The sequence below is a fragment of the Schistocerca nitens genome, chromosome 4 (assembly GCF_023898315.1).
Source record: "Schistocerca nitens isolate TAMUIC-IGC-003100 chromosome 4, iqSchNite1.1, whole genome shotgun sequence".
NCBI classification, from domain to species: Eukaryota; Metazoa; Arthropoda; class Insecta; order Orthoptera; family Acrididae; genus Schistocerca; species Schistocerca nitens.
In genome coordinates this window covers 620,188,374-620,332,552 of record NC_064617.1, presented here as the reverse complement: position 1 = coordinate 620,332,552, position 144,179 = coordinate 620,188,374, and the positions used below count along the sequence as shown (strand labels likewise).

Here is a 144,179-nt window from a genome sequence, read left to right as displayed (position 1 = left end):
ATACACTGTGCGGCCGCGAGCTCAGCTCCAGTCCACTAGCAGCAATGGAGGCTGCAACTTCGACAATGTCAGCCACCTGTACTGGCGAAACGTCAGAAAAATCATCAGATCAACGTCGGCCGAAGAACCGAGACAGAAGCCAACAGGCAGTGTGTCAGTTATTAACATCTCACTTATAGAGTGAATTGGCATCACTTAGTTCCAGTACGATGGATGTGCAGAAATTATGGGCATAGTTTAAACACACTGTAAATCGTTGTCTGGAGAATCGTATGCCTAGTAAGTGAATAAAGAATTGAAAAGACCCGCCATGGTTTAATAACGAAATTAGGCGGATGCTGAGGAAACAGAGGCCGCTGCACTCTCGGTTGAAAAGGGAACACAGAAATTTTGACAAACGAAGGTTGGTAGTGATTCGTGCGTCTGTGGAAACATCTATGCGTCAAGCATACAACAGCTACCACCGTAACAACTGAGGTAAAGATGTGTCAGAGAGCCCGAGAAAATTCTTGTCGTACGTAAAATCGCAAAGCGGATCTAATGCTTCCATTCAGTCCCTTATTGACTAGTCTGGTGTGGCAGTTGAACATATCAAAACGAAAGCTGAAATTTTAAATTTCACGTTCAAGAAATATCGTTCACACGAGAGAATGGTACACATTGCGTCATTTGACCACGGGACAGACTCGTGTACGGACGACACAGTAATAAGCGTACCTGGCGTACATAAACAACTTAAACCACCAGATCCTGATCTAATCCCCTTTAGCTGGTACAAAAGGCATGCCAAGAGACTGGAAAAGAGCGCCGGTGACCACAGTATGTAACAAAGGTAAAAGAACAAACCCGCAAAATTTCAGATGAATAGCACTAACTTCTGTTTGCTGCAGAAAACTTGAACAAATTCTTAATTCGAAAATAATAAACTTTCTTGAGACGAGAAACTTATGTGCACGAATCAGCTTGCCTTTAGAAAGCATTACTCGTGCGAAAGTCAGCTTGTCCTTTTCTCACATGATAGACTGAGAACTATTGATGTAGGAAACAGAAAGATTCCATTTTTCTAGAATTCCGGAAAGTGTTTGACACGGAGCACCATTGAAAGCCGTTAACGAAGGTACGAGCATATGGAATAAGTTCACACATATGTGAATGGCTGAAAGACGGCGAGTGTTCATTAGGCGCAAGGGTATCGTCAGGAGCCGGCCGGTGTGGCCGTGCGGTTCTAGGCGCTTCAGTCTGGAACCGCGTGACCGCTACGGTCGCAGGTTCGAATCCTGCCTCGGGCATGGATGTGTGTGATGTCCTTAGGTTAGTTAGGTTTAAGTAGCTCTAATTTCTAGGGGACTGATGACCACAGATGTTTAGTCCCATAGTGCTCAGAGCCATTTGAACCATTTGTATCGTCAGGAATGCCCAAAGGAAGTATGTTAGGACCGCTGTTGTTCTCTGTATACACAAATCATTTGGCGGAAAAGATGGGCAGCAATCTGTGGTTGTTTGCTGACGGTGCCGTGGTGTACGGTAACGTATGGAACTTGAGTGACTGCAGGAATATACAAGCCGACTTAGACAAAATGGCAGCTAGCCCTAAATGAGGAAAGATGTAGTTTAATGCGGATGAGTAGAAATATCAAACCTGTAATGTTCAGATACAGTATTGCTAGTGTCCTGCTTGACTCAGTGAAATTGTTTAAATACCTGGACATAACGTTGCAAAGTGAGAACTATGGTGGGGAAGGCCAATGGTCGACTTCGGTTTATTGGGAAATTTTTCGGAAAGATTGTTTCACCTATAAAGGAGACCGCATATAGGACGCTGGTGCGACCTATTCTTCAGTACCGCTCCAGTGTTCGTGATATGTACTAGGTCGGATTGGAGGACGACTGCTAACCAGTTCAGAGGCGGACAGCTAGAATTGTTAGCGGTAGGTTCGAACAACACGAAAGTATTACGGAGATGCTTCGAGAACTGAAATGGGAATCCGTGGAAGGAAGGTGAGGTTTTTTTTTGAGAAACAATATCGAGATACTTTAAAGAACAGGCATTTGAAGCTGACTGCCAAACGATTCTATAGCCGCCAACATGCATTGCACGTAATGACCACGGAGATAAGGAACGAAAAATTTGGGCTCACTCGGAGGTATACAGATAGTCGTTTTTCTCGCTCTACTTGCAAGTGGAACAGGAAAGGAAATGTCAAGTAGTGCTACATGGTACCTTCCGCCATGCACCGTACGGTGGCTTGCGGAGTATCCGTGTAGATGTAAACGTATAAGATTGAAATGAGAGACCGTCTTACGATCTTCCACGGTGAAAACATTTCAGAAGTCTGATCCAGTGTTTCGAGCTTCTCTCGGTCAGTTTCCGTTTCGGGACCGTTATGGTCACTTAGTAACTATATAATTTCGAGTCCATTACTGATTTTACGTTAAACCAAAACTTCTTAGGGGTTTCGCGACATATCAGTTGATAAAATTTTACTTTCAGAGTAACTGAACACTTCTCTCATTAATCTTCGTACGCTCATTTTCGCTTCGTTCGGCCTCTGTCAGCTACGTTCTGACTTCTCTTGAATCTGTGATGAAGTTCTGTCCTTATTTTGTGGTTGTAGCTTTCTAACAGGGATAAATATCGAAGGTGCCTTTCCTATTCCTTAAGATCTAGCTCTGAACATATTTGTCTAAGGCTTTGGATTTTTTTTCCATTTGTTCTCCATATCTTCGTGTCCAACACTGAATATTTGATGTTGACTTCTCAGATCCTGTCATGACTGCTAAGCAGGAATATTTTCCTACCTTTCTTAACATTCGTTGTAACACCCGTAGCCGTAATGGCTATCACAGCCTTATGGTCGCTGGTACCCTCCTCGTCGTTAACTGATACGAGAATTTCAGGCCTTCAAAAAATCAAAAATGTGTGTGAAATCTTATGGGACTTAACTGCTAAGGTCATCAGTCCCTAAGCTTTCACACTACTTAACCTAAATTATCCTAAGGACAAGCACACACCCAAGCCCGAAGCAGGACTCGAACCTCCGCCGGGATCAGCCGCTCAGGCCATGACTGCAGGGCCTAGACCGCTCGGCTAATCCCGCGGGGCAGATATCAGGTCTCTTTGTTGCTAGGAAGTCTAAAACGAGACCTTCAGGAATAGGTTGTCTAGCTATCTGCTTGATGTAATTCACATGAATCCCTGTCTCTGGCACCAGTTTTGAAAGCTCGATTCTGCCAATCTATATATGGCAATTTAAAGTCATTTCTAGTAAAACAATACGATCAGAAAACTTCGTATGGGCTCGCCTAGCCCGAATAGATTAAACAACTGGTACCGAAAATTGCATGTGTGAGCAAACTGAATTACGCAGCCAAACGACAGTGAGTCATTACATTAAAAATCAATGTTTATGATAACGGGTGAACGAGAGGCGATAGTGAAACCCACGGAGCGGTATTGGTCGAACTGAAATATGTGCCGTATCTCTCTCTGTCTCTCTCTCTCTCTCTCTCTCTCTCTCTCTCTCTCTGTCACTTATAAATATATTTCTGTCCATAAGTATCCATACTAACACAATAGCGACTCTGCAGAACAGTTCGCAGATGCTTGTGTAATTTATACACTCACACAGAATCCGTTTGATGCGGTAAGTTACTCATTTCAAGTTTTAATTGCATTTACTGTCTCAAATAAATATTCTTCGGCAGTTGCCCTCATCGGTGCTTTATCAGTTTCCACGGAGAAAAGAGCCTGTTGGTGCCAGGTGTGGTTAATAACGTGGATTTCGTAACACTGGGTCTAGAGTCGAAGCGATGAATCGACGATGGCGTTGTCTTATAACAGGAAAAAAAGTCCGGAGATGCGAATATATCTGCGGGAACTCATTTTATTTTGAGTAGGATAGGTGTGAATATCTGGAGGCAGTATTAAGTTATGAACGATAACCCTGCTATCGGAGAAAAAGGCGAAAACCTTAGCCTTAAACATTGGTTGCAGAACATGTATTTGTTTCAACTTTGGGAGATATTTGACCGACGTAGAAAATACTCTGGCGCTTCGTTTCAAGATCTTGAGCAACATACACAATCTCATATTAGTACTGATCTAATCAAAGAGCTTCTTACCCCGGTCCGTCGTGTATAGGAGCCTACAAGATTTTGCTCCTGTTTCAAACAATGTTGGACTAAAATTTCACACATCTACATCTACGTGATTACTCTGCTATTCACAATAAAGTACCTGACAGAGGGTCCAATGAACCACCTTCAAGCTGTCTGTCTACCGTTCGACTCTCGAACGGCACGCGCGAAAAACGAGCACTTAAATTTTTCTATGCGAGCCCAGATTTATCTTATATTAACGTGATGATCATTTCTCCCTATGTAATTGGGTGCCAACAGAATATTTTCGCAATCGGAGGAGAAAACTGGTGATTGAAATTTAATGAGAAGATTCCGTCGCAACGAAAACCGCCTTTGTTTTAATGATTGACACTCCAATTCAGGTATCATGTCTGTGACACTATCCCCTCTATTTCGCGATAATACAAAACGAGCCGGCCTTCTTTGTACTTTTTCGATGTCATCCGTCAGTCCCACCTGATGCGGATCCCGCACCGCACAGCAATACTCCAGAATAGGGCGGACAAGCGTAGTGTAAGCAGTCTCTTTGGCAGACCTGTAGCACCTTCTAAGTGTTCTGCCAATGAATTGCAGTCTTTTGTTTGCTCTACCCACAATATTATCTATGTGATCGTTCCAATTTAGGTTATTTGTAATTGTAATCCCTAAGTATTTAGTTGAATTTACAGCCCTCAGGAATGTGTGACTTCTCGTGTAATCGAAATTTAGCTGATTTCTTTTAGTACTCATGTGAATAACTTCACACTTTTCTTTATTCAGGGTCAATTGCCACTTTTCGTACCATACAGATATCTTATCTAAATCATTTTGCAATTCGTTTAGGTCATCTGACGACTTTACAAGACAGTTAATGACAGCATCGTTTGCAACCAAACTAAGACGGATACTCAGAAGATCTCCTATGTCGTTAATATGGATCAGGAACAATAGAGGACCTAGAACACTTCCTTGGGGAACGCCAGATATTACTTCTGTTTTACTCGATGACTTTCCGTCTATTACCACGAACTGTGACCTTTCTGACAGGAAATCACGAATCCAATCGCGCAACTCAGGCGATATTCCACAGGCACTCAGTTTGGTTACAAAACGCTTGTGACTAACGGTGTCGAAAGCCTTCTGGAAATCTAAAAATGTGGCATCAATTTGACATCATCTGTCGATAGTACTTATTACTTCATGAGTATAAAGAGCTAGTTGTGTTTCAAAAGAAAGATATTTTCTGAATCCGTGCTGATTATATGTGAATAAATAGTTTTCTTCGAGGTACTTCATAATGGTCGAATTCAGTATATGTTCTAAAACCCTACCGCAAATCGACTTTAGTGATATAGGCCTGTAATTCAGTGGATTACTCCTACTTCCCTTTTTGGGTATTGGTGTGATTTGAGCAATTTTCCAGTCTTTAAGTACGGATCTTTCTGTGAGCGAGTGGTTGTATATAATTGCTAAGTATGGAGCTATTTTATCAGCATACTCTGAGAGGAACCTGACTGGTATACAATGTGGACCGGAGGCCTAGTGATTTAAGTTGCTTTGATACACCGAGGATATCTATTTCTATGTTTATCATCTTGGCAGTTGTTTTTGTTTGGAATTCAGGAATCTTCACTTCGTCGTCTTTGGTGAAGGAGTTTCGGAAAACCGTGATTAAGTTTCCATCTGTTGAAATCCTCGTACAATATCAGCAAACCACCGTTTTGGTGATGTTTACTATTCCTCTTGTCATTCGATAGCAATCTTTCCGATACTTTTAACTAATTTAATAACAGTTACGACGTTCTGTTACTCGAAACTGTAAATTTGTGGTTAGGTGTTATGGGACCAAACTGCTGAGATCATCGGTTCCTAGGCTTAGACACTACTTAATCTAACTTAAACTAGCTTACGCTAAGGACAACACACACACACACACACACACACACACACACACACACACACACACACACACACACACACACACACACACACACACACACACACACACACACACACGCCCCAGGGAGGACTCGAACCCCTGACGGGAGGAGCCGCGCGAGTACCACAAGGCGCCCAAGACCGCGCGGCTTCCCCCGCGTCTTTGTTACTCGACGATTGGCCGACGAACAAGTAGTAGAAACGGTTCACGGGAGAGACGTCGGATGTCTTTGTGAAATACCAACAATAATTCGGTCTTGAGGAAAGGTCTGAACCTCGTGCACAGTCCGAAGAAAATAGAACTCGTTTTGGACAAATTTTCTCTTTCAACCAAGGAATCTCGAACCTGCCCAAGGACGCCATATAGGAGATGACGTGGTAGACGTGGCGAGCTTTGATAGGGGTTCAGTGCCCAGGAACAGTGTCTCAGCTGCAGAGGGGTCAGCACTTGAATCCCTGAATGAGAATCCTGATATTGTCATCCTACATGGGAATCAAGGTAACGCAACAGTCATCCTCTCCAGACCATAGTACTGAGGCTAGATGAATCAGTTACTGGACGAGTCTGCATATAGAGTGTTAAATAAGGACATACATGGCCAAACTGCTGAGAAGAAATTTGGAGCTGCTAAAGTATCTCCGATGTTTTGGCCAACAGACTACATACACAGGTACCTGTTAATACCAGTCCATACAGACTGCCTACAATTCATGAAGATAGCTTGCCACTTCGGTCGATTGTAATATTAGGGTGCCAACATACTACTTTGCAAAACATCTGGGAACGTAATGAACGTAATTTGGTGGCAATATGGAGGGCAAAAACTGTAGAGCAAGACAGAGATTGGAATACATCCAGCAAATAACTGAGGACGTAGGCTGCAAGTGATACTCTGACATTAAGAGGTTGGCATAGGAGAGGAATTGGTGGAGGGCCGCATCATGCCATTCAGATGACAGATGACACAAAAAAATGAGTATCACATCGGCAATTTTGAAGACTTCTTTCGTCGGCACAAGAAATAAAACTTACTACTTCAGATTGTCTCGCGTCTCTCTCCACTGCTATTACAGGAACCGCTGTTGCTCATTAGCGAGAAGCTGGAAGGGGAACTCGTAGATTTTCTCAAGCACGTGCCCACCTCGACCTATTTTTTATTCAGTGACCAATACATTGAGCAGACTGACGGTGTCGCAATGGTTCGTCCTTGTCGCCCACTGAGGCTAATATTTATATGGAAGCGCAGCTGTTAACTCGCAGCTGCGCTCACGTATCAAAAGTTTTAAAACGAGTTATGGTGAGGAAGTATTCTATTATACATGCAATGACGTCACCTGCCCTCACGTGGTTGTCTGTTCGGGTAAGCATAGCTTTTGGTGTGCCCTACCCATACCGGCGAACGGCCTCAACACATGTCGACGATACTATCCATCGTGTTATTGAAATAGCAGTACATTATACAACGTGTACAGTATGCAACTATTTAATAACTTTTTTAACATGGTTTTTTGTTAACTGATACGAAAAAATGTGTTCCGCCCTGTTACGCTTAGATTTTTTTAATGTCTAAAGTAGCGTATCAATCAAGAGGACATCTAATCAATGCCAAACCGAAGAAGAGCTTGCATAACGGCCAAATAAGGACCATCACGTCATCACTTTACTCAGTTTGTGAAGCTTTTTCTCTTGAATAAATCATTCAGTTTTACTTAAACTGTAATCATTTGGTACCCTCTAGCCCACCGGCTGTATCAGACGGAAGACTGATGACCCCCAACCCGCTCCCTTCCCCCTCCCAAAGAAAATCATTTGTTCGTCTGCACATGTACATCACTTCTACCGATTTCCGTCCCATTAGGATAATTTCTCCGTGGTGCGCCTTTTTATTTTTAAAGTGTATTGTATTTACAGGCCAACAGCTGTCATCACCATTCGCGATAAAGGGGGGTGCTCACGAAATTACTACACACGTCACGGGTTATATCGGATTCAGGCAGCTTGCCCGATGAGACGGGCAATGTCACTGATGTGTTCCTGCGAAATGGGTATTTCTGCTACAGAGAATCACCTCATTCCTTATCTTATCAGTCAAGCGGGTTTGGTGGGAGAGGTGGGCAGAGTTACCGCGTTTTAGTTTAATTATGTGGCTGGGTGATCGTTTCGCAACAAAATATAAATTACCCCATTGGAGGAGTGCCACATTCCCTTGAAGCGTAAAGATTCTAAGTTTGAGGAACCAGCCTCTAATTACTATAGAGATAAGCCTAAATACAAAATACTACGTTAAATTACTTGATCAATGTTCGTTGATCCGGCAACGCAATTCTGTAAGGAAAGATCTGGGAAACACTGACAGGAAAAAGAGACGGAATGAGAGGCATCAGAGAATGACTTTAATGGTACCAAAGGGAGCTGTGCGGGAAAAAAATTGTAGACAGAGAGAGATGTTAGAATACATCCAACAAAGTAAAGCAAGTGCTACTCTGAGGTGGAGAAGTCGGTACGGGAGTGATTGCGTGTCGGGCCGGATTAACTCAGTCATAAGACTGGTGAGCCCCTACCTCCACCCCCTAAAAAAAAAGGGGGGGGGGGCAGAAGGCCGCAAATACTTAGCTGCTACCATTTTGACCCGACAGAGCAATGAAAAATAAAAAACGCCTACAGGTTAAAAGAAGAATAAAAGTACAATCATATATTTGTTCGTTAGCGTGATGATTTTCATGGGCAGATTGCTATCGGTTTGTAACATTAGAGAGGAACATAAACAACTAGAGAGCTTCATCATTTGGAAACGTTTGATAGTTTAGTACGGTAGGGTATTTATGACTTGTGGAGGACTGGAGGAGATCCAGGAAGCCGCTGCAGACCAGTCCTGTCCAGGGACGTGGTCAAGGACCGCGCGGTGCCGGCTCCTCGCCTGAGGCGAGCCAACTTGCACGTGGCAGGCCGCAGTGAGCGAGGTCAGGCTCGGCAATTGGGCACTCCGTTACAGTAACTGTTCGCAAAGGCTACTTAACTTCGTGGCATGTATTTACATCAGTTAAGTAATTAAAGATAAAAGTACAATAGCATCTATAGAAGCTGACTCTGCTGTGATTAAAAATTCCGATCGAGGGCATAACAGAAAATATTGAGGCAGGAATCCGTCTGTTAGCACAACAGTCCGCTCTCGAAATTATGTCAGGATTGTCGAGAATATTCCGTAAACACGATCCACCTAACAGTGATTTGTTAGATGGGGAAAGGCAGTCGCTGAGGGATAGCAGTGAGGTTCATACCGTCATGGTCCTTACCCTTGGAAATGGTGACACCACAGTTGTTACGAAGAGTGAAGATCACTGTAAGACTGCTTCTAAGAAGCTTCGACGAGATAGCACAGCAAAATTTTTAAAAACTGCCATTTAAACTGTGTAAGTCTGCCACAACTTTTAAATTTTTAATCTAACACTCAAACGAAGTTTTGATTAAGTTTCAGCCTGATTTATATATCCAAATTTTAAATACGGCACCTGGAAACGCTGCCTGGTTCTGAAAATTAGTTACCGACGTGGTTGAGCCTGAAGCACAAGAGAGCCGTTTGTGAAGTTTTTCTAACTCAGGCACATTATATATCAAATACGCATTGCCTAAGTGCAAATTCGAAGAGTAATAAAATTTGCCTGACAGCAAGCACATGTTCCCACACGTTCCCACATTTTTCACTCAAAAAGGTAAGAAACATGGAGCTGCGTTGGTGGATGTGAAATTATTCAGACTGATGCTCCAAGTTGCATCTCTGGAGTTGCATCGTGGCGTCCTTAGCTGATCGATAAAAAATAACAAGAAAGGTATCTGGCACATGCATTGTGAAATTTAATTTGTGTGTCTCTGTGGACACAAACCACAAAGGAAAATGAGACAAGATTCCACGAGTCTACCTAGTACCAGTGTGAATGGATATGGAGAAACGAAATCCTATAATGCAAATGTGTCTGCAGGATTCGGTAAATTAATACTATAATGTCCAAAATAATTATACAGTGAAGGTAGTCCAACAAGGACAATGCAAATAATGTTGAAAAAGCTCACAGATTACATCGTTTCAATAGAGTCGAAATGGAAACTACAAAACGTTTCCCTTGATTTTGAAGACATATGTACAAGGTGCTTCAGCTGCCCCTACTTATGTAGTTTTATGCAAGCCGCAATGTTACATCTACCCTCCAAAAACTTGAGTGAGATTTTCATATTCTCTCGCTAGCTACGCGCAAAGTATCAGTCCTACAGAAAAAGGAACAGGACCTTTTCGCAGGAAATTCAATGCAGATAAATTTTGTACTATGATACGTTTTAGCTTGAGGCCTTAGTTTCAGAAATATTCAAGAAAAACGTACGAAAGTGACCTTCAGATACAACTCCACCATCACAGTCAGCTCCGGCCGGTAAGGATTTCTATTATGTGGTCCATGCCACTCCCTCCTATCACTGTAAAAAATTTATTTCCCACGCTCTGCCTTTTTGGTCTTCATTGACTAGCCTCATTACACCACCGGCTTAGTCAAGCACACAAGAATTGTAGAACTTACGTTTGAGTAAATTTTAGCTAACGACTTTAAGAATTTTAACAGCATAAAATAATTACATCGTTGTCTTCGTCAGGTCTTCTGACTACGAAACTACTGCGATTGCAAGGGGTAAGTTGGGATCGAACTGTCAACGTAATTAGTTTTACCGTAGCACTTCTAAAGGTCTTTCTCCTTTCATTACTCTCATGGGCACGTTTAAATTAACAGCGTTAACGAAACAGCCGACTATGCTGGTGGTGTAGAAGCCCGATCATAAGAGACCAAAAAAGTCGAATGTCGGAAATAGTTAGTGTAGCTGAAAATTTTTGTGCGGTGCTAGAAGAATGCCACGAACAACTTTCTAGAAATCCTGACTGGTGAGGAATGAGTGTGGTGGTGGAGATGCGTTTCAAGGTCACTTTTGTGCGCTTCTGTTGAATATCTTCAAAACTGTGACCTCCAACAAAAAAGTACCGCAGTACAAAATTTTGCTACATGAAATTTCCTAGAAATATATTCTGTTCATTTTCTTCTGTAGAGCATTTTGAGCAACCGCAACCGAGAGAATATGAACATTTCGCTCGTGGTTTTTTGAAGATCAGGTATAACTTAACATGTTGTATAAAACAACATCGGTAAGGGCAACTGATAACCCGGTATATACACACATCAAAAAAAGGTTTGCATCACCTTGGTTTCCATAACTCCTGAAGATAGACGTTGACTGTGGATGTTGTATCACAGACACAGTCCCTTTGACTGTTCAGAGATGTCACTATACCGGCCCAAAAATGTAGACAACCATGCATGAGTAGCGCCTATTCCACGGAGGGGTCCGACTGCCGATCAGTTCGTCATTCCACCACGAAGGGGTACACAGCTCATGTTGTCTGTAGTTCAACCATGCCTAGACGGTCAATACCGCGGTTCGATCGCGTCCTCATTGTTACTTCGTGCCAGGAAGGGCTCTCAACAAGGGAAGTGTCCACGCGTCTCGGAGTGAACCAAAGCGATCTTGTTCGAACATGGAGGAGACACAGAGACAGGAACTGTTGATGACATCCCTTTCTCAGGCCACCCAAGGACTACTACTGCAGTGGATAACCGCTACCTACGGATTGTGGTTTGGAGGAAACTTGACAGCAACACCAATATGTTGAACTACGCTTTTCGTGCAGCCACAGGACGTCGTGTTACGACAAACAGTGTGCAATAGGATGCTAGATGCGCAATTTCAATCCCGACGTCCATGGTGAGGTCCATCTTGGCAACCACGACATCATGCATCGCAGTACAGATGGTACATACCGAATGGACCGCTCAGGATAAGCATCACATTTTCTTCACCGATGAGTGTCGCATATGAGTTCAACCAGACAATCGTCAGAGACGTGTTTGGAGGCAAACTGGTCAGGCTGAACGCCTTGGACGCACTATACAGTGAGTGCAGCAAGATGGAGGTTCCCTGCTGTTTTGGAGTGGCAATATGTGGGCTGACGTACGCCACTGGCGGTCAGGGAAGGCGCCGTAACGTCTGTACGATACGTGAATGTCATCGTCCGACAGACAGTGCAACCATATCGGCAGCGTATTGACGAAGCATTCGTCTTCACGGACGACAATTCGCTCCCCCATTGTGCAAATTTTGTGAATGACTTCCTTCAGGTTAATGTCATCGCTCGACTAGAGCAGCCAGCATGTTTTCCAGACATGAACCCTATCGAATATGCGTGGGATAGATTGAAAAGGGCTGTTTATGGACGACGTAAACCACCAACCACTCTGAGGGATCTACGCTGAATCGCCGTTGAGGAGTGGGATAATCTGGACCAACAGTGCCTTGATGAACTTGTGGGTAGTATGCCATGACGAATACAGGCATACATCAGTGCAAGAGGACGTGCTACTGGGTATTAGAAGCACCGGTGTGTACAGCAATCTGGACCACCACATCTGAAGGCCTGGCTGTATGGTGGTACAATATGCAATGTGTAGTTTTTTCATGAGCAATAAAAAGGCCGCAAATGATGTTTACGATTATCTCTATTTCAATTTTCTGTGCACGTTCCGGAACTATCGGAATCGTGGTGATGAGAAACTATTTTTGGTGTGTGTGTGTGTGTGTGTGTGTGTGTGTGTGTGTGTGTGTGTGTGTGTGTGTGTGTGTGTGTGTGTGTGTATTGGAAGCCTTAAAGATTCACGAATGGAATGATTATACTTGGATATCACCATCCTCATGTACACGTAGGTTCAAAGGGATCGCAGAAGAATACTGAAGTCCCACTGCAAACTTAACGAACGCGCCACCGAAGAAGCTGTTCTGAAGCAATATGACTTGAAAAACAGGAAACGTAAGTTGAAAACAAACGAAGTTCACGGATAAAGCCTAGATTAGGCGCTAATCTCTGCCGGTTGTACCACACGGCATGCTAAGGTACCGGAACAGACCGCCAGCCACCAGAATGTCTGTATCGCACCAATAGCAGGCATACGAGTAGAAGTGATGCTTCTTCTTTCAGAGTATGCTGAAACCACTAAATATTGGCGGCATATACTGTCATTGGCTCTCGTCAGTCAAAGTTCCTAAAGTGCTACGCTAGGTGATATAAAGGTTGCAAGCACCTGCAGGTCGAAGTTGTTGGCACTCGTGCTTAAAGATCTTGTGTGGAAATATCAAACCATGAAATAGTTAAAGCGCCTTCTTCGGGTGATCAAAAAGTACTAAAAAATAAAAGGCCATCTATCTTAAAAAGAATTGCAAGAACCAGAGTCTTCGTTCAGGCCGACTGTGATTGGTGAAGGTCTGCCACTGCACGGAGGGCCAGGTTCCTAGACTGGAACCCAAAGTTAGGAGACTTGATGGATATCTCGTACGAGACCTGACTGCCGTGTTAACAACTAAGCGCACTTAATTTAAAAACTGAAAGAAGTGAGTAAGGGCCCACGGAATACCCTGGTCAGTTTTGTTGACGTGGTCGTCTTAGTCCAGTCGTTGCCAGGTTGAGTGTAGAGCATTTTGAACAACGGGCGTTCCCTGCAGTATATAAGTAACCAATTAAGTGGTCCCTATACGTGGATGAAAGCTTTTTAGTAAGGAACCATGGTAAAGATGACTTGAATGTCTTTTTGGTACGTCTCAATAAAATCACCCCAAAAGTTCTGCTTATAATGGAGAAAGAGCAATAGGGAAAAAGTTTTCTGGATGTATCACTGATCCGATGAACAGGAGCAACTGCCGGCATTTGAGAAAATTTTCATCCCCTTCACTAACAAAGGTACGGGAAGTTTTGAAGTTTTGGCCAAGTACGGAATGGAAACGATCTTAAGACCCACTGCACTCGTCTCAAGGAAAGGTCATCAATTCACTATAGTACCAGTACTAATTTCAATGTACCCAAGACTAGCAAAGTGATTTTGGAGCATAAATAAATCAACTAAATTTCAATGAAGCAGATACTCCAGTGAGGTAGTTATTTCGTCAGGTTATTGATCTGAGCTCAATCAAGTCAGTGGCAATGGATGATACATCTTCAGCACTTAAGATATCGGGGCGGGAGGGGGGGTAGGAACCAGAAGCACGCACAAAAATCTTTTAAAATGCTTGCTTGAAATCAATTTTTAAAATAAGCATTATCGTCACATTTTCAAGAAAATAATACGCAGAAAAATGTGAAAATTGTAGGACGATTAATTTGATGCCTGTTTGCAAACTGCTGACCCGGATAATATGTTAGTTAACCACAATACTGTAGCACCTGGGAGCGAGGGAAGATTTGTTGCCGGCCGCGGTGGTCTCGCGGTTCTAGGCGCGCAGTCCGGAACCGTGCGACTGCTACGGTCGCAGGTTCGAATCCTGCCTCGGGCATGGATCTGTGTGATGTCCTTAGGTTAGTTAGGTTTAAGTAGTTCTAAGTTCTAGGGGACTGATAACCACAGCAGTTGAGTCCCATAGTGCTGAGAGCCATTTGAACCATTTTTTGAAGATTTGTTCGGCTTACTGTCAATCGCCCCGTAATCGGGGTTGATCCCCTATGCACAGCTGACCTGAAAGCTTTGAGACTGAGGAGCCTTTTCCTTGGTCACAACAGTACTTGTTTACTAAAACGTCACCGCGTATTTCCGATAACTGTAAAGTCCAATAATATCGTGGTTGAGTAGTAAAGAAGGATAAAAATGAATATTGAAAATATACTGGATGAAGATCAGTTTTGTTCCAATCACGAAAATTGCACTGGAGAATTTGTTACGACGTTGTGGAACGCAGATAAAGAAATATCGAGGTTCCTCCTTAACATTTGTTGTACTTTGGAAAGCCCTCGTATACGTAAGATGGAATACAACTTGCACCATACTTAGAAGATTTGGAGCTAAAATATGAACGAATGACCTAAAAGATTTACAAAACCCGAGGTGTGTGTAATAAAGGTAGGTCAAGAAGGGAAAGTTCATGTTAAGGAAGATGTAAGACAGGGTTGCAGATTACCAACACAGTTGTTCACCTTCTACGTCAAAGAAGGATTGAACGAAGTGAATTACGTCTTCGGAATAGCAATAAAATTTGAAGATGAACAGATACCACTCTTAAGGATCGTGGCAGACATACTGTAGCTATTCTGACTGGATGTGAGGTAGGCTTTGACCTGTAAAAGGAAAACACTATAGGCTTAGCACGACATAAATATGTCGTAACGATATTAAACAGAGTATATGTGAAGGTAAAGAGTAATGCGAAGAAGATTCCCGAGAGGCTTATTAAGATAAAAATCGCGAGGACCAGGGCAGTAGAACAGAAATAATTGTCATACTTACGAAGTAGGATTACACGGATGGCGAGAAGTAGGCTAGCACATGGGTTTAAAGGTATACTGACTAAAATATTTGGCTTCAGGTATTGATACGAAACTGAGAAAGAAGTTGCGTAAGTGTACGTCTGGATCAATTTCTTGTAAGGCAAAGACACGTGGACCTTCGGAAATGAAGGAAAAAGCTGGTGAGCGCAGTAATGTGGTGATGTTTAGACATGTAAAGAGTAAGTGAACAGATAAAACGATACATCACGGAGTATTAAAAGCAAAAGTTGAAGAAACAAGCCTTCGAAGACTCTAAGTATAAGAGCGGACGAGGTAACGGGACATGTGCTACGACATCCAGGAATAGTTAATCTGATACTGAAAGGGATAGTGGAGGGGGAAATACGAGCGGCACTGGCAGGTAGAGCTACGATAATATGCAAAACATTGTTTAGATGAGGTTCGGTGTAACAGTTGCGTAGCTATGAGAAGAAATTCACAAGGTACGTTAACTGATCTGAAGCAACCTGACATGTCTTAGCTGACACCAGTATGGAGTGTTCTACCCTTCGCGTTCGTGGCGGCTTGAACTCTGTTGAGGACACATTCAATGAGGAGTCTGAGTGTGTCTGAAGAACGGCAGCGCGTACTTACAGCAGTAGCGAGAGACGGTAATGATGTCCAACGCAGGAGTGTGAAGCGAAGTCAACGCTCTAAAAACTCAAATGTGTTTCATTGGGTTCAGCTAGGGACTCTGGACAGGCTAGACTGTTTCGGGAACGTTTCCGTCCACAAATTACTGACTCACAGATGCTACTTTACAGTAGGGTACATTGTCATAAGCTGTTACAATCGAGACATCGTCTAGAAACTGTTCCTGTAGTGTAGCGTTAGCTCCTCTGCATTTCACTGTTGGCACTATACATGATGGCTGGTATCGTTCTCCAGGCATTCCCAAACATTTCATTTGGATTACCACAAGGTATAGCGTGGTTCATCACTCCCGAACACTCGTTTCCAGTCGTCCACAGTCCACTGATGCCGCTCTTTATACCACCTCAAGCAGCGCTTAGCACTGAGAACAGAAATTTGTGGTTCATGAGAAGTTTCTAGACCATTGTATCCCATTCGTATAAACATTGTGCTACCTGGATAATTTAATTTCCTTAATTTCATGCCATTTTTTACAACCGCTCTCCACAATGCTCCACAGTCCCTGTAGGCTAGTACAACACGACTGCCTTGTCTTGGTTTAGCTACGGCTGCTCCTAGGCGTTTCCTCTTCATATTCGCATCACGAGAAGTCTGAAGACTTCAGAAGGGTTGAAATGTTGCTGACGGATTTGGTACTCTGGTGACATCCGATGATCATTCCACGTTCTAAATCACTGTACTCCCCTGACGGAACCAATTTTCTATTACTGCTTCTCTACTATCAACACAATACTCCAATACTGCTTTCATAGTGGCGCATGTGCCCCTTGCGACATTTAGCAAAAAGCGTATTACATAAGGGTGTCGGAACACTTTTAACAGGTATTTTACAAGATGATGGAGGACATCCTGGAAATAGTCGAAATATGACATAAAAATGTTTTTCAATGTGCAATATTTTCCATTGTGAAATCTACCTTGTATTGCCACTATAGCGTTGTGCATAAGAAGGATGCTGCTCATCAAAAGTTCCAACACACTATGGAGTCTGCGTCTTGTCCTACGTTCAACCAAATCCCATACAGATACATAGCCCAAATTTCTTGTAAAGATCTGATTCCATCTGTACACTTTAAAAGTACTGCTATGTTTTTACTATTGGAAAATGCGGATTATATTTTCTTTATCTTAGTTTTGAAGTTAAGTTTACATAATAGTTAGATGGTACCACGTCCCATCTGCATCACCAAACAGACTAAGTTTATGAAATACACGTAAATTTTGACGTCGTCCGACTGAAAACGATTTCCGTAAACGTTGCAGTGAGAACAATAGCTTTCCATATGACAAACAATCTTAACATGGTCATAAAGAGAATACGCACTGAATTATGTAAGAACTAGGCTTGGAACAATACATTAGATGAATGAACTTTTATTAATATCATATCAGCAGAAAGAAAATTTCAGTGCAGCCTCTCATATTTTTTTCATTGGTATAAACGACAGCAATAACATAAAGCAAGCGTTAAATACGTATATTTACGAATAAGCTTACCCAGGCTCAAAGTTAACGTAACACAGACAGCTATTTATTGTCGATATATACTGTCACGTTGCTCCTGTAAGTGTGAAATATGTGAAGCGATGTGATAACTGTACCACAAGTGAGATACGCATGCCTCATGCTAGTACATAATTAATTGGCCTTAATATTAAGCACCGTGAATAGCGTTAATTCTTTTCTACTGCTTTCAAGTGGACATTGTGGACGTTGAAGATGGAGCACCGATTCTAATTGGAAAACATTGGATTATTCCAAGCAATAATCCCGTTATTCGCCTAAATTTTGAAAACTAGAGAGAACCTATATCTAATTGGCCTGACGGGGAACAGAAGCCGACTTGCCCCAGACACATGTGCAGATTGTTAACCAACCGCCCCGTCGCTCTTGGCGGGCCTTGGAAGTTACGCCTCACTGTATTCTAACCCTAAAGACATGCGAAACTCATTTAACACACAAATATAGTTTCCGAATTGCTGCATCGCGTATGAGCCACTTTAAGTTCAAATTAAGGTAGAACGAGCGGACTTTTGTTGATGGAGTGCGCTAACCTCTTACCAAATGTGAGCAGCGGTAGTGAGAGAGAGAGAGAGAGAGAGAGAGAGAGAGAGAGAGCGCGCGCACGCATCGCAAGGAGGTACCGTTGTATACTCTCGCAAGGAATGAGAAGCACACCGGTTCAGTTACTTCAAAACCGCTTGCCAAGGAACTTCGCACTAAAGACGAGCACACACTAGGCCAATGAACGACAGAGACTGGATTCTGCCGAACGTTTGTCGCCAGTGCATTGGCGCTCGGCTTCTCATTCACACGAAAGGTTTCGGACCAAGAGATTCGGCCATGTTGAATCACACTTGGCCATGATAACGTTTTGTTCTTGTCATATATTAGCGTTTAATTACAATTTAATGGGCCGATATTCTTCGGGAAGAAGAGGATTTAGCAGTCGTCGTAAGTGAAGCATTTATTTTACTGAAAGAAGCTGGGACCAGGAAAAGAAGAAACGGCGCTTGTGGACGACCTCCCTTTTAAACAGTAGGAAGCTGTATGGTAGGACAAAATTGTCTCCCCTTACAGCTGAATTAGAATATGGGATATTTCATAATTTTTTCCTTAAGGAAAGCTACAGATTTCGAATTGTTACTGAATTATGGAGATCCAAACGTTTCCAAAGATTACGCCTCTTATATGAGAATTGTACCTCCAGCAGAAAGTTAAGTCACTCCCAGTTTTGTAGTTTGTTTCTCTTGTCGCTCAAGGCAAATAGATGTCTATAAAGAGGCCATTTCCTTTCTGAGAAAGTGCATATTACTTTCTAAGAGCTAGGTTATTTTCGTTCAAGCCTCTATTCATTCTACGATACAATTATATCAGCCTTTATGTTCAAAAAATTGTTCAAATGTGTGTGAAATCTTATGGGACTTACCTCCGTATTCCACTCAGTACTTCAGTAATTTTAAACCAATAAATACACACCCATAACAAGAGCAGCCATTGCCTGCAGGAAAGAGAAAGCGATAGCTGAAATTAAGTTTTTCAGAACAGCCACAAGTCGCACTCTACGTTTTATTGACTAGTTTCGCTCCTCAATGTAACAGACAACTGCCATACTTCAAACTATAAACTGCAGAGTCTATGATGACATTCATCTTAAATTATACAGCGAAATCGGTCAATGAAACAATCTGTGACTTGTGGCGGTCCTGAAAAATGTAAATACACACCAGTTCTAGAGACACAACAATCGGAGCCAATGAACATTCGACCCGGCGTCCACTCTAGGAGAGCGATTCGAACGCCAACCAACAGCCAACGCTTTGATGTTGCCGCCAGCAAACCGAACCGCAACCAGGGCCAAATGCTTCGTTAGCTGCAATTTGCCGCCAACACACACTAAGCGAATCTCAGCCACAAAGTGGTTGGCTGTCGTTCGCCTGTCTTCGTTGAGCTAGTGTGTGCGCGCTTTAACACGAACGACCGGCTCCAGCACGCCAGCTGCTAGCCAGACTGCCCGTGGTCAGCGCCAAAGAGAGAGAGAGAGAGAGAGAGAGAGAGAGAGAGAGATAGAGAGAGAGAGAGAGAGCCCCCAGGGCTGCTGTTGCACAACACACGGCGAGTGGTCGCTGACACTGGCCCGCTGGACGGCTACACCTGCCCCGCGACCTTGACCGACGTTGCGACCGCGATCACAAACTGCATACCCAACCTGCCGCGGTCTGCCTCCACCTGCTGCGCGTCACGACGCCCGCGTGCTGGGTGCTACGTACTGCGGCTTATATTCATCTGTATTCTTACTCGTACTTTTAAGGAAAGGGAAAGGTCTAAGGCGAGTCTATTAAGGCCTGACTACACTTCACTTTACGGACTTCAATTCTTCGTTTATTTATATGTAAATAAAATTAAAATTAATTAAATGACTACGTGGTATTGCTTTTGTATTTAATAGTAAAGGCAAGTAAGAACTAAGTTTGAAATCTGTTAAAATTGCCAGGCAATAGCGTGGTACGGAGTCAGCATTAAACTTTAAATCGCTGGATAAGTCAGGCCAAAGATCGGAGAAGCCGCGCGGGATTAGCCGAGCGGTCTTAGGCGCTGCAGTCTTGGACTGTGCGGCTGGTCCCAACGGAGATTAGAGTCCTCCCTTGGGAATGGGTGTGTGTGTTTGTCCTTAGGGTAATTTAGGTTAAGTAGTGTGCAAGCTTACGGACTGATGACCTTAGCAGTTAAGTCACATAAGATTTCAAACACATTTTTTTGCAGATCGGAGAAAGACAAAGTCATACGTCGCCGACAGGACCATACCTGCTAATGCTGTCCAGCATTCAAAACAACACAATATTTGAGGACAGTTCTACCTTGAAACAAAGATTAGACATTTGCAAGCGTAAAATTAATAGATAACAATACATCGTCTCCAATCCGTACTACCATAAAAATTATAATAATGGATGTACGTTTGTCTGCATATATGTATGTTCCACTTTACGCTTATTCATCAGCCTTCCGACCGGTTTGATGCGGTCCGCTGCAAATTCCTCTGCTTTGTCAACCTCTTTGTCTCAGCGTAGCAACAGCAACCTATATTCTCACTTATTTGCTGGAAGTATTCTAATCTCTGACGTCTCTACAGCTCCCTCTAGTACTTTGGAAGTTACTCCCTGATGCTACAAAGTATGTTCTATCATCCTGTCGCTTCTTCTTGTCAGTGATTTTCATATATTTGTTTGTTCGTCCGTTCTCCAAAGAACCTCCTAATTCCTTACCTTAGGTCCATGTTTCACCACTATGTAATGCTGTGCTCCAAGCGCAGGTTCTGATAAATTTCTTCCTCAAATTAAGGCCTATGTTTGATACTAGCAGACTTCTCTTCCCCATGAATGTCCCTTTTTGCCCGGGCTGCCAAGGTAGTCCGCCTTGCTCCATCGGTTATTGATTATTTTGCTGCCAAGGTAGCAGAATTCCTTAATTTCATTTACATCTTGATCATCAGTCCTGATGTATTGAAGTTTCTCGCTGTTCTCATTTACGCTAATACACATTACTTCCGTCATTCTTCGATGTACTCTCAGTCCATATTCTGTGCTTATTAGACTTTAAATTTCATTCAACGGATCCTGAAATTCTTCTTGATTTTCACTCAGAAAAACAATATTGTCAGCGAATCGTACCATCAAATCTCCTTTCACCTTCAATATTAATCACACTCTTGAACCTTTTTTTTTTATTTCCATAATTCCTTCTTCGATGGGTAGACCGAACAGTAGGAGTGAAAGATTACATCCCTGTCTCACACCCATTTTCATTCGAACACTTCGTTCTTGGTCGTCCACTCATTATACTCTCTTGGCTCTTATATATCACCCATCTCTCTCTGTAGCTTACCCCTATTTAGCTCAGAATTTCGAACATCTTGCACCATTTGACACTGTCGAACGCTCTTTTATGGTCGACAAATCCTGTGAATATGTCTCAATTTTTCTGTAGTCTTGCTTCCATTATCAACTGCAACGTCAGAATTGCCTCTCTGGTGCCTTTGCTTTCCCCAAAGCCAAACTGACCGTCATCTAATACATCCTCAATTTCTTAGCCATTGTTCTCTTTATTATTCTCGTCAGTATCTTGGATGCATCAACTGTTAAGCTAATTGTCCGATAATTGTCGCCAGTTTTTATAGTCTTCAGAATTGCTTGGATGATAACCTTTCTAAAGTCAGATGGTAAATCGCCAGACTCGTACGTTTTGTCGTGGCGACAGTGACAGTGAGAAGAGACAGCGGCAGAGGAAAGGAAGGAATGAGACGGTAACAGTAAGAGAGAGCAAGAGCGAGACAATTACAATGAGAGAGACAGTATTAGTAAGACGGAACGAAGGAGACAGGCTGTGAGAAAGTGAATAGTGACAGTTAAACAGACTCACAGAGATAATAATAGTGAGTTGGGCTGAATGTGTGGGGGAGAACGTACAAGCGGTCGTGGATGAGCATGAGCTACTTACAGCAATAGACTAGTGGGTGTGGGCGAATTACATTTAGGGGACCTTGTGCGAATGAGAGATAAGTTTCATGTTAAACCGGTAGTGAATATGTTTGCATGGTAAAAATTTTAAAGATGTTGAGAAAGGTCGAACGAGACAGCTGGTACCCCACTTTTCAGTCAGTCTATTAATAAACAGGAGCATATTCGCATTTTTTGTGCTTCGATAGGAGCATTTTTCGGCCGGTTTGTTGTATTGATTATAATAAACGCATATGTATAAAACTGCATATAGAGAATGTTTACATTCAAATGCCAACAGCGTACATGGAGGGGGGAGGAGGGGAAGGGAATTAAGTGATGTGGATTACGCTTTAGATGCATGTGAGGTGACCGCAAGGTGTTATGGAAAGGAAATGAAGAATGTCTTCTGGGATGACTCCTGAATCTGCATACACCGATATTACCGAATAATTGCTTTCGTCATGTCTCGAGACGGTTGGGTTGATCTTTCTCGTTACCGTTGTCATAGACTCTGTCTCGCATTATCCCTGGCTTCCACCCAATACCACTTTCTCCTGCTCTATTTATTGGTCAGTAAAATTTTGATACTACATTTAGGTGAAAGCGAAATAACACAATACTAATTTTGCGTATCAGACAGGATTCTTTATATAAAAAATTTTGCATTAAACTTATAAGATACACAAATAAGTCCTACAACGGTGAGTACAGTACACAGAACGTTACAGTGAAAGGATCGGAGCTACTGGAAGGAACTAACCTGTAGAATGAAATGGGTGCAGCACTAGAAAAACTTTCAGCTTTTCTGTTTGAAAACCTAAGACATGTCACTCATGATTTTTAGGTCTGTGGGCTGCCTATTAAAAACGAAATTTGCAGAATAACGCGTACTTGTACGTATGTGTGAAGTATTATCGTAGTGCATATAGTTTTCTTGTGTAGTGTTCACTGACTCGATATGGAGGCTGCTCTTGAATGGGTAAACATTTTTAACCATAAATCCCAGAGAGACCGCAGAACAACGGCCTGCACGAATTTCGCTAGATGGCCGGGAAAATCAGATTGCCTTCTTTTTCTGGACTGAGAATAGTCACTATAATGCGAGAAGCGCCTCGAAATAGGACACCATAGGCTGTACCAAAAGAAAAGTATTCAAAAAGAAATCAGCTTTCGTGATTCATTCGCAGAGTCTGTGGACATCCTCCTTGTATCCAAGACAGTATTTAATTTCTGAACTAAGTCTTGAATGTCATATTTACCACAGAGTTTTTCATTCCAATGGAGGTTTTCATTACGGAGAACGCAGTACTAGCAGATGCATCATACACCCCTAGACTATTCGGTAATAAAATATCATGTAAATGATGCCTTATAGTATAAAAATTTGAAATACTTTTCTCACCTTAACGAGAGGTCAGTCAACAGTGGAAGGCAGTGCTCTCACTGATACTGTAGTCTAGGAGGTCACGACATCGTCTTACGAAAGGATCAACCAAACTACTACCCAGACATACGTGCAGATATCTACTACCCTCTTTCATACCCATCAGTTTCAGCCACACGCCCGCCTTTACCACCGGCTACGAAAGCCACGTGAGACGAACAACGTCGTGCACCTTGGCAAACGTCATGAGAGTTGAGTAACTCGGGGCCGGTTTGACGCCACGCGCAGCCCGTAGTACTGAGGTGCTGCGGGGCCCCTATTTACCAAAATGCGCTCATGTTGTTTTCAACCTGTCATCGTACTGAAATATGTGAAGTTAACATCTAATAAGTGTTTATTAATTTAAGCATTAATACGTGATTTGCGCATTCAGTTGCGCCTTGCGAACCATTACCCCAAGAACACAATACAAATTCGTCAAGAGATTGAAAATCACACGTCAAGGCTGAATTTTAGTAACTGCATTCATACAGCTAGCAAGTAAACAGGTAACTGCCAACGGTTGCATGCTGCCGTTTGTAGCTTCGACTACTTGCCGATTCAGAGTCTGATGTCAAGTGGACCTTCCGGCAGTCACTTCTTCGTTCTCCATATGTTCAGATACGCGGGTAAAACAACGAATGAACGAAGAAAGACGTGTGCCAGATTTGCAAAATCACTGAGTAGTAACAAGTGGCAAGGATTCACAAGCTGTAAAATTAAGGTAAAAATCCAGTCACAGCCTTACATCGGTACACATGCGACAGCATGTGCTATCTAATATCTTCCAAAATGCTGCGCGTGAAACGATTTCCATCGATGATAGAAATATAGGATGAAATGTTTTCGAGAGCCCTTAGGCTAGGTTTCATTTCTATCCCCAACAGATGCATCGTCTTACTCTAACTATTGTATAGTACAGGCTCGAAGTATGGATATTTCACACTTACTCCAGGTTAGGAAAATTGACCAAATCAGGTGGTTCTTTTCACATTAGATGTGGTCCTCTGAACGCCTTAAGGAAAGTTCTTGATAAAACCGGAAAAACATGATTTTTGGGTACGAAAATCGAACCGCGAATTTCGAGAAGGCTATGCACAGAAAATTTATGAAATTTTTACGATATATTCCTAAGAACCCGTCTCCAATTAAGTTCAAAATTTTTCTTGATATCTTTATCAGTTTACGAGTACAGAAGTTAAAAGTTGACCTTCCCTTACACGTAAAATACGCATGTGAAATCCGATGTGAGGAGAAAACGTAATTTATCAAATAAAGTAGCACGCACAAACAAGGTGTAAAGAGGTTCCGTTATCATTAGAAGGATTCTGTTTTTGTACTGTCGCCGGTGGTATGCACTGCGACTGATAACGGGGGCGTGTGGCTGATAAAGGGGGGTAGGAGCAAGGGTAGTACGCTACGGTCGCAGGTTCGAATCATGCCTCGGGCATGGATGTTTGTGATGTCCTTAGGTTAGTTAGGTTTAACTAGTTCTAAGTTCTAGGGGACTAATGACCTCAGCAGTTGAGTCCCATAGTGCTCAGAGCCATTTGAACCATTTTTTTGAGCAAGGGTAGTAAATACTTGTACAAGTGTCTGAGGTAGTAATTCCATTGCTCCGTTCGTAAAACGACGTCGATATCTCCTACACCACTGTATCAACGGGTGCACTGGCTTCCACTGTTCACTGGCCTCTTGTTAAAGGGAGAAAAGTATTTCAAATTTTTGTACTATAATGCGTCATGTCCATAACATTTTACTAGTGAATAATCTGGGAGTTTATGATGTATCTGCTAGTTCTGGATTCTACGTAGAGAAAAGCTCTGTTGGAATGAAAAACTCTGTGGAAAGTATAACATTCAACACGTAGTTCAACAATTAAATCCTGCTGTCTTGCTACAAGAAGAATGTCCATTGTCTCTGGGACTGAATCACGAATGCTGATTTATTGTTGAATACTTTTCTTCTGTTACAACCTGTGGTACCTTATTTCGAGGCACCTCTCTGCATTAACAATGTCTATTCTCAGGACAGAAAAAAAATCAATCTGATTTTCCGTGCCATCTAATGAAACTCATGCAGGCCGCTATTCTAAGGCCTCTCTGGTATTTATGGGTAATAATGTTGACCCATTCAAAAGTAACTCTTTAGTCGATCAGTGAACATTGGCCAAGGAAACTATTTGCACTACGATAACACACGATTCAACACTTCACAGATACCTACAAGTACGCATTTTTCTGCAACATGCTTTTTTAATAGTAACCCTCAAACCTGAAAATCATGACTGATATGTCCTAGGTTTTCAAACAGAAAAACTACAGTTTTTCTAGTGTTACACTTATTTCATTCTGCAGAAGAGTTCCTCAAAGTAGCTCTGATCCTTTTAGTATAAGGGCCTGTATACTGTACTTACTACCGTTAATATTATTTCTATATTTTAAAAGTTCTATTGCGTTCATTTTCGGTCTTCAGTTTGTATTACTATATTAGGACTCGCTGCATTATCAAGTAACATTTGTTCGTATACCCACAAGGGAACTAATGATTTTAACTGAATTGAAAAACGTTGAAAAGAAGCGATGAAGTGTAGTGTTGTGACGTTTCTACTAACGATAGTGAATTACTGGTTGGCATTTTCCCTAACGATAATCTTGGGTTGCAAACTTCAGTGAATCCGCACTAATTTTTAGGTAAAACAGTTTTAACAATCCTTCATTTTTCATTCCCAGTTGCATTTTTTTCATACAGTATTAGTTTCGATCCCCTTCCGAACTTCAGTGTAGTATTACATTTTTGTGTCTGTATTGGAATCAAACATCAAAATACTAATTATGTTAAAATTGTCTTAAACATAAATGCAGTTGCTGTTACCTCATCACAAATAAGTCAGCTATAGTAATCCTTCGTATCTGTCTCCTTTCCGTAAGTTCGTAGCCTGATAAGAATGCTGCTGATATCGGGTCGCAAGTGGAAGTGTAAGAAAGGAAATTAAACCGTGACATGAACCTATATTTAAGTATCACTATCAATTGATTCTTTAAATTACCCAACCACAGATAGACGTATGTAAAATTATATGGTATCTTTAATAATTTTGATATGATGTGAATGATATAGTTAGGAGAGGGGGGGGAGAGGGGGAGCGGAAGGAGAAGGAGAGAAAGGGAGTGGATGCTGCCAGGAAAAAAACAATCGTGTTCCAGAGCCAGTGTACACATAAATAGGATTACGCGCTACGGTTCTATTTCTCAGAACTTATTGAAATTACTTAAAACAGTAGATTGAATGACTTTTTATTCATTTTACGTAGAATATCAAACGTTTCTGTCAAACATCTACATCTACATACATACTCCGCAATCCATCATACGGTGCGTGGCGGAGGGTACCTCGTACCACAACTAGCATCTTCTCTCCCTGTTCCACTCCCAAACAGAACGAAGGAAAAATGACTGCCTATATGCCTCTGTACGAGCCCTAATCTCTCTTATCTTATCTTTGTGGTCTTTCCACGAAATGTAAGTTGGTGGCAGTAAAATTGTACTGCAGTCAGCCTCAAATGCTGGTTCTCTAAATTTCCTCAGTAGCGATTCACGAAAAGAACGCCTCCTTTCCTCTAGAGACTCCCACCCGAGTTCCTGAAGCATTTCCGTAACACTCGCGTGATGATCAAACCTACCAGTAACAAATCTAGCAGCCCTCCTCTGAATTGCTTCTATGTTCTCCCTCAATCCGACATGATAGGGATCCCAAACGCTCGAGCAGTAGTCAAGAATAAGTCGAATTAGTGTTTTATAAGCGGTCTGCTTTACAGATGAACCACATCTTCCCAAAATTCTACCAATGAACCGAAGACGACTATCCGCCTTCCCCACAACTGCCATTTCATGATTGTCCCACTTCATATCGCTCTGCAATGTTACGCCCAAATACTTAATCGACGTGACTGTGTCAAGCGCTACACTACTAATGGAATATTCAAACATTACAGGATTCTTTTTCCTATTCATCTGCAATAATTTACATTTATCTATATTTAAAGTTAGCTGCCATTCTTTACACCAATGACAAATCCTGTCCAAGTCATCTTGTATCCTCCTACAGTCACTCGACGACGACACCTTCCCGTACACCACAGCATCATCAGCAAACACTGTAGTGCTAACTGTGAAATTGCTTTTTTCACATTATGTTGGTTCTGTTCGGACGTTTGCGTGGATGAACGAGTTCTTTTGAGTCTGACAGTAATCGCAAGGGCGGAAAACACGTTTCTGTACTAAGTGGAACCAATAATTTTCAAAATGACGCTTGCCTTTTTTGCAAGGCAGTTATCAAAATTATTCGTTTACGGTAAGAAAACACTGAATATTCGTATATTATCAAACCACTGTGAGCAACAAGATATATCTTCGTTTATACTCACATAGACTGTTTAGTACCTATATCGTTTTCAACTGAGCAGTCAATATCAGTACGTTATAAACACTAATTCTTCGTCAATGCATGCGTCAGAACATGCTGGGAGTTCTTATTTCGAAGAGACTCTGGCTAGAGGACTGAGAGCCTTACGCAAATATGCACCTCCAGCATGCTATTAGCGGACGGTGATCCTCGTGGAAAAGTGCGCTACCGGCACACTAAGAAGCGTGCATCGACCAAGAGTGTTTATTGGTTATTATTAATAACTGCTTAGTTGGAAGTCGTGTTGGTATTGAACGATTTCTGTGAGCACTGATTGAGATAAACTTCATAGTTTAAAACAGTGTGGTCATTGACTTTCGCCATTAATTTAGCTAATATGAAAGAACCATTACGAACTTAGTAAGCAAACCAGAAGCTTCACCAGAGTAAGACTGCCAGAAAATATCACGTATATAGCTTATTTCTTTCTGCATCTTTTGATGCCCCTGTAATCTCGATGGTGATCTGAAAACACACACACACACACACACACACACACACACACACACACACACACACACACGCGCGCGCGCACATTAAACATAGTCTCACTACAGCAAATATCGTCGGATGCTGTGACAGATACACGTCGCGTGTTTGACTCCCAGCACCTGCTACACGTCGTGTGCCGAATTTCTGTAGTAAGGAGTCATTTTGGAGCAGCTTTCCCTTCATATTTGCGCCATTTAACTTCGGCAACGCTTATAAAACCGTACTTACATGTCAGGAAACCTATAAAGATACCTAAACTGTGACTGCTGCGAAGGGCATTTCACAGGCAGCAAAATCACACAGAGTGGACCAACAGTATCTTGCAAACTATGTAATTAATGGCCTGCTTGCTACCGATATCAAAAATGATGATGACCATAGCGTTGGTGGTAGAGCTTGTACCGATCCTTAGAATCCTCTTAGGTACGCAGTTCCTTCTTCTAGCATCTACCGAACGACTCGGGGCAGGATATTTATTTTGGCAGAATAGAGTATTGTGGGAGGGAAATTTTCAAAACGAGAGTATAAACAGAACAGCAGATAGCGTGCGTCTTGCACAGAAACTCACAAAAGCTTGCAGGGTGAGCCGACACCAATTAAAAAACAGTACTAATTTAATTTCTATACTCTAGTGGCATTTCCGTGACTATCGGAAGGATATCTCGAAAATAATGTTCCCAATGTATATCAATCCTCCAGCGAACTTAATAGGTCTACTGCGTTGTACGAAAGGCAATCGAGGGCTACTAAAACCACCGTCATGTAACATGCCGTACGGAAGAAGCATGTTGTCTGTTGGAAAAAATACAAAAGCGGTATATGCGAGTGAAACATCCAGCAAAATCAGCTGTCACTGAACACAGCCTCAGCTGTTTTTTTAGAAGGGAACGATATTAGCTACCATCGTAGTGCAGGGTGCGATTTTCGGAGGTAGTGTAACGAACTTACAGAGGCGGAGAACGTAACCAAACTGCACAGAGGCTTTAGCTTAAGTAAAAGGTAGATCCATCATTTAGTTTGCTTAAACGACTGCGGAGAATATCTAAACCTGTCTACTCGCAGTTAAATGTTTCTTAAGATATGTTTTAGTAAAATCAGCTTCTTGCGGCAAGGAGAAGGTGGACCAATGAGTACACTTTGCTGATAGAATGGTTAGGATGTACATATACCCACTAAGGAGACTGCCTACGGTACTCTCGTCGATCCTCTTCTGGGGTAATGGCGCCCTTACCATCGTGGAATAGTGGAAAGAATGTCACTTTGCTGATAGAATGGTTAGGATGTACATATACCCACTAAGGAGACTGCCTACGCTACTCTCGTCGATCCTCTTCTGGGGTAATGGCGCCCTTACCATCGTGAAATAGTGGAAAGAATGTCACGGATACGGTAAGCATATTGGCAAACGATAAGACTGCCTTCTTTCATTGCGGCCATATCTTTTCACAAAATTACGATCACCTACTTTCTCACCTGAATGGCAAAATGCACACGTCGGACGAAAGTATGGAAAGCACAAAAATACAATAAGTTGCCGGGCCTCATAACCGTATAAGTTGGCATTCAAAACAGGTACCAGTACTCTCGATATGGACAAATAAATGTCCTGAAAGATTTTCAGGGGAATCTTAAATCATTCTTGTTGCAACACGATTGCAGGTTCAGGTAACGATAATATACGTGGATAGTGATCGTGCACACTTCTCTGGAAAACAGACTACAAGGGCTCAATAATATCGAGATCTGGTGACTGTGGTAGCTAGGGAAATGGAACAATTCATGCTCGTGCTCACAAAACCAGACCTGGACGATGCGCGCAGTGTGAACGGGGGCCCTATAGTATTGGAACACAGCAACACCATTGGCGAACAAACATTGTACTATGGGATGGACCTGATCAACCAAAACCGCCCCATAATCGTTGGTAGAAACGCGGCATTGCAGACTAAATGTGGGGCCTATGGAATACCACGATATGGGTGTCCAAATCATCACCGAACCTCCCCCCCCCCCGCCCCCTCTCAACATGTTTCTTTGTGGAAAGTAAACTCGGCCAGAAGTTGGAAACAATGTGAAAGAAGACTCGTCAGATCAAATGGCTTTCTTCAACTGTTCTGCAGTCCAGGTTTTGTGGATTTGGCAACACGTTTTTCTCTTAAAGGTATTTGCACTGATGAGTGGTTTTGGAATATCAACTTCCCTTGCAATCCCCTACTTAGGGAGCTCCCTCGAGCTTGTTTTGTTGCTGATAAGGTTCGTGAGTGTGATATTCAGTTCGCGAGTGACTTTAGAAGCTGTCGTCTTCTTCAAATGGCTCTGAGCACTATAAGACTTAACATCTGAGCTCACCAGTCCCCTAAAACTTAGAACTACTTAAACCTAACAAACCTAAGGACATCACACACATCGATGCCCGAAGCAGGATTCGAACCTGCTACCGTAGCGATCTCGCGGTTAAAGACTGAAGCGCCTAGAACGGCTCGGCCCCAACGGCCAGCTGTCGTCTTCTTACTTTTCGTCCCAGTTCCCTGCAGTGACCTTCCGTCACGACCCTTCGACACGCACTTCCGTCCGCGTTGTGCCATAGCGGATGATGTTTTTCCGATATTCCCGTATGCAGTATAAATCTCCCATACAATGCCTCTTCAAACATGAAACAATTTGGCTCCTTGGGTTGCGGAAGCACCAACGATTTCCCCAGGTCTGAATTCACATAATACCTACATGATGCACTCACAACTAGCCAGAGACTGTCCTGACAGCGAGTGACATTGGCAATGCCCCGAGGACATTGTACAGGTGCAGTTCGTAGTCAGATACAACAGCGTATCCTGCAGCTTTGACTAACATCTGTATTCATGTGTAAGCATTCATCTCTCCCGATTTCCATACTTCTCATCAACCCATGTACATTTCCTCCTCACCTACATTGGGAGTAATGGCAATCATGATACAACAAGAGAAGCAGGACCCCGCATGGATTGATTTGCGTGTTGATTTTTTCCTTGCATATTTAGGGACAGTAAAAGGGAAGCATCAGAAATGAGAACAGCGAGAAACATAACAACAGAATTTGGATCACGAAGTTACGAAATTCTGTTACATAGAAAGCAAAACAATCTACGATGAACGGAGCAAGGAGGACATACCTAGCGGACTAACATTGGCAAAAGGGCATTCCTGCCCGGCAGAAGTCTGCGAGTATTAAGAATAGACTTTAATCTGAGGAAGAAATTTGAGAGACTGTACGTTTGGAACACAGCACTGCATTGCAGTGAGACATGGACTGTGAGAAAACCGGAACGAAGAAGATCGAAGCATTTACGATGTGGTGCTACAGACGAATGTTGAAAATTATGTGATCCGGTAAGGTAAGGAACAAGGTGGTTCTGCGCAGAATCGGAGAGAAAAGAAGTATGTGAGAAACACTGACCACAGAAAGGGAGGGGATGATAGGACATCTGTTAAGACATCAGGGATTAATCATCTTGGGGATTAAGTAACCGCTTCAGCTGTATGTAGTCTTTTGTTTTTAGATCATTACCAGTTTCGTGGCTCTAAAACCCACATCATCAAGCGGATTTAGTGCCACGAAACCGGTAGTGATATAAAATTTAAGGGCTAAACACAGTTAAAGGTGATAACTCATAGCTGTCGTTGACCTACTTTTATGTTGTCTGCATTAGGCATTAACTTCCATGTTACTAGGGGGAGCTGTAGAGGATAAAAACCTCAGAGGAAGACAGAGATCGGAGTACATCCAGCAAATAACTGGGGAGGTAGGTTGCAAGTGATAATCTCAGATGAAAAGATTGGCACTGGAGAGGAATAAGCGACGGGCAGTATCTAACCAGTCATACGACTGATGACTCAAAAACAAAAAACAAAAAAAAGGAGAAAAAAAATTCGAGACTAGAACGGCAGAAAAATTGTACGAAAGTAATTCCCTGAATCCTCTGTCAAACACTGAAGTGTGATCTTTTTGAGTAACGAATTAAAAGTAGACGTACATTCTCTTTACGTAAAACATCTGTTTGTCTTTACGAACGCCTTTCTCTTGGTTATGAATTCGTGTTGGCTATGGAGACGAGCAGCGTATACCGTTCAGTTTCTCTGGTTTTCAAAGGGCAAGCGACGAAGTCGGGACGCCTAACGAAGAGAACAGGGGAAGTTTCCCAAGTATCGTGTAGAAATAAAATTAAAACTCGGCTACCAACGTAAAATGTTGTAAACTGTAATGGCCGGCCGCAGTGGCCGAGCGGTTCTTGGCCGGAACCACGCAGCTGCTACGCTCGCAGGTTCGAATTCTGCCTCGGACATGGATGTGTGTGATGTCTTTAGGTTATTTAGGTTTACGTAGTTCTAAGTCTAGGGGAGTGATGACCTCAGATGTTAAGTCCCATAGTGCTCAGAGCCATTTCTGTAAATTGTAAAGGTCATTGTGAAAGTCCCGAAGGGCCACTAAAAATTATAGTCCTGTGTCCTACTGCAGCAACTGCGATTCCATATTTCCAATAAAAGACAGTGTACTCGGAGAGTTCATTTACCTCCCTTATCCTGAACACTTGGCTTCGGTGTGTTTAGTGGTTTTTCGTTCTTTCATGGTCTTTTTTTTCTTTTTTGTTTCGTTTCAGGATTTTTATCTTCAAATTGATGATTGCGCTTTTCGCTACAACCGTATTTTTCTGTGGTTTTAGTATTGACTGAGGTAATTGCTAGCACTTCTTTTAAATCTGACTAATGGGGCCCGGCTGCATTTTTATGGTATGTCTGCATCCTCGCTCCATTAGCTTATTCTGGGCCTTAATGGTTTAGATAGATTCGCAAATCAAGCTTTGCAGGAAATCTGATGATGCGATATCAGTGCGAAACGCTATCAGTAAATATTGCAACAGAGACTGTGTCTTTTCTGGAACGTAGGTCCATCGAGTGCGCTTCCTATTCACAGGCGCAGGAATGGGGAGTAGAGAATTGCCTATTTACGCTACCTGACCACGGGGCGGCCCTGACACGGCCGCTTTCCTGCGGCAACCTTGACCGTGTTTCGCCGCGGCGACACACACAGAGTGCTAGCAGCGCTCCACATTGTGAATGCAGCCGCGACACGGGGCGCTGCTAGCGGAGCTCGCTGTCTGAGCCACCTGTTGTGATAGGCTGCAGATAACGGGCGCCCAGCCGTAACGGCGCCTGCCGCCTGTGCACACAGTCACAGGCGAGCACGTGCCGACCGAGCTCCTACATCGAGCGCCATCAGCTACACATATCTATAAGATTTCTGCAAGTCAGAGCCATTTTAAATGCATTGCCAATAGTATTCTTTCTCTTCTCGTTCTGCCCGTGGGGCTTATTTTTAAGCATCGCTTCCGTGTACTGTCACGAGTCTTGGATGCTAGGAAAATGCTATAAGTTTACAAACAGCCACGCCAGAATTTTGATAAGACATGTGGGACCCGTACCACCAGCGGGTAAACAGCGTACGTAAACAGACAAGGGCAACACGAGTACTCACAGGTTTGTTTGACCACTGCAGCGTTTTTTGGACGTGTTGAGGAAACTGAATCGGCAGGCACTTGAAGAGGGTTACAAATTATCCGGTGAGACACTATTTACAAATTTCCACTACGTGTCTCTCTCGACACGATCTTGAAGACACCGTTAAATTGGATAAAAACTCATCGGTATACATGCCACGTGAAATTTGAGTAAAATCCCACGCTTTTTCCTGTCCAAGGACTCCGTCGCGAAAGACCTCCTAGCAATATTAGATTAATTATATCTCGCGCAGACGCGATTCAGCACGTATTCCTCCCACGCTTCTTATGTGAAAAGAAAACTAAGATGAGGTAAATCACTGGACATACCTTCTTCCTTCTATTCGTAGTGGTTTCTAGGGCTTAGTTGTAGATGTTCATAAAATTAATGATACTGTAACTCTGATCGTCTGGATCACAGTAACTATAATGATATCGAAAAAAGTAACGAAGCTCGACTACAATATCATCTTAGTATTTCGACGATCAGCCATGGACCGAAATTATAGAAGCGGCCAGCACCACAATTGGTACTTTTCGTACCCAAAAATCGTGGTTTCGGCGGTGTTCTCATGGACCACCCCTGAGCAGTTGGTTGTTCTAAAAACCACCCTGGATCACACGTAATGCGCAACAATTGGTCGATTTAATCAGTTTGCCTGGAGTGGAGGAAGAGAGTAATGTTTACATTTTGACCCTGTACTGCAGAATAGTTAAAGTATGCTCGTTCTTCCGATAGGTGTATAAATATTTGCTAGACCAATGGCTATTCAAATCACTTGACTTCTTATCAGTGTAATTACTAGAACCCCAGGTATGGCCAATTTTCTTGGGTCATTTTAATTGAAAAAGGTACCTTAAATTCAACTGATCGAGTGTAGGTTACGAAAACCACTGTATCAAGGAGCTTCAAATTTCTGTAATGATACCAGGTGGTTATAATTAAAGTGCAGTTCCTAACAGAGGTCCAATGTGGGCTGCAATTGTCGTACGACAGAGAAACTTGGTTGTTTTTCTAATGCGTTAATGCGAAAACGGTTTTCCATGGAAAAAAATAAGTTCCAGTTTTGTCCATTAGGTGCCAATCTGGCGCTGTGAAAGCAAGAAAGACGAATAGAAATTTTTCCTTATGTATCAGGTTAGAAACGGGATGCGAGCAGAAAACGTCAAACAAGTGAGAAAGGCACAAAGTTGATTTTACTATTTACTGCCACTTACACAGTTCGATCAGTATGAACACCCAAAACGTCACCGAGGAGCCGTACAGCTCCGGGTTAGGACCTGGCGGCCAGCGTAAATCGGCTCCGCGTTAACGCATTAGCATATCTACGACGTTTCGCTGCCATACAATAATTACAGCCTACTGTGGACCTTCGTGATTAATTGCACTTCAATCGCAACAACCTAGCACTACACACGTATGTCGAACGTCAAAATAAGTATGAAGGACTGACAGGCATACCCAGTGTCTTCAATATAAGGTTCTAATGGTATAGCCCTCGAAAGGTTTGATAATAAATAAGTAGAGGAATTATAAATGAATTACTAGATTGATTAAATACATATTACTGGATTTTCGTACATCAACAGAAAGCAGTCTGATAATATTGCTGTACTATATTTAATTATATCTGACAACAATCTTTCATTTGTTTGTAGATGAGAGTGTCATGCATCCAAAGATCGCTTGCCAAGCCAGATCTAAGAGAGACATCTCGTACAACGTCAGAGAAAAAGGTAAGTACAAATTATTCATTGACGAAATATTTATTTACTGATTTATTTATTCATTTATCGAATGCTGGAACAGACAGTGCTATTATACGAGGGGCATACACAGGCATCCAGTAACCTCTTCAACGAAAAATAAAATTGAGCAGTTCTTAATGTTTTGTTTCTTTGTACTTACATATCTGCATTTCTGGCACACACTGAAATACTCACGTCACCCAGTTTGTCTTTGAAACACATAGCGACCTACGTTTGTTCCATTTTGTGCTCGTCCCATCTCGTTAGTGGCATGCTATGTTACTGGGGGTCAGACGTCAATGTGTGACAGGAAAGCAAGCATGTATCTACAAACAAACAAAAATTTCACTAAGTAAAGAAGTCACCCTAATTCTGCCAACGGCCTTGTCAAAGAGGGCGGAGGAGCGGACGGAGGTTTAGGGCACTCTCTTGTGCCTGATGTGGGAAACTGCCCCTAAGGGCAGACCGATCAACGGACTGAGGCTGCAGAAGGCAATTGAAACGCCGGCCGGAGTGGCCGAGCGGTTAAAGGCGCTACAGTCTGGAACCGCACGACCGCTACGGTCGCAGGTTCGAATCCTGCATCGGGCATGGATGTGTGTGATGTCCTTAGGTTATTTAGGTTTAAGTAGCTCTAAGTTCTAGGGGACTTATGACCACAGCAGTTGAGTCCCATAGTGCTCAGAGCCATTTGCAATTGAAACCACTACATTAAAGACACTTAACTTATATCCACAGGATATGTGGCCTGTAAATGAAGTGTCATTGTGATCTCTCCATTGGCAAAAGATTCCGGAATGATTCCCCTTCAGATCTTCGGGAGAGGACTGCCAAAGGGGAGGTGAGGTGATCATGAGATGAAGATTGAATATCCAAGTAAAGGATAACATTTTGCCGGCCGAAGTGGCCGTGCGGTTAAAGGCGCTGCAGTCTGGAACCGCAAGACCGCTACGGTCGCAGGTTCGAATCCTGCCTCGGGCGTGGATGTTTGTGATGTCCTTAGGTTAGTTTGGTTTAACTAGTTCTAAGTTCTAGGGGACTAATGACCTCAGCAGTTGAGTCCCATAGTGCTCAGAGCCATTTGATAACATTTTACAAGCCGGGTCGTAGAATATCAGAAGTCTGAACGTGGTAGGAAAGCTAGAAAATCTGTAAACTGAAATGCAAAAGCTCAATCTGGATATAGTAGGCATCAGTGAAGTGAAATGGAAAGGTCAGATGAGTATAGGGTAATATCAACAGCAGCAGAAAATGGTGTAACTGGAGTAGTGTTTGTTGTGAATAGGAAGTTAGGGCTGAGAGTGTGTTACCGTAAACAGTTTAGTGATAGGACAGTTCTTATCAGAATCGACAGCAAACTAACACCGACAACGATAGCTCAGAGATACACGCCGAGGTCGTAGGCTGAAGATGAAGAGAGAGAAGAAATATATGAGTATATTGAAAGGTTAATACAGCACGTAAATGGACATGAAAATCTAATAGCCATGGGGGAATGGACAGTTCTTGTAGCGGAAGGAGTATAAGGAACTGTTACAGGAGAATATGGGCTTGGGACAAGCAACGAGAGAGGAGAAAGACTAATTGTGTTCTGTAATAAATTGCAGCTAGTAATAGCCAATACTCTGTTAAAGAATCACAAGAGTAAGAGGAATGCTTGGTAAAGGGGGGGGGGGTGACATGGGAAGATTTTAGTTGCACTATAACATGGTCAGACAGAGATTCTGAAATCAGATATTGGATTGCAAAGCGTATCCAGGAGCAGATATAGACTCAGATCACATTATAGCAGTGGTGAAGATTAGGCTGGAGTTAAGAGATTAGTCGGGAAGAACCAGCACGCAAAGAAGTGGGATACAGAAGTGCTGTTCTAAATAGGACAATCATAGAGGTTGGAACGAAAAATGTAGGTACAAAGAAGGCAACTGCGAAGAAACCATGGGAAACGGACGAAATGCTTCAGTTGATCGATGAAAGACGGAAGTACAAAAATGCTCACAGAAATTCAGAAAGACGAGTCGATGGGGAATGAAAGAAATAGAAAGTGCAGGGAAGCTAAGGAGAAGGGACAGGATGTTAGGGCATCAGTTAAGACATGCAGGAATGGCTTCTATGGTACTAGAGGGAACTGTAGAAGGCAAAAACTGTAGAGTAAGACAGATTGGAATACATCCTCCAAGTAACTGAGTACGTACGTTACAAGTGCTACTCTGAGATGAAGAGGTTGGAACGGAAGAGAAATTCTTAGTGGACCACATCAAACCAGTCGTAGAAAAAGGATATTTGCCTGTCTCGTAAGGCACCAGTGAAAAAGCGGTGTCACTGTTGGTTCTCCCAAACCAAGCGAGACGGCGCAGTCGTTAGCACAATGCACTCGCGTTGGGAAGCACGACAGTTCAAATCCCCATCGGGATATATTTATTTAGGTTTTCCGTGATTTCCCTAAATCACTCCAGTTAAATTTAATATTATTCATTACGGATGGTTGCTTTGAAATGGAATGACTGTTTTCCGCCCTGTCCCTTTCCTTTCGTAATCGGAGCTTGTGCTCAGTTTTTTATGACCTCGCTGTCGACGGGATGTTAAACTCTTATCTTTCCTTGGTTGTTCTACGGAACTTACTAATTCTTACGGAATGAGGTATATCCCAGGTGCCAGGTTGCATCGTAGGTTGTTCTGTATTCCGTTAAATTTTTTTTGCAGTATCATAGCCCCATTCCTTCTCCATCGAATTGTTCTTCCGTTTCTATGACATAGCCTTGAAGTTTCTTTTCTCCATGCAGCCGTTATGTACATTCCTTTCACCTTTCGTTCCCTTCATTGCTCATCTCCCATAAGGATATATCTATTCCTACAGCGGGCTCAGTTTTATCCGTTTCTTTGTGTGTGTGCGCTGTCTTGCTTGCATGTATGCTTCAGCAGCTTTGGATTTATCCTCTTGCCATCCATGACGTTGTGGTTTTGATCATTCTATCAATCTCATGTTTTATTCGTCTCCATTCCCTTTTCCATCCTTTATTTTTATTTTTTTTTCTAGCATCAATGAAATTAGTATCTCAGATGTTATCGAAAGATTTATAGTGAGCGTTGTAATTTTCCCTTGTTCGTCTGTCGTCTTCACGCATCTCTAAAAATTTTGCTTTAGTTTCTGCAATCTCAACCATTCATTCTCTAATATTCTTTCGGAAATAATGAACGACCTCTGTTTGTTCCAACTTACCCATGTCCTGGTTCCTTATCTCATACCTCTCTGCAATTTATTCAGTTTTTTATACGCTTTTCATAACAAATGAAGAATGGTCCGGTTTTCACTACATTTCCCGAAACTGTTACGTAGTATAAGAGCAAAGTTTCGAAATATGTCTTTACAATTAATATGTGTAGTGTCGGCAAGTATCTTTTATAGATAGAACCTTGTTTTGTACTTCATGAAACATGTTCAAGCAATGATTAAAACGGGTGCAATGTAAATTTTTTTCCAGGTGGCTTCCACCTCATTTCTGTTCTGTAGCCCATGTTACGCTTTAATTTTTCTTTCTCTTCCTATTATCCAGAACCATTTCGCGATGATAGATCCAATTTCTTCAGCCTTACGTACTGAATATTTTATTTTATTCCTCATTAGTTTTTTTTAATGTGTTGATCGTCTGCAGTTTTTAAAACTCCACATATAACGAGAGGACACAGCATCTTCGACGTAGCGACGAAGTATGGATTTTGCCGTACGACCGCTTCACGAGTGTAACGTTAATATCACGAATCTAGTAAAATATCAAATCTCCGACATCGTTGCGGCCGGGAAAAGATCCTGCAAGAACGGGACCAACGACGACTGAAGAGAATCGTTCAACGTGACAGAAGTGCAACCCTTCTGCAAATTGCTGCATGTTTCAATCCTGGAACATCAATAAGTGTCAGTGTGGAACCATTCAACGAAACATCATCGATATGGGATTTCGGAGCCAAAGGACTACTCGTGTACCCTTCATGTCTGCACGACACAAAAACTTTACGCCTTGCCTGGGCCCGTCAACACCGACATTGGACTGTTGATGACTGGAAACATGTTGCCTTGTCGGATGAGCTTCGTTTCAAATTCTACCGAACCGATGGACGTGTACGGATATGGAGACAACCTCATGAATCCATGGACCCTGCATGTTAGCAGGGAGTGTTCAAGATGGTGGAGGCTCTGAAACTGTGTGGAGATAATGGAGATAATGCAGTTGGAGTGATATGGGACCCCTGATACGTCTAGATACGACTCTGACAGGTGAGACGTACGTAAGCATCTTGTCTGATCACCTGCATCAATTCATGTCCATTGTGCAAATGGTTCAAATGGCTCTGAGCACTATGGGACTCAACTGCTGAGGTCATTAGTCCCCTAGAACTTAGAACTAGTTAAACCTAACTAACCTAAGGACATCACAAACATCCATGCCCGAGGCAGGATTCGAACCTGCGACCGTAGCGGTCTTGCGGTTCCAGACTGCAGCGCCTTTAACCGCACGGCCACTTCGGCCGGCTGTCCATTGTGCATTCCAGTGGACTTGGGCAATACCAGGAGTGCAATCCGACTCTCCACACGTCCAGAATTGCTACAGAGTGGCTCCAGGTACACTCTTCTGAGTTTAAACACTTCCGCTGGCCAGCAAACTCCCCTAACATGAACATTGTTCAGCATATCTGGGATACCTTGCAACGTTCTGTTCAGAAGTGGCCATCCCCTCGTACTCAAAAATGTTTCTCAGCACGATGGGACTTGACTTCTGAGGTCATCAGTCCCCTAGAACTTAGAACTACTTAAACCTAACTAACCTAAGGACATCACACACATCCATGCCTGAGGCAGGATTCGAACCTGAGACCGTACGGTCGCGCGGTTCCAGACTGTAGCGCCTAGAACCTCTCGGCCACCTCGGCCTGCCCCTCGTACTCGCACGGATTTATGGTCAGCCCTGCAGAATTAATGGTGTCATTTACCTCCAGCACTACTTCAGAAATTAGTTGAATCCATGACATGTCGCATTGCGGCACTTCTGCGTGTTCGCGGTGACCCTACAAGACACTGTGCATGTGTACCAGTTTCTTTGGCTCGTCAGTGTCTTTATACCCTTAAAACACACAGTACATAACCACGTCTAAATCATAAAATTCATAACTGCAAACACGCGAAGACCGACTCCACCGACAGTTATCACAACTGAAACTTGGCCTCCGTAGATGGAGAAGTCGGAGACTCTAGGCTCTCTGACCAGCAGGCAGATGTTCCGACTGAATGAATCGTTTCTCTTGCGGCTCTTTCCCCAATACCGACCGTTACAAGTCTATCGTGCGTTTCACTCTCACTGCAGACCGTTTTGTCGCTACTGTAATTGGCACACCGCCGTCTCTTCGACACGGTTTCGGACTAAGAAAGCAGTGCTGCTGACAGTATTCTGAACACAAGTCTAGGAACAGCACAGCTGTAATGAAAAGAGGAATCCCACATAAAACGATGTAGTGGTATAAAAATTTATTACATAGCTGTGGTTTTGCTCTGTTACTGACAACAAAGGCCAACGATGGAAAAACTTTTTTGCTTAAAATATCTTATTCTTAGGTTTTTTATGGTGGGAAATCCAAATATGGTACTTCAAATATTGTAGCACTGACCATTTGTTCAAATTTTACAGCTTAATTTATTAAATTAAGCGATCTTTTTAAGGAATTTAACAGCTTTTATATAGTTAAAATAATTGAAAAAGGAGGTGTAATGAATGTAGATGACGTTGGTAGCACTGCTGAAAAACATTTGCTGGCAAAAAGGTCGATTCCGTTTTTGTGCTAATAGATGGTGTTTTGTTTACTGTCAACCTAACCTCACTTTGCCGTTTCCTGTACATGTGCTCAGTAAAATTTATAATCGTGGTTGTGAAAACCCTGATGACAGATTTTGTTACATTTGTGGTGAATTTGTGGTTCAAGAACACCGAAGAAAAATTACAGACTTTGTGAAAATGTTTATCTATCATACTTTTGATCTACATTTGGTGATCAAGATAAACCTTGGGCGCCGCATAAGGTATGTTATGTGTGTGTTGAAGATCTAAGAAAATGGTCCAAAACGGAGAAAAAAGCCTTTAGATTTGCTGTTTCTATGATATGGAGGGAGCCAAGAAATCATTCCGTTCATTGCTACTTTTGCAGTGTTGATACTACTGGTCATAATTCGAAAAACAAGAAGAAATAAGCTACCCTAACCTTCCATCCGCCATCCGACCAGTAGGGCATGGTGTACGTTTGCCGGTTCGTAAACCACCAGGTGATTTAAATTTTATTCCAATAGAAGTATTTTCTTATGTACAATCTGATTTACATGAACCAGATGATGATGAATTCCATTGTAATACAGAAAGTCTAGAGCCCAAATTGTTTACTCAGACAGAGGTTACGGATTTACTTAGGGATCTGGGCTTAACTAATTAACGAAAGAGAAAGCTGAATTGCTTGGCTCTACATTAAAAGAAAAGAACTTATTGGCAGTTGGAAGCAGAACATACATGTATAGAAAGAGAGAGCAGCAGTTTTCTAAGTTTTTTTCAACAAGAAGGTGCTTTAGTATACTGCTCAGACATTCCCAGTCTGATGAATGAGTTTGGTACTGAATACAAAAAGGAAGATTGGAGGCTGTTTATTAATTCATCCAAAACTGGTTTAAAGGCTGTTGTATTGCACAATGGTAACACGTATGCATCCATACCTGTTGGACATTCTGTACATATGAAAGAAAGCTACAAAAATCTAGAAACAGTGCTAGATAATATAGACTATTCTGCTCATAATTGGATGATATGTGGCGATCTAAAAGTAACATGGATGCTCCTTGGTCAGCAAGGTGGCTTTACCAAATTTCCATGTTCCTTGTGTGAATGGGACAGTAGGGCTAGGGATCAACATTGGTGCAGAAAGAACTGGCCTGTGAGACAGTCTTTAAAACCTGGTGAGAAGAACATTCAACGCAAAAACCTTGAAGATCCAAAAAACATACTCCTACCACCTCTACATATAAAGTTAGGGCTAATGAAACAATTTGCAAAGGCGTTGCCTGAAGATGGACCATGTATAAGTATCTCTGCCAAAACTTTCCACACCTTTCAGAAACCAAACTAAAAGACGGCGTCTTTGTCGGACCTCACATCAGAAAATTGATGTTTGATGTTAACTTTGAATCCACAATGACCTTAAATTAGAAAGAAGCATTGGTATCATTCAAGCTAGTCGTTACAAAGTTCTTAGGACATGAAAAAGACCCAGAATATGTTTCTATTATAGCTACAATGTTAAAGAAGTTTAAAACTCAGGATGTTCAGTGACCCTGAAGGTTCCCTTTTTGAACAATCACCTTGATTACTTCCCGGCCAATATGAGAGAAGTTAGTGAGGAGCAAGGACAGCGTTTCCACCAGGACATTAAAGTGATGGAAAAACGCCACCGAGGCCGCTGGAACACCAACATGATGGAGGACTACTGTTGGTCACTTCACTGAGAAGTTCAGCAAGCAACTCATCGTAGAAAGAGCTACACAAGAAGCTTCAAAGATGAAGAAGAAAGAAAATACCAACCAATTCCAGCTGACAAGTGAAATCTCTATTAACACATATCATTGTTTTAAGTAGCTTACTGTAACTACAAACCATGCTTATGTGGTAACAAAGAATTTCATTAATTTCCCCGTTTATCGTACAGCATAGGATTTTTATACTACATAATAAAAAGCATATTGCTCGAGAACTATGGGTGATACAGGAAACCTAAGGCTAGTTTTGGATTAAGCTCATAAAAATCTATAAAGATCAGCTATCAAAGTAAAAAAAGTTTTTCGTTGGCCTGTGAAATTTTTCTGTTCTTACATTTGACATAATGGTATTTGTCTGTTGAATTTTCATAATAAGTCGTTTTAATACTCCTACTTAATTGAACTAACCATTTTGGTATTCATTGTCTTATGATGTACGTCCTCAGGAGACTTCAAAATCATATAATTATTGTTTAGTGCTTTGGTATACCACTTGGTTACACACTAATTCTTCGTGACGATTCTCTTTAAGCGTCAGCCTAGTCTTCATCATTATTAAACTAAGATCTGAGATTATATCTGTTACCGAGTGTACCTTACGAAGCAGTTTTTGAACTCGGAATCAAGATGATCCTTTTACTGTTCTCGTAGCCTTCCTTCCAGTACTTTTACTACTATTACGTTTGACCGCATTTGTTGCTAGTAGCTGAAATTTATTTCAAAGCTTAATATTTTCTTCGGTCTCGTTCCTGTTGTCGATTCGGTATTCCCGATAAGTCTGTTTTCTTTTCCGTACGCTTTTACTGCATTACAATCCCCCTGACTGAGTTAGCATTTCAGTTCCATGGTATACCGTATCTCGTTATCGTCTGGTTTGTACGTCGACATGTATACCTCAACTATAGCTACCGCTCTTAGTTTTGTTTCGAGTCTGTCGGAAATAATGCGTTAATATGTCGACCGTAACACATATCTTTGCCTTACCTTCTTGTTCATGACGACTACTACTCCTATTGTACCACTTTCTGATTTACGAAATAAATGTACCCCGAATTTGATAAATACTGAATTAATGATCATTTTCAACTATGATTATAACAGAACTGATTTTTGAATATGTAAATTGAAATAAAAGCTTGCTAAAACTTACACATTTTTCATTAAAATGTAATACAGACAAATAAAGCAACAAAATTTTTGTTTTTCATTTGTCCCGGGTAAAAAAAAGGAATTTTTTTTCACATCTGAACGTTTGTCTCTTACAGGGTAAAAAACATCTGACAGCAATACTCATACAACATAAGTTTATTTTATCGTTGCATAGTTTAGCTAAAGTTAATCTGTGATTTTGCTCATACGTTTTTCCCTTGGCAACATACAGACCGTTATCTTTTACAACTGTACAAAGTACACCCAGCTCCCACTCGCGTTATGAAAACGGTGCGCCCGCTCGACAGTTAATGTTCACGAGGAGCATTTCCTACAAAAGATTATCTAACAACTTGAGAAAGTTATTACTTCACGAAAACTTATTATTTGGAAGAGTAATGATTCCTTAACTCATTGTAAATCGGAAACACTAGGAATGTTCCAACTCTGCGATGTGCAACATAGCCACGTAACTGACTGAAGATACCGCAAATCAGTGTTCTCGACACAAAGTTCAAAATAGGCTCATTTATTTATTAACAGTTCAACAAATTACTGCTACATGTAAAAACGTACAATACTAAACTTTACTTATCCTGAAGATGGCAGCCTTGGTAATCTTTTGTGGTAAGAGAAGAAAGTCGTCATACATCATGGCTCTTGATGTAAAATGATCTATAAAACATCTTCTTGGCGTCGGGATTTCAGGATTCAGAGCAAATCAGTAAACTGTATGAGCTGGTATCCAATACGAATCCACATCCGAGACATAATTAATCCACTCTTGCTACAGTTTTTGTCTCGTTACGTACTCTGGATAATAGCTTGTTTGATGCTGGCTACCGACGTTCCTCTGGCAAAGACTTCTTGAGCTACATAGCTCCAAGACACCTTTTGCATCCCCTGCCTAACCCTTATCGTTGAGCGGGGATTTCCTTCCAACTTTTACATCTCATACAATTCTACATTCCTAAGCATTAACCAGTCATACACGTAATGTATTAAGACATTTGTATTATGAAATAACACAGGTTTAATAAATAAATTCAGAAATTAATTTCGGTTGCATAACTTCACAAAATTAAGAAGAATTATTTCTATCATGTCAATAGAAAGAACATAATTTTCACGACACAGACATCACACCATTCGTAGGAAACATAGAAGTTACGTAATAGGATCCATCAATATCAGACGTATGTGTTACACATTGTCAGTGATATGTTGGTCTTAGATGCGGGTTCCTGCGGCTACAATGAATCTGTACCCCGCGTGAAATAGTCTGTGATGCTGAGTTGCTGACAAAGCTGCCAAGCATCGTGTGGTCTTCGCCAGTGTTCAGAGGATGAAAGCACGATAAATACCGTGGGAAACACCTCGAGATGCTACTAACAAACGATTACAAGTTTCCGGCGGTCCATACCACGCTAATGGCAAGACTACAGACCACTTCAGTAGATGAACACGCTACAAACAGTAAACACACTGTTAAGTCTCTCACCTGGAAACCGAAATTACATGTCGAAATAAGTAAACCCTGTAGAGCGAATTACGATTGCGAATTCTGTGGAACAGTCGTTGCTGTCTTGTTACCTTGCGGGTACACCCACTCCTAATGCAGTGTTTTCATTGCCGCTGCATTCTCACGGCGTTGATAATTACTAATTCAGCTGCGGTCGATTTAGTTGAAGATTTGGAACCACCCTACGTTATGCTTTGATTACATTACTCTATTCAAATTGCTTACTTACTATAATTAATCACAAACACAATAAAATTACTTAATGCAAAATTGAAATGAATAAATACAAACACAGATTTAATTAGAAAAGGACCACAGAAATAAACGCACAGTCGCCGTAGTGTTAGGTACTTAAACAGATCTCCCAGAGCAAACGAAATTGAATTAAAAGAATTTATTGTATTAAATATTGTCAAAATTAATTAGAAATGGGAATTTATAAAATCAAATAATTACAACACCGCATTCAACAAATCATTCTAGTTGGGGAAGCAACCAGCTACAGACACCTCACTGAACGCCAACACCGGTCGCTTGAGATCAACTTTACACAACAGCTTACATCTGTATGGATAGGAATTTCTAAAACACACACAAAACAAAACAACTACCACACATGAAATATTTCAGAAAATCCCTGAATTAATATGAACCACCTTCTAAAAGAAAACACAGCCTTGCTCGCGGCTATTGTGACTTTCAACCAGCAAATGCATAAACAGTTTCCCTTAAACGTGATAAAAAACTTATACTGTTCAAAAGCGCAGAGGACCGCAGTAGTTAAAAAAAGTATCTATAAATGAAGTGAAATTTTATACCAAGAGGGGGAGTACAGAAATTTAAATTACCGACTCGGATTTAGAATTTGAAATAGCTACAATAACTGTTAACCGCAATATTCACAAGCAAAATACAAGTAACCATACTTGTGAATTATATGGGCCAGAACACATTTAAATAAATAACAGAGAAATAAAGCTGCACGCTGCTTGTCACTGCCAACTTATTATTTCAAAAGGAACAATAATTTTTTTTCAAAACCAGTAACGCTGTACAAACAGCACAACAATGTGCCATAACATGACACGGAAGTAGGTTCCTAATAGCCCATTACAACTGAAGCGAAACACTGACGACGTTAAGAGAGAGCACCAGTTTCAACCCGTTATCTCACGACGCAAGCAAAAGATCATTTACATGTAAAGTGGCCGATGATCACCCTTTTCAAATTGCAGTTAAAAACGCACGCCGTGCGGTTTGTTACCATTTGGTCGATCATAATAATAATATGCTTTTGAATACAATTAAAATATAACGGCGATATCCGTTTAGTGTTATTGGAAATAATATGTAGTAAATTAATGAGTAAGGTAGCCGATCCTATAAGATTCCATGAGCCAGTTGTCCATCTACTGTGAGTGCTCGACAACCATGGAGACAGGATTTAGCAGACGCCTCTGTTTATCGAAAATTAATCCACCAAACCTCTTTTACTTTGGACCGTGAACGTCACGGTAGACGACTGATATACCTGGCGGCCCAAGTGCAAAGTTCCAATGGCTACACAACACACCGTGTCCCTGAAAAGACCTCACACCAGAACTGGGCTGTTAGGGCTTCATTAACTCAGACGATAGCTTTCAAGACTGGCTAACACTTCAGCCAAGGCACAAAGCGGAGCGCATCGACAGACGAGCTGGCACGACCAACTTCAACTGCCGATGGCACGATTCCTCCGCCTCCTCATTGTCAGCAACAAAGTTCATTAAAACTTGGAATATTGTCGTTTCTAGTCAATAAGTAAAGTGTATTTGATTTACTGGCACGTTAGTATATCCTGAAAACCATTAATTATTGTTGCACAAGTGCCTTTAGTTTCTGTAGTTAGTTAAGTTCTGATATATTCGTACAGAGGTGTCATTTTTTTCAGTTAAGACTTAAAAAAACTTTAAGTCGTTTTCCAAAAAATATTGGTAGAGAGACACTTCTCCCATGTCCCTCCCATGCAGTGACACCGCTGATGATGAATACTGTGAAAAAAAACATCTTGGTGAACTAAATCGGTGAGGTAGTATTATCGTGTATTAATTTTCCACTTGTAAAATACCAGAGCTTACGCCCGCATCTCGTGGTCGTGCGGTAGCGTTCTCGCTTCCCACGCCCGGGTTCCCGGGTTCGATTCCCGGCGGGGTCAGGGATTTTCTCTGCCTCGTGATGGCTGGGTGTTGTGTGATGTCCTTAGGTTAGTTAGGTTTAAGTAGTTCTAAGTTCTAGGGGACTGATGACCATAGATGTTAAGTCCCATAGTGCTCAGAGCCATTTGAACCATTTGAACCAGAGCTTACGCTCCTGCTATAGACGGCGTAAACATAATGGAATTTAAGAGAGTATAGGTCAGAGTCGTCCAAAAGAAGATTATCAGAAGTGATCCACAAAACTAGGTCCTACAGTCTATCATGGACGTCCAACCGTTCTACAACTCTAGAACACCCTACTCTGAACTCACACAACCATAGTAAGATATCTCCAACATAATAACGGCCTCCACGCCAGCAGGCATGGATTGAAAAATTATTGATCAAGTGAAAAGCCATTTCTGCTTTCCGCACGTGTCTTCCTCATGGTCATGGATGAAGCTAAACCCGGTGGGCGCAGTATTTCTTAACGTACGGTAATTTTTTGAGTCTGTACAGTACCAATATTTATAACAAAACTGCCGGTCGCTGGTGGCCGAGCGGTTCTGGCGCTACAGTCTGGAACCGCGCGACCGCTACGGTCGCAGGTTCGAATCCTGCCTCGGGCATGGATGTGTGTGTTGTCCTTAGGTTAGTTAGGTTTAAGTAGTTCTAAGTTCTAGGGGACTTATGACCTCAGCAGTTGAGTCCCATAGTGCTCAGAGCCATTTTATAACAAAACTACGGCCACATAGGGTGCGAAACAAATTTCTTGGTAGTGAGGTTCAGCATGTTATCTTCGTCGAAAGAAGGCGTTTCTTAGGTAACTGTGTTAGGGCTATTGATGTTTATATTGTTGAAGACTTTGCAGACAATATTAATAGTAACGCGAACCTTTTGCAGATGACGCTGTTACCTATAGTGAAATTCAATCTGAAATGAGTAGCACGAATACCCAGTCAGTTCTTGATATGTTTCCAAAAGTGATACAAAGATTGCCAATTTGCTTTGAATGTTCAGGAATATACAACTGTGTATTTTAAAAACCGAAGAAACGCCATATCCTCTGAATACAACATCAGTGAGTCAAAATCGGAATCATTCAACTTGACGAAATACCAGGATGTAAGAATTTGAGTGGATGTGAGATGGAACGATGATATACGCTGAGTCGTAGGTAAAGCAAATGGCACATTTAGCTCCCTTGGTAAGATAATGCGATAACACAGACAATCTACAATTACCTACTTCCCTTACTTTACTTTACTTTCAGTGTCCGGGCAAGAACATCTAAACTATCTTCTTCCAGAAGAAGATAGTTTCGGCCCAATAAGCCGAAAATTAGTTTGAAATATACAAATAACAGTAGAACAAAAACAGTGTACTTGTTATGCAACATTAAAACTCTGAAGTTTTAATAGACTTCTTGTTGCAGGAAAATAGACCTTCCACAGTGCAAGCGCACTCCACCCATGGACACACGAGTAAATGTTCAAATGTCTGTGTCTCTCCGCATTCACACAGATAATCTTCTTTACATTTTGCGACTTCTGCCCTTAATCTACTCACTGCTCTCTTGTAATATATTGTAGTTATTGCCGTGATGTGATTTACTCTTTAGGGTGCACGTATGTATTCCGCACAGTGTCCAAGCGAGTCCCAGGACTTTGTTCTAGTGATACTGTCCGTTGGAAAAAATTTCTTAGACTTCAGATGAGTGCAGCTGTTTGATTGTTATAGTTTAAGAGCCTGGATTAGTTTGCTGTTATTTTTCTCTCAATTCCGCTCTCTACTGTGCGTCTGACATCTGGTGGTGCTATGGCCGCTGGTAGGTAAATTTTGTAGACAGGTGTACGCCTCAGACGTCCGGTGACAATTCTGACAGTCTCATTCATAGCCAACTAAACTCGTTTGGAGTTGGAAGGCGCCTCCAACGCTGTTTCCACATATTCTTCGGCTGCAGTCTATTATTGTGTCCTACGCTAAATAAATGAAAGGTGTGTAGGTCACATACCAGGTAGAAAATAATCTTGATCATTTTGAGGTCCATAGCTGACACTGATGTCAACCTTCGATAAAAATCACCTCAATTGTGGCATTACACATTTATTGCATTACGATCGATTTCGTTCGTTGGAAATCTTCAGGTTGTAGAGTTGTACACTGGAGTGCCAAACTTCAGAACGAAAGTAAGTTTCACATGGTACGTCACCGCGAAGTAACATAGCTCGATGAAACTTCGAAAATACATACAAAGAACTACTATAGTGCAGTACAGAAAGTAACTGAAAGAAATACGCCTTGGAACGAACAGGAACGACATTTTTGTTCAAAGACAAGAATAACACTGAAGTCTGCTCGATTTGTGATGGTCCCTTGGACATTATGGTGCCCTCGACATTACAAAAGTGGGACACGGTTCGTAAAAGGATGTGTGATCAACACGGACGGAAAAACATGCCAGTTCATCTCCAAACATCCTCTCGTTCCATGAGTTCCTTCGCCTGCGCCATAAAAATGAACTCAGGGCTGAAAGCAGGCCTGAAAAGAAATATATTTTGAAGGAGTTCATTGCCACACTGGTGAGTGTACTGTGTTCAGAGATGTGGAAATCAGTGAGTCCATGTAAACATAATGTCTCCCCATACCATGACACCCAGAGCACCAAAATCATTATGTTCGACAATGTTCCTCGTCGCATTATGTGTTCCCATCGCTCACCAAATGAGTATACGTTAAGAATCGCTACTCATACTCAATCTTCTTCCATCAGAGAAGAGCAATCGACCCAAGTATTCGTTCGTCCAGTCCAATGCATCATCGGAAACGGTGCCGCTTGTTGCAGGTGTTGGTTGTTTGGTTTGGGGTATAAAGGAAGAAAACGAATGGAACGAACAAAAAACGGGGAAAACATACACCACAAGCAAAGTAAAAGAAGTTATTAAAACCATAGAACAGATGGTCTGGGCTGGCTGATCACAATAATAAAAGAGGATCAGCCAGCCACTCTACGACACATGAAAATGTCCATCCCAAAAAGACAAGGGGAGATGAGCACATGTAGAGAAAAGGTGACCACCAAGACAAACAGATGTAAAGAAAGTGCGACAGAGTTAAAATGGAGGGAGGATGGCGGCCTCGGAGGAAAGGCTGCATGCCCGCCCGCCCTAAGATGGTACGATAAAAACTCCCCCTCGCGAGCAAAATGTAAAACTAAATCTGCTGTTGAGGCATTGTCGCCCAACACCGAAGGTAGGGTGCTGGGAAGGTTAAAAGTCCGACGCAGAGGAGCTAAAAGTGGGTAGACCAGCAAGATGTGGACGACAGTCATGTGTGAGCCACAGTGACAGTTGTCAACATAACACAACGTACTGATCGTCGGGAGAAGAGACCACACAAAAACAGTCGCTGTGCCACTGTGGAGCGTGACATTTTGTGTTTTGGAGTCTCGCTAAATGTGATTTAAATTGCATCCTCTGTCTGACGTGGGTCCTTTCTTGTCTACTGCACAATGTTACGGTCACCTGCTGTAGTAGTTGACCGTGGTTCACCAACTCACTTTCTTCAGGCAGCAGTGGGTGTGGAACAGAACACTTCCCATACAATGCTAGACCCCTGGGCCACACTTGCCATTCTTAATCCTTCTTCCAGTTTACCAATGATTCCTTCCCATGTAAAGTCATGCATATGTGAATTTTATGCATACTGGATGCTGTTGAACTCCGTGGCTGTTCTTTTAAAGGGTGTAGAAAAATTTCCGCTACCAGTCACAATAAAAGGTTATTTATTTGTCACACGACAGGTTTCGGGCTTGCTCCCATCTTCAAGTGTTTATACATTCATGTACATATTTATATCTTTAGTCACCAGCAAATCATTTTTTTTATTTGTACAGTGATCTCCAATATAAAACATGTACACGAATTTATAAAAACCTGAAGATGGGAGTGTAACAATACGAGTCAAGATAGATGTAACGGAACCTGAATAGCATATTTGCCTCTATTGTTTACGGTAAAGAGATCGATCTTTCGGTCCTGTCTGTATATTTATATATAATATTGCATGAATAAAGGATGGGCATATTGAGGTGTTTTGCTTTACATCGTCGAAGCCGATGATATGGCGTCATTTTTTCGTTTACTCTTAGAAATAAACAAGTAAAGAAGTGCTAATTGTGCGCTGTGAAAAAATATAGGGGCGAGGTTTAAATATCTACGGTATACGATCAGAGTAACAAAAGGAAATATAGTTACACGAAATCGCGGATAGCGAAGTGTGGTCATTAAATTGAGTACTCTTACAGGGCGGTCATTTCCGGGATAAATCTATACGCATCTCACGAGGGACGCGGTATTGAGATTTTTTTTTTTTTTTAAATTATATCGCGTAGGCTGGCTCCAATTTATGTGGAGGGCGGTGGCTAAACTAGAAGAGTCAATTACAAAATACTGTATCATTATCATTGACTGTTGGTGTCGAGCAACCAAAACTGTTCATCAAAGGGTTTCGATGGAACTTGGGAGTTAGGGTTCAGACCCTCGCACGTACTCCACATCAGAGTGTGAATGAGTGGTGAATCCGAAATAAAACTGTGAGTAAAGTTACGTTAAATAAAACAGAAGAAACAAGACGGTATGGTCGTATCTGTCATTATTCCACAAAGTGTAACATTTCTTATCGTTGTACGAAACCTTTATAGACGATCTTTATGACAATTTGCTTCGAAGGGATCTCGTTACGAGTTAAGTTTTGGAGACCTAGTCGAGAGGGGGTAGTTCGTAGATTCTAACTACTGCAGCTATTCTGGAATCAGGTGCTACCGTGACCGTTGTGTGTTGTCAATGACTTAAGGTTACCATATCTTATGCTCTAAGATCGACGCACCTTTCCACTTGGTATAACGGTGCCTCACGGCAACAACGACAACGCCGGCGACGAAGGAAGATACGGTAGAGGAGCAAGCCCGAAACCTGTCATGTGACGAATAAATAACCTTTTATTGTGACTGGTAGCATATCATGCATATGTTCTTCACGGCCCATCTTATAATGAAGAACACCACCAAAGTGCAGCGTAACAGCTCGCTCGTGGACACTTTCTGTCTTTTCCGATTCCTTCAACTGCCTCATCTCGCTGGGCCAGTCCCATTTGGCAGTACGCTCATGCTGAACTAACGTCATGTGGTGTCCAGCTTTATGTGCATGACACTGAGACCTCTACCAACATTCTCTTGCACTTTGGTTCATTTCCATGGAGTTAATGCAGTTCTGACCATACACACAGTATGCCTTGTTTGGTTATAAATGTTTCTGTTTCATAGACTGTGAACAATACATCAATTAAGATGACTGAAAATCTTTTGTAATTCAACGAATATAAGCACTAGACGAAATCCGATGTGAAAGAACGGAAGACGCCAGGTACTGCCGGTCGGTGAGGCGATGCGTGACGCAGGCGCACTGACCGCCCGAGCAACTCTTTAAAAGTCGTGGCCGACCTCCCGCCACTTGACGCTAACCGCAACCAGTCCGTCCAAGCCGACTTTGCGACAGCTCCTTATCTAGACGCTCGTAACCGCTGTATTTCGTTGACTGATAACTGCTCCAGTACTTCGTGGCTTGCCTTGCGTGTCTTGTACAGAAAGAGATAAGATTAGCGCAATTTCAGTCCCACGTCCCGTCAAAATGGCAGGAATAAGGAGGCCATTGTAGTATGTATCGGTGTCCCAGTATTCCAGTTTCGAGGCGTTGTGACGCAGGGTCAGTTTGGAATCGTTTATTCAAAAAGTGTTAAAATGTCCCGCATACATATGAAATAAGATCCCGTAGTGACTTCGTAAAGTTACACAGTTGCATGTACTGTCAGGATATTTGTCATCTCTTCACTCTAATAAAAATGAAGCAGACTCTGAATGAAATGATTCACACTGGCTGTAAAGTATCTTCTAATAAAAGTCAGGACAGGTTTCGCAAAACCGGCCGTGAATTTTAATAAAATGTATTTTACAGCCAGTGCGGATAATTTCATTCAAAATGTGGAATTTCGGCTGCGGTGGCCCGCAATTTCAAACAACATGCTCAGAAATGATTCAACTGATACTCAAGCACAAACAGTCCTCGTCAAAACCTAAACAATTGTCATTAAGGACACTAACAATCGACTCTGTACCTTCGACTTCCGTTCTACCACTAAGAATTAACACCACCTCACTTCACAGAAATGTAATATCACTATGGTTAGCCATCGCCTATTTGCTAATCATCTCACCTCGTCAACGGAACTGCATTGAGTAAATCTACTAAACCGCTGAACACGAGATATAGCGCTTTCACACATTCTCTACACATACCTATTCTCCTCGTCAACAAATATTTTTAGATCTTCGTGCTGTTGTGGTCTTCAGTCCGAAGACTTGTCAAATGCGGCTCTCCGTTCTACTCACTCATGTGCAAGGCACTTTATCTCCGAATAACTATAGTAGCCAACATCCATGTTACCTGATTCCTGTGTACAAACCTTGGTCTCCCTTTACAGTTTTTACCTTCCCCCTACCACCCCACCCCAAACACACACACACACACACACACACACACACACACACACACTTCGAACAGTTTGATATCTCCAATATGTGATGTCAACAGACTCTTCTTTCAGTCAAGTTGTGACATACATTTCTTTCCTCCTGAATTTGATTCATTAGTACTTCATTGATTACGCAATCTACCTCTTCCATCTTCAGTATTCCTCTGTAAAATCATACACCAAAAGCAACTACTTTCTCCTGGTCAGAACTACTTATTTCCCACGTTTTACGTCCATACTAAGCTACACTCAAGATAAATACGTTCAGATAGAGCTTCATAAATTTTAAAATTATATTCAGTTTTAACCAATGACCCTCCTTCAAAAACGATATGATGTGAGTACAGTCTATTACTTTATTTGCTTTCCTTGATGTTCATGTTATGTCCCCGCTTAAAATACTATCCATTACGTTCAACTGCTCTCTTTTTACGTCCTTCTCTGTCTCTGAATAATTACAATGTCATAGGCAAAAAAGTACATTTTTATTTCTTCTCTCTCAACTTTCATTCGTTCTCCAAATTTTTCTTTGAATTCCTTTACTGTTTGCTCAATGTACAGACTGTAGAACATCTGGGGTAGGCTACAACCACTCTCCACCATTTCTACTGATTCATGTCGCTTGTCTGGTTTCTGTACAGGTTGTACGTAACCTTTCGCTCCCTGTCTATTACTCCTATCACCTTAATAATTTCATAAAGTGTAGTGCAGTCAGCAATGACAAAGCTTTCAATAAGCCTGGAAACTCTATAGACTGAGGTTTGCGTTTCTCTAACCTATCTCCTAAGTTACGACATAGGGCCAGTACTGCCTCGCGTGTTCCTACAGTTTTACAGAACCTAAACTGATAATCTCCGATGTGAGCTTCTATCAGTTTTTCTAGCCTTCTGTAAATCATTCGTGTCAGTATTTTGCAACCTTAGCTTATGAAACTGATACATCACTGCTGATAGGTCATTCAGTTTAGGATCCCACCACTGTATGTAGAATCTCCAGACACGTCGTTGCTGGCCGTCGGGGATCGGTGCACAGCGGGAACCATCACGGAAGACAATTCTACTCAAGTCAGTGAGTTTCCAGGCTGAAGAAATGTCTGGAGACTTTCCGGACAGAAGTTGGATACCAATCTGACTGTCGAACACCATATGGCCTCAAAACCAGACATTATGGTCGGGAGTGACATTTCTTTTCATAGCAAAACCCCTTTGGTTGTCATCCGCGGCACCCTACAGCACAGCGGTACGTTTTGCACAACATTTTGTTACACTTCACGACAAGCCATCCCGGGCTTACACTCCAGTATGATAATGCCCAACCGCACACGGGGAAAGCTTATACTGTTTGCTTTCGTGCTTGCCAAGCCCTGTCATGGCCAGCAAGGTCGCCAGGTCTCTCCCCAATTGAGAACGTTTGGAGAATTGTGGGCGTGGCTCTACAACCATCTCGGGATTTTGACAATCTAACACGTCAGTTGGACAGAGTTTCGCACAATATCCCTCAAGAGGCTATCCAGCAACTCTGTCAACACTATCAATCAATGCCAAACCGAATAACTGCTTACATAAGGGCCAGACGTGGACCAACGAGTTATTGACTTCCTCAATTTTTGAAACTCCTTCTCTTGAAGAAATAACCCATTTTTTCTGAAATCGATGTCATTTATTTGCCTGTACATGCATATAACATATATCGATTTCCGTCCCATTCGGATAATGACTTCGCAGTGCGCGTTTTTTTCTTTTTTCTTTTGTTAGACTTGATTATAGCTTCAAGTCTTTCATGTGACTACTGCCACGTAATATCAAGGGTATATTGTACACTGCTCCCATAAACTAAGGACGAGATAAAGTAAGATAACATAATAGCTACTCGTGGAGATAACATCTTGGACCTACTGATAACAAACAGACCCGAACTTTTCGACTCTGTAAGTGCAGAACAGGGAATCAGTGATCATAAGGCCGTTGTAGCATCCCTGAATATGGAAGTTAATAGGAATATAAAAAAAGGGAGGAAGGTTTATCTGTTTAGCAAGAGTAATAGAAGGCAGATTTCAGACTACCTAACAGATCAAAACGAAAATTTCTGTTCCGACACTGACAATGTTGAGTGTTTATGGAAAAAGTTCAAGGCAATCGTAAAATGCGTTTTAGACAGGTACGTGCCAAGTAAAACTGTGAGGGACGGGAAAAACCCACCGTGGTACAACAACAAAGTTAGGAAACTACTGCGAAAGCAAAGAGAGCTTCACTCCAAGTTTAAACGCAGCCAAAACCTCTCAGACAAACAGAAGCTAAGCGATGTCAAAGTTAGCGTAAGGAGGGCTATGCGAGAAGCGTTCAGTGAATTCGAAAGTAAAATTCTATGTACAGACTTGACAGAAAATCCTAGGAAGTTCTGGTCTTACGTTAAATCAGTAAGTGGCTCGAAACAGCATATCCAGACACTCCGGGATGATGATGGCATTGAAACAGAGGATGACACGCGTAAATCTGAAATACTAAACACCTTTTTCCAAAGCTGTTTCACAGAGGAAGACCGCACTGCAGTTCCTCCTCTAAATCCTCGCACAAACGAAAAAATGGCTGACATCGAAATAAGTGTCCAAGGAATAGAAAAGCAACTGGAATCACTCAACAGAGGAAAGTCCACTGGACCTGACGGGATACCAATTCGATTCTACACAGAGTACGCGAAAGAACTTGCCCCCCTTCTAACAGCCGTGTACCGCAAGTCTCTAGAGGAACGGAGGGTTCCAAATGATTGGAAAAGAGCACAGGTAGTCCCAGTCTTCAAGAAGGGTCGTCGAGCAGATGCGCAAAACTATAGACCTATATCTCTGACGTCGATCTGTTGTAGAATTTTAGAACATGTTTTTTGCTCGAGTATCATGTCGTTTTTGGAAACCCAGAATCTACTATGTAGGAATCAACATGGATTCCGGAAACAGCGATCGTGTGAGACCCAACTCGCGTTATTTGTTCATGAGACCCAGAAAATATTAGATACAGGCTCCCAGGTAGATGCTATTTTTCTTGACTTCCGGAAGGCGTTCGATACAGTTCCGTACTGTCGCCTGATAAACAAAGTAAGAGCCTACGGAATATCAGACCAGCTGTGTGGCTGGATTGAAGAGTTTTTAGCAAACAGAACACAGCATGTTGTTATCAATGGAGAGACGTCTACAGACGTTAAGGTAACCTCTGGCGTGCCACAGGGGAGTGTTATGGGACCATTGCTTTTCACAATATATATAAATGACCTAGTAGATAGTGTCGGAAGTTCCATGCGGCTTTTCGCGGATGATGCTGTAGTATACAGAGAAGTTGCAGCATTAGAAAATTGTAGCGAAATGCAGGAAGATCTGCAGCGGATAGGCACTTGGTGCAGGGAGTGGCAACTGTCACTTAACATAGACAAATGTAATGTATTGCGAATACATAGAAAGAAGGATCCTTTATTGTATGATTATATGATAGCGGAAGAAACACTGGTAGCAGTTACTTCTGTAAAATATCTGGGAGTATGCGTGCGGAACGATTTGAAGTGGAATGATCATATAAAATTAATTGTTGGTAAGGCGGGTGCCAGGTTGAGATTCATTGTGAGAGTGCTTAGAAAATGTAGTCCATCAACAAAGGAGGTGGCTTACAAAACACTCGTTCGACCTATACTTGAGTATTGCTCATCAGTGTGGGATCCGTACCAGATCGGGTTGACGGAGGAGATAGAGAAGATCCAAAGAAGAGCGGCGCGTTTCGTCACAGGGTTATTTGGTAACCGCGATAGCGTTACGGAGATGTTTAATAAACTCAAGTGGCAGACCCTGCAGGAGAGGCGCTCTGCATCGCGGTGTAGCTTGCTCGCCAGGTTTCGAGAGGATGCGTTTCTGGATGAGGTATCGAGTATATTGCTTCCCCCTACTTATACCTCCCGAGGAGATCACGAATGTAAAATTAGAGAGATTAGAGCGCGCACGGAGGCTTTCAGACAGTCGTTCTTCCCGCGAACCATACGCGACTGGAACAGGAAAGGGAGGTAATGACAGTGGCACGTAAGGTGCCCTCCGCCACACACCGTTGGGTGGCTTGCGGAGTATGAATGTAGATGTAGATGTAGATGAATATGAATATGAATATGAATATGAATAAAAATGTAAGATCGTGTTGCCACAAGTCCTAGAGTTACGCACAGAAAACTGGACATCACATCGCGCGAGGTCAGCGTGTGTAAGAGAATATCGCCAAATGAGGCTGATGAGGCTGGCCCCGCAACACGAGACAGTTGATGGAACGGGAAAAGACTGTGGGTGTCACTGACCGAGCAATTAAGGTGCACTCGTGGTGGTGGTCTGCAATCCAGCATGGCTCAGAGACAGTAACTCCATGACTTCAGATGGCAAAAGAATCATCGGCAAACAGGATGCAGGACGAAGAGTGATGACCGCAGCCCAGGAGTTCGATGTTGGTTCAAATGGTTCAAATGGCTCTGAGCACTATGGGACTCCACTGCTGTGGTCATAAGTCCTCTAGAACATAGAACTACTTAAACCTAACTAACCTAAGGACATCACACACATCCATGCCTGAGGCAGGATTCGAACCTGCCACCGTAGCGGTCACGCAATTCCAGACTGAAGCGCCTTTAACCGCTCGGCCACTCCGGCCGGCTGAGTTCGATGTTCCTCACAGCTTTGTTGCGTGGGAAGTTCTCCAAAACACAAGTACAGCTGCCCGCAGGAGAGTAGGTGCTCCACCACAGTCAGCTATTGGAGCAGATGGTGGCTACATCGTGCAGCTGGCAAGAAGGGACCCACGGCAAACAGCGTGTGCAATTGCAACCACGTTTAACAGGACTGCAAGGCAAGCAATCTCACCCTCCACAGTGGCACGTGACATAACTGGGGTGGTCCCTTTAGCCGACGACCAGCACCACCCGAACATCGACGGCACCATTTGCGGTGGGGCCAAGAGCACAGGGACTCGACCAACGAGGAGTTCGTGCCGCTCTTCTCGGAGGAGAGAACATTCACTGTCTCTTAGGGTGAGAGGTGGGAAGAAGCAACGCATCCAGTACCATTGTCGATCATGGTAGTTTTGTTGGTCCAGGTGTTTTATGTAAGACGTAAAGCTGCATGGGCGTACAAAAATCTAAATCTTTCCCGATCTGCGCCGTTCCAGGGTTGCATTCGGCCCAGGCTTATTTTTTCTGATGACAATGTGCGACTGCATGTAACATAGCAGTTGGAGGTGTTCTTGAAACGAGAGAACATTCAGCGAAAGGACTAGGTTGCCATTTCCTCCAACTTAAATGCAATAGAAGACTAGTATGGTGCTTTGGGAAGACGTACTGCAGCACGCCCATATTCACTGACGACATCCAATACCTGCCCAACGCGCTGGTGGAAGAATGGAACGGCCGGCCACGGTGGCCGTGCGGTTCTGGCGCTGCAGTCCGGAACCGCGGGACTGCTACGGTCGCAGGTTCGAATCCTGCCTCGGGCATGGGTGTGTGTGATGTCCTTAGGTTAGTTATGTTTAAGTAGTTCTAAGTTCTAGGGGACTTATGACCTAAGATGTTGAGTCCCATAGTGCTCAGAGCCATTTGAACCATTTTTTTTTTTTTAAGAATGGAACGCCATACCACTAGAACTCCTTATCAACATTGTGGCCAGCACTAGAGTATGTTACAGAGCATGCATTGCTGTACGTGACGAAATTACACTTCAGACCCATGTCCCATCTCTTAAAATCTCCAGGTGGCCATCATAGATCTGGGTGAGTTCATGGTAATCAATGTCTTTGAGTAAAAAAAAAAAAATGGTTCAAATGGCTCTGAGCACTATGGGACTCAACATCTTACAAGTCCCCTAGAACTTAGAACTACTTAAACCTAACTAACCTAAGGACATCACACACACCCATGCCCGAGGCAGGATTCGAACCTGCGACCATAGCAGTCCCGCGGTTCCGGACTGCAGCGCCAGAACCGCTAGACCACCGCGGCCGGCCTTTGAGTAAAAGTTTTGTTTGTGTTCGTCTCAGTGCGTGTTCTGTACTATATGTAAAAGTTCTTTTTAATTATGTTGAAGTGTTATCGAGCCATGTCACTTGACAGTGGCACGTCATGCGTAAGTTACTTCTGTTCTAAAATTTTGCACGCCAGTGTGTTTTAAAATATCGTGATGACTACGCCATTTGCTCTCCGCTTGCGTACATAAAATGGACCGAGCTTTCACTGCACTTACTCGTATTATCAGCATAACCAGAATTTATACACGGTGCACTAAATAAACTAAAATACTTTACTCCTTCCTTAGGCATTACTTCTCCTGTTTCAAACGGGGAAAGTCAAGAAGTTTACGAGTGGATGGAAGTTTTTCTTCTCCAGACGGTGGCTGTTTGAATTGGGCGCGTGGTCGTTGACAGCTGCGTAATGTTCTCTTCTGTTCACTAAATCCGCTTCCTCTCTCTCTCTCTCTCTCTCTCTCTCTGTGTTTGTTTGTGTGTGTGTGTGTGTGTGTGTGTGTGTGTGTGTGCACCTGTCTGTCTCTGTGTCCTCCTCCCTTCAGTTTCTTGATCTCTGCATTTTCTAACAATCACATTACTGTTTGTAATTGAAAGATGAAGCATCGCGGCGAGATGGATGGGTGGGGAGGGGGGGGGGGGGCGGAGGGCGGAGTTAAGAGTATTCGTGGAAAGTGTGTGAAGGGAAAGCTATGGCAGCTAAAGGATGTGGAGCGTGTGTTTGGTTGTAATTGAATGAGTTGTGGTGCAGAGAGGATGTGAAACAAAGCAGAGGAGAGCTTATCTTTTCTCTCACTAGGGCGGATTTAATTAACTCAATTGTGTCGTTCTTGGCAGAATGTACGATCGCGGAATTTGTAACTTATACATGTCAATTACGAAGGGTATCCAAAAACAACACAGAAAAATGTTAGTAACAGATTCCTTACACCAAAACAAGAAAAAATTGTGTAGTCAACAAGGGCTCTAAAATGCATACCTAAGAGCTATGAGCATTTGTTCATCTCCGATGGAATGAAACGAATCTGTTCTGTTGCTAGGACTTTGCTTTCCATATTTTGGAAGGAGACTGTACGGAACTAAACAAGAAAGGACGTCCAGTAAACATGGGGTCTAAAAAGCATACCTTAGGAGCGCAAGTGTTCATCTTCGCTAGGGTGAAACATAAGTGATCATAGCTCTTCAGGTATCAGTTTTAGGCCGCATGTTTGCTAGACTTTTTTCTTGTTTTGGTCCACACTATCTCCTTCCAAAATATGGAAAGCAAAGTCTTTGCAGTAAAACAGATCTGTTACGTAGTAGTGCTCTTAACTCTTAAGGTATGCATTCGAGAGCCCATATTTACTACACATTTTTTTTTTCTTTTTTGGTGTAAGGAACCTGTCCCTAACGCTTGTCGGCATTCTTTGCGCGACCCTATATATGAAGTTCTATTTCTGATCTGTCACTGCCGAACACACTCTGTGAATATCTTACGTGGAATACAATAACGGAAAAAGTCGAGCATCAGCTGTAACGGAACTGACCCAGGTAGGCAGACGAACGTGGCACGGCACGTCCGGTGAGCGCCACGTGTGGCTGGCACGACACCGGATGACAGACTGCTGATAACGTCAACAAGTCGAGGGTCTGCTTGAAGGTCGGCTACAGTGACAGCGGCAATAGCAGCGACATGACGCGCTGACAGACGGCCTTGACAGTGCTCGACGGACAGGACAGGACAGGACAGGACAGGACAGGACAAGCGGGAACGGGGTAAACAGGGCAGCGCGGAGGCGCCGGCCCGGACGTCTGCCTGACGTTTCCTGCTGTCGCAACGCTCAAATTTTTCCTGTGCATCAGATGCGTATTTCTCTAAGGGTTTCTGGTACCGCGTGTCACTCAAGTGTTCACAGTAGTGACGCCGAAAGCCAACTAAATATTATATTGCACTAGGTGGCTAGGCGGATTTGGCGACGCTATGTCACAGGAGTCAGTATTTGAAAAATAAAATGTGACGGAGAGCACAGCGTTGGCAGTGGAGAAGCAGTTGCAACAGAATGGGTCAGTGAGTAGAGCTCAGTGACTTCGAACGTAAACTAGCCATCGTATATCATCTCAGTAATAAATCCATGAGGTATGTTTCAACCATTCTAAGGCTGTTCAAGTCAACAGCTTGTCACGTGATTGTGAAATGGAAATTCGAAGGAACAACCACATTTAAACCAAGAACAGGCAGACTACATGTACCGACAGATAGCCAACGTCGAGCATTACAATGCGTAGTGTAAAAAATCGCATGAAATCATTGGAAGGGCTCACTTGTAGGTGCCAAAGTGCTGCCATAAGTCCAACTAGCACAGTCACTCTGCGTAGGCGTCGATGTCCGTCTTTCTTAGGCTCCGAGCCGCAAGTGCCGTATCCAAGTGATCTCTGGCCACCCAAGGCCGTGGAGAGGGAAAGGTGCCTGAAAGAAACCTACCGCAACCGGACCGACTTTGCGAAAACACCCATTGTGTAAATTCCTCGCACAAATGTCCTAACACCGGCAAACCACCTTCCTCGTGGTTTTATAGCAACATATAACTGAGTAGCGAGAGGCAGAAACGGGCAGGTTAAATGCCCTGAAAGTCATATAATGGGTATCTTTCAATATTACAGTTGCTTACAGGCACGAGTGTAATCCTAAACCATTGTGGAAAACACATTGCCAGAAAAACATTAGTACATCGATTCAGAGGTTTCCAATTCAATCGAGATGTATTGTTGCAACAGTTCATTTGGAGTACTTGAATTGTTTACATTCACAAATCAATAGCACAAGCGGTTCTGAGGTACCAGTTATAGATCCATAGTGAAACACCCGTACTAGTGCGTAGTGTAGCCTCCATCGCGGCAATGCAGGCGCTGACTCTGTCATCCATTCGATCACACGGGTGACAGATACCGTCCTGGGATACATTATGGTACACCAGCTCAACCTGTACACGTAGTTGTGTGAGAGCTGTTCACTGACGAGTTGCACGAGTCACTTCTCTTCCAGTCATATCAAAGACGCGCTCGATCGAAGACAAATCCGGAATCGAGCTGGCCAGGGAAGTCGCTGCACCTCTTCCAGAGTACGTTGGATTTCACGAGAAGTACATGGGCGAGCACTATGCTGTTGGAACAACACATCATATTCCTGTTGCAAGAACGGCAAAAGAACAGGTGTAACAATATTTTGCATATACCAAGCGCTCGTTAGCGTCCCCTCCAGAATCACGAAATGCATCCAGACTATAAGGCCTGGAATGGGGCCATTATGTTTTGGACGAATTCACTCTACGAGACAGCCCTCAACAGGTCTACGCCGTTCGCGCAAACGACCATCGCTTGCTTGCAGGCAAGATCTGCTTTCATCGCTGACGACCATGGCGCACCATTCCATATTATAGATGGATCCTCTGATGGCAACAGTCGAGCCGTGCACGCCGGTGCTGTGGTGTGAGTTGAAGACAGCCTGCAGGTATGTGTGCGTGTGGTACCACTGCTGTTAACAGGTTCGCAAAAAGTTCGTGTTGACACGTCTCGGCTCGCAAGCCCTCTTACCTGTAATGTGGTAGTTGTGCGATCTGCCATTGCTGTCCTTAGAATGCGATGATTATGGCGGGCGTCTGTGCTGCAGGGAGGTCCAAAACCTCGTCTGCTGGTGTGAGAATGTTCACGTGATGACTGATACCAGCATCGTTGCAAAGCTGGCGCAGCACGTCCGATATGTGTGGCAATTCCCGGAAAAGACCATCCTGCTTCTCTGAGGGTTGCCATTAGACCCCTCTGAAACTCACCCATTTGCCTGTAGGAAGCACCAGTGCGTCTCTGTGGCATGGTTGGCTGTTCGCTTCACACGTCTGCACAACACTGAGCCTTCTGGCTGTAAACATTTCCTTACTTTAATACTTCTACTGTCCCTCAGGTGGCATATGCCGTAATCAGATCAAAATGGACGTACAATTTTTTTTCCAGCAGTGTATTTAATTACCGACCTGTCTCACCTTTGCATGACTGGCACTATGTATCTACGGCCGGAAGACTTTTTTGACGTAGCGAATGGTGTGGGATGGGTTCAGTCGCTTGTTTGAAAGCATGTACTGCCTATCCGCACATTGGCCCCTTTCCTTTCGAATATGTGGGAAGTGTGTCGTATGTGTTCTTGTAGAATGGAGGTGAGGTCAAGGAATGCGTGTACAGCGTAGTGGTATATTCGTGCTGTATGATCATAATGAAAATTTGGGAGAGGGTGAAATACAGTGCAGGCATATATCCTTCTCCAATCCAATAGCACCCAGCAGACCGTCGACGGATGGATCACCATCGACAGCGTCACAAGCTTCATTTCTTGACACACTGGAATTCAATCCAGAACATTGGCGCAAAGACTGGTGATCATGAACTTCACGCCGCCACCTTTCATCCGCTAGCCGCATAAATACCGCCCGTTTAAGTTTCATCCACCACCAGAGTCGAAAGCCATCACACCGGCGTGCGTTAACGACCTCAGTTACGGAGAAGGCTATGTGCACGAACCTTCCTCGTGAAAACAGTATCAAGAAGTGAGGCTTCATTTACAGGTGGAAACGTGTGCACTTTAGTTTGCAACATATCTAGACGTAAAGAATTATGTATCTTCACCACAGTCAGTACTTCATTGTTAAGATATTTTTCTGTTGTTCGGCAGCTCGAAAACTACCCCCACAATGCTACAAAAATCACTAAAAACTAAGATGAGTCGGTAGATGACTTACAGCCTGTCATGGTAAAATGAAAAATGTGCCATCACAAATGGCGTCTGCTTACTGTGTTCCTGAAATATTTTATTCATTACAGACGCAGTGTTCCATATGCGAAATGGATAGAAGCTTCATTAAAATATCCGTTCCATTAAAATACCTTTTTACGGCGGCCATGCGGGTGGCGTGAATTTTTGCCTGCTGACGTCGGAGCCCGTAACTCACATTCCAAAAATGACGAGAACAGAGACTGAGAATAACCACGGTTTAATACTACAATGTCATACCCTTGGTATGCCCCTTACATTGCAAATTCCTGTCATAATTGCTCAAATGGATTTGTATAAGTACTTCTTCAGCACTTTAAATTCCAATTAAGATGTGTTTCAAGTTATAACATTATACAAAGTACATACCATTTAAAGATATCCATATAGTTCGTTAATTCACCAAATTGGTTTAATCTTATTCTTCTTCTTTCCCTCTTTTGCTTGTGCCTTTATCCGGCAGTTCGCAGGGTCGGCATGGTTAGGTACGGTTTTGGCAATGTGAATGTTACGGGGTGGCTGGAGGCCCTTCCTGCCGCCACCCCATACCCCCTGGGATGGAATTAGTGTACCCCAGCTGAGTCTAGTGTACTCCATGGAAAAATGTGAATAGATTCAGATGTCCTGTGAGTCGTGTAATTGAGGCGGAACGTGGGGACCAGCCCGCTATTCACCTAGGGGTGTTTGGAAAACCGCCTAAAAACCACATCCAGTCTGGACGGCTCACCGGCCCTCGTCGAAAATCCGCGGGACTGATACGTACCGGAGCCGGCGCTCCTACCCGAATCCAGGAAGCAGCGCATTAGCGATCTTGGCTAACTTGGCGTGTAATTGTTAAATCTTATTAATGTAGTAATAAGCGTGGTACTGTGTACTTGTAAATCTTGTTAAGAGTAATGTTAATAGCATTACTTATTTTATGCGGAACGTTTCTACGTGCTAAGCGGTATACAAACAGGAGTCACACCATGAAGGTTCCAATGGTTAGAGTGTACCAGAATAGCCTTCATGTCGCTTTTCGGCTGTTTCGGTGTTTGCGTATTTTGTTTCTTAATAGAAATGTAACGTGGATGACTCAGCTGCAAGAGAGGATGTAATGTAACTGCGCGGAAATTAAAGAAGAGGATTTTGAGCCCGCATCTCGTGGTCGTGCGGTAGCGTTCTCGCTTCCCACGCCCGGGTTCCCGGGTTCGATTCCCGGCGGGGTCAGGGATTTTCTCTGCCTCGTGATGGCTGGGTATTGTGTGATGTCCTTAGGTTAGTTAGGTTTAAGTAGTTCTAAGTTCTAGGTGACTGATGACCATAGCTGTTAAGTCCCATAGTGCTCAGAGCCATTTGAATTTAGAGGATTTTGAAAGTATCGCAAAAAATGCAGAAGCTTGTCTGGCACGAACACTCTGCGTCTCTTGTAACGATAAAATAGAGGAAAATGGAAAATAGACACTTTCCTTTAATGTTTAACCGCAATGTAATTATGATTGCGAAAATCAGCTGAAACACACCCAGATATCCTCACACGTGCAGTCATGTGCAAGACATTTAACTTACGGATTATAACATTGTAAGTGGAAAAAAGTGTATCGTAAGTAGTAAGTAAATATGAATAAAAGTGATGGGGAAATAAAGTGGTCATACGAACCATGTATGGCGGATCTCAGGATGAGTAGGAGAACAATGGAGTCTGTGGGAAGGTACACACACGAGAAGAGGGCACACGCCAGCGCTGCTCCCGTCAGAACACAACTGACTAGTCATCTCTAAACGGAAAGAGCAGCAGAAGCAGCGGAAAAATTGCAGTGGAACTACATGAATACCTGGAAGAAATAAATATAGTCAGTTATGGCTTTTGGGTTCAGCAAGAGTAAACAGATGGAAAGTCAAAGCACAAAAAAGTGGAACTCCATGAGTGCAAAGGAGGCTGAAGTAGAGTGGGAGTGGTCGTGGACCGAGAGAAGATGGGAATATATGTATTTGGTGACATCTCTTATAGAATTTGCACAGATTAATATGTTTCATGTATGAGCACGAGCGAATAACAGTACGCGTTTTAGTTGACACAAACAAGAAATACCGCGGTAGTGGCTTCTCGATGACTTTGGTCACATGTTGTTAATACAGTGTCAGACAAGCTGCAGCATCTTCGGCGAGACGTTCAAAATCCTTTACATTTGTTCTAATGGAAACAGTTAGCTCAGGAAATATGACGTGCACAATAATACACATACATTAAATCTAACACCTCTACAGTAATAAATGGCAACATTAAAATTACTCACACAACAACAGCATCTTAGCCAGTGTTATTGAAACGTGATGACGGCGTCACACTCACCTCTAGATAACCCTAGTAGGACCCGAAGAAGAGCAGAATTTCATTCCCATTTTACTGTTTAACCCTAATCTACGACATAAGTGCTCCCACAAGGAGAACAGTATGAATGTCAGTAAGAAAGGCTGAAATAAAATTGATTTTTTGTAAACCCGGTCATTTGTCCTTAATCAGAACACATGGCATGTGAGATCTACGGTGTATGTGAGCCTCATAGCTTTCTGATAAGTACGTGTGACTTCCATTTCATGAGAGCCAGAGAGTTTCGAACTTGAAGAATCGTAATGTATTCCTAAGACTTCCCTCGCGCCTCTCGCAACTTTTCATCCTTTGCCCAGGCTTCCTTCACTTTTTAGAATTACGAATTTGTACCTTGTATTATGTCACCGACAAGAGAACGCAAAAGACTTTACTCTACCCATTAATTGTTCTTATCTGATTCACCACGGTTCTGAAAATCATGTCCATTTTACCATTCACTAGGCGGTATTCTCTGCGTGACAAAACCTTGGCAGCGACCTTTCCCAAGCAATTTTCCTGCAGTTGTCACCGACGCATTAACAGTGAAAAACAAATGGTACTTACAACGTCACATCCTGTGACAAAAAGGTTTGTTAAGACGTAACGTCCGGTATAATTAAGAGAGAACCATTAAACAGTCAGAGGTGGCATAAATAACTGTCGGTTATCTGAGTAGGCAGTCGGAAGCCGGTACTGAGACTGCTAGCAGCTTCTAAGGTTGTAGAATTCGAAAAAAAAATTCAGATTTAGAATACTCGCAGTGTCACTCGTCACTTTGTAATGATGAAATGATTGAACACCCAAAATAAATCCTCTGTTTCACAATTGCAACTGTCAATGCGAAACCAAAACAGAAGACACGGTATTGTACATCATTTATAGAGAAGACACTTTAGTCCCGCTAAGTAATGCATAAGTCCCAAAAAGCTATATACGTCACCTCTTTTTAATGAGGACTGCTAACCTTCACAGTTAAAGAACTAATCCCAATATGCATACTGCAACTTGCTCAGCTACTGCAGTCCTGATGACTAGCTTCGAGTTTTTAACTTCTGAAGCTTTTACAGTGAGGTCAGAAACAGTCTGAAAAGTTTGTAAGGGTGTTGCAGGAGAGGATGTGCTGGGAAATAATTAAGAAAAAAATCTTATACGTTGCACCGTTTCCGAGTTACTTTGCACTGAAGTTAATCAAATAGGTCGTTGCGCGCGCAAATTTAAGCGCCAGCGACCACAAAAAAATTACCCGTTAAAATGACCTTTCTCGGAAGTGATACACTTACGCTGTCGAGCAAAATGTAAGTTTGTTCGTTTGAGGAAGTCAAACGAAGAAAACTTAGGCCACACTGTCTCCTGCAGCTTGCTTAAATTTGCACGGGCGACGATCTGGTTGGTTAACTTCAATTCTAAATAAGGGCGGAAAGGGCGGAACGTATCCAATTTTTTTTTCTTGCCAGTTATATCTCAGCACAACCTCCCCTGCAACACCCTTAGAAACGCTTTAGTCTGTTTCTTACCACCCTATACTACATCTTTAACGCAATCACACTTGTAGATATTTCGCAGCTCGTCCAGGTAGAATAATGTGCAGTGAACGAGATACCTCTTCGCTTGTAATGAATATTTGTTAACATGAGGAACATATGCCAAACGCGAACACTTGCCCGCATTCCACTCTGTCACGAGCAGCGTACTGAAACTGCGCTGTCAGTAAATGACTAATGGATGTAAGATTCACAAGAAGTATTTCTGAAGCTACAAATTGGACGGTGAATGTTCAACAGGCACAGAAGTACATAGGATACCGCACAAGGATGCATAACAACACCAATAATGTCTTCCACATGTTGTTGTTGTTGTTGTTGTTGTTGTCGCTGCTGCCACGCAACTCTATCCTGTGTAAGCCTCTACATCTCTGCAAAACCATTGCAAATTTACATCTATTTGAAATTCCACGGCCTCCTTCCGCGGTATTAACCCATACACCGCCCCCCCCCCCCCCCCCAATACACACACACACACACACACACACACACACACACACACACACACATCACGCAGCACACATGCGTACAAGTGGAGATCCACGGACCTATTCCGAAGATGGGGTGATTGTTATTCGTTCTCCTCCGAACTCCCGTCATCTGCAATATAACTAGCTATCAAACTCATTTTAACGCGTCTCTGTTAGGCTGGGTTGATTTGAGGGGAGGAGACCAAACTGCGAGGTCATCGGTCTCATTGGATTAGGGAAAGATGGTGAACAGAGTCGGCCGTTCCCTTTCAAAGGAACCATCCCGGCATTTGCTTGAAGCGATTTAGGGAAATCCCGGAAAACCTAAATCAGGATGGCCGGACGCGGGATTGGACCGTCGGCCTCCCGAATGCGAGTCCAGTGTGCTAACCACTGCGCCACTTCGCTCGGTCACTTTTAACTTGCCACGGCTTGGTACAATAAATAATAATAATAGTTAAATACATCTGCTTAGATCAGAGCTTAGAACATTGCTGTAACGTGTTTTCCCAAAAATTACAATTCAATGAACCATGGACATTGCCATTGGTGGGGAGGCTTGCGTGCCTCAGCGATACAGATAGCCGCACCGAAGGTGCAACCTCAACGGAGGGGTATCAGTTCAGAGGCCAGACAAACGTGTGGTTCCTGAAGAGGGGAAGCAGCAGGTAGTTGCAGGGGGACTGATGACCTCAGCTGTTAAGTCCCATAGTGCTCAGAGCCAGTTGCAGGGGCTACAGTCTGGGTGATTGACTGATCTGGTCTTGTAATACTATCTAAAACGGCCTTGCTCTGCTGGTACTTCGAAACGGCTGAAAGCAAGGGGAAACTACAGCCATAATTTTTCCCGAGGGAACGCAGCTTTACTGTATGGTTAAATGACGATGGCGTCCTCTTGGGCAAAATATTCTGGAGGTAAAATAGTCCCCCATTCGGATTTCCGGGCAGGGATTACTCAGGGGGACGTTGTTATCAGGAGAAAGAAAACTGGCGTTCTACGGATCGAAGCGTGGAATGTCAGATCCCTTAATCGGATAGATTAGAAAATTTAAAAAGGGAAATGGATAGGTTTAAGTTATAGTGGGAATTTGTGAAGTTCGGTGGCAGGAGGAACAAGACTTCTGGTCAGGTGAATACAGCGTCATAAATACAAAATCAAATAGGTGTAATGCAGGAGTAGGTTTAATAGTGAATAGGAAAATAGGAATGCAGATAAGTTACTACAAACAGCATCTTCAACGCAAGATAGATACGAAGCCCACACCTACCACAGTAGTACAGGTTTATATGCCAACTAGCTCCGCAGATGACGAAGAGATGGATGAAATGTGTGATGAGATAAAAGACATTATTCAGATAGTGAAGGGAGACGAAAATTTAATAGTCATGGCTGACTGGAATTCGACAGTAGGAAAAGGAAGAGAAAGAAACGTAGTAGGTGAATATGGAATTGGAGTAAGGAATGAAAGAGGAAGCCGCGTGGTAGAATTTTGCACAGAGCATAACTTAATCATAGCTAACACTTGGTTCAAGAACCATGAAAGAAGGTTGTATACATGGAAGAAGCCTGCAGATAGTAGAAGCTTTCAGATGTATTATATAATGGTAAGACAGAGATTCAGGAACCAGGTTTTAGATTGTAAGACATTTCCAGCGGCAGATGTGGACTCTGACCACAATCTATTGGTTATGAACTGTAGATTAAAGCTGAAGAAACTGCAAAAAGGTGGGAATATGAGATGGGACCTCGATGAACTGAAAGAATCAGAGGTTGTAGAGAGTTTCAGGGAGAGCATTACGGAACGATTGACAAGAATGGGGGAAAGAAATACAGTAGAAGAAGAATGGGTAGCTTTGAGAAAAGAAATAGTGAAGCCAACAGAGGATCAAGTAGATAAAAAGACAAAGACTAGTAGAAGTCCTTGGGTAACAGAAGAGATATTGAATTTAATTGATGAAAGGAGAAAATATAAAAATGCAGTAAATGAAGCAGGCAAAAAGGAATACAAACATCTCAAAAATGAGATCGACAGGAAGTGCAAAATAGCTAAACAGGGATGACTAGAGGACAAATGTAAGGATGTAGAGGCGCATATCACTAGGGGTAAGATAGATACTGCCTACAGTAAAATTAAAGAGACCTTTGGAGAAAAGAGAACCACTTGCATGAATATCAAGAGCTCAGATGGAAACCCAGTTCTAAGCAAAGAAGGAAAAGCAGAAAGGTGGAAGGAGTACATAGAGGGTGTATACAAGGGCGATGTTCTTGAGGACAATATTGCGGAAATGGAAGAGAATGTAGATGAAGATGAAATAGGAGATATGATACTGCGTGAAGAGTTGCCAGAGCACTGAAAGACGTAAGTCAAAACAAGGCGCCTGGAGTAGACAACATTCCTTTAGAACTACTGATAGCCTTGGGAGAGCCAGCCCGGACAAAACTCTACCACCTGGTCAGCACGATGTATGAGACAGGCGAAATACCCTCAGACTTCAAGAAGAATATAATAATTCCAACAGCAACGAAATCAGGTGTTGACAGATGTGAAAATTACCGAACTATCCGTTTAATAAGCCAAGGCTGCAGAGTACTAACACGAATTTTTTACAGACGGATGGAAAAACTGGTAGAATCCGAAACCGGGGCAGATCAGTTTGGATTCCGTAGAAAAGTTAGGACACGTGAGGCAATACTGACCCTACGACTTATCTTAAGAGGCCGGCCGGAGTGACCGTGCGGTTCTAGGCGATACAGTCTGGAGCCGATCGACCGCTAAGGTCGCAGGTTCGATCCTGCCTCGGGCATTGATGTGTGTGATGTCCTTAGGTTAGTTAGGTTTAATTAGTACTAAGTTTTAGGCGACTGATGACTTCAGAATTTAAGTCGCATAGTGCTCAGAGCCATTTGAACCATTTTGAACTTATCTTAGAAAATAGATTAAGGAAAGGCAAACCTACGTTTCTAGCATTTGTAGACTTAGAGAAAGCTTTTGACAATGTTGACTGGAATACTCTCTTTCAAATTCTGAAGGTGGCAGGGGTAAAATGCAGGGAGTGTAAGACTGTTTATAATTTGTACAGAAACCAGATGGCAGTTAGAAGGGTTGAGGGGAATTGAAAAGGAAGCAGTGGTTGTGAAGGGAGTGAGACAGGGTTGTAGTCTATCCCCGACGTTGTTCAATCTGTATATTGAGCAAGCAGTAAAAGAAACAAAAGAAAAATTCGGAGTAGGAATTAAAATCCATGGAGAAGGAATAAAAACTGTAAGGTTTAAGGTAAGATGAACATCAACAAAAGGAAAACGAGGATAATGGAATGTAGTCAAATTAAATCGGGTGATGCTGCGGGAATTAGATTAGGAAATGAGACGCTTAAAGTAGTAAATGAGTTTTGCTATTTGGGGAGTAAAATAACCAATGATGGTCGAAGTAGAGAGGATATAAAATGTACACTCGCAATGGCAAGGAAAGCGCTTCTGAAGAAGAGAATTTGCTAACATCGAGTATAGATTTAAGTGTCAGGAAGTCTTTTATGAAAGTATTAGTATGGAGTGCAGCCATGTATGGATGTGAAACGTGGACGATAAATAGTTTAGACAAATAGACAATAGAAGTTTTCGAAATGGGCTTTGGGGAAAACCGGAAAAGAAGAGAGTCGTAGCATCTGAGATGTGGTGCTACAGAAGAATATTGAAACTTAGGTGGATTCATAAGGTATGGAATTAGGAGTTTCCCCAGAGAATCGTCGAAGAAATAAATACATGGAAAACACTAACAAGAACAAGAGACGGGATGGTAGGACATCATGGAATAACTTCCATGAAACTTGAGCGAGCTTTAGAGGGTAAAAACTTTAGAGGAAGATGTAGATTGGGATATATGCAGCAGACAGTTGAGAACGTAGGTTGCAAATGTTACTCTAAGATGAAGAGGTTTGCACAGGAGAGGAATTCGTGGCGGGCCGCATAAATACGCTCAGAATACTGATGGCAGATAAAGAGTCGAACACAAGAGAAAATGTGCCTGGCTGCAGTATACCCTGCATAAGATGAACCACAGCTTCAAGTGACCTAAGGAATTTTTCATCAACGCTAGAAGAGTGTATGGCCGTACAAACAGCGGCTGTTTTTTTCTTATTTTTTTATTAGTTTACCTCACTCTTCCTGAGGAAAGGACAGTGCGATCGAGGACTCCTCACTCTTTCCTCTCTTTACTATCGACGAACTTGGGTGGTGGTTTCATCCGATTGACAGGTCCCATGTTAACAATGTTACGAGCAATTTGTCATTTTGCTTGATCACAAACAGGTCGTCAAATGGAAGGATAAGACATTGATTGTTCAGACAATGGTTTAGTGTGTCACGTTCATTACTTATTAACATAAATATATACTGCTCCTTATAGGAGGAAGAATCGCCAACGATCAATGCCGTGGAAATGCATAAGCTGATGAAAACTACTGCATTAAAGGTAAGTAATCTGTATCTACAGAACACGTGGCCAGTAACTAGGCAATATTAGATTATTTTCAACATTGGCAAAAGATTAGTCTCCCATTTGGCTTTCTGGTAGGGGTCTGTCCAGCGAGAGATAACCACGAGAAAAAAAAACTGAGTAACGAAAGGTTAATATGACAACGAGGAAAGAAATTCGAACGTGGTAGGATAATTACAAAACCTAACAGTAGCAGAAAATTGTATAAGGTGTGTGGATTCATTATGAAGAGGAAGATACGTTAGAGAGCGAATTACTTTGAACAGTTCAGTGTTCATAGATTATAACGAAAATACTGGGCATAGCGGATGTAAGAGCAGATATTTTTATATGTGATACTTTAATGTGCACCCATTTGAGGGTGTTGGTTATTTTATCTCTGTGCTGAACACCCTTCTCACAAATATGTCATCAACTTTACGATTTAATGTTTTCTGCAGGGTCGTGCTGCACCAGGTGCACTCCGCCTGTTAGTAAATAGTAATCGTTTCGCGTCCATGCGTTCACAATTCAACACTTGACTGGCTGCCCAGGTGAAAATAAAAATCTATGGTTTGCTCTTATATCTACGTGGAGGTGCTAACCAACCTTGAATCCTATGAGTTGCAACGGTTAGAATTATTAGTCTGCAGATGCTGTAAATAATGATGTAATATTGTTCAGTACACCGTCCTCGAACAGCAATAAAAATACATGCGCTTGTACCCTTTACACCCTATACTCTTGAAGCCGTGAACCACAGCATGTACAACATATGCGGTGTGTATGTGTGGCTACTTAATGGTGTGTCTGCAGTTGAATTCTCACATCTATAAATGATTAAACTGACCCTGCTATTGACCACTTACAGCTATGGATTTCCGTGAAACGATGTATTGGGTCGTAGTTTTACTTCAGTTTAACGCATCGAAGCAATCATTCTTATCGGGATACTATTAGAATGAATTGCAACCGGGTACTATAACTAGTTTATTACAAAAGAACTTGATGAATGCAAAAAATTTACAAATATGAAATACACAGTATCGAATTCTACCTTATGTGCAATTTCGAGACTAGTAGAACATACGTTTGACTTTAGACCGCGTGCCACCGTTATTAGAAGGATACGAAGTTGGTTGATACTGATTAGCGGTGAGAAACAGGGGACCCACATCCCCGCTGACACTTTCAGAAAAAAACTCAGTGCACAAGCAAAATGAACTCGACAGATTTATTGTGAGTGTTCCCTTATACGCCGAACTGGAGTGCACATATCACCTAATGAAGCACGGACAGTAGTTGTACCGCATACATGATATGCTCAAAAATGGTTCAAATGGCTCTGAGCACTATGGGACTCAACTGCTTAGGTCATAAGTCCCCTAGAACTTAGAACTACTTAAACCTAACTAACCTAAGGACAACACACACATCCATGCCCGAGGCAGGATTCGAACCTGCGACCGTAGCGGTCGCGCGGTTCCAGACTGTCACATGATCTACTCGTTGGGGCTTTGGACACTGTGCAGATGATGTACGTGACGTACTTGCTGCCTACTCACTGGACACAATATGCAGTCCGAAAACTTGTAGGGCTGAAATCAGCTCAGTAAAAAACAGATTTCTGTTTGCCAACATGCCAGGAAGAGAAATTCGACTCAGGTGTTCTCCCGTAAAGTAGCACTTCAGTGTGTGCCTGACTTCACAGAAATCTAAGGAATAGTCGCTCGAGTAAAAAGAATAACAACTGTCCGTGAAACGACTAACGCTCTCCCCGTGTCAAAAGCAACGCTACATAAAATTTGACCACCAGCTCCTCCATTGTGGTTACTGCCAATGACATCCCTTCCAGCGACCTTCGGAGGCCAGTACCCTCGATCGCTGCCTGCTTGAAAGTAATTTTCTCCCACCACATGCCGCTGCCAACTCGAACAAGCGACGTTTATGTTTACGTTTGCGCTCCATGCGACGAATCCCAGTGGCCATCACAAAAACATTTGCCCCCATAACACGGGTTTTGAGTCTGCCAGCCAGTCACCTGAAGCTCATACTCCTTTCAGAACAATTTCTGAAAGGCTATATTCCCCCTCATTAATGCGCCTCTGGTTTTTTCGGCTTGAGGCGTGCTCCGGCATTTGGCGTGAGGAGATTCAACAGAGGTCAGCTCCTGAACATCGTTAGTGACCCCACGAATTGCTTCCCATTAAAATGTAGTCCCTTCGTATTCTTTCATCCCCGAAGCTCTTTCTCCAGGTAAACTATTCTGAAATTATTTCCTCTCGTCAGATAGCGCCTTCCACCCGCCCCGCCCGCACTACGTTGTTTCTGTGGCGTCTAGTATCATAAACAACAGGCACCACGCATTGTTTTCCGTCAGGACAAAAGAAAACCTGCCGCTACAAAATATGAGAAGATGCTTCGCAGCTCCTACTTAGCTGACTGCGACATAAAAGGAATGCGAGATTACTTGGCACTTTCTAACAATACCCAGTCCTAATTAACTTCCAGAAACGCATTGTTATTAAGTTTCGGTAGTCAGTAACAGACAATGAAGTGATTAACATCATTTTGCTTCCAAAATGTGATCTAACGTACATATAAATCTAAATAATAATAATAATAATAATAATAGTTCTGCCCGAACAGGCCATCAAGGCCAAACGCTACCGGCCGGCCGCTGTGTCATGCTCACCACACAGACGTCACTGGATGCGGATACGGAGGGGCATATGGCCAGCACACTGCTCTCCCAGCCGTATGTCATCTTATAAGACGGAAGCCGCTACTTCTCAAACAAGTGCCGGCCAGCGTGCCCGAGCGGTTCTAGGCGCTACAGTATGGAACCGCACGACCGCTACGGTCGCAGGTTCGAATCCTGCCTCGGGCATGGATGTGTGTGATGTCCTTATGTTAGTTAAGTTTAAGTAGTTCTAAGTTCTAGGGGAGTCCCATAGTGCTCAGAGCCATTTGCACCATTTTTTTCCTCAATCATGTAACTGGTCAGTTTGCCTCACAACCGCTGAATGTACCCCCCTTGCCAACAGCACTCGATAGACCGGATGGTCACCCATCCAAGTGCTAGCCAAGTCCAACAGCGCTTAACGTCGGTGATCCGACGGGAACCAGTGTTACCACCTCGGCAAGGCCGTTGGCACATATAAATCTACAGGAATGTTAGACGTACCGTGGAAAAATCTTGCCGCCTTACAAACTGTTGTCGCATCTGATGATACAAAATGTTGAAATCGGTAATTTCGTAGTAATATCTAGGTGTACCAGCCCCCTTCTCTCTCTCTCTCTCTCTCTCTCTCTCTCTCTCTCTCTCTCTCCCCCCCCCCCCTCTCTCTCCATCTATCTATCTATCTTTCTATCTCTGACCCGGTTAAAAAAGAAAAAAATCCTTTCTGTTTAAGATTTGAGGAGGGTTACTCATGAATACTCGGTGACTGCCGGAACGTAATCATCTCGTACATATTGTCAACGGAGAACTCCTTCGATTTACTGGCTGAAAAGAACCAGTTCTACAATTATCCTGCACCTTGGGTAAGGAATGAAATGTGCAAAAAAAAAAAAAAACAAACAAACAAACTGCTTTGAGAGTGATGCTGGCGTTACTCATCGAAATACCGGTTGATTTGGAAGAACTTACCTGACCACATTCGTATATAGTGTTCGAAAATTGTACACGTAGAGGAAAGTTTTGCGAAATAGCGACCGGTGACAGAGTCTCTTGTTCGGCAGACGCGGATTTCTGGAGGGCTCGCGCCCGCGAACGGCTGGAGACGACGCTGGACCGCGAGCCGCTGCGGCAGGTGGCGCGCAGCGCGGTGCTCTTCCTGGGCGACGGCATGTCGGTGCCGACGCTGGCCGCCGCCAGGATCCTGCTGGGGCAGCGCTACGGCCTGCCCGGCGAGGACGCCCAGCTCAGCTTCGAGCGCTTCCCCTACGCCGGCCTCTCCAAGGTACGCTCGCTCTCCGACTCTCACATCTACTCTGCTGTGCTTTACGGCTGGTCGGTTTACAACTGCGTTTGGTGCAACGACTTGCTGTCCACCTAGACTTCCGTTCATACTCTGTACCAGCTCCTACACCTCCTCAAACACTTAGAATACCTTCACCTTTCTAATATCTGACGTAGCCGTAGTCCGAACGTCCTAGAGCAGTGGTATTTAACATGTACGCTGCACGGCTCTGGTGCACCTCGAATGACAGCTTGGGTCACCGTGGATTTGTTTAGAAAACATTGGCAAAGAAGACAGTTTGGGGAAATTCGATTTCTTCTCAGTCTATCTGGCTTCGGAGGATTTCACTTGAGAAGTTGGCCAGCCTGCAATCATAACCTCAAAGCTGTACATGCGCCCTTTACACTTGGCACCAGCAGTGACACCTTTTCACCGAGCGACGTGGTGCAGTGGTTAGCACACTGGACTCGCACTCGGGAGGACGACGCTTCAATCCCGCGTCCGGCCATCCTGATTTAGGTTTTCCGTGATTTCCCTAAATCGCTCCAGGCAAATGTCGGCATGGTTCCTTTGAAAGGGCACGGCCGACTTCCTTCCCCGTCCTTCCCTAATCCGATGAGACCGATGATAAAGGCGAAAACCGTAACCAAGTTTTTAAATTTGTCAAGTGGAAGTAAAAGGTGAGAACGTCCTAGGACCAACAAGGAAAGTAGTAACGAGGATAGAAAAGTCAGGTATAGAAAATACAATGATGGGTACCTACGAGGGGAGTTCAGTAAATTCTTTCCGGAAAGCAGGTTGGCTTTATTCAGGATTACAAAGCATCATAATATTCCCCACTCTTGACGCTACAAAACCCTGTTTTTCAGCATAATCTCCGTTTAGTGCTGTGGCCTTGCGCTACCTTACTGAGAGGGCCTGTGTGACCGCATGGTATCACTATCCTGGTCGACGTCAGACCCAACGTCTTGCTGCATCAATAGCCTCCCCGTCTTCCAAGTACTGCTCCACGCGGCCTAGATCCTTCCTTGGACCAAACACATGGAAGTCGAAAGGGGCGATATCCGATGAGGAAAAACAGTCCAATGAAATTTTGGAAGGCCCACCCTGGTGCACAGACTTGTGTGTGGTGTTACGTTGTCATCGAGAAGTTAGTTTGCATTATCGCGGCGACGACCACGTTGAAATTGTTCCTTTAGTTTTCTGAGGGTAGCATAACACACATCAGAGTTGATCGATGCATCATGAGAGAGGACAACAAACAGAATAACCTCTTCATATTCCTAGATGACCGTCGCCGTCACATTACCAGCTTGAGGGTGTGGCTTTGAACTCCAGAGGAGAGGTGGTATTGAGCCACCCTATGGATTGCCGTTTAGTTTCCGGTTCAGAGTTATCAATCCGTGTTTTAGACAACAAATTGTCACGATCAGCCTCGTAATGCGCAGGCAATTCCACACAGACGGTCCTTCCTTGCTCATTATCATCTTCTGTTATGCGGCGAGGAACCCACTGGACACACACCTTCGAGTACCCCAACTGGTGGAACAGTGCGTCTGCACTATCAACAGAGACGTCCAGTTGTGCAAGGTGGTGTTTGACTGTGACCGTCGATCACCTCGAATGGCAATGTTTGCACGTTTCAATATTGCAGAAGTCAAAGCACTGTGAGGCCGACCGGCACACTGGAGATCGGACATGTTTGCGCGACCTCGTTGCTACGAAGACAGACGCCTTGCTCAACTACTCACAGTGCTTTTGTTCATTGCCACGTCTCCGTAGACATTCTGCAAGCGCCTATGAATATCTGCAATGATCTGAGTATCCGCCAAAAGAAATTCAGCCACAGCTCTCTGCTTGGAACACACCTCCGTTGCAAACGCCATTCTGAAGATCATGTATAGCGCCACCACCAGTCGGAATTTCATGAAACAGGAATATTCCACTATGTCCTAGAACAAATTCGGCATTTTCGCAATCGAAATTGGCCCAGAAAAAAATGCTGCTTTTCTTACGGAGCGCCACTCGTAGATTTCTGTTTCACGTGCACTGTTGTGAACAATTATGAGCGCCCGCAGTGTATTTTGTGCTTGAAAGTATTTTCTGTTGAATGTATGCTATCTAGCAAATTAAGGCGTCATGACGTGTTCAGGCCAAGAGAGAGATTTTCCGTGAGACTGAATTAAATGAGAGAACAAAAATCGTCATTTTTTAAGCAGCCGAAATTCATGAATAAAGCACTTCTAGCGTCGTACAACGTAACTCATAGAGTTAGAAAATGTATAAAGCCCGTATGATTGTTGAAGAACTAATTCTACGCCGTGCTTATGACGTGGTCAACAGTATTCTTGGAGAGTGCATGACAAGACGTGTTTTGACCAGTCCTTTCTGTGATGCTACAATTAGTCGTCGAATCTAAGATTTAGGAGAGTATCTTCATCAACGAATTACAGCAAAAATTAGAGGGGGTAATTTGCGTTTGCAGCTTGATGAGGCCATTGATAGCAATAGAGCTGATAACTTACCGTATTTTACGAACAACCGTATAAGACGCTACGGACTATAAGACGCATCTTGATTTTTTAAGCATTTTTTCAACAACATTTTTTCCATTATTATTATTAGACTGCAAAGCCAGATTAAAAACGTTCTTAGTTTATGAAACAAAACTGACCTTTATAATCCCTGACAATCGTCATTTGAACACTCTCCTTCTCCTCCTCCTCCTCCTCCTCCTCCTCCTCCTCTTCCTTCTTCTAGGAAGGAGTTTTTCTCTTTTAAAGTTGGCCTTCATTGCCATCGGGAGCGTTACTTATGCCGCATTTCTTGAAACATTTAACAATAATGTCTATTTCCATTCTAGAACTCGACTGTTCTATCCACTGACACACTTACTTGATTGTTGGTCATTTTAAAGCTCCCTTCCACGTGAATTCATGTTGGGTTTCATTCGTTATCCATTTGTTCCATTCCTTTCTCATATACACTTCAATGGGTTATTTATCGAGACATCAAGAGGTCTCAGTTGTGAAGTAAGTTCTCCCGGAATAACATCAAGCTCTGTTGTTCCCTGTCTCAATTTCTCTTTCACAATTTTTTTCAGTTGGCTACTAAACTGATCTAGCACAAGAAGAGAACTATTCTTCAATAAAGCCCATTTCCCTCCCTCCCACACTCTGTTAATCCTTAATTTCTCATCAGCCTATTCCATCCAACCCTTGTCATGTACGTGAGCAGCAGCAGCTAGTGGTATTTCAAAAGGTGTTGGCATTGTTATGCGATTGAAAATGTTCATTGGATCAAGTGTAATACCGTCAGCACAACATGGAAAGGACAATAGTGAGCGCATATTTTCATGTCCACTTGCTTTGATAGTCAAAATTTCAGCACCTTTAATGGCAAAAGTTCTGTAAAAGAGGACAATAACAGGTTGGTGAACCATTAAAATATTGAGCAGAAATTTTGAATCGTCAACCAAACTACTTCTTCCTCAAACGTTTCTGTTTACGCCGATCGTTCAGAGTCTCTTCCAAGCTTCTCTGTTCTCCCATGGTCTATCATTTAGCATCTCCTCCCACTGCACTACTCTCACGTTCACGTCATCCTTCACCTGGTCTCTCCGTCTTGTTCATGGTCTTCGAATTGGTTTTCGTCCAGATTCTGTCCATTTTAGGGTTCTTCTAAGAAGTATTTCTAGTCATATTCTTTTAATGTGGCTCTTACTTTCCACAGGTCCTTTCAGGGGTTTGGTCTGCAGGATGTTTCGTATTGTTTCATGCCTTATAGTGTCCCTCTCGTCTTACTCAGGATCCCATGTAGAAAGCGCATCTCTGTTTCGTGTTCCGTGCAGATCTTTCTTTGCCCAAGTCCAACAGTTTGACCCACAGATCAACATTGGCAGATAATGATTTGTACGTCATGGTCTTTGCTTTGACACATACTTTCCAATTTATAATTATTTCCGACACACAATAATATTTCGGCCAATTTCCTGTTCTCTCTGAAATTTGATCTTTGATGTTTCCTGTGTTGGTTTACTTCCTGAATATCTGGAAGCTTTCACTTTTTCTTAAGTTTATTTCCATGCAAGCTTCTTTCACTTCTCTCTGCCAGGTTTTTAGTTCTTCTGATTTTTGCTCATATTCTTCCTGAAACAACACATCATCCCCACATTCTCATATCATCTGCTGTTGACCCTCGGTGAAATTTCCTTATGTTGTTGTCCATGAGTATACAAAAATTCTTTCTTATCAAACCCGTTTTGTCGTTTATAAACCATTCTGATTTGTCACATTCGCTAATAGTTTTGATCCGAGGCTCGTCTGTTGTTGAAAGCGAATGGGTCATCCACTACTGACTTGCGCGGCCTATCGCAGCTTTACCGGAGCTCCACTGGCAGTTATTTATGGGGGTTCCTGACTCGACACTAAAAATACAGGGTGCCCCAAACAGAATATTCAGTATTCAGTGCTATGACAGGAACGGTAGGTCGAAGTAAGGAAGTTAAGTAAACGTGGGCTCTAAAATGTATATCTTAAAAGCCATGAGCACTTGTTCAACTTCGCTGCTGTGAAATACATTTTCTCTACTGAACTCCTCATAGCTCTCGAGGGAAGTATTTTACAGCCCATGTGTACTACACTTCTCTGCTTTTAGTGATCAATCCTGGTCGGCCGGGTTGGCCGAGCGGTTCTAGGCGCTACAGTCTCGAAACGCGCGACCGCTACGGTCGCAGGTTCGAATCCTGCCTCGGGCATGGATGTGTGTGATGTCCTTAGGTTAGTTAGATTTAAGTAGTTCTAAGTTCTAGGGGACTGATGACCTCAGAAATTAAGTCCCATAGTGCTCAGAGCCATTTGAACCATTTTGATCATTCCTGTCATATCCGTGAATACTGGCTATTCATTCTGGGACTCCCAGCATATCTTTCATAGACCACTTGTGCGTGGTCACCACAGCCTTGGTAAATTCAGAAGATACCATTTCCATTAGGCTGTTGGTTTAATTAAGTACATATTAAGCACTAGTGGCCACGTCGTGAAGATCATTTTGAGGTGCACGAATGTCTGTGAAGACATCTTCGTCACAGTACATAACAAAGCTCATACACATTACATATGTACACACGGTTTCGTCGTCGATGGTCACAGCCTCGGAATTGGTATTCACAAACCACGCAAGCGCAACTGTTCATATTCCAGCCACACACGATCGAAAACAGCTGTGTATTTATGTGTGGTTCCTGAATACGTTCTTTCCTGCGGTTACTGAAAACTATACACTTATGTTTCTTGCACGCTAATAGCAGATTTCCCTTCTTCCAGGTTTGCGTGTATTTTCGTTTCTTCCAACAAGTGTCGAAAAGACATGGTGCTTTAAAATGAAGCAGCATTAGCACAGTAATCCGATAAAATTCATACTACACGTTCGCTATTACTCCGGTTACTTCTGTTTGCTTGACAGATACCCAAATTCGACAATGCTTTCTGTTCTCCTTTCGTGACTCTGCTGCAGATTAGCAACTGAATTATAACGGAAATTGTTGAAACATGATGTCATACCCAAAACATAATTATGGCTTACCTAAATTTCATTCTGCACCAACATCTTCAGTGTAGTAACCTAGAGAGTGAGTGAACCAATCCCAACGGTTCTGCCATTTACGAAATGCATCCTGGTTGTTTAGACATCAAGCAGTTCTTCTTCAAATTCTCTGTAGACTCCACGCGATGTTAGGTATATTAACCTCGAAATGAAATTTGCCACAAAATTCGCACCATTCGTTCTGACTTTAAAAATTCTTTGAACAGAATACATCACATACACTGTAGTATATTTTCACGTTTATGTAAGACCTTGGGCAGTGGCCAGAAACAGATACCACAGTATGTAAACATTTTATTGCGCGATGCGAATTGACAACCGACCGTAAGAGTCGTCACCGTTAGTCGATATTCATTTCTTTCTGAAAATCTTACGCCAGTCGTAAGTCTGTAAGCTACAGTCTGTTAGATTTAGAATCATAAAAGGAAATGACGTATTAGAACAAGTCTATATTTTCAACTACCTCTTATGCTTAAGATGATGATGCGGAAATCACAAACGTGCTTACACATATTACGTGCGATTAACAGAACGCTCCGGAACAAAACCAGGTAAGAGAAAGCATTAAAATCTGTAATACTGTGACTGCATCCCTACTGCTCTATTGATGAGAAGTACGGAAAAATTCGGCGATCTGAAGCTCTAGAAATTAGACTTCTAAGAACTTGGACTGGATACGACTTAGGCCATCACAAGATGAACACAAACATAAGGGAGAAACTCCATAAATCCATGTTACAGGAAAAAGAGAAAAGATCCAACAGCATAGAAAGGAATGGTATGACCACCTACTACGTCTGAATCAAAGTTTTTTTGAGTCAGCAGACTTGAGATTGTGGTGGTACGCCATGAATTCCTCTTGAGCCAACCTTTTCACTTCATTACGACACTGCAGCGCCTGTGTTATTTCGAATTGCGATGCAGTGTTTCTTCGGACATGCATGCATGTAGCCCCAAACTTCCACATGTCGTCAACTGTGTGTCTACATATGGATGTCTGGGTCTGCAAGTAAGACGTACTCGGACAGCCTGGCGGTAATGCGACCGCTCTCGAAATGCCGGAAATCCGGATTCGAGCTACGGTCTGGCACAAATTTTCATTGTCGGCAATCGTTTATACAGCTGATGGTTGTCCATATATGTTGTAAGTGCGAATACATATCACGTACACAGAATGAGGTTTCCACTCTGCAGCAGAGTGTGCGCTGATATGAAACTTCAAACTGTCACGAAGATCACATATCACGTTTTTCATCTCAGCTTACCACTTGTCACCTAAGTCCTCAATTACTTGCAGGATGCATCCCAATCTCTGTATTCCTGTACCGTTGTTACCCTCTGCAACACCCTCTACTACCATGGAAGTTACTCCGTGACGTCTTAATGGATGTTGTATAATCCTGTCCCTTTCCCTTGTCATGTTTTCCATGTATCCTTTCCTCGCCGATTCTGCGGAGAACCTCTTCACTCTGTACGTTGTCAGTTAACCCAATTTTCAACATTCTTCTGTAACACCACGATTCAAATGCTTCGATTTTCTTCTGTTCCGGTTTTTCTACGGGCCGCGTCTCACTACCACACGATGTGCTCCAAAGTACGTTCTCAGAAACGTTTTCCTCAAATTAAGACATATTTTGATACTAGTAGACTTCCCTTTGGCACTATTATTTGCTGTATATATTCCAATATCTGCTCTAGCTTCGTATTTATATGGAAGCCTACTCCAGTTATACCATTTTATGCTGCTGTTGATATTACCCTATACTTTATGGCCAGAAATCCTTGTCTTCTTTCCATTACACTTCACTGACGCCCACCATATCTACATTGAGTTTAGTATCTCCATATTCAGATTTACTAGCTTCTCTATCACGTGCAAGCGTCTGACATTCCACGCGCCGTAGAAGATCTTTTCGTAGCTTATTCAGTCTCTTTCTCGTGGCTACATCTTCCTTGGCAGTCCCGTCCCGGAGACCCGAAGATAGGACTAGTCTGGAATCTTTCGCCAATGGGGAGATCATCATGACACTTTCTCAAACACAGGACCTGTCCTATGGGTATACGTTTTGTCTCTTAAATGCAGTGGTTCCCATTGATTTCTGTATCCTCATGCCGTTGATCACTGATTCTTCCGCTTTTGTTCCGTTTAACACCCCAAGGGCAAGAGACCCTGAACTTCTGTCCGCTCTTCCACCGTCTTTGAAAAAGCCGGTGGGAGAATGAATTTGACTTCTTATGCCGTAAGTCTTCGGCCGACATTACTGAAGATTTTCATTCAAAATGTCAGCAGCGGCGTGGTTCGAACCCGAAAACGAGGACGTTTGATTACTGATCAGAGACGTTACCCCCAGACCACTTATCGTATACCAAGCGAAACTCCTAACTAAAGACCCAACGGTAGAAGGTTAGAACGACCACGTAAATGATCGGATGATACGCTTTAATTTGCTTTGATCAGGAAGAGGCAAAAATGTGTAACCCTAAATTGTACATGATGATGATGATGATGATGATGATGATGATGATGATGATGATGATGATGATGATGACGACGTTTGTGTACGGTTTATATCGTAGTCTCCTTGCTTTAAATTTTGGCTGTTTCTTAGCGCTTTTCCCAAGTCTGAAGCAAAACTTCCTACAGACACGCTACCATTTCTGGTAAGCCACGGAAACGCGACGATGGAGATACCAAAAACTAACCAAACCACTCGGTTATATTTTCCTAGCATTGTGGGCATGGGGACGATATGCAATGTATGGCAGCTGAAGAAAACTTCTCAAACCAAGGTCGCTAAAGAAATTTTATTGTATGACTGGTTTCGGCAGAGCTATGCTGTCATCGGATCTGCAAGAGGATAAACAGAAATTGATAGGAAAAATAGTTTACAATCTTGGTATCGTAAATCGATAAATTGTCTTGTAACCATCCTATGGAATTACAACATTCCTTATTCCATAAAATATTACAACATATTGTACACCGGTGTTGTACTGATCGTCACGATTGTAGGAAGTGTATATGCAATGTGATATGACTTGCAACACTGATGGACAATACGTTGTACTTTTTAGAAGCAAAAGATATATTATAATTCGGTAGAACGTATTAAAAGACGATTTGTGGAGTTGGTATATCATGGTTGTAAAGTATTTTTCCTACCAATTTTTGTTCATGAACTTGCAGATCCGAGGAAGCGAGTCATCCAATAAAATGCCTTATTGGCGATCTTAACTTGCGAAGATCGCACAACTCGTAGCCATTTCCAGCACTGATTGAAAGAGGATGTGTGGAGAGGCACCTACTACGAGTATTTCAGTGCACTCGTAATCAGGTGACCATCTGCACGCATGATTCAGATTTCGGGTTACCACCTTGTATCTGACGTGAACGTGTTTTTCAGACGTACTGCGTGGACGCGCAGGTGGCCGACTCGGCTTGCTCCTCGACGGCGTACCTATGCGGCGTAAAGGCGAACACGGGGACCATGGGCGTGACGGCGGCCGTGCGCAGGGGCGACTGCCGCGCTCAGAACAATACCGCCAATCACGTCGACTCCATCCTCAAGTGGGCGCAGGTCAGCAGCGGCTCTGCCATTAGCGCTGAAGCACCTTCCTGCAAACAGCGTCCTCCCTGATCGGAGTGCGTCGTCTTTAATCTAAGGCGAAATACTATTAACAGCTGCGGGGTCACAACGCTTCAGCAGTAGCACTAGTTTTTGTTAATACACAGGGTTAAGTTTTTCTATCACGTACTTCTGCGAAGAAGCCAGTCGTATACATATTGTCTTCTTTGATTTACGGCCTCTTTTTCCCAGGGTCACAGTTCTATAGTTAATACCGTCTTTTGCGAGTGTAATGAGTCTTATTAACATTAAACGTGCTTTGCTTTAATTTAAAGCATCTTTGGTAGTCACTATAACAACATGGTTTTTCTTAAAATTTTCGTTCGCTAAGTTCATGAACAGCTGCCATGTTATAACTTCATGCTACAAACTGTATTAAATTATTATCTCTACTTATAGATTCTTTTGTTTATGTCATTCTTAATGTTCTTCTTCATATACTCTAGAGCTTTCGATGGTATAAATTGCATTTTCATTCTTAAGCGTTGTACGTCCAATGCCATTACGTGAAATCTGTTTTGATTGCCGGTGGTTGCGCTCTCTCTCTCTCTCTCTCTCTCTCTCTCTCTCTCTCTCTGTGTGTGTGTGTGTGTGTGTGTGTGTGTGTGTGTGTTAGATGGAAGATTAAAAACGACGACTCCACAAAATAGGGAGGTGTTGGTTTTCCATTATTACCTTTTGGATTTGGAACTAATAACTTATATACACAGACGTTACGACATCTTAGCTCCCCTTAAAAAACACACACACACACACACACACACACACACACACACACACACACACACACACACACACACACACACGAAGAGAGATACGAACAGCAATAGCAGACAGCCGGCAGCGGTAGCCGAGCGGTTCTAGGCGCTTCAGTCCGGAACCGCGCGGCTGCTACGGTCGCAGGTTCGAATCCTGCCTCGGGCATGGATGTGTGTGATATCCCTAGGTTAGTTAGGTTTAAGTAGTTCTAAGTTCTAGGGGACTGATGACCCCAGATGTTAAGTCCCATAGTGCTCAGAGCCATTTGAATAGCAGACGCTCCCATTACCAGTATAACAGAACGAAGTACACGAAATAGCGAGATGGCAGTGAACCTATAAAACAGAAAAACGGAAATATGTTTTGTGTCAGTGAAAGTGCTACGTGCGATAGTCCAACACTATGTTAAGAACGTCAAGAACAGTGTAAGAAACAAGGAAATTGTGTGTAATGATAACAGTTTAATGCTGTTAATATTATTGAATGATATCAGCTCTGGTCATGATCCTAGAAAACAAAATTATAGGAAAAACTACTGTTCTAGTGGGCACTGAAGGGGATTTATTTTAAAGAAAAAATGACTTGTTCTTGAAACTTATTACAGTCTCAAAAAACGGTATTAACCTACACAACTTGTAAGTGATACTCATCTGTGCATTTTAGTGCGTTGAACACTGTTTACTACCACATCATATATATTTTTAAGTCAACTTCATTGTATTAACATAAAGTAAACTGCCTTCGTAGTGTCTTAAAAGCCAACAGTAGCGTAGCAGCTATACTTATACTCCGTACATAGAGTGATTGGGTAAATGTTACAGTCCTTGGCTTGTAGACGAGCACTGATTAAAGGTAGGTAATGACTGAAGTAATTGTGGATGGATACAGAAGTAATTGGCCACTGTCCGCCGACAGTTGGAAGACGTGTTCGCCACAGTCACTGGACGCCAGGCTGCTACCTTGCGCTGTCATGGTGTTGGGGCACCTAACGAAAGAGGCTTTGGAAACAGCCGGTAGGTCGGGAAGGAAGACCAGTGTCTGCCCCGTTTGCTTCGCTAGCTATCACCTCCGAGAAGTGCTCTACCGGCAGCTACTGAGGGAAATAACTGTACCAAACTGTAAATCGTGGCTCATTTGGCACGAATGACTCCTGCTGCCTGGGTTCACCGGTCATCCTCCTTTCGTAAAATCGACTAGCTCCTTTGGTGAAGTGAGTAGGGAAAGCCGAAGAGACGAAGGAGTATACGGGGGGAGGGGGGGGGGGGGGCTATATAACGGAAATGAACTTGATGGCAATGGAAATTATACAATGGAAAGAGAAAGAAGATAGAGTTAGGAGATTACTTAAGAGACGAACTTGATTTAAGTCGAAGCAAGGTCCCTGGAGTAGACGAAATTGCCTCAGAACTACAGATATCTCTAGGATGATTATGACTGGCATGTGGGTCGCTCAGCTGCTCGGTCATCAACGCCTGTACATAGTCCCAATTTTTACACAGTCCAATTTTTTTCACAGCCCAGTCTAATCACTGTCACGAATGATGATGATGATGCTAATGATGACGAAATGACGCCAAAATAAACACCCAGCCCTCTGCAGAGAATATATCCATCCCGGCCGGGAATCGAACCCAGGATCCAGTGATCCAGAGGCAGCAACACAAGCCAGTAGACCACGACGCTATCCCGAGGAGAGCCAAATTTAACAAAATTAATCCACCTGGTGTGCAAGATGCCTGAGACCGGTGGAATATCCTCAGATATCAAGAAGGATGTAATAACTGCGATTTCATAGAAAGCAGGTGCTGACAGGTGTGAATATTGTCGAAATATCAGCTTAATAAGTCACAGTTGCACAATATTGACACGAGAAGAATGGGAAAATTGGCAGAAGCCAACCTCACAGAAGGTACGTATTGGAGCTGGAGGAATGTAGAAACACAGCACACAATACTAACCACACAACCTAGATTACAAGATAGGTTAAAGAAAGGCAAACCCAGGTTTATAGCATTAGTGGACAAAAAGAAAATTTCTGGCAATGTTCACTGGAATGTACTCTTTGAAATTCTGAAGGTAGAGAGGTAAAATACTGGGAGTGAAAGGCTGTTTATAGCCTGTACAGAAACCAGACGACAGTTACAAGAGTCGAGGTGCATGAAAGACCAAGTAGTATAGGAAACAAAAGGAAAATCTGCAGACGGAATTAAAATTAGAGGGATCCGAGTCCGTACAGGGACTTACTAGCAATCACTCATCCCGCAAACAATTCCCGACTGCAGCAGGAAAAGGGTGTACAAAGTACCCTCCGTCGCCCACGGTAAGGTGACTTGCAGAGGCAATACACACAACTGAAGGCCGTAGCTCCGAGTTGTCTCGGATGGGAGTTAATTCTGAATACAATAACTTAACGCAATTCACTTCAGGAACATGAAATGAACATAGAAATGTTAAAAGGTCATGGTAAGGGAACTTTGGAATTATCATGGTCTATCCTTTAAGTGTGCCACAATCAAAGTCTGAACTGGATGAGCCACATTTATAGTCCCGAACGGACAAGGAAGAGTTGAGAGTTAGGATTAGCCAACGACAAGAACGATTAACGAATATTACAGCGTCCGATCGTTGGTCACTGTTTCTGAGGTCACGTCCCTACAATATAGAGGCTAGCTGACAGCTTTAAGATAGGAAGGGTTACGCGGATGGACTTTTTAACTTCCATTTTATTTCCGTAATAGCTTCATCCTGTACAAAAATGGCTCTGAGCACTATGGGACTCAACATCTGAGGTCATCAGTCCCCTAGAACTTAGAACTACTTAAACCTAACTAACCTATGGACATCACACACATCCATGCCCGAGGCAGGATTCGACCGACCGTAGCACTCACGCGGTTCCGAAATGAAGTGCCTAGAACCGCACGGCCACCACCATCCTGTAGAGACCGAAAAGTAGGGGTGAAAGACTACACCTCTGTCTTATACCCTGTGTAATCGAAGTACTTCGTTCGTGAAATGATAATTAAATCAGTACCCTAAGCTGTCGACAGGCGATGATATACATCAACGGGGACAATTGAAACTTGTGTGGCCCGACCAGGACTAGAACCTGGGATCTCCTGCTTACATGGAAAACGCTCTATCTATCTGAGCCACCGAGGGCACAGAGGATAGTTTGACTGCATGGACTTACCCCTTGCACGCTCCCCTTGATACTCACATTCTCAACGTAATGTCCACACACTACATTCGTAGGTCTCCACGTCAATGGGCAGATGGCCTTAAATATGTCCGAAAGAACAGATTCCATCTTCATATAGTTACGGCTAACCGGCCATTGACCTCCTTCTGTGCGAATGCATACGCATTGCCCGAACTCTTACGGGACTCGGTAAGATTGTCTGCCGCGAGTAATGAGTGTCATTGGCAGGGGCACTACGAATGTAATGTGTGGACATTACGTTGAGAATGTGCGCCTCACTGTGCACTATCCTGTGTGCCCTCGGTGGCTCAGATGGATGCCGGCACGGTAGCTCAGCGTGTTCGGTCAGAAGGTTAGCTACCCTCTGTAACAAAAAAATTGAGTGAATGGATCAACAAAGAACCTAAATGAGTGTCGTCGGACGGCCGCCCAGAACAAATTCAACGAACAAAATTTTAAAGAAAGATGGGTAGAGCATTTGCCATGAAGCAGGAGATCCCGGGTTCTAGCCCCAATCGGCGCATACATTTTCATCTGTCCCCATTAATATATATCAATGCCTGTGGGCATCTTAAGGTCTTGTTTTAATTATTTTATTCTAGAGAGCTGCACGGTCACCGATGATACCTGTTCTTTCGGTCAACAAGAACAGATACCATCTTCATATACTTGGTTCTTGTTCTTCCAGTCCTATTGTTCCCTCTTGGTTCTGCACATATTGTATACTAGCCAACCCGACAGTGTTTTACAATTAATAAATATGTATGGAAATTGGATGTACGTCGCCGGCCGAAGTGGCCGTGCGGTTAAAGGCGCTGCAGTCTGGAACCGCAAGACCGCTACGGTCGCAGGTTCGAATCCTGCCTCGGGTATGGATGTTTGTGATGTCCTTAGGTTAGTTAGGTTTAACTAGTTCTAAGTTCTAGGGGACTAATGACCTCAGCAGTTGAGTCCCATAGTGCTCAGAGCCATTTGAACCATTTGGATGTACGTCCCATTCTTCACCTCCCCTGTTTCTCCGTCCATATCCTCCTGCCTCCTCTCTTTGTCCATCTACTACTCCTCAGCACTTTCTCCTCTTCCTCCATCTCTCTGTCGTTTTCCTTCTGCTTCCTGTGTTTGTACCTCTTCTTCCTCTAGTCCCCGACTCGGAGTAATGTTTATTAACTTTGAAAAGAAAACCTTGCTAGAGAACTGAAGTTGTTGTTGTTGTTGTTGTTGTTGTGGTCTTCAGTTCTGAGACTGGTTTGATGCAGCTCTCCATGCTACTCAATCCTGTGCAAGCTTCTTCATCTCCCAGTGCGTACTGCAACCTACATCCTTCTGAATCTGCTTAGTGTATTGATCTCTTGGTCTCCCTCTACGATTTTTACCCTCCACGCTGCCCTCCAATGCTAAATTTGTGATCCCTTGATGCCTCAAAACATGTCCTACCAACCGATCCCTTCTTCTAGTCAAGTTGTGCCACAAACTTCTCTTCTCCCCAATCCTATTCAATACCTCCTCATTAGTTACGTGATCTACCCACCTTATGTTCAGCATTCTTCTGTAGCACCACATTTCGAAAGCTTCTATTCTCTTCTTGTCCAAACTGGATATCGTCCATGTTTCACTTCCATACATGGCTACACTCCATACAAATACTTTCAGAAACGACTTCCTGACACTTAAATCTATACTCGATGTTAACAAATTTCTCTTCTTCAGAAACGATTTCCTTGCCATTGCCAGTCTACATTTTATATCCTCTCTACTTCGACCATCATCAGTTATTTTACTCCCTAAATAGCAAAACTCCTGTACTACTTTATGTGTCTCATTTCCTAATTTAATTCCCTCAGCATCACCCGATTTAATTTGACTACATTCCATTATCCTCGTTTTGCTTTTGTTGATGTTCATCTTATATCCTCCTTTCAAGACACTGTCCATTCCGTTCAACTGCTCTTCCAAGTCCTTTGCTGTCTCTGACAGAATTACAATGTCATCGGCGAACCTCAAAGTTTTTACTTCTTCTCCATGAATTTTAATACCTCCTCCGAATTTTTCTTTTGTTTCCTTTACTGCTTGCTCAATATACAGATTGAATAACATCGGGGAGAGGCTACAACCCTGCCTCACTCCTTTCCCAACCACTGCTTCCCTTTCATGCTCCTCGACTCTTATAACTGCCATTTGGTTTCTGTACAAACTGTAAATAGCCTTTCGCTCCCTGTATTTTACCCCTGCCACCTTCAGAATTTGAAAGAGAGTATTCCAGTTAACGTTGTCAAAGGCTTTCTCTAAGTCTACAAATGCTAGAAACGTAGGTTTGCCTTTTCTTAATCTTTCTTCTAAGATAAGTCGTAAGGTTAGTATTGCCTCATGTGTTCCAACATTTCTACGGAATCCAAACTGATCTTCCCCGAGGTCCGCTTCTACCAGTTTTTCCATTCGTCTGTAAAGAATTCGCGTTAGTATTTTGCAGCTGTGACTTATTAAACTGATAGTTCGGTAATTTTCACATCTGTCAATACCTGCTTTCTTTGGTATTGGAAATATTATATTCTTCTTGAAGTCTCTGGGTATTTCGCCTGTCTCATACATCTTGCTCACCAGATGGTAGAGTTTTGTCATGACTGGCTCTCCCAAGGCCATCAGTAGTTCTAATGGAATGTTGTCTACTCCCGGGGCCTTGTTTCGACTCAGGTCTTTCAGTGCTCTGTCAAACTCTTCACGCAGTATCTTATCTCCCATTTCATCTTCATCTACATCCTCTTCCATTTCCATAATACTGTCCTCAAGTACATCGCCCTTGTAGAAACCCTCTATATACTCCTTCCACCTTTCTGCCTTCCCTTCTTTGCTTAGATCTGGGTTGCCATCTGAGCTCTTGATATTCATACAAGTGGTTCTCTTATCTCCAAAGGTCTCTTTAATTTTCCTGTAGGCAGTATCTATCTTACCCCTAGTGAGACAAGCCTCTACATCCTTACATTTGTCCTCTAGCCATCCCTGCTTAGCCATTTTGCACTTTCTGTCGATCTCATTTTTGAGACGTTTGTATTCCCTTTTGCCTGCTTCATTTACTGCATTTTTATATTTTCTCCTTTCATCAATTAAATTCAATATTTCTTCTGTTACCCAAGGATTTCTATTAGCCCTCGTCTTTTTACCTACTTGATCCTCTGCTTCCTTCACTACTTCATCCCTCAGAGCTACCCATTCTTCTTCTACTGTATTTGTTTCCCCCATTCCTGTCAATTGTTCCCATATGCTCTCCCTGAAACTCTCTACAACCTCTGGTTCTTTCAGTTTATCCAGGTCCCATCTCCTTAAATTCCCACCTTGTTGCAGTTTCTTCAGTTTCAATCTGCAGTTCATAACCAATAGATTGTGGTCAGAATCCACATCTGCCCCTGGAAATGTCTTACAATTTAAAACCTGGTTCCTGAATCTCTGTCTTACCATTATATAATCTATCTGATACCTATTAGTATCTCCAGGATTCTTCCAGGTATACAACCTTCTTTTATGATTCTTGAACCAAGTGTTAGGTATGATTAAGTTATGCTCTGTGCAAAATTCTACAAGTCGGCTTCCTCTTTTATTTCTTCCCCCCAATCCATATTCACCAACTATGTTTCTTTCTCTCCCTTTTCCTACTGACGAATTCCAGTCACCCATGACTATTAAATTTTCGTCTCCCTTCACTACCTGAATAATTTCTTTTATCTCGTCATACATTTCATCAATTTCTTCATCATCTGCAGAGCTAGTTGGCATATAAACTTGTACTACTGTAGTAGGCATGGGCTTTGTGTCTATCTTGGCCACAATAATGCGTTCACTATGCTGTTTGTAGTAGCTAACCCGCACTCCTATTTTTTATTCATTATTAAACCTACTCCTGCATTACCCCTATTTGATTTTGTATTTATAGTCCTGTAATCACCTGACCAAAAATCTTGTTCCTCCTGCCACCGAACTTCACTAATTCCCACTATATCTAACTTTAACCTATCCATTTCCCTTTTTAAATTTTCTAACCTACCTGCCCGATTAAGGGATCTGACATTCCACGCTCCGATCCGTAGAATGCCAGTTTTCTTTCTCCTGATAACGACGTCCTCCTGAGTAGTCAACAACTCCTTGACAATCCCCTCTCGGTGATCCGAATGGACGACTAGGCCGAGATCTGTGGCCAATGGAGAGACCATAATGACACGTTCTCAGTCACAAGCCACATCTCCTGTCGATACACATTATGTGTCTTTAATGCAATGGTTTCCATTGCCTTCTTCCGCCTTTAGGGGTACTTTCCCACGCCAAAGGCCAGACAGTGACCTGACCTTCTGTCCGCTCCTCCGCCCTCTTTGACAAGATCGTTGGAAGACTGACAGTGGCTTCTTATGCCGGAAGTCCTTTCCGCCATCGCTGATGGCTTTCGTTCATAATTTGAGCAGTGGCGAGGTTCGAACCCGGGACCCTGGACGTTCTGATTAATAGTCGAAGACGCAACTCCTTGACCACGGGTTCACCAGGCCTTGAAACCACACAAAACAAGAACAACACCTTCACACAGTGGTGGCCATTCTAACTGTTGTAGTGAATTGCAACTGATCCTCTGTATACTCAACGATTTTGTGTGTATACGTACGATAAGCTACAGTGACATCCTACCATATACACCGGGTGTTTCACTGTCCAAGTCAGGCAGTGTAATTTATACAACTGCCGTTCAGAAACCACTGCGCAGCCACTGTGCGCCGCTGACGCGCTGCTGCTGGATTCGCCCGCAGGCGGCTGGCAAGGCGACGGGCATCGTGACGACATCGCGCGTGACGCACGCGTCGCCCGGCGGCGGCTACGCTCACATCGCGGACCGCGAGTGGGAGAACGACGCCGACGTCTCTGCGGCCGGAGCGGACCCAGCCGTCTGCCCCGACATCGCCTCGCAGCTCATCACCTCCGAACCCGGGCGTAACCTAAAGGTACGGCCGCACATGCTGCCATCTGCACAGTTCCGCAAGTCTTGTCCTTTACAACAGCGTTTCGTTATCTTTTAGGTAAGTACAGCACTTTCCTAGTAGAACCTCTCATTTGTTTCCGTAATACGTTTCAATGCACCATTCTGAAAACTCGTTATTTGCAGCATCATGGTTATTATTTCAGACTAGCTCTTCCCGGCCACGTTTGCTCAACCTCAGTCTGACTAAATGAAAAAGAATGAGAAGAGAGGGCACGTATTTCAAATATGCATGGTAATTGAATATATGTTCTAATCTTCCTCTCTCCCCTATCTCCGTCCATCTCATCCTCCTCATCCTCCTCCACCATTCTTTGCCCATCTCCTTCTCCTTGCTCCTCTCTATTCCCAACACTTCCTGCCCCCCTCCCACTTTCTTTCTGCTCCCTCTTTCACCATCTCTTCCTATCCCCCTGTCTCCCCACTCTCTTTCCATTTCCTGCTCCCACTTCCTTTGTCCATCTTATACTGCCCTCTCTCTTTAACTCCTCCTTTCCGCTTTCTACGTCCATTTCCTCCCACTCCTCTGTTCATCTTCGCTTCCCCTCTCCTCGACCCTGAACCTATTTTTTTGTTACTGCACATTCACATTCTGTAATAGTGTTCTAATCATTTTGAGATCTTTATTAACGATATTCCCCGTTATACAGTAAATACTTATTTTTATATTACATACAGGGCGTCCATAATTAGTTCCAGATTCAAAACACTGTAGAAAGACAACCAGTATTCAAATTTTTACAGCAAAGACGAGGGGGAAACGTCATGTAACTAAATAAAACTGAACGAAAATTTGACCAATAGATTGGCTCTAAGTGTCTTAACGTAAATGTGGTCGTCTGCAAATGACAGATGTATCTCAATACGACGGTTACGGCTTGAGCTGCACATCACACCATCCGTACTGTCCATTTTGCCTAGTTGCGAAAGTTATTCAGTGAATAACTGTAGTACTCTTAGTTATGTAAGCCCATCTACTACGGCAAGGTCGTACCACATCAGATGGGAAATATTGTTTTGTAACCGTCCTGAGGCCAAAACGGCAAAAAAAGCAAATGACATCGATTTGTAACTCTTGTGAGGCTGGCACAAGACATCTTCAATATACTGTACACCGTTTTCTGCCGTTAGTTGAAATCGAGAAACAGCATGTTCCTCAGCAGATCGGAATGTCTCGGGAGTCACAGTCGGAACGCGTTGCCCAGTGCATGGCTTCAGCTACGTTAATAACTGGAGTACTGGACGGGACATCATTCAGAATGCAGACCGACAATTCCAGCATTTCTGAAATGCCACCGACACAGCCGCTTCACTGACTGTGCGATGTGTGGAAGATCGCCATCTGGCACACAAATGATCTTACACTCACAAACATCCACGCTGTTGACAGGATGGAGTGACGTTGGAGAGCAGAACATCCTCATAACGTTTACCAGTGACGGTAGAGGTAACAGGACGTGCAGCAGGATCAATCTCGGAAAAAAATTATGACCCTACCATAAACGATGTCCTCAGCCTGCACCACACAGTTACCTTCATGCAATGTTTTGGTGCCGGTTGATGAGCGTGCGGGTTTTCCGTGGTCCATATTCTGCAGTTCTATATATTGACCTGTCCTTGGAGATGGAAATGGCCTTCGTCTGTCCAAAGGCATTTATTGTCTATTTCTATGAGAGCAAGAAACTACAGAGCGAATGTTTGTCTTGCTGGCAAATCAAGAGGAAGCAACTCCTAAACAAGGGCGATTTTGTACGGATCCATAGGATCTTACGCACCGTGCTCGCAGACATGTCCCACGTTCGGGCAGTCACCCGTGCGCTGCGCGTTGCACACCAGCACTTGAACCCTCTTGCAATGCGGCAGCCACGTCTTCGACAGACGTCGGATCAACTGCTTTTCTACCTCTGACACATTTCAGTTCGAATCATTTTCAGTCATTTTTTTCCAGAGTCTTAGAAGACATCGGGTCAGTGCTTTTTCTCAAACCATTTAGTGTCCGGAACTTCTCAGGGCTACTGGCGCACAGTTACCGATCTTGTAAAAGAGCATTATCAGCACCGCGTGGTCTTTCATGGAAGCAGTCATGATATGAGTCTCGGACGCAAACTGAGGAACAGCCGTTTGCCGCCTGTCTGTCGTTTTGTGTATATTTTGACGCTTGCAGAGCCATCTAATGGTCAAACTCTCGTTAAATTTGTTGTTGTTGTTCCATGACGTTTTTCCAAATTCGCCTCATTGTAAGTAGTTTTTCTCTTTGTACAGCGTTTTGAAACTGGAACTTTAACTATGGACGCTCTGTATATTAAAAATATGTATATAAAAACATGTTTATCTGAATGCAATCGGCGAAGAACTTCCGAAGATACAAGATTTTCAACAAACGAACATTTACGTCTAGTGCAAAAAGTAGCTTCAAAATTAGCGCTACAGACCTTATAGTAACCTCAATTTATAATGACATATGAAACAGAGCTTTTAAATTTTGATGAGCTACAGGTTCTTATTTTCGCAGATAACTTTTCATATTACGCTTTATGTACTTAAGTTGAATTCTCCTGACAATTTTGACATAAAGTATGTTACAGCATTCTTTTTTTTTGTCGAAACTAACTTAGAATCCATTCTTTGCACATACATATAGTAGCGCGTGAACTTTCGCCACGCTCGAGGGATCCATAATTTTAACTGTGACAGAATTCTGCTAATTAAATTACTTTCAATTTTTTCGCAAGATAGATAAAAATGTTTCTTCTGCTGACGTACAATGGTTGTGCATTGATGATCAGCGTTGTGGAGTGCCTGTTGTACCTCAACTCAGGGGTTATTTTGTTTGATGTCCTTCCTCATGGTGCAACGATAAACTTGGTAGTGTACTGTGCTACCCTCACGAAATTGAAGAAACGACTTCAGTGTGTTCGTGGTCAAACAGATGCAAACGACCGACCTTCTCCCTATGCGTGAGAGTACAAGGCCTCCCACATGTATGCGCATCCGAGAGGAGCTCAAAAAACTTCATTGGACTGTTCACCCTACAATCCGGATCTCGCACCTTCCCTTTCGTCTATTTGGCCCTATGAAGAATGTAACCTGCGGGAGGCACTACGTTGATGATGGAGATGTTACTAATGCAGCAAGACACTGGCTCCGATGTCGACCAGTAATTGGTACCATGCGCACATATAGGTTCTCCCACTAAGATGACATAAGGCCGACGAATTGAACGGATGGCCGTCGAAAAATAGCTTTCGTAGCCAGAGGAGTGGGAAATAATATGGCGTATTGGGATTCTGAACAAGACGAAGCTGCTTTCATAAATAAGATTTGTAGCATTACTTATTGAACGCCCCTCGTGTTACATAAGATCATAGGTCCGTAGTTGTCTGGTAGTTAATTCTGAGTACCATAATTGAACACAAATCAATTCAGGAAAACTGAATGAACATAGAAAGAGTCAAAGGTCACGGTATTTAAAAAAAAAGCTTTAAATGTGCCACGTTCAAAGTCTGTTCTGGATGAGCCATAATTATAGTCCCGACTGGACTAGGAAGGGTTCGATTTCGTAGTAACAGACGACTAGAACGATTAACAGATAGTATGGAGTCCAGTTGCAAGTCACGGCTTTGGGGTCTCTTCAGTAGAGGGGCCACTCTGGCAGTTTCAGGACAGGAAGTTTACACGGACGGCGCCGTCGTCACCCCGTTAGTTCCCGAGTGAGATCCGTACTGCTGAAATACTTCCGCAATCGGCGCCTGCCCCAGGAAGCTCATTCGGAGTGAACGGGTGCATCACGGTCCCGGAGCGGGGCTAAATGCTCCCCAGCTCCAGGATACTGCTGTTACTATTTTCGGTCACGTGGCCTCCGGAGGATGAAAGGCCCGCTTGGCCAGTGATCTCTGGCGGTAGACTAGTTGCCTTCTGGTGGCAGGGCGCAGCGCTGCCCTCTCGTGCCTGTCGTCTAGAGACGTCCGTTGCCAGCATAGCCGCTTTGTGTTTTTGGTTGCTGGCTCAGTAGGCGCACGGCCTCGATGTCCCGAACGCGAGCCAGAGTCCCCAGCCCTCCAATGCCTATAGATCTGACTCAATGCAGCTATCAAATCTGAATCTGTCCATGCTGGAAGTGCCTCGATCCATCGTCTTTATTTTCATAACCCCTACTAGGCCAACGTTTGAATGTCGTCTAACATTTCGGTAATTATTTCAAACACGCTGGTGACGGTAATACTGCATAGTTTTCAAAACTCAAGAAACGTTATAAGAAAATTATACTTTTGTTAATTTTACGTGAAAGTCACTCAACTCAAAAGAGACCCTTTATGGCAGTATTAATGAACTATGTTTTAGTTTACTAGAGAATATAAAGTAATTGTAAGGGAATGAGGGTGTACATGCAGTTCTGAGACTTAACATGAATTCTCACACGTACGATCTCTATATAACAATAACTATCCCCTACAAATATTGCCACACTTTCCATGGTATTGGCCTCATCTGTGCTGATACTACAATCCATGTGGCTGTCACGTCGCGTCAGAAAAGATAGCACAGTTCTGTAATTTGTACAGAACGGGCATCTTCATTGCAAGTACTTATCCCAGCACAGTGAAAGGCAAGATGTCCAGATGTGACAACCAAACAACGGTGCTGTGTACAAACGACATAGTGCTGTCTGTATCACCTGCCTGATACAGCACAAAGAATATTTTCTAGTAATAAAGTAACCAAGGCTAGAAAGCGAGATATGTTGCACCTTCCAGTGTGGATGAATTCATTAACAAGTTGAAATTCAGTTCTGTACATTCATTGTTTAATCAATTGTATTTTTCCACTTTCCCCCATGAACGACGGACACGACAGACCTTGCTGTCGAAGGGTCGCTTGCGTCTCTCAACGATTCACACAGCGTTACAGTAGGTGTAACCTCATCGGAGAGGTATCTGTTGAGAGGCCAAAAAACGGGTGGTTCGTGATGAGGGGCAGCCGCTTCCCCAGTAGTTACAGGGGCAATGGACTCGGTTGTTGTGTGATTTCCCTCGTAATACCAGTTAACACGGTCTTACTGTGAGCGTACAGCGAATGGCTGAAAGCAAGAGAATACTACAGGCGTTATTTTACCTTGTATATGCTACTCTGCTGCGTGCTTGAATAGTGATGGCATCAACTAGATTATAACATTCCGAAGGTAAATTAGTTCCCCATTCGAATCTCTCAATGGGGATTGCTCAGGAAGAAGTCGTCGTCAGGAGGAACAAACACGCATTCTTCGGGACAGAGCGTAAAATTTTCGATCCCTTAATCATATTGATAGGTTAGACAATTTCAGAAGGGAAATGGATAGTTTGAAATTATATGTTTTGAGAATTAGCGGAGTTCGTTGACGGGAGGAAGACCTCTGGTCAGGTGAGTACAGGGCTACAAATACAGAATCAAACAGGGGTAATGCAGCAGTAGAACTTCTAATGAACAGCAAAATTTAATTGCTGGTAACCTGCTATGAACAGCATAGCTAACACATTGTCATAGCCAAGAAAGACAGGAATCTAAGACCCACCACAGTAGTGCAGGATGAAATGCCATCTAGTTTCCCACATGATGAAGGTATTGAAAGAATCTGAAGACATCAAAAATATTCAGATATTAAAGGGAGAAGAATATTTAATTGTGATGAGGAACTGGAATTACATAGTAGGGAAAGGAAGAGAAGGAAAAGTAGTGGGTGAGTAACAGATTAGGGGGAACGAATGAAAGGGGAAGTCTCCTGTAGAATATTGAACAGAGTGTAATTTAATCATGTCTCACCCTTGATTTACAAAACATGAGAGAAGGTTGTGTATGAGGAAGAGATCTGGAGACAACGGAAACTTTCAGAATGATTGTCTGATGGTAAGACAGAGATCTGGGAACCAGAATACAATATGTAAAGTATCTTCAGAGGCAGATGTGAACTCTATTCACAATATGTTGGTTTTGAATTGCATATTAAAACTAAACAAATTGCGAAACGGTGGGAAATTAAGGGCATGGGATCTGGATAAGTTGAAAGAAGCCGTATTAGCCAATGAGTTGCTCAGACAGGGGGAAGGAATGCGGTAAAAGACGAGTGGGTAGCTTTCAGAGATGAAATAGTGATGGCAGCAGAGGATAAAACTGGTACAAAGACAAAACCTACTTGAAATCCTTGGTTGATAAAAGGAGGAGAAATAGAAATTCAGCAAATGAAGCAGGCAAAAGTGAATGCAGACGTTTTAACTAATGGGACTGTCAAAATTGTAAACAGCTAAGTAGGAATGGCTAATGGTCAAATGCAAGTCTATAGAATCACGTGTAACTATAGGAAGGTTAGATACCGCCTATGGGATAATTAAAGAGACAATTGCGGAGTAGAGAAGCAGCTGTATAACATCAAGAGCGCTGATGGGAAACCAGTAGCAAGCAATGAAGAGAGAGCTGAAAAGTGGAAAGGGTATGTAGACGAACTATACAGGGGAAAATATCGTGAAGGCTGTATTACAGAAAGAGAAGAGGGAGTAGATGGAAATAAAAAGGGAGATATGATAGTGTAATATAATGTGATAAGAATTCGGCACAGCACTGGAAGAACTACATCGAAACAAGGGCCCTGTAGAAGACGACGTTGCCGCAGAACTACTGGTAACCTTTGGAGAGACAGCTATGACGAAACCGTTCCACCTGGAGAGATGGATATATGAGCCAAAACACCATCAAACTTCAAGAAGAATATGATAATTCTGATTCCAAAAGAAGCAGGTGCTGACAGTGGTGAATGCCAACGAACTATCAGTTTAATAAGTCATGGTGGGAAAATACTACCAAGAATTCTTTGGCGAAGAATGGAAAAATTTTTGGACGTCCATCTTTGCAATAGTTACAAGGACCGTTCAATGTAAAATGAAAAATAAAGCGCCTGCAGCCGTCTCATCTGCATTTAATTTGTTTACGCATGCAGTTCCGGTGTTCTTTTACAACATCTTCGGGCTCCTTTATCACGTAACTTAGGAAGAAGCAAATCTCGTATGCAGACGAAACAGGAGCCGTTATTCATGTTTGATCCTGCTACGACAGTACACGAGACTGGGTTCCTCCTAATTTACATTGGTCGAGGGGTCTGAAGATGGTGTATTGCAACACCGAAACATTGCGTAAATAAATTAAATACAAAATAGATGACTGTAAGCGTTTTAATTTTCATTTCAGTGGAAAAATCGGTATAAGCGATCCTCAGGGAAGATCGGTTTGGATTACGGAATAATACAGGAACTTACGTTAGAAGATAAGTTAAGGAAAAGTACGCCTACGTTTACAGCATTTTTAGACTTAGGGAAAGCTTTTGACGATGTTAACTGAAATTCATTCTTTGAAATTCTGATCGTAGCAGGGTGAAATGCAGGAAGCTAAAGGCTATTTACACTTTTATAGAAACTAGACAGCAGTTCTGAGCCGAGGGGCGTGAAAGGGAAGCAGTGGTTGAGAAGAGTGAAACCTCATCTCGATCACACGAGCAGTCCTTGGTTGGAAGTGAGGTGTTCATTTCTTCGCGGTACTTAAACGATCTCTGTTTATAACTCCCGAGTCTGGCATCAGAACCAACAACCAACTAATGCATTTAAGCCACGCAAATTTAAGGTTATGCGTATTTCACAACGTAGTTAGAAATGCGATCCTGGTCAGCTTCACAGCTGAAGTCTAGCCTCATTTGGAGACCAGCAACTAAATACAGCAAATGAGCCGCTTTAACCGACGTCAGATACATGGGGCATTAGCTACACTACAGTTCGCATAAATATAAACTGCCAGTAACAAGCCCAGCCACGTTAAAAAGAGAAAAACACCAACACTAATACTACAACAGTCTTCATCTCCAGGTCATAAACTAGTGAGTGCTCTACTCAACAGTTTGAAAAACCAATGACAACCGACGTAACTTTAGTCTGCAAACCCAATGAAGTGCAAACAGTTACTCAGACCTAGAGATAAAACATTAAATATGGGCACGAACGCCTAGCAACGTATTAGAAAATTTTGCTGAATTACGCTGACCCCATGCCGGATGAGGAGCAATATAACCAAGAGCCACGTTTACTTATTTCTTGCAACCGGGAAACTAACCCCTTCTCATTAATTTTACAAACGTCGTCGGAATGGTACACGGTAAAATGACGACGTAGTATCATCACACCACAATTAACAGGTGCAATTCTAATCGGCGCAGCACTTGAAACCACATGAATACTTACACAATAGTTAGAGCTAGTCACAGCTTAATTAACATAAAACGGATTATTCTCAAAGGAAAGTACGCAAGCACAACATATCACCAAGTGCGATAAATTTTAGTCGCTGCCCGTATGCCCTTAACAGCAGCTAACATCGCCAGAAAAAAACATCAGCATTGTACTAGCAAACATCGTCAGCTGGAAGCCGGCGGTTGGTCCCTCCCATCTGCTAGACGCTGTAAATGCCACTTTTTCTGCTTCTAATATTCACGCGATTTATCTGTTTATGGTTTTCAGGTGATAATGGGTGGTGGACGCCGCGAGTTTCGACCGAAGACGTCCGACGACGAGGAGGAGGGCGGCAAAGGGAGGAGAAAGGACGGCCGTGACCTCATTGAAGAATGGAAGGCCGACAAATCGAGGCGAGGATTGTCCAACAAGTACGTCTGGAACAAGGATCAACTGCTCCAAAACGATACCGTCGCCGCCGATTACATACTGGGTATTAAATACTATACTTAATATGGGCACCTTTTGCTCACTCCTTTTAAATCCTTCTGAAACAGGCCAACCATATTTCATCATCTGTAAGTGCTGGTTCGCCATCTGATGCTCTATTATGAGATCATCCTTGACCAGTGATTCAGTAAAAGTGCCTACACGGTAGACACAAAACGAAATTTCTTGCCTTCCATTCCGCAAAGAACTCCGTCCTGCCTATCCGTTTATCGTGTCAGTCATTTGAAGCGCTAATGGCGTGACGTGTTATTAGAGCATCTATCTGCCGGCTGTTAACAGCGTGCCCTATAGACCAGAACCGGTCCGTCTCCTGAAGACACCGAGCGAGGTGGCGCATTGGAACACGCTGGACTAGTATTCGTGACGAGCACTATTCAAATAGCAGCCTATTCAGATATAATAATCCCGCCACTTCTCTAGATCACGTGAAATGGTCGTCGGAAAGGGAACAGCTGATCTTCCCTACCCTTCTCCAACAGTTGAGATCCATGAGTAATGATCCCATAGTCCACGGCACATTGAGCCCTGAAGTTCCCTCCTTACCGCTAGTAACTCCATAGTCGTTCTCATTAGCCCCAGAGTGTCCTCTCAACAAGACAAGAAAACACTTTTTGAGAAACCAACTCAGGTTCTCTTGAATTACTTAGCCACAGAGGTAATTCATGAACAGCATTCCAGGGTTTGTTTCACAACAGGATAACTCCCGCCCATATATGGCTGTTGTAACATAACATGCCTCAGTCACCAGATCTGTGTCCAATCGAAGACATACGGAACATCATCGGACAACAACTCCATCGTCGTTCACAAACAGCATTTTCCGTCCCTGTAGTGAGCGACCAAGAGCTACAGGCACGGAATTCTATCTCACAAACTGACGGCCGGCAATTGCACAACACAATCCATGCACGTTCGCATGCTTGTATTCAACGTTCTGACAGTTAAACATTTTACCTTGAGAAACGTATTCCCTAACTTCATTACTTTGCATTAATTATTTTTTGGTGATGCGATTTTTTTTCCCGGCGGTGATCTTTTTTTTTTTTTTTTTTTTTACAATTCTCCACCGAGGAGTGAGTAGCACTTGCATCGAACGTCCTCACTTTTTATTGGATATATTCCAGTTACTGTGTTTACCCACAGTTTTTGCCCGCTACACACAAATACTGTGATTCTGTCCCTTTTTCTTATTAGTATTTTCCAAACATTCCATTCCTTCCAGATTCTGCGGACTGCCTGTTCATTTCCTGTCTTACCTATTTATCTATATTTAAACATCTTTCTGTCGCACTATATCTCAGACGCATCTGTTCTATTTCCGGTTTCCTCGTAGTGAACGATTCACTTCCATGTCCTGCTGCACTTCTGACGTGCTTCAGTAGATATATCACCCTCAAATTGAGGCCGATGTTCGACCCACACGGATAGCTGAGCTCGTGGACGAGTCGCTTCTGGGATTAGGGGAGGGGAGCTTACCCCGTCTCTTCGATTAACTTTGAGAGCAGTTGAGTTGGCGAGCCTGGATGTGGTTTTTGGGAGTTTCCTACTTACAACTAAGTAAATGCCGGACTGGTACCCACGTCCCACCACAGATACACGATACGAGAACGCTTAGAAATTATTGCCACACTTGAACATAAGAAACATAAGATTTATTCTTGACGAAGACAGGTGAGGGTATACACAGACTCCGTCCCATGTGAACTGGTGACTTCAAGAAGGGCACCCGGTCACCCACTGCACGAACATCTGCCGGTCGTTCACATAACAATGCTGCCCACGTTAAAGAAACGGGAAAGGACAATGAAGAAAAAGAAGAAGAAACGAATGCCACTGTTTGATACCAGTAAGACCTCATCTGCCCAGGAATACTGTTACTGAATTTTCTAGTCTGCGTTTTAAACATGTCATCCTTCTCCCTTCTGCTAGTCCCCTGTAGCGTCTCGATCCACAGTTTGCTCCAGTTACACTGTTCATTTGATTCAAGAGTTCCCGCAATTGTTCCTCACTTGCACAAAAGATAACAATATATCCTTTCAGATGTGCATTTTAATCCCACTCCTGAATTTTTATATATTTATATTATATAATTACATCACTGTTCTGATGACACAAACTCGCCTATTGATAAGTTTACCAGTAATTAATTAACTGACTTAAGGCAACCAGGTAGTATACTTCCGTACTTCCCCTATACTTACAGTCAGGTGGTATCGTGCCGGACCTCCTTTCGCCCGGCGGAGTGTAGCAACCCCACGTGTCATGGACTTAGCAAGTCGTTGGATGTCCGCTGAACTGAACCATAGTGCTTTCATAGCCTTCCATGAATGCGACAGTGTTGCCGGTGCAAGTTGGTATGCACGAACTGACCTTTCAATTACGTCACATAAATATTCGATGGGGATCATGTGGGGCGGTCTGGATGGCCAAATCATTCATTCGAATTGTTCATAATATTCTTCAAATCAATCACGTGTAGTTATCACCTGATGGCATGGCGCATTGTTATTCACAAAATTTCCGCCGTTGTTTGGGAACTTCAGGTTCATGAATGGCAGAAAATGGTCTCCAAGCAGCCAAACATAAATATTTCCAGTCAGTGATAGGTTCAGTTCGATCAAAGGACCAAGTTCATGCCATGCAAACGCAGCCTGCAGTTTCATAGAGCTTGCATGGTGCCTTGTTAACAACCTGGGTCCGTGGCTTCGTGGGGTCATTGCCACACTCGAACCGTACCATCAGCTCTTACCAATTTAAATCTGACCAGGCCACGGTTTTTCAGTCGTCTACAGTCCAATCGATATGGTCACGAGGCCAGGAGAGGCGGTGTAGGCGATGTTGTGCTGTTAGCAAAGGCATTGCGTCGGTCGTCTGCTGCCATGGACCATTAACGCAACGTTTCGCCGCACTATCCTTAGGGATATGTCCGCAATAAATCCAAGGCAGCTATTTCACGCAGTGTTGCTTGTCTGTTAGCACTGACAACTCTATGCAAAAGCCGCTTCTTTTGGTCGTTAAGCGATGTCCGTCGGCCACTGCGTTGTCCATGGTGAGAACTAATGCCTCAAATTTGGTATTCTGGGCACACTCTCGACACTGTAGGTTAAAATGGTTCAAATGGCTCTGAGCACTATGGGATTCACTGTTTACGCAGGACGAACCAAAAGTTGCACACTCTGACACCATAGCGCGTTTCGTCGCGGATTAACAACGTAAAAACGTCTGTTACAAAGTTTCGTCCTTCCATATTTTTGTTAGAAAATGGACGTCAAATAAATGCACTTTGACACTACTGTAACCACTTGTTCAGCAAGAATCGTCATTAAATAAATACTGCCACGCTGACTACTACTTACGGTAGTGGGAAGAGTTTTGCGTTAGAATATTCGAATTAACGAGTGCGATTTCGGTTCTAGGTGTAGTTTTTTCTCTGATTCTGATATTCCCATTAATGCTTTTGTATGCATTGTTTATTGCACGATGTGTACCGTACCCCACAAATTATTAAAAAATTAAAGAACTTAACAGTTTTTGGTCGTACATGTAAAAAATACTCATGAAGTGTAATATTCAATTAAAAATAAATAACCTGTCGTAACACTGAAATAGTTACAAAAATTTTCATTGTAAAGACTTGAAACGTACATACGATATTTTGTAGGAGGGAGATACACGGAGCTCGATTTGAGCAATTGCACTAAAGACTGTGTTACTTGTGAGAGACATGCAGCCACTGGTAGTGAATTTAAAATACTGCGCAGTTGCAGTATTTTAAATGCACTACCAGTAGCTGCATGTCTCTCACAAGACACACAGTCTTTAGTGCAATTGCTCAAATCGACCTCCGTGTAACGCCCAACATCTAGCGATTAGCTGCATCATGTTTCTGTTAACTCTTCGCTTAAAACTTCAATGATGAAAACGACTGTATTCTCATTTCTGTGTTAGTACTAAATAATTCTACTATTTTTACATAAGACCTGCTGTAATTCCTGTATTACGATCCAGAAGGCAGAAACCATATTATTCTGTCTAAAACCGAATTACACAAAATTAAATCTAAATGCGGAATCAAACTTGCGTGCTTCAGTATTCCAACGCAAAACGCTACCCACTGCAGTAACAGGGCAACGTAGCTATACTGTTTGGATCAAGATACTTGTTAAAATTGTGTGTCACAAACTACATACAACTTTGAAACTTCCTGGCAGATTAAAACTGTGTGCCCGACCGAGACTCGAACTCGGGACCTTTGCCTTTCGCGGGCAAGTGCTCTACCACTGAGCTACCGAAGCACGGCTCAAGCCCGGTCCTCACAGCTTTACTTCTGCCAGTTCGCAGGAGAGCTTCTGTAAAGTTTGGAAGGTAGGAGACGAGGGACTGGCAGAAGTAAAGCTGTGAGGACCGGGCGTGAGTCGTGCTTCGGTAGTTCAGATGGTAGAGCACTTGCCCGCGAAAGGCAAAGGTCCCGAGTTCGAGTCTCGGTCGGGCACACAGTTTTAATCTGCCAGGAAGTTTCATACCAGCGCACACTCCGCTGCAGTGTGAAGATCTCATTCTGGATACATACAACTATCTTTAATGACATGTTTTACTCCAGAGTTAACTCGCACAAGGTAAGTTGTAACCCTGCGCGGAAATGAATTTTCGCTCTCAGCGCTTGGAGAGTGCACACCTCTCCGTTCTGAATCTCCATTTTCTGTCACGAACTGAGCTGCGCAATTTGTCCGTTATGAACGAAAAATTCTCTGCTCACTTAGGTGCGGGCGGAGCTACACTGTAGGAACTGAGGCAGATGCACACCATTTACTCTGCAGTCTTTCTCAAAAAATGGCTCTGAGCACTATGGAACTTAACATCTGGGGTCATCAGTCCCCTAGAACTTAGAACTACTTAAACCTAACTAACCTAAGAACATCACACACATCCATGCCCGAGGCAGGATTCGAACCTGCGACCGTAGCGGTCACGCGGTTCCAGACTGAAGCGCCTAGAACCGCTTGGTCACAGTGGCCGGCTGCAGTCTTTCTCTAACTATTTTAAAGGAACTATTTTGTAAAAAGGTATCGAATTGCCACCCATCTGATAGCCTCACGTGTAAGTCTTCTCATGAGCTGCGTATTAGTTCGCTAATGGTTACATTCATTGTGACACGTCATCATTAAGTAAACCACTAGGCGACATTCAAACAGCGCGCAATGAAAAATTAAGTATGCTATGAGTTTGCGTTTATTGCATGTTACGTCACACACTGCTGCATAGGAAATTAGCTAACATACTGAATATCTCTTTAAACTAGAGATGGAATCTATAAAAAAATGGTTCAAATGGCTCTGAGCACTGTGGGACTTAACATCTGAGATCGTCAGTCCCCTAGAACTTAGAACTACTTAAACCTAACTAACCTAAGGACATCACACACATCCATGCCCAAGGCAGGATTCGAACCTGCGTCCGTAGCCGTCGCGTGATTCCAGACTGAAGCGCCTAGAACCGCACGGCCACACCGGCCGGCTGGAATCTATACATCCAATCTCGGAAAAAGGTTTGTATGTACTGCACACACTTCTATTCACACTTGGAAATAATTGAGTGTGATACATTCGTAACATCTATCATATCTTATAAATAGTGCTCATTATCAAAACAAGTTTTTTCCCAATGACAGCATTCAAAGTGGAGTGTATTTTGCCATACACTTTAGTTAACACGTGAAACATTCTTGACTACTGCTATTACTGCTGTGTATGAGGAATGACACTCTTTTCAATGGTATAAGTGTATTTATTTTAAGGGTCTTCAATAGCTGGTGAAATCAGAATTAGTATGGCTTCGTAGCAACGGTAGCGAAGAAACTGTACGTTTATTTTTACAATGAGAATGATCTTTCCATCACATATTGATCTGGCTTGTCTTCAACTGTTTCTTTAGTGATGTATTTTTTTAGAATTCCGTCACAATTGCAACGGCTTTAGCATGGCACTGAATACACCCCGCTGTATTTTGGCAAAAGAACACAGTTTTAATGTGGCAACGAGAGAAAGGGAGGAATATTTTCAAGACAGTTTAAAATAAATGTCTCTTTCTGTAGTGATTTCAGCGTAATCCGGTAACCTATTGCGCTTTGAACAATAATCGGTCGCACTGGTGTAAACCGTTACAGTCTCATAATCGTTGAGTTTCCACAGAGGTCTAGGCACAGTTGGGTATTACACCATTACCATTGGCAAGCGACAGTTGCTATGGTCGCCTGCAGGTGCTTTGCCTCGATGAGAGCGCGTATCCTGCAAATTATGTCTCTCGCTTCCTTAAATAGAAACACCATCATCCATGACAACAAGCAACAAGTGGAAACTAAATGCAGTAAATAACTTGCTGCAGTCACGTTTAATGGTCGCACTGGCTGCAACATTGGCAGCAGGGCGCTCAGAACACTGGCGACACTAGCGCTCAGAACACTACTGAACGCTCGTTGTCTCTCAGGGAATCCGTGACGCCAGGTCTACAGAAGGATCCCAAACACGACCGCCATCGTTCGTAACTTCGACGATCAGACAATCTGTTGCAGTGTCGCTCCCGAGTTAGCTGACAGTTTCTGCGAGATAGGAGTTTGTATGAAGGCTTCAGCTTTAGAACTACACGTTCCCTACCATGATGGAACCATCCACAAGGGAACCCCCACTACTACCGTTTCTCTCTCCCTTACTACAACGTCTGTGCGCTGCTATGAGTCAAGTAATTTTGTACGTACTCTTCATGTGATTGTAGGGTTGCCAAAATGCCATTCTTTGACGGGGTGATATTTTGTAACAGACATTTTTGTACTGCTGGTAGCAAATTAAGGCGCTGTGGCGTCAGAGTTTGCGAATTTTTGTGCACCTTACGTCTGTCAATTATAAACGAATAAGTTGGCAGTTTTTGTGCTCGTAACATCTAAACTAAGCTTCCAATCACAACCATCTCGTACTGCTATTTTGCCTCAACGAATTTTAAAGACTTCTCCTGAATCGTGAAATTCATTCTTCAAGAAAAAATCCACGTTCACACATTTTAATGTCTTCTCATGGCTGCTGAAAGAAACAAGTAGACATTCGAGTGCGCTTAAAACCCGTAAGTTGAGTGGAGAGAAACAATTTTATTTCTCGTGGTTCACTGATGCTATCAGACGGACAGACACGTACACACACATCGACAAGTGAGCGCTTGAGAGAAAGGTAATTTAGGAATCGCTGACATGAACTTAACAAAGACTCACTTCGTACTTCACGTTATAGAACAATGTAACAAATCGTACCTTACATTGTAGAGGATTGTAACAAGTGCAGTGGAAGCAATTCGAAGATTCTGGATTATTTCATCGTATGAAGCAACGTCTTAAACATTCTAAAGTTCATCACAGCAGTTTGAATATCCCTACTATAGGTTTAAATGTTGTTTCTACAGAATATTGTTTTCTGGGTGAAAGCCAAAACTACCAAGTGTCTATACATCACGGTTAACAGTCAGCTCCTAGAAGCATTAGATTTACTTAGAATATGATCTTTAGTATAGTAAGAAAGTAGTAAAGCAAACTATTTTACATTGTTACCTTCTTCTTTAAGTGTTGAATATCTTTTTTCATAGGACTCTTCGAGGACTCTCACATGCAGTATCACCTTGACGCAAATCCGGAAACAGAACCAAGACTCTGGGAGATGACAGAAGTTGCTATTCGTACTCTGCAGAAGGAGCCAAATGGTTTCATACTCTTCGTCGAAGGTAAGCAAATGATGAAGCAGCTTCACACAATACATTACGACCTATTAATGTTTCTAAGGACGGCTTTAGGAAGGGTATCAACTTACTGAGTAGCTGTCTAGCAAATAACTTATATTGAAATTTGATTAAGGAAACTCAGGTAACACTCTCTGTGTTACGATGTCGCTTTCAGTATATTTATACAGCCTCTAATACGTGTTTTGGAAGAGATTTTGTACTTGGTCTTCACGAATTATTCGCAAGTCAAAAAGTACCCATCTGTTTTGTAACTGGAGCTGTTACGAAGCAGTGATTCATCGCCATTCTAAAGTAGTGTTGCAAACAACGTTAACTTTTCCACAGTAAAAGTCGATGCACCACTCTAAAAGAATGTACCTGATTTTGAATATCTCTTGGTAAAAATCATAATAATCCCGCAATACCCCTTTTCTCGGCACCACTACTGCAATACACATTTCCTAATTATGTAAATTGCTATGATGGTTTATTTAACAAGATATTCTAAATCCGTCCACTGTAATGCTTCAGACTGAAAATTGGTCCGTTTCGACACCAATAAAGGATGATTTCCTTTCTAAATGCGTCACATATGTACAATAATTAAGATCTAGAAAGAATACATCTTCGCTCACGATTCATGTTGCAGACAACTGAGGCATCAATTCATTCTGTCTTTCATAGGATGCAGTGTGACTTAGCAGTACCGTCTTGATTCGTAATTTGTTGTTTTATTTGTTTTTATTCGTAACTTTCAGTATACTGTCAAACTTCACGTATCCTGAATAGGAGCCTTTTCCATTTCTAATGATAAAACGACACCGAAACGCACACTAATAACCACCTACATTGCTGTAATTTTGAGTGGATTTCTTTTTTATATTTTGGTTTGTGTTTACGTGTATTGTGGAATAAGACAAGGCAACGAAGTATCGAAAATGAATGCATTTTTGAAAGATAATTGCTCATCTTTACAGTTCCCGTCAGCTCAGTTCATTTCATTGCTGTTGTTGTGGTCTTCAGTCCTGAGACTGGTTTGATGCAGCTCTCCATACTACTCTATCCTGTGCAAGCTTCATCTCCCAGTACCTACTGCAGCCTACATCCTTCTGAATCTGCTTGGTGTATTCATCTCTTGGTCTCCCTCTACGATTTCTACCCTCCACACTGCCCCCCAATACTAAATTGGTGATCCCTTGATGCCTCAGAATATGTCCTACCAACCGATCCCTTCTTCTAGTCAAGTTGTGCCACAAACTTCTCTTCTCCCCAATCCTATTCAGCACCTCCTCATTAGTTATGTGATCTACCCATCTAATCTTCAGCATTCTTCTGTAGCACCACATTTCGAAAGCTTCTATTCTCTTCTTGTCTAAACTATTTATCGTCCATGTTTCACTTCCATACATGGCTACACTCCATACAAATACTTTCAGAAACGACTTCCTAACACTTAAATTAATACTCGATGTTAACAAATTTCTCTTCTTCAGAAACGCTTTCCTTCCCATTACCAGTCTACATTTTATATCCTCTCTACTTCGACATTCGTCAGTTATTTTGCTCCCCAAATAGCAAAATTCCTTTACTACTTTAAGTGTCTCATTTCCTAATCTACTTCCCTGAGCATCACCCGACTTAATTCGACTACATTCCATTATCCTCGTTTTGCTTTTGTTGATGTTCATCTTATATCCTCCATTCCGTTCAACTGCTCTTCCAAGTCCTTTGCTGTCTCTGACAGAATTACAATGTCATTGGCGAACCTGAAAGTTTTTATTTCTTCTCCCTGGATTTTAATACCTACTCCGAATTATTCTTTTGTTTCCTTCACTGCTTGCTCAATATACAGATTGAATAACATCGGGGAGAGGCTACAACCCCGTCTCACTCCCTTCCCAACCACTGCTTCCCTTTCATGCCCCTCAACTCTTATAACTGCCATTTGGTTTCTATACAAATTGTAAATAGCCTTCCGCTCCCTATATTTTACCCCTGCCACCTTTAGAATTTGAAAGAGAGTATTCCAGTGAACATTGTCAAAAGCTTTCTCTAAGTCTACAAATGCTAGAAACGTAGGTTTGCCTTTCGTTAATCTAGCTTCTAAGATAAGCCGTAGGGTCAGTATTGCCTCACGTGTTCCAATATTTCTACGTAATCCAAACTGATCTACCCCAAGGTCGGCCTCTACTAATTTTTCCATTCGTCTGTAAAGAATTCGCGTTAGTATTTTGCAGCCGTGACTTATTAAACTAATAGTTCGGTAATAAAATCACATCTGTCAACACCTGCCTTCTTTGGGCTTGGGATTATTATATTCTTCTTGAAGTCTGAGGGTATTTCTCCTGTCTCATACGTCTTGCTCACCAGATGGTAGAGTTTTGTCAGGACTGGCTCTCCCAAGGCTGTGAGTAGTTCTAATGGAATGTTGTCTACTCTCGGGTCTTTGTATTGTCCGTCGAACTCTTCACGCAGTATCATATCCTTCATTTCATCTTCATCTACATCCTCTTTCATTTCCATTATATTGTCCTCAAGTACGTCGCCCTTGTATAGACCCTCTATATACTCCTTCCACCTTTCTGATTTCCCATCTTTGGTTAGAACTGGGTTTCCATCTGAGCTCTTGATATTCATGCAAGTGGTTCTCTTTTCTCGAAAGGTCTCTTTAATTTTCCTTTAAGCAGTATCTGTTTTACCCCTAGTGAAATAAGCCTCTACATCCTCACATGTATCCTCTAGCCATCGCTGCTTAGCCATTTTGCACTTCCTGTCGATCTCATTTTTGAGACGTTTGTATTCCTTTTTGCCTGCTTCTTTTACTGCATTTTTATATTTTCTCCTTTCATCAATTAAATTCAATATTTCTTGTGTTACCCAAGGATTTTTACTAGCCCTCGCCTTTTTACCCACTTAATCCTCTGCTGCCTTTACTACATCATCCCTCAAAGCTACCCATTCTTCTTCTACTGTATTTGTTTCCCCCCATTCCTGCCATTTGTTCCCTTACGCTCCCCCTGAAACTCTGTACATCCTCTGGTTCTTTCAGTTTATCCAGGTCCCATCTCCTTAAATTCCCACGTTTTTGCAGTTTCTTCAGTTTTAATCTAGAGTTCATACCCAATAGATTGTGGTCAGAGCCCACATCTGCCCCTGGAAATGTCTTACAATTTAAAATCTGGTTCCTCAATCTCTGTCTTACCATTATATAATCTATCTGATACCTTTTAGTATCTCCAGGGTTATTCCATGTATACAACCTTCTTTTATGATTCTTGAACCAAGTGTTAGCTATGGTTAAGTTATGCTCTGTGCAATATTCTACCAGGCGGCTTCCTCTTTCATTTCTTCCCCCCAATCCATATTCACCTACTACGTTTCCTTCTCTCCCTTTTCCTACTACCGAATTCCAGTCACCCACGACTATTAAATTTTCGTCTTCCTTCACTATCTGAATAATTTCTTTTATTTCATCATACATTTCTTCAATTTCTTCGTCATCTGCAGATCTAGTTGGCATATAAACTTGCACTACTGTAGTAGGCGTGGGCTTCGTGTATATCTTGACCACAATAATGCGTTCACTATGCTGTTTGTAGTAGCTTACCCGCATTTCTATTATTTTATTCATAATTAAACCTACTCCTGCATTACCCCTATTTGACTTTGTATTTATAACCCTGTATTCGCCTGACCAAAATCTTGTTCCTCCTGCCACCGAACTTCACTAATTCCCACTACATCTAACTTTAACCTATCCATTTCCCTTTTTAAATTTTCTAACCTACCTGCCCGATTAAGGGATCTGACATTCCACGCTCCGATCCGTAGAATGCCAGTTTTCTTTCTCCTGATAACGACGTCCTCTTGAGTAGTCCCCGCCCGGAGATCCGAATGGGGGACTATTTTACCTCTTGAATATTTTACCCAAGAGGACGCCATCATCATAAACCATACAGTAAAGCTACATTACCTTGTGAAAAATCACGGCTGTAGTTTCCCCTTGCTTTCAACCGTTCGCAGTACCAGCACAGCAAGGCAGTTTTGGTTAATGTTGCAAGGCCAGATCAGTCAATCATCCAGACTGTTGCCCCTGCAACTACTGAAAAGGCTGCTGCCCCTCTTCAGGAACCATGCTTTTGTTTGGCTTCTCAACAGATACCTCTCCGTTGTGGTTGCACCTACGGTACAGTTATCCGTATCGCTGAGGTACGCAAGCCTTCCCACCATCGGCAAGGTCCATGGTTCATTACAATTTAAAAAAAAAATTAACATGCAACTTGGTCCATACACATAGTGGGTTAACATAAGCTTTCATTCATTAATTTAGTAATCAATTTGAATTATAGAATATCTCATACAAATTGCAGAGCACGTTGGTCTCTGGGCTCATGTAGAACGAATGAGAGTGAGTTTTCAGACTCGACATAATTTCAAAATAATCATAGCTGGCAAAAGTGTTAAAGACTGCCCTTCTTCGATATCCGGCATACTTACGGGATTTGAACACATCAGTTTCCTAAGACAATAAGAAGCAGTTCTCAATACAACTGAATTGTAAAATCGCTAGTTCCAATCTTTTACTTTCATGTTCCGTAGTTGTTAATAAACAGAAATATTACTTAACAAATATTGGTTCATAGCTTTTTTTAAAAAATAGCATTTTTATCATTCATTACTATTGAGACAAAAACGCGAGAATTTACAACAAATTAAAATGTAGTATATGATCAAGTATAAATTAAAAAACCTTTGAATTTCTAGATATTGAGGAGCGTTAACTATGTATAATTTTGTAATTCAGAAACAGGGATTTCACATACCTGAATCAAATTAATTTATCCTCCTTCAACCAGTAATATAAAAAATTATATTATTTTATGCAAAAATTATGATTCAGTACTTGTTGTTTAATAATTCCACTTGCTAATAATTTGTAATCAAAGTAAAAGTTAGAAAATTACTAGTAGATGGTTATATCACTTTCATTGTTCGAATTTCACATAGTTAACGCCCTTAATGTCCAATGTCATGAACTCATATCATATCAAAAGCGGGCTAATAACTGGAAGGAAAACTATTTATGAATCCCAGTACCGATAGATACTATTACTTCACGAAGCTAACAACGCCTCTGACATCTGCTACATTCTCTTGAGTGTTTCCGGTACCTCTAAATCTCGACGATTTTAGATTTTTATCTTTCATTTATTAATCTATTCAGGCATTAAGCGGTTGATCCAGAATTTTAAATACTGTGCATTGTAAATGTTTTGACGAAGTGATGGCATAAAAGAAATAATACGAGCGACCACAGAAAATAAAGTGACAAATTAGTAATTAAAAAAAACAGAATTCCGATTTTTCTAATACGTGACGCACTCAGTTACCAACAGTTGCATCTCTAAACTAGAGACGTTTTATACTTAAAGGTGATGGGAAATCTAATTTTAGAGTTTCTTGAGAACTGCGTCATACTACTTCAGGAAGCTGATGTTCATGACAGACGTTCAGATCATATGTGAAGAAAAATGAAGACCTACATCTTCTATCAGATATCATCCTAGTAGGATAGCGTTCGCTAATATTTCAAGACATATCCATTTGAAAATGTTGTCGTGTCCAGCATGTGGTCCAGATTCAGTGAAGTTGGAGACTGGCGAAGGCCCATCCAGTCAGTTAACATGGGGATGGTTAACTGAAAGTTATGGAACTTGGTCGGGAAGTAATCCAACAAAGTCTAGCCTTGAATAACTAAAACCTTTAGTCGCTCGTCTGAGACGGAAATGGATAATGACACTACTCCTGCCTGCAAAATCCCATGGTTGGAGGTACGCGGCTAAGAATGAGCACGGGCAGAGCCAAAGCGAATACTAAGAGTCCAGGCCCTGGGCTTGACTTAAAAAGACGTCCTCCTTGCACCGCTGCGTGTTCTGAACTCTCTCTTCCACCTTTATACTGTACAACAGGTCACGCTGCCCCTTGCACGTTTGTGCTTCCCAACACCACTCTGCAGGCCTTGAGTATCACCATATACGGTCACTGCCAAAGCACTGCCGCCCTCGTGGCTAGACACGTGAGCTCATGTGACACTTCGTGAGTCCATGTATGATTTCCGGCCAACGGCGAACCAACGCCCTTCCAGTTGCGTCGCCTTTGTACTCTGAGTACTTTCTAAATACTTATTCGTTGTGGCTGCTGTTCTGCTGTCTTTCAGGCATTGCATTTTCTAAATATAAGCCAGTGTTTTTTTCAAATCAGTTAAGTTCCTGCTACCATTGCTATTTGATCGGCCTGTTCCCAAGCATCCAGAAGGTGAACGCTTTACATCAGAGAACTGGGAGTGTGGCAGCAGTTATTTGGGTGGCAATGGTTACCACAGGTATGTGTATCTGTAGTACAACCATCTACTACTTCACGTTGGTACCGTTCAGACAGACAATATAGGAGAGGTACCACCCTTGTTTAACTGAGCTACGTGAGAGCATGTGAATTCATTAACATGCCATGAACATGTGACCATTTTATACCAACGTTTAGCCCAGAAATAATCTGTAACGCTGTCTGTCCACTGTCCCATAAACAAATTCAAGAGTGGGAAATGCTTACATTGCACAGTTGAAGGTATGGATGAGTATCTGAGTGAATTTAAAGTCTCAGTTACTACTTGAACTTTCATAACTTGATTCGATGTACTTACAATGGCTCTTCCTTGGGTGAGAACCAAGTGCTATGTGTTGTGACCCTCAACCTCAGAACCTAATACATGTCCACAGAAGAACATGACACATAATAAACAATAAACACGTCAAATATACTGTGATAAACTGCGAGTCGTCTCGGAATCAGAGTGGCAGCCGGCCGGAGAGGCCGAGCGGTTCTAGGCGCTTCAGTCTGGAACGCGCTGATGCTAAAGTCGCAGGTTCGAATCCAGCCTCGGGCATGGATGTATGTGATGTCCATAGGTTAGTCAGGTTTAACTAGTTTTAAGTTCAAGGGGACTGATGACCTCAGAAGTCCCATAGTGCTCAGAGCCATTTTCAGAGTGGCCGCTCTGCCTACATTCTGAGCTTCAAAATCGCGCAAAGAATTAAAAATACTCTTGTTGTTTGTAGTGTTCGGTTTGTATTGACTAATATTTCTGCTGTAGGGAGCTTTCAGAATAAAATTCATGCTCAAAGTAAACGAAAATTCGAAAATTAATAGTCACGCACATGTACAATCGAATTTTTGGCATGGATTTCACGAAATGACTGGAGAAGTAAAGTAAATTGAAGGTATTTTAGTTAAATTCCAAAAATAGAATAAAATGAATGATTGCACTTGTTCTGTGATGGACCACATGCCATACACGGCCACAATATACGAAAAATTGAATAGAGAAAAGTTTTTGACAAATCTGCAAAGCTGCAAAATTGGGCAGTACACAATACCTCCAAAGTATAGCCTAGCAAGCATGTCTTCACCTAGCTAGTCAAAGATTGTAAAACATTAAGCAGTCAATAACCTGGTGAGGAACGTCTTTGCATCCCAGTTGCCACTCAGAACTCGCATAAGAATGAATAACTCGGCACTTGACATTTTAACGAACGACTTTTCGAGGGAAACAAAGCAAAATCGTGCACACGTTTTCATTCTACGCTAGCCGACTATCCAGCATCGCTTGGATATGTATTTATTTTTGTCTTCTGGTAGTCTATTTCCTCCTTCCCCATCACTTTATCCATCTCATCCTCCTACCTCTCGTTCTCTTTTTGTTCATATCCTTCTCCTCCTCCTCTCTTTGTTCATCTCCTCCTCCTCCTCCTCCTCCTCCTCCTGCTCCACCTCCACCACCTCCTGTCTTTGTCCATCTCCTCCTCACTCTCCTCAGTCGATCTTATACGCCCTTCTCTGTCGATCTCCTCCTCTCTCTATCCATCTCTTCCCACGTAGCTGTGTCTCCTCTTTCCCACTCTCTGTCAGTCACCTCCACTCCCCACATTTCTTCCCTCCACAATAGAATGTTGGTGGTTCTTAAAATCACAGTATATCTATCCAGATAGTGACTAATATGTGGACCTAATTCGATTGAAATTGTTGACGTGGTTTAGGATGACCTTAAACCTGTGACTTTTTTCCGCAGACGCCGTTTTGTAATATATTTCACATATATTTAAAATATGACACAGGTATTTGTATATACAGTTCACCTGCATCTCTAGCGAATTACACCTTGCAGTTTTATTTTTACATGGTTCAGTGTATATATCGTATTCCCTGAACTCTGTGTCGTTCAGTGATATAATTTTCCTGGTACATTCAGCGGTATATGTGAATAACGGCTACAAAATGCGTCGCGACTACACTTAGTAGTAAAGAAGATATAAACTAGAAGTTTATCACTTATCCGTCAGTTTTACTGCCTGAACAACGAAACTGTAGTAAGACATATAGATTTTCACGTTCATGAGTTTTGTAAGGGTTGTCAGTGAGAGAAAGTTTCGTAAACAAATGAAATTATGTGTAAAGTTTGTTGCAAGTCGCGAATTGCTCCCATTCTAAAATACCAGGATGAATAGAGTATGGGTGTTTGCCCACCATGTGCTACATTGCTCTTTCATTCCAAACCCCACCCCTTTGATGGGTAGGTGGTTGTTACTTAAGCATCCATTCTTTCCAGACGGTAAGCGATGTGTGTACCAATTTTGGTTGAAAGCGGTCCATTGGTTTAGGTGGAGATGTAGACATACACACATACGTACTTACATTTTTCTAGTACGTAGGGCTATAAAGTGTATTTCAACTCAGACCTAAGGTTGTTCGCCGTTTTCCAGGTGCACGCATCGACATGGCGCACCACAGTAACAGGGCGCACAAGGCGCTGGACGAGACGATAGAGTTCTCGGAGGCGATCCGCGTGGCCGACCAGCTGACGGACGAGCGCGACACGCTGCTGGTGGTGACGGCCGACCACGCGCACACCATGTCCTTCAACGGCTACCCGGCGCGCGGCAACGACATCCTCGGTGAGTACGCGCCACTCAGCCAGTGCACAGCGAACGAGTTTCCAAAGTGGGAACAATCACCAGACGGGGAGCAGCGTGCGGCGCGAAAAATATGAAATAGGTCTCTAGATTATATACACGTACATATATAGGGTGTTACAAAAAGGTACGGACAAACTTTCAGGAAATATTCCTCATACACAAAGAAAGAAAATATGTTATGTGGACATGTGTCCGGAAACGCTTACTTTCCATGTTAGAGCTCATTTTATTACTTCTCTTCAAGTCACATTAATCATGGAATGGAAACACACAGCAACAGAACGTACCAGCGTGACTTCAAACACTTTGTTACAGGAAATGTTCAAAACGTCCTCCGTTAGCGAGGATACTTGCATCCACCCTCCATCGCATGGAATCCCTGATGCGCTGATGCAGGCCTGGAGAATGGCGTATTATATCACAGCCGTCCACAATACGAGCACGAAGAGTCTCTACATTTGGTACCGGGGATGCGTAGACAAGAGCTTTCAAATGCCCCCATAAATGAAGGTCAAGAGGGTTGAGGTCAGGAGAGCGTGGAGGCCATGGAATTGATCCGCCTCTACCAATCCATCGGTCACCGAATCTGTTGTTGAGAAGCGTACGAACACTTCGACTGAAATGTGCAGGAGCTCCATCGTGCATGAACCACATGTTGTGTCGTACTTGTAAAGGCATATGTTCTAGCAGCACAGGTAGAGTATCCCGTATGAAATCATGATAACGTGCTCCATTGAGCGTAGGTGGAAGAACATGGGGCCCAATCAAGACATCACCAACAATGCCTGCCCAAACGTTCACAGAAAATCTGTGTTGATGACGTGATTGCACAATTGCGTGCGGATTCTCGTCAGCCTACGCATGTTGATTGTGAAAATTTACAATTTGATCACGTTGGAATGAAGCTTCATCCGTAAAGAGAACATTTGCACTGAAATGAGGATTGACACATTGTTGGATGAACCATTCGCAGAAGTGTACCCGTGGAGGCCAATCAGCTGCTGATAGTGCCTGCACACGCTGTACATGGTACGGAAACAACTGGTTCTCCCGTAGCACTCTCCATACAGTGACGTGGTCAACGTTACCTTATACAGCAGCAACTTCTCTGACGCTGACATTAGGGTTATCGTCAACTGCACGAAGAACTGCCTCGTCCATTGCAGGTGTACTCGTCGTTCTAGGTCTTCCCCAGTCGCGAGTCATAGGCTGGAATGTTCCGTGCTCCCTAAGACGCCGATCAATTGCTTCGAACGTCTTCCTGTCGGGACACCTTCGTTCTGGAAATTTGTCTCGATACAATTTACCGCGCCACGGCTATTGCCTCGTGCTAATCCATACATCAAATGGGCATCTGCCAACTCCGCATTTGTAAACATTTTACTGACTGCAAAACCACGTTCGTGATGAACACTAACCTGTTGATGCTACGTACTGATGTGCTTGTTGCTAGTACTGTAGAGCAATGAGTCGCATGTCAACACAAGCAACGAAGTCAACATTAATCCTTCCTTCAATTGGGCCAACTGGCCGTGAATCGAGGAAGTACAGTACATACCGACGAAACTAAAATGAGCTCTAACATGGAAATTAAGCGTTTCTTGACACATGTCCACATAACATCTTTTCTTTATATGTGTGTGAGGAATGTTTCCTGAAAGTTTGGCTGTACCTTTTTGTAACACCCTGTATACGAGTATATTTTGTCCAGTGTAGATTACAGAATATGGAGAAAGTACGGTTGTGGTATTAATTCTTGATAATAATGTGTGTGAAATCTTATGGGACTTAACTGCTACAGTCATCAGTCCCTAAACTTACACAACTTATTAACCTAAATTATCCTAAGGACAAACACACACACCCATGCCCGAGGGAGGACTCGAACCTCCGCCGGGACCAGAATTCTTGATACTTTGTTGAAATGTTACTTCATTTTAACATCACTAAGTGGATGTAAGTTTAGAATTATTGAAAAAATTAATTATTCTTTCATTTTTTTCCACGGTATGTCCCAGTGAATATTTATCGTTTTTAGAGAATGTGACGTTACATTTTTTACTAAAGATGAATAGATAGATGTAACTAACAACAATTTAAGAACTGCATCTGCTTGGGCAGTTGTATGTAATTTGCTATGGTCCGACAAATCAATCATTGGAAGCGTGTTTCTGTTACTTTGTACATCGATAGAAGAACGTTCGGATCAATGTTGTAGCTCCAGTAGTAACAATATATTTTTGTTGTTAATGTGTAAGATTTCCTTAGTGTGAGCTGAGTTAAGACGGATGATGGATTGAGAAAGATGTCTCGTGTTCCGAAACTTACTGATTGTTCGTCAAGTAAACGGAATAAGGAAGTAACAAAGTGTGCAGAGAGCAAACAGTTTCGGTGGTTGCGCTACGAATGTTGGGCGTGAAGAAAGTTTGCAACCGACATGAAGGAACTGGATGAATCAGAACTACTCCCAGAACCGGCAGAAAACCAATATTGACTAATCAAGACCATAGAATCTGCCGTCTTTCTCTGAAAGATCGTCAGCGTACCGCAAAAGACATAAATGACATCATGAAGACATCAGGGGTTGAAGTTTCAGATCGAACCGTCAGACAGAAACTTCGCGAAAATGGTTTGTGAGCGAAGACCCCCAGGAAGAATCTTATCTGAACAAAATGCAGAGGCAGAAACCTGTGCAATGGGCATTGACGTAGAGGGAATGGACGCAGGCAGACAGGGCTAGAGTCATTTGGAGTGACGAGATTAAGATCAGCATCTTTGGAAGTCATGGAGTTAAGTTCATTCGACGTCGACCGGGCGAAGACTTACGGCCTCAGAACACCACTGCTACTACGGAACATCGCGTCAGTGTCATGGTGTGGGGCTGCATGTCAAGTCATGGCATTGGACATCCGGCAGTGTTACAGGGCAACATTACCACAAAAAAATACAAGATGTAGTCTTAATGCTGTAATAGCTGCGTTCTATCCGCGATTTGTTTTAAGGTAACAATCATCAGTGCATCTTTCAGCGAGTCAGCGCGGTTGTCATACCGCCAAAATCCGTAGCAAATGGCTCCATCACCGTCAAATTAATATTCTACCGTGGCCTGGCAACCGTGAATACCTCAGCCTATTTGAGACCTTGAAATCAAGGCTTAAAATCAAGGTTTCACGACTAAATGCAGTAACAAAAGGGAGCTCCTAGAGGCCATCGTCATTTCGTGGTTCAGAGTAACCAAACCAAATATCTTCGGCATTAGGTGGACTCGATGCAGCGCAGAGTCGAGGCAGTGATTAAATCAAAAGGATATACCACAAAATACTAAGAAATATTGCAACAACTTCTGTGCCAAGTAATGTGTTACTTTCTGAAATTGTTGGGAAGTAAGTATTGTTTGAATTTTTAAAATTATGAATTAAATTTTATGTCTGAAAGTTAATTTTCAAACAGTGAATATTGAGGCATGTTTCTGAAAATGTGTAATTAATTATACCGTATATTTCAACAAAAATAAACTCCTGAATGCAATATTCCATGAATCTGCATAAAGTGAGCAAATTTAATACCACAAATGTCTACCGAAGGAAAGATAACGATGCTTCTTTGGACGCCAACAAGTACCGAAGACAAGATTATGGTCGTTGACATTTACATCATTCGTCATTACTTCCGCCAAAACTAACAGGTGAGAACGGCAAGACTCCAATATGCAGTCTATAGTTTCCCTCTATGTAATTAATAGAGGAATTAGGGAACATCCAAAAAGAGAGAAGTGCTTCTGCACGCTAGTTCGTTAGGCAATGCAAAACCGTCAAGAATATACTCCACACAACTCCAGTGGTAGATGCATCAAGAAATGCCTTGTGCGTTGCAGTGTGATGTACCGTTAAAAATTTGAGGGCGTACTGTGCTAGAAATTACCAACAATATATCTTACAAACAGCGCAGTTTCTTGCCTATGCCACGTTTAACAGCAACGCTTACATTATAAGAACGCGTTTTAGTTGGACTTTAACACGGCACATGTTCACTAGAACAGCCTCAGAATTTCGCTGCCATACCTCAGTGGCACACACAATTACTAACAAAAATGGTTCAAATGGCTCTGAGCACTATGCGACTTAACTTCTGAGGTCATCGGTCGCCTAGAACTTACAACTAATTTAACCTAACTAACCTAAGGACATCACACACATCCATGCCCGAGGCAGGATTCGAACCTGCGACCGTAGCGGTCACGCGGTTCCAGACTGAAGCGCCTAGAGCCTCACGGCCACACCGGCTGGCAATAACTAACATACGATACCTCCGGCGTATGTAGTCGTACAAACTAGTGCATAATTGATTGATGTGTACCTTACGATGGCAGTATTGAGCCGAATCGCATACTGTTGAAAAAGAAAAAAAAGGAAAAAAAGGACTGAAACGTGCAAATTGTGTTTCATTAGACAGTATGAGACGCCATCCAGGCTCATATAACGTAGATATGCTTACATTTAACCGATACATTACTTTAAACAACTCAGGTTATCGACCTGACAATACCTTTAAGATAAAATTAGATTCGAGGCTTAACGTTAGTCTTTCACCCGCCCACCATTCACGACTACAACATGAAATGGTGGAAATAATAGCGGTAGGCAAAATATTCACGCTCCAGTCACACTAATGTGACCACCGACTATTTTCGACGTGAACGAGTAATAACCATCAATGGCGGCTGGTAACAGCACTACCAGTTTGAGGGTATGTGAAGAGGGACACGGAAAACAGTGCAGTCGTTGCCGTAATGCGGAAACGGAAAGAATTATTTGGCGTTCAGAAGGGCATCATCGTTAGTTTTCGTGGCAAGGCAGAAACATCTCCGAAACAGCTAAGTTTGTAAACGGTTCGCACGCCGCAGTGGTTAAAGAATACCGTACATGGTAAAAGAAACTGCAAAAAGGTGGGAATTTAAGGAGATGGGACCTGGATAAACTGAAAGAACCAGAGGTTGTACAGAGTTTCAGAGAGATCATAAGGGAAGAATTGACAGGAATGGGGGAAAGAAATACAGTAGAAGAAGAATGGGTAGCTCTAAGGGATGAAATAGTGAAGGAAGCAGAGGTTCAAATAGGTAAAAAGACGAGGGCTAGTTGAAACCCTTGGGTAACAGAAGAAATATTGAATTTGATTGATGAAAGGAGAAAATATAAAAATGCAGTAAATGAAGCAGGCAAAAAGGAATGCAAACGTCTCAAAAATGAGATCGACAGGAAGTACAAAATGGCTAAGCAGGGATGGCTAGAGGACAAATGTAAGTATGTAGAGGCTTATCTCACTAGGGGTAAAATAGATACTGCTTACAGGAAAATTAAACAGACCTTTCGAGAAAAGAGAACCACTTGCATGAATATCAAGAGATCAGATGGAAACCCAGTTCTAACCAAAGATGGGAAATCAGAAAGGTGGAAGGAGTATATAGAGGGTCTATACAAGGGCGACGTACTTGAGGACAATATAATGGAAATGGAAGAGGATGTAGATGAAGATGAAATGAAGGATATGATACTGCGTGAAGAGTTCGACAGACAATACAAAGACCCGAGAGTAGACAACATTCCACTAGAACTACTGAGGGCCTTGGGAGAGCCAGTCATGACAAAACTCTACCATCTGGTGAGCAAGATGTATGAGACAGGCGAAATACCCTCAGACTTCAGGAGGAATATAATAATTCCAATCCCAAAGAAAGCAGGTGTTGACAGATGTGAAAATTACCGAACTATCAGTTTAATAAGTCACAGCTGCAAAATACTAACACGAATTCCTTACAGACGAATGGAAAAACTGATAGAAGCAGACCTCAGGGAAGATCAGTTCGGATTCCGTAGAAATGTTGGAACACGTGAGGCAATACCGACCCTACGACATATCTTAGAAGAAATATTAAGGAAAGGCAAACCTATGTTTCTAGCATTTGGAGACCTAGAGTAAGCCTTTGACAATTTTGATTGGAATACTCTCTTTCACATTCTGAAGGTGGCAGGGGTAAAATACAGGGAGCGGAAGGCTATTTACAATTTTTACAGAAACCAAATGGCAGTTATAAGAGTCGAGGGGTATGAAAGGGAAGCAGTGGTTGGGAAGGGAGTGAGACAGGTTTGTAGCCTATCCCCGATGTTATTCAATCTGTATATTGAGCAAGCAATAAAGGAAACAAAAGAAAAGTTCGGAGGAGGTATTAAAATCCATGGAGAAGAAATAAAAACTTTAAGGTTCGCCGATGACATTGTAATTCTGTCAGAGACAGCAAAGGACTTGGAAGAGCAGTTGAACGGAATGGACAGTGTCTTGAAAGGAGGGTATAAGATGAACATCAACAAAACCAAAACGAGAATAATGGAATGTAGTCGAAGTCGGGTGATGCTGAGGGAATTAAGATTAGGAAATAAGACACTTAAAGTAGTAAAGGAGTTTTGCTATTTGGGGAGCAAAATAACTGACGATGGTCGAAGTAGAGAGGATATGAAATGTAGACTGGCAATGGCAAGGAAAGCGTTTCTGAAGAAGAAAAATTTGTTAACATTGAGTATAGATTTAAATGTCAGGAAGTCGTTTCTGAAAGTATTTGTATGGAGTGTAGCCATATATGGAAGTGAAACGTGGACGATAAATAGTTTAGACAAGAAGAGAATAGAAGCTTTCGAAATGTTGTGCTACAGAAGAATGCTGAAGATTAGATGGGTAGATCACATAACTAATGAGGAGCTATTGAATAGAATTCGGGAGAAGAAGAGCTTGTGGCACAACTTGACTAGAAGAAGTGATCGGTTCGTAGGGCATGTTCTGAGACATCGAGGGATCACCAATTTAGTATTGGAGGGCAGCGTGGAGGGTAGAAATCGTAGAGGGAGACCAAGAGATGAATACACTAAGCAGATTCAGAAGGATGTAGGCTGCTGTAGTTACTGGGAGATGAAGAAGCTTGTACAGGATAGAGTAGCATGGAGAGCAGCATCAAACCAGTCTCAGGACTGAAGAACACAACAACAACAACAACGTGGCAAAATGGCGCTATCCAAAACCGGCGCCGAGGTATCTCTGCTGCACTACCGACCGTAGATGAGAAGGCTGAATGACGGCTGTGGAGATGGCTACCGCTGAATGGATATGCAGCTGCTCAGCAATTGGCCGCCCAGATGAAACGCCGGTATACACCATTGTTTCCACAGCGACCGTTCAGCGAACGTCGCCGCGTATGGGGCTCTGCAGGAGACACGCGTTTAGTGCACCCACGCTGATTGCTTTTCGCCGGCGACGAATGCTGGAATTTCCACGCCAGTACCACACTTGGACGTACACTGAGTGGCAACAAGAGCCCTTTTCAGATGAAACACGTTTTTTGCTCCATTAGACAGATGACTATTGGCATGTACAGTGTGTTAAGTTGCCCAGTAAACTGGTTATAAACTGGTTAGCGAATTCCTTTCTGACTGAGATGGCCAAAGTTAAGTTCGATATTAACTTGTTGATAATTTAAAGCATTACTTTCTACACTCCTATACACCTATATTCTGACTGATTGACCCATGGTCGAATATTGAACACCTTGATTCATCGTCGTGGCAGTGTAGCCGCTATGTTATTCGACCTTATTGTTGCCTGTGTTTGGGATTGTCCTTGCAGCGTCGACACTTGAAGCTCATCTGCACCCAAACTCGTTCTGCTATAATGCGTCAGTAATTATTTTTATCTTGTTCTAGGTGATGCTGGGACAGACGAGGAAAAACTGTCTTATACAACACTCAGCTACGCTAATGGACCCGGTTACCAGAAGCCTGGGAAGAATTGCCAGCGACCAGACATGCGGGAAGACGACAAGAGTAAGTATATCTCCCTTAGTTTAAAAGGTGCTGGCTGATTAAATTTTCTATCATAGCTCAAATAATTACGCAAGGACATATGAGTTTCAGTCGATAATCTCTCGCCTCGTTTGATGCCATTCAGTAACATTTTTGCATAGTTTCTTACCATTCACTTAATCACCTTACCATGGTCTAAAAAAAACAAGATGGAGGATGTGCTGTGCAATAGCTTCAAATATTAACTGAGCACACTTCTACAAGAGAAAGTTGTTGATGGAAAGTTAATAAAATGTGCTTTGGAAAAAAATTTGAAAATTTTACTTACTCGTTTAGGATATGGAGACATTTAAACACAGAATATATACCACCGCAGCATGTTCTTTCCTAATCGGGGAAGATTTTTTCACCTAGGAATATGCATATGAGGAATGGAACAACCTTTATACCTTTATTTATTTGAACATGAAGAATGTGTTAAAGCATAACTGAGGTGCTGCAGCCATTTATTTTATCGCCTTCTAAAGCCACAAGGTGAAATAAGACCAAGGAAGTAGTTTGTTGTGTCTAGACAAGACAGCCTAGACACAATGAGAGGAAGCCGAAAGGCACGCGCTTAAACTCGCGCAGGCTGGCGTGAGGTCTGAAACAGGATACGTAATGAATGCTATAAAGAAAAGTACGTAGCTTCTGGAATACTTAACTTTAATCCACATTTGTAGAACATCGCTCTTGATGATACATTAATAGAATCTCAATATCAATTGAATACGGCGCCTTGCTAGGTCGTAGCAAATGTAGCTGAAGGCTATGCTAACTATCGTCTCGGCAAATGAGAGCGTATTTGTCAGTGAACCATTGCTATGAACGTCGGCTGTACAACTGGGGCGAGTGCCAGTACGTCTCTCTAGACCTGCCGTGTGGTGGCGCTCGGTCTGCTATCACTGACAGTGGCGACACGCGGTTTCCGACGTATACTAATGGACCGCGGCCGATTTAAAGGGTACCACCTAGCAAGTGTGGTGTCTGGCGGTGACACCACATAGTTCATGAAAGTATATGTTCGATTCGAGGACTTCTGTGGATGTTTAACTGGAACAGTGAAAAATCGAAGAAGTAAAATCAATTAAATCGAAATTTGGCGACGCGAAGCAGTTCAGATTGATGTAAATTAAGAGTTACCCTAGGAAGTCAGCGGAAACTGTATAAAGTTGTCTGGTAAGAGAGCAACACTAAATCAAACATTCACTCGGTTAACAATATGAGTTGAACATGAATGATTCCGCATGTACCCTATTTCATGGTTGTGTCCTGACCTCTGCAATGCAATGAATATATATAACCGTCGGCAGAAAGACCCTGTTTCAAGCTGGTAACGTCTTCATTTTGGATTAGTTTTCCTTTGGAGGAAGCTTTCGTCTTTGCATTACTGAGACAAGACCGAGGAAGGAGTTTCTCTATAGGGATGACGTTGAATCTTACTGATAGATTGAGACAAACATTAAAATGTGAAATCGTCGTCTAGGAATACAAATATAAACGATGCCAATTTGGCTTAATCACTTTAGGATAACATAAGGCCAGGGCGCATCTGAAAATTTTCGTTATGAAGTGAAATCCATAGTGCGACGACATTTTTTATTATTATACACTAGAATTAGGGAAAGAAATTATGCAGACACATACCAGTAACACTCTAAAAAGCGATTCAATGATTTTACGAACGATAGTTCAAGTATTTTATCTGTCGTTCATGAAGCATGTACGGAGTAACCAGTATTTTTACTCTGTACATAACGGATGTAGAAAAAATACTGGTCTTATATAATGGACGTGTCAGCAGCTCGTGGTCTTGCGGTAGCGTTCTCGCTTCCTGCGCACGGGGTCCCGGGTTCGATTCCCGGCGGGGTCATGGATTTTCCCTACCTCGAGATGACTGGGGGTTGTCTTCATCATCATCATCATCATCATTCATCCCCATTACGATCGGAGAAAGGCAGTGGAAAACCACCTACGCTAGGACCTTGCCTAGTCGGTGGTGAGGGTCTCCCGCATCGCCCCTTCGCTCCTTGGAGTATGGGACCTCATCATCATCATCGTCGTCGTTATAATGGACGTATTGAGGATAAGCAACATCTGTGAGGCTGTACGTATGCTGCTCTGAATAATAAGAGATTTTCCTTACAGCTTGATTGCTATCTTATGCACTATATTTCCAGAGAAGTGTATTATTTTTCGTTTGCATGAACACGATAGCAAGTGGTATATCTGCAGTGTACAATGAGTTACGAGTAAAACATGTACAAGAGACTTCGTATTGTCTTGCCTACTCTGACGCCCATAATTTCTTCAAATGGTAGCATACAATGTTGTTGTTGTTCAAATGGTTCAAATGGCTCTGAGCACCATGGGACTTAACATCTGAGGTCATCAGTCCCCTAGAACTTCAACTACTTAAACCTAACTAACCTAAGGACATCACACACATCCATGCCCGAGGCACGATTCGAACCTGCGACCGTAGCGGTCGCGCGGCTCCAGACTGAAGCGCCTAGAACCGCTCGGCCACACAGGCCGGCTGCTGCTGTTGTTGTTGTTGTTGTTGTTGTTGGTGGTGGTGGTGGTGGTGGTGGTGGTGGTGGTGGTGGTGGTCTTCAATCCGAAGACTTATTTGATGCAGCTCTCCATGCTACTCTATGCTGTGCAAGCCTCATCATCTAGAAATAACTACTACAACCTACATTCTTTTGAGCCTTCCTTCTGTATTTGTTTCTTCGGCTCTCTCGACGATTCCTCACCACTCCCCTCCCGTCCGCCTACTCCCCCAACTCCCTCTAATACTGAACTGGTGATCCCTTGGTATCTCAGAACGTGTCCTGTGAGGCGATCCCTTCTTCTAGTCAAGTTGTTTCCTCCACCGTTCTTCTCAGTACCTCTTCACTAGTTACATGATCTATCAGTCTAAACTTCAGAGCCTTCTGTAGCACACATTTCAAAAGCTTCTACTCTCTTTTTGTCTAAGGCGTTTATCTTCCACGTTTCACTTCCATAGAATGCTAACTCCAGACAAATATCTTCAGAAAAGATTTCTTAACACTTAAATCTCTATCTTCTGCCGAAACGTTTTTCTCGTCATTGCCAGTCTACATTTTTTATCCTCTCTACTTCGTCCATCATCAGTTATTTTGTTGCCAATATAGAAAACTCGTGTGCCACTTTGATTCTCGTTTCCTAATCTAATTACCGCCGCATCACGTGATTTAATTCGACTATATTCCATTCCTCTTGTTTGCTGCTGCTTCAAATCCTTTTCTGCCCTGACAGAATTACAAAGTTATCGGCAGATCTGAACTTCTCCCTGAACTTTAATTCCTTCTACAAATTCTTATCAGGCTACAACCTTGTGTCACTCCCATCTCAACTACTGCTTCCATTTCATGCCTCTCTACTCTTACTACTGCCTTCTGGTTTCCGTAGAAGGTGAATGTAACTTTTCGCTCCTTGTATTTTTCCCCGCTGCTACCTTTAGAATGCCAAATAATATATTCGAGTCAACATTGTCAAAAGCTTCCTGTAAGTGTACATAGCTCCATTGCTTCTAAGAGAAGTCGTAGGGACGTTGTTGCTTAGCATGCTCCTACATTTATCCGAAATCTAAATTGACCTTCCCCGGAGCCGGCTTCCACCTCTTCTCTTTTTTTTTTCTCGAAACAATCGTCTCAGTAATGTAGAGCCACGACTTATTATACCGTTTATATTACTTTTTGTCATTTTAAAGTTCATGGTGTAGCAAGTAGTTATAATTCAGCGTGGCCTCTTTTTACAGGTGAAAAGAACTACAGATTTCGCGGTATGGTTCCACTGGGATCTGAGACGCACGGTGGGGACGACGTGGCTGTGCTGAGCCGGGGACCCTGGTCTCACCTGCTCACCGGCGTCTTCGAACAGAACTACATCGCACACGCCATGGCCTACGCTACATGCGTCGGAGACGGACTGACCGCCTGCAACGACAAACGGAGTGCGTATAAAGGCTAAACACTACTATCAGAACGCTGAACAGGCGTCTTGCAGTTTTAAAGGAAATTCCTTTTTGCGTACCGTATCGTAGTTACTGTACTTTTTACCAGTTTCCTGGGATAAAACCTAAATCTCCCCGCATTATCATGGAGTAAGGGCCTATGGGATAGGGGCGTTTCGCTCTGTGGTCCCCTTTCGTCCTTTTCGAGGGGATGCTGTACCACGTTTGGCTCTCTCACCATCATCCCACCGTAATTAACAACATAAAAACAAGACTAAAACCTTACCTGCTCTCACCACAACGACCTACACTGAACAGATCAACTTACAACGCAACGTAGCGAAGGAAAGGTGCCACAGTGCCCAAGAAGAGAAACATACTCCACTTTAGCGGCTGAACAATTCCTCGTGGACTTCCAGCCAACGAATACTCATGACTTAAATTTGCCACTATTTTATGTTTGTTGCTTCATACATAATAATGGAATGTAGTCAAATTAAGTCGGGTGATGCTGAGGGAATTAGATTAGGAAATGAGACACTTAAAGTAGTAAAGGAGTTTTGCTATTTAGGGAGTAAAATAACCGATGATGGACGAAGTAGAGAGGATATAAAATGTAGATTGGCAATGGCAAGGAAAGCGTTTCTCAAGAAGAGAAATTTGTTAACATCGAGTATAGATTTAGGTGTCAGGAAGTCGTTTCTGAAAGTATTTGTATGGAGTGTAGCCATGTATGGAAGTGAGACATGGACGATAACTAGTTTGGACAAGAAGAGAATAGAAGCTTTCGAAATGTGGTGCTACAGAAGAATGCTGAAGATAAGGTGGGTAGATCACTTAACTAATGAGGAGGTATTGAATAGGATTGGGGAGAAGAGAAGTTTGTGGCACAACTTGACTAGAAGAAGGGATCGGTTGGTAGGACATGTTTTGAGGCATCAAGGGATCACAAATTTAGCATTGGAGGGCAGCGTGGAGGGTAAAAATCGTAGAGGGAGACCAAGTGATCAATACACTAAGCAGATTCAGAAGGATGTAGGTTGCAGTAGGTACTGGGAGATGAAGAAGCTTGCACAGGATAGAGTAGCATGGAGAGCTGCATCAAACCAGTCTCAGGACTGAAGACCACAACAACAACAACATAATAACTAATTCTGTGGACAGATTTCGTCAGCAGAGCCATATAATCAACAAGAGAGCCATGCACGGATTTCGAGCAGTGAAGAAAAGCAGAGTAAATACAGTAACCACTCGTTTATATCTTTCTGGATTTTGTGGCAGTATTTTGTCGATTTGTAGTGTTTGATCAGAAGTATCAGGACACAAATTAGGAGACATTAATATGGGGTGCTCGGGCCTTCTTCAGCTTTGATGGGGTCACCTTGTTTTGTGTGTGTGAAGGTCTATGGAGTAATGGCAACCCATTTTCCTCAAGAGGGGAAACCGGAGAGGGTAGTGACGTTGGACGCAGGGTTCTGTAACCCACCCCATAGGTCTTCCGTTGGGTTCAGGTCGGATTCTGGGCCGGTAGTCCATCTCAGGAATGTTCCTGTTCACAAACCTTTGCTTCACAGTGCTGTTTTATGTCAGGCTGCATTGTTATGCTAATACAGTCACTCATCGTTTCCGACTATTTCTCAACGCTGTACAAGCTGTCTGTATCCTGTCGCATATAGCGTTTTTTAAGCACAATAAGGGGGCACATTCCAGTACGTAAAACCACCTCCTCTCAAATATTTCGGTTAGCACTGCAAAGGATGGCAAACAACATTCTCCAGGCATTCGTCAAACCCATCGGAGTACCACATGGTATACTGCTATTCATCCCTCCAAATAACTCGCATCCCATCATCGGCTGTCCAGTGGCGTCACCCTTTACATCATCTCAAGTGTCGATTAGCACTGGCAGAAATTTGTGGCTTATGAGGAGCTGTTCCACAATTGGGCATAATTCTTTTTAATTCCCTATGCACAGTCATTGTACAAGTTGGTGGCACTCTGAAACTCACGAGTGATTCCTACCCCTGATTATATGTGAATTTTTAGACCGGTCGTTAGCGTTGCTCGACGGCTGCTGACCGTGGGTATAAGATGTACGGCTAGAGTTCGTTTAGCGTTTCTACTTCATAGTTACCTCACCAACAGCCGACTTAGGCAGCTTTAGAAGGGTAGGACTGTCTCTGATGGATGTGTTGTTCAGGTGACACCCAATGGCTAGGCCACATTCGAAGTCAGTGAGCCCTCACGACCGACCCATTGAACCCTTACTCCCCCTTCACTGCCAACGCAGTACTCCCTCCTCCTTTTGAGATGGCGGGTTGATCTCACGTGGCAGGTGATGGTCTATTCGGCATGACGAAGAGGTGACCAGATACTTACCATCAGGTAGTGTAGCTCGTCTGGAGTACTCAGTGATGTCTCCAGAGTGCCACAGGACTGTCAGTCCAGGGATACATACACTCCTGGAAATTGAAATAAGAACACCGTGAATTCATTGTCCCAGGAAGGGGAAACTTTATTGACACATTCCTGGGGTCAATTACATCACATGATCACACTGACAGAACCACAGGCACATAGACACAGGCAACAGAGCATGCACAATGTCGGCACTAGTACAGTGTATATCCACCTTTCGCAGCAATGCAGGCTGCTATTCTCCCATGGAGACGATCGTAGAGATGCTGGATGTAGTCCTGTGGAACGGCTTGCCATGCCATTTCCACCTGGCGCCTCAGTTGGACCAGCGTTCGTGCTGGACGTGCAGACCGCGTGAGACGACGCTTCATCCAGTCCCAAACATGCTCAATGGGGGACAGATCCGGAGATCTTGCTGGCCAGGGTAGTTGACTTACACCTTCTAGAGCACGTTGGGTGACACGGGATACATGCGGACGTGCATTGTCCTGTTGGAACAGCAAGTTCCCTTGCCGGTCTAGGAATGGTAGAACGATGGGTTCGATGACGGTTTGGATGTACCGTGCACTATTCAGTGTCCCCTCGACGATCACCAGTGGTGTACGGCCAGTGTAGGAGATCGCTCCCCACACCATGATGCCGGGTGTTGGCCCTGTGTGCCTCGGTCGTATGCAGTCCTGATTGTGGCGCTCACCTGCACGGCGCCAAACACGCATACGACCATCATTGGCACCAAGGCAGAAGCGACTCTCATCGCTGAAGACAACACGTCTCCATTCGTCCCTCCATTCACGCCTGTCGCGACACCACTGGAGGCGGGCTGCACGATGTTGGGGCGTGAGTGGAAGACGGCCTAACGGTGTGCGGGACCGTAGCCCAGCTTCATGGAGACGGTTGCGAATGGTCCTCGCCGATACCCCAGGAGCAACAGTGTCCCTAATTTGCTGGGAAGTGGCGGTGCGGTCCCCTACGGCACTGCGTAGGATCCTACGGTCTTGGCGTGCATCCGTGCGTCGCTGCGGTCCGGCCCCAGGTCGACGGGCACGTGCACCTTCCGCCGACTACTGGCGACAACATCGATGTACTGTGGAGACCTCACGCCCCACGTGTTGAGCAATTCGGCGGTACGTCCACCCGGCCTCCCGCATGCCCACTATACGCCCTCGCTCAAAGTCCGTCAACTGCACATACGGTTCACGTCCACGCTGTCGCGGCATGCTACCAGTGTTAAAGACTGCGATGGAGCTCCGTATGCCACGGCAAACTGGCTGACACTGACGGCGGCGGTGCACAAATGCTGCGCAGCTAGCGCCATTCGACGGCCAACACCGCGGTTCCTGGTGTGTCCGCTGTGCCGTGCGTGTGATCATTGCTTGTACAGCCCTCTCGCAGTGTCCGGAGCAAGTATGGTGGGTCTGACACACCGGTGTCAATGTGTTCTTTTTTCCATTTCCAGGAGTGTATGTTCCTCCCATAAATCTAAAACCTGTTGTACAGCTAGATCACAGCAAATGACATCACCATACTCAATTCAACTAACGAGACTGGGCTCTCCCCATGCATTAAACTGCTCATGTTAACACATATTGATGATGGAAGGAACTGACCACAGAAATCAGTCACTCATTTCTACAGATTTTAAATTATTATCGGAGATAAACCAATTAATTTGGAAACTGTTACTTATCAGGTAATTACGCTGAAACAATTTGGCAGAGAGCAATGTAGGTCAGTTACCTTATATCATATTTGTAACTACCTGATTTGACTAAATTCATTGATGTAGCTTCGTGCTGTTGTGCTACTACGTGGGGACGTGAACTAATTCTTTATTGTTATAAATTTTAGGCTTCTGTGAACCATGTGTTACACAGTTAGTTCCAAGTCATATAACACCTGTTTTCTAAAGTACCCTGTTCTCAGCATACGCAACATGGCATGCGAAACCTCCTGAAACGTAAATCCTTACGACAAATTGTTGTTTTCATAAGGCTCCATCCCTGTCAAATTTACATAAACTACTTGTTTTGTAGTCAATATGGACATTGTATAAAAGTAAAAAAAAACGTATTCAGTGCAGCTGTATACCGCTCCCATAAGCAGTCACATACACAGGAAATAATGCATTTTACGTTCATAAACATCTTGTGCGTCACATAAATTGAACTAGTCAACAGAAAGATGAACTCGTTATATATCTCAGTTTTACAACAAACCATTGTTTCAAATTATATGGCCAGTATATTCTTAGTACATTGATAAAATAGAATTACACGTTCAGTGTGTCCCTTATATGTGACTCCTGTGTGTGGAATGCATCTTCAGTAAGTCGTTGCAAGAATCGTGGGAAACCATGTGAAGCATTTATCACAATACCTCTTCTTCGTTAATATTTATCTTTAACTAGTATATAAATGTTATTTAGTGTATATAAAGATAAATAGCCACATACGTAAACATGATGCAACATGATAGACGGAACGAAATAAGAATTACCACGTCAAGGTACTTAATTTGCAACTAGTTACTCACATAAAAATGAAAACTAGAAGAATTGAATTCGGAACTGTACATGAAGTAGCAGTACTATTATTACGAGTTAAGTAATACCAAGGTAAATACTAACGAACTAATGTACACATAATCCTGTATAGATTATGCCAAGAACATACAAGTTTGTGGTTAATAATATACTATTCTTCCCCCATTTATGACGAAATACGAAGCATCTGTATGAAGCTGTACTGAGTACATTTACGATTATTATACACTTACCATTTTGAGTACAAGATTGGTACGTTGTATAAATTTTAAATAGAATTCCAAACCAACAACTTATCCAGCAGATTTTCTATTTCAGTACGAAGTTTCGTTGACCATATTATTTGGGCTTTCTACAGGATACATTTGGTGATGTAGTATTGGTGTTAAAAGCTGAATAACAAATAAGCGTAAAACACAGGTGGAAAAATTTTTAATTTAATTTCTCTACCAGACAAGGAACAGCTAAATACTGTAGTTTCTAAAGACTAATAAAATAATGCCAACACACGGAGTCTTAGAATCAACACTTGTACTCTGCTGCACAAATACTTATTGCGCTATTAATGGACCAAAATTTTTGTGTTTTTCCTATTCAAATCCCAGCAGTCAAGAACACAGCCTCGTTTTTGTATTCATCAAGTCAAGAATAAGGTTTTTATCTGACAAGATTCGTCTCTGACGTATTCTGTACTTCATCATACTTTGCTTTGTCTTTTTTTGTACAGGTACCTCTGGAAGACGCGGAGGTCTGACATCTACGCCCGGCTACGACATACCCTTCAGAGAAGAGCACAGATATGAAGTACCGGCCGTATACAGCCCCAACGGATAGGTTTATTGTGACAGTTACAAACAATGATTGATGACAGACTGTGTAACCAATCACAAAAGCCAGTATTTTATTTATTGAAGATGTCTTAATTTAGATTGGCTCTCTAGGTATTGTATTAAACCTACCTGCCATGGCATATCCAATGTAATCCACCAATTCATTGAATTTTCGCCACAGAATCAAACTACGTTGTACCTTTGAACTTTGAACACTAAAAACTTGCTGTGCCTAGCTCAATAAGGCTATTGCGATAATTACCTGTTATTATAATCTGCAGTTATACAGTTTTTACTGAGTTTTTTTAAACAGTGAACAACACATATTATAGTTTTAGGACTTTATGTACAATGATGTGCACAATGTTTACCAAAGGATACTCGTCTAGTAACGACCGGTGGAATGCTACCCACGACTTTTATACAACGCGCATTGAACATTGCACAAAATAAAATGATCGACCTTGGTGTTTCCAAACAATTATTCTTTTCTAAGCTTAACCTGAATTTCTTTAAGATGTCTCATTTGTCCGTAAAGCCTCATTTTTGACAAAATATTGTACTACTGTGATTGAAGATTAAAATATGCTCCTCACAGCCCCTCGCATTGGATCCTGAATGAAGGAAGAACACGGTAGTATAATACGAAAAACTCTTCGTGTTTATGCCATCTCTTAATTCCATTAGAATTATGGGTTTACAACGTCACCAGAAAAATACAGTTTTGGAGCCACATGACGCCTCAGATACTGTCAAAACAGAAGGCCACAGGAGCAGGACTTCATCAAGTCACAGACTTCCCTTATAAATCAAACACCACCATTACATTTTTCGATAACTACTTTATACGAAAAGCCTATCACAAAGATTTTATGATGTACTATTTTATCGTCACTTCTCTTACGTCATTATCGGAAGAAATTAAAATCTTAAGGCGTATAAACATTTGACGTGATAGTTTGCACTCGATATACTCAGTTACACACATATGCTGGTGAAAAACGTACAACCACCTGAAGCAGAGCTAGTACAATTGCGAGGAATATCAGTGATCACTCACATGTGCAACTGTGAGCGACCTCAATCTCTCTGCCATTATTGGAAAGGAAAAATTATGGACAGTTTGACATTAACCACGAGCATGAATGGAAAATTATAGTGTGTGAGTTAACAGCCTTTGCAACCTCAGTGTTCTACCAAACAATAAGTCTTCACTAATATTATAAGGACGAAAGTACACTGTCTGTTGTCCGCCTGCTTAGCTGAGTGGTGACGTGCTTGCCTCCCATGGAGCCGGCCTGAGTTTGATTCTCGGCCGAGTTGGAGATTTTCTTCACTCGTGGACTGGGTGTTCTATTGTCCTCAACTTCATTTCATCCTCATCACTGGAATGCAAGTCGCCCAGTGTGGCGTCGACTGGAATAAGACTTGAACTCTACGGCCGAACTTCCCGGGATTGGGCCACCCGGCCAACAATGCCAAACGCACATTTCATTTTTACTGTTTTCACCACTGAACCGATTTAGGTGAGATTTGGTTTGGAGATAGTTTGAACCACGTGGAAGGAAGTGAAAAGAGAATCCGGTAGAGGGTAAAGTAGACAATAGAACATACTTTCCCAAATCAGTTAATGTAAACAGTGTGAAAAACTATTACATCTGTCGTGTAATGAACAGATGTATAATGTACAGCTACATCAATAGCACGATTCATAGACGTGCGTTCCTGCCCAGGCCCACCAAAATTCACCTTTCTGCAGCGACGGTTCTCGTGTCGATGTGTCGTACATTGAGGCATTACGGATGGGGAGGGGGCGTACATCACCAAATACGCTAACCCAAACAGGCAACACGTGACGGTTGCAGATGTTATTGCACATACAATAGTTTACCTGCGCACCATTACACATCATAATAAAATAATTGATACGCGAGTGCAGCCACGGGAAACTGCTAGTTTCTTGTGCACGGTCCAATAACACTAATGCGACCACCTGACAATTGCCTGAATGATCAACTTCTGCAGCCCGGACTGCTGCGAGACGTGCAGGAAGAGTGTTCTGGAAAGTACCGACAGAGGCGTGCAGCTATGGCGACTCCAGTGTCGTGGCGAGCTCTGCTAGGTTTCGCAGCTGAGGATCATTGGAGTGAATAGCAAGACTGAGATGGTGCCACAGACTTTCGGTTGGGTTTAAAGCCGGGGGATCTGGTGGCCAGTGGAGTACGGTAAGAACATGCTGGTGTTCTTAGAACCACGCATACGCTGTGACACTTTGCATTGTTCTGCTGGTAGGTGACATAGTGCCTAGGAAAAACGATCTGTATATAGGGTTCAACATGGTCGGCAAGAGTAGGTGTATACTTGTGTCGATCCATTTGCATTCCTGAATGACAATATCACTCAGGGAATACACAAAACATTCTCCAGACCATAACGCTCACTCTTCCGGCTTGAACCCTTGCAACGACTGTTGCACGGACCCTCGCAACGACAATTGCAATGTGATTGCTTTCAGACGTTTCACGCTGTTCGCGAAAACGGCCATGTGTTTCATGGAGCATAAAACGTGATTCAATGCCACTCGTTGGACGTCCTTTTGTGGTACTGCCATGCAAATTCCAGCCTTCATCGCCGATAAACAGCAGTCAGCATGTGTGCACGAATCAGGCGCCTGCTGCAGAGGCCCACACGCAACAACGTTCGCTGAACAGTCATCGAGGAGACACTGTTGCTAGCTCCTTGATTTGTCGGGGCGGTCAGTTGTTCAACAGTGGCCTATCTATTCAGCCGCAGACATCTCCGAAGCCATCGTTCAGCCTTATCATGCATGGCCCATGGTGCACCAGAGTTGCCTCAAGCCAGTTTTGGATAGCGCCATTTTGCCACACTCGATGTACTCTAGCCGTGTGAGGAGACGCGAACTGTTTACAAGCTTAGCAATAAGGAAAATTCTTCCATCCTAGGCCCGAAAGGCAATGATCATGTCCTTTCGGATGCCTCATAAATCATTCCGCTTCCGCATACGCCAATGACAGCACTTTTCTCCGCTTCACTCAGACACGCTTTACATACCTACCACTGCTAGTGCTACAACCTGTCCCCTGTAGGTGGCAACTGCACACTGACGTCGATCATAGATGGCGGCCACACTCATGTGGCTGCAGCTTGTGTTACTTGAAGCCTAGCAGCTTATTTTTCAGTGATACACTTTGATACCTGGTGCCTCGACTTTTGTGACAATGTTTTTCATGTAAAGGCTCCAGACAAATTTCTATACGTCGTAATTAAATGTGTGGACACATGGAAAAATAAAATAAATTTGTGTTACCAATTCTGATGCAAATTATGAAATGATTTACAGAAATTGGAAACAAATGTTATATTTATATGTTAGTTACTGGGCGCTGTAACAACCAAGTTTTTTAAACGTGTAAAGAAGAGCTGATACTGTGTCTGAATCACGAGACATATTTTAATGCTTAACTTATAAAATTTACTTTTTAAGAGGCTCGACAAATAACACCACCACCAGAGGTCGCTGTTGACCCATCGACCCCCCCCCCCCTCACGTATGACGTAATACATGATGGCAACCTCGGGAAAAAACGACGGGAAATTCGCTAAAGACTATGTCTAGCTGTTGGACTGGGAGGACCTCACGACGATAGGCTAATATAGCGTGCACAAAGCATTGTATAACTAGTTTGTTTAAGAATATTGTTTATTTATTTCTGGAATCGCAATTCTCCTTGAAACTGATGCTGGTGTTTTAAACGATTTAGAGAATGCTAAACAACTGTGTAACTCTTTTTAATCCAATAGCGAAAGGAGCCATGTAATTACACTGTTCCAGATCGTGCTAAAAATCTGAAAAACTTTCTTGTGCGTGCTCCTTGCAGCAGAGTTGTGGCCGCTGGAGGAAGCCACACGCTGGGCTCACATCATCAGCCACCAGCAACCATAGGGTGCCATGCGCTATGTACGTCCTGTCGCACTTGAAATACGTGGAACCTTCCTCCTCATCCCTGGTGCACTTTGTTCTTTGTGTCACATGCATACCAATTTTCAATGAACATGAACTGCTCATCAGTCCCCTAGAACTTAGAACTACGTAAACCTAACTACCTAACTAACCTAAGGACATCACACACATCCATGCCCGAAGCAGGATACGAACCTGCGAATGTAGCGGTCGCGCCGTTCCAGACTGAAGCGCCTAGAACCGCTCGGCAACCCCGACCGGCAGGCAATGTGCTGAATATTGCCACATACATATCTTGAAGATTTCACAGGAGATAAATGTACCACAGCACAGGGGGGGGGGGGGAGAGAGAGAGAGAGAGAGAGAGAGAGAGAGAGAGAGAGAGAGAGAGAGAGAGAGCGCTTTGCTGATGATGCCAGAATATTTGAAGAA

General features: G+C 42.8%; 1 protein-coding gene and 1 pseudogene across 1 annotated transcript; one reads left to right on the top strand and one right to left on the bottom strand.

Moving 5' to 3' along the window:
• Positions 1–35,679: 35,679 nt before the first annotated feature.
• On the top strand, positions 35,680–140,246 carry LOC126251543 (membrane-bound alkaline phosphatase-like). The gene is made up of 10 exons (XM_049952053.1): positions 35,680–35,752; positions 78,157–78,377; positions 87,386–87,559; positions 96,350–96,541; positions 105,105–105,309; positions 112,950–113,084; positions 121,898–122,089; positions 129,856–129,975; positions 133,781–133,975; positions 139,663–140,246. The coding sequence occupies exons 1-10, from the start codon at positions 35,686–35,688 to the stop codon at positions 139,767–139,769; spliced, it is 1,608 nt and encodes a 535-aa protein (XP_049808010.1). The 5' UTR covers positions 35,680–35,685; the 3' UTR covers positions 139,770–140,246.
• LOC126253804 (5S ribosomal RNA) lies at positions 77,451–77,568 on the bottom strand (annotated as a pseudogene).
• Positions 140,247–144,179: the final 3,933 nt, after the last annotated feature.

What these genes read in the sequence shown, in the direction of transcription:
- LOC126251543 (XM_049952053.1), top strand. Translation starts at nt 35,686, where the DNA reads ATGCATCCAAAGATCGCTTGCCAAGCCAGATCTAAGAGAGACATCTCG. An exon ending in GCGCGGCAACGACATCCTCG is followed by an intron (nt 122,090 to 129,855) that starts GTGAGTACGCGC and finishes ATCTTGTTCTAG; the next exon opens with GTGATGCTGGGACAGACGAG. An exon ending in CGCCTGCAACGACAAACGGA is followed by an intron (nt 133,976 to 139,662) that starts GTGCGTATAAAG and finishes TTTTTTGTACAG; the next exon opens with GTACCTCTGGAAGACGCGGA.